The sequence below is a fragment of the Cyprinodon tularosa genome, unplaced genomic scaffold (assembly GCF_016077235.1).
Source record: "Cyprinodon tularosa strain WSP-4 unplaced genomic scaffold, ASM1607723v1 ctg90, whole genome shotgun sequence".
NCBI classification, from domain to species: domain Eukaryota; kingdom Metazoa; phylum Chordata; class Actinopteri; order Cyprinodontiformes; family Cyprinodontidae; genus Cyprinodon; species Cyprinodon tularosa.
In genome coordinates, this window is record NW_024039674.1 from 926,223 (window position 1) to 1,039,267 (window position 113,045).

Genomic DNA, 113,045 nt, shown 5'->3' on the forward strand with positions numbered 1-113,045 from the left:
GTCTTTCTTAAAGAGATATTTTTCCAGACAAAAGAAAAATGGATAAATAACCTTCAGAGAGCAATAGCCTTCCCTATATGACTAAGGTGACTCTACAAAAAATTTTTAAATTAGGGTTAACATTTTTTTAGGCAGAGAACTGTCTGATGGCATCATGTTTTATGACAAATATTTGAAGACAAGGGGCTAAATACAGTATTCCAGTCCACTTAATTCACTTTATCATACTATTCCATTGACATAGTTCTGGTTGGTTCTTCTGAATGAATCCGTGTGACTCATTAAAGACCGAAAAATGTGTTTGTGGTGCAAAGGATTGACTTGTTTGTGCATCGCTCCAACTCAGCTGTGAAGCTACATTCCAGGGAACGGCCTGGTTTTATTTTGTACATTTATAAGCAGCATGATTGAGAACAGAAAGGGAACAAATGAGGGACACTGTGTCCTGTCATGCATGTTGTATTTGTCACAGTGTTATTTCATGCTTCTGGCTGCAACAATCTCCAAGAGGCCTTTGAAGTCCTGATCCTGCTTTGCCATGGACTGTTATGGCTCGGCTGCAGAAGCCAGCCTGTGGGGAAAGTCTTTTAGTAAACACAGTAAATCACAACCACACTTTCAAGAAGAAAATAAATCCCTGAAAATCTGTTTCAAAAATAATTTGGGGACACCTCCTCTTGGTGTGACTAAGGAGGGATGTTTTTTCTTTTTTTTTCTTTTTTATTCATAAAGTCAGGAATTTGTTGCCTTTGGTAAGGCAAGGTTTTGACACATCTGGGTGGGTGTGTGTTATCATGTAGGAATCGTTCTAAATCTCTACCATGTTTAATAGGAGAGTGGCTTTAGTTAAGTTTATCTGATTTTTAAACTTTTATAATAAGTCAGAAGCCATTAGCTTCCTTTTATTGACATTTAATCTTTTCTCACTGAGAATTTCCATCATAATGAGTATTAAAATTGGCAAATTATTAATTTAATAAAAAGTTTATGCATTATGAGTTAAGTTTATACCCGAAGTTAAGTTTAAACCCAAATACAAATTTCCCACCTGGAAACAAAGTCCTGTTTCTTAGTCTTAGAATGTTTCAGATCGTTCTGATTGGTCAACCACAGACATTGCAAAGGTTTTGCAGTGGAAAAAAAAATCCAACTGCAAAACAGATTTTGTTTTTATCCAAGTTGAGTCAGAAGGAAGTGGAATAAAAGGGGAATTTCTTTCATTGGTTCCATAAAGTTGATGTTTGAACAGCAGCTATGACTTACATAAAAACATTTTTTTTTATTCATAATCCTTCTAACATTTTTTCATAGTCTTAATTCAGAACCATCATCACTGATAATCAGGACTTATCTGAAAAAGCTTCTCCACAGCTTTCTTTACTATTTATTTTCTCCATTTATAGGTTTAGAATCCCAAAGCTTTAAATGTATTTAAATTGGATGTTTTGCATTTATCCAGCTTCATGTTGTCAAGCTGGATTTATTTAAGTCTTAAATTTTCATAGAGTATCAGGGGTTTATTTTCGGATGGATGATTCTCCCTTTATGAACAGAACTACCTTTTAATAACTACATCATTTAGTCTGGTTTTCTTACATTCTAAAGGTGATTAATTGCCTTTTTTTGTTAGGGAAACAACTTTTTTTTTGGTAAACCATATATGACCCTGTTTTTCTATTTCCACAGATATAGAATGAGGTGATAGGAAACAGTTACATGAAATAAAATTCAGCAAATGATTTCTTTATGTTATCCCTTAACAGAATAATGACCAATCTGTAGAATCAATTTACCGGTAATGAATGATAAAGGAAGAGACAGTACAGATTTGTAATCATGGAATTAACTTTTTCAATTACTTTCTACATCAGGAGCGCTCATTAGCAGCAGCTGGAGTCTGGATGAAACAACCTCTGCATGACCCGACGTCTGCCTTGCAACAGCTCCATCTCTCGCCCCAAATGTAATTCCACCCAGCTGAATGTTGTCACTGGGAAACTCAGCTAAAAATAACTCCAGAGAGATAAATTGGTGCTGTGATTAAATCAAGACGAGCCTGGATGTTTGTGGATGTCTTCAGCTGTCTACTTTTAATCCATGAAATCACAACAGGCTGCAGTGTGAGGAAAGACTCCGGGGTGAACTTTCCGACCTCCATCTAACGTTATTTTCCATCCCACTGTCTCATTCAATCAGAGTCATTTCAGCCCCTTTTACCATGTTTCCTGTTTAGATATCTGGCCTGCCTCTTTAACCACTACAATTACTCCAAGTGCATTGTTGAGAATGTATTGGAAAAGCTTTGGGAAGGAAAGATGATAGCATGAAGGATAAAAACAAAATAAATGATTCTCTTGTTGCCTGGGACAATACAACAAATGCCTCAAAAAATATTGTTTATCCTCAAGGACCATTTCTTTCCCCTCATTTTCAAAAGGTGTTAAACTTTAGATTTCCTGGTGGGAGAAATGTTGGGAAGCAGACTTGGAGAAGGGAATGTTTTTCCGTTCAGCTATCACACCTGATTTATGTGAGATTTTCCTGGAAGTTTTTGCCACTGCTGCCGTCTGAGTCAGCCCACGCGGTGAGCCTGGACTACAGGGTGGCCTGGCCCCCCTTAATCACAAACTGAGGAACGATCAAAGGTTGAAGGAACGAGTTTTCAGATAATAACACGCTAACACGAATCAATTATAATAGAATAATAATAACACATTTTTAAAATATTACAGCTGGAAAGTTGGTAACAAATATGTGGGTGTTGCCTGGGCTGCGGTTGTGAAGCTGGGGTCAAAGCCTTCTATGTCCATTATCTCACTAATCCGATTTAAGTAATTGCCTATTGTCTACTAGAGATGTGTGTGAGATGATCATAAGAAGAGGAAATTTTCTGACCTGTGCAAAGTCTTTAAGGTCAAATGAAATTGAATGTCAAAGTGTTGATACAGTATAGTTAGAGTATCATGCAGTGAAAGATTTTGTAAAAAACATAAAGGGAACAATTTTATCAGCCGAAATGTTTTGTCAAAGTTGGCTTATTGATGCCATTGGCACCGGCTCTAAAAGAACACTGAATACCAATAAATACCCCATAATTTTCCAATAACATAGCAGTAATAGCAGAAGAAGCTTTTCTTAAATAGAACCCAGGAATCTACATAATCTAGGAATAACTCAAGGCTTTAATTTTGAAATCCCATATCAGACGTTTGTGATATTTGATGAGATGTGCATTAAGGGGTCCTGCTGTAACCCTAAAGTGGAATTACCAAATGGAAACAGGAAGTTTCTTATCAATATGGACAATAACTTTGACAAAAGAGACCAATTTGACAGATTTTGAGAGGCTTTTTTTTAAATTCCACATCAGATCTTGATGAACTCTGGTGATAAGCATCTAGGGGTGCCCTACAGTACTGTCACTCTGAGGAGAAATCAGTACATTACCTTTTATTTGACTTTTATGATCTGCTAAGTATTGGTTCTAAGATGACAAAATGTGAATAACTTTGGGAATTTACATTTTTATACATATATTTGTAAATGTAAATTCAGACTTTGATCCCTTGCTAAAAATTTGACTATCATGTAAAATTGAATCCTGATATCAAAAGAAAAACCTTTCAAATTTTTCTTGATAGCCATCGCTTATCAGTTGGGATGTGCATACTCATAATTAAATAGGCTCTGAGAACACAACTTTATGAGTAACAGAAAAGTCTATTGTTGCAACCAAAAAACACGGTCATCTTTTGGGGGTTTTTTCTTTATGTTTTCCCATCAGAGTTTTCCAAAAAAGGAAGCACTTAACGTGATTGAGAGGGTTAGATCTAACCTTATAACAGTGTAGGAAATAAAGAAAAAAAAACAAGAATCTTGATTCCCGGACATCTGATTGGTGTGTCGCAGCAGTGCATGATGGGAAGCCATGCTTGCCCCATTGTCCCAATAGATGAGTCGATTCCTGAACACCATGACCTTATTTCCTCCCTGGGAGATCTGAGCTCAAACCCACCTAACAGAGAACAATGTGCTGTAGTGGCTGATATGATCATTAATAAAAAGGAAATAAGCACATTCTCTGCACTACTGGGTGCCTTTGCTTCTGCAATTTTATTTCTGGACAGTATGAAGACTGACTGATGAGGCCTCTTCCTGGACAAAACACAGATAATTTCCAAGCTTTTAAAATTCATCAATTGAGAGCCTGCCAGTTAAAACATTCCAGCCAATGAGGAGCTTAACAGCCTGACCTGGAGCTGCTGTGTTGTACAGCTAAATGGAAAGTGAGGTGTGTGATGTTTACTAGCTGCAGAGCATAATTGCTTTTGGCCCCGGGGTTTGGGTCACTGACCTCCTGTGCCATCTCCCAGAGGATGAACCTGTTCAGGGGCTCTGTGATGTCCTGGGACAACCACAACATGTGCCGGCCAGGACACGTGTTTGCAGAATAAGCACCTTCCACACAGACATATGCACATCCCAGTTGATGCTACAGTTCTTGCATGTAAATAAAGGCAAACCTGCTTAAATCAAACTGCAGATCATAAAGATTAATAAAAATAATAGAATTTTATTGATCTCGCATGAGAGAAATTTGCCTCTGCATTTAACCTATCCCCTTAGGAAGCAGTGGGCTGCCACTATGCGGTGCTCAGGGAGCAGTGTGGGTTTAAGGGTCTTGCTCAGGGTCCCAGAGAGGCAGTCTATGGGAGTGGGGCTTGAACTCAGAAACTCTGGATTCCAAGAACAATGTCCCAACCACTAGGCCGCCACTCCCCAAATTATTAGAAATATTTAATTTCGTAAAAGCACATAACATAATAAATGTTTTTTTTTCAAATTTTTTTCAAGTCAAAATGAAATACTGATCTAGCAAACATATAAGAAGAAATGTATCCAGGATGTTTTAAGCCTCTATATTTTCTCATTTTTAATGAGTGTAAAGTGTGGAGTTGGAGTAGGCCCCGGCAGTACTTTTATTATTGTCTTTCTCAGCCATTCTGTTATAGATTAGCTCTTGTTTGGGATCATTGATGACCCAGTTTGGACCAAGCTTCAGCTGTCAGAGAAATGGCCTACAATTTAACTCTGGAATACTTTGGTAAGAGGTTTCTGTTTGACATAATGATTGTGGTTTTTCTCCAAACAAGGTTTTGGGTATTATGGCCGAACATACCTCTAAGGTCTAATCTATGCTCATGTCTTATTAAACCTTCTATCATTTTCCCTCCACTTCACATTTATGCATGACTTTTTCTCCGTCTGTTACATAAAATACTGATGAAATACATGATGATGCTTGTGGCTGTGACATGAAAATGGGTAGGTTTGTTGTTGGTGAAATTCCACTGCATACATAATTTTTTTTGCCTTTATAAACTTTTACAAACTGGTTTATTTGAGGCGTGGGGCTTTGGCAGTTAAACAGTAAGTGTGAGCAGCCTTAGAGCCACAAATAAAGGTTAAAATGTAAACGTGTAAAAAAGAATTTCTGCTTTAAGATCACTGCGACCGGAGCCTGGCTGACACTCTTTGCCCCACCTGCTGAGCTGTTTTCAATAAATGATGGAGATGGAAAATAGTGGAGTCGTCCGAAGCAGCTCTGTTGTATCATAAACACGATTCCTGTTGGTTCAGAGTTGACGGCACGCAGCAGTAGTGGAAAATGCTGCCCTTGTTTTGCCGATCAAAATAGGAAATCAACCTGTGACCTCGAGCAGCGGAGGAAGAAAAAATAAAGATGAGCAGGAGATGAAGAACGCAAATAAACAAAGCCACAACTGTAGTAACAGTGACATGTGACCTTAGATGTTACAACATTACCACACAGAGATGTTCCCAGCCTTTATAGGTGTAGTTAAAGCCTTTTAGAGCTCTTTTACAGCAAGGACTGAAAAAAGTAGATCAACCTTTTCATTTCCATGTTAAGAATAGCATCAGTTCAGAACGCTCTGGGTGGATTTATCTTCATTTGTCATCCCAATTCAGTGTAATGGAGATAATTAGTGGAAAGAAAAGCAAAGTCTGCAGATTTGATGTGGAAACTGTTCCAATACTCTGACTAAGTCCTTAGTTTTGTTTGGAAAGCTCTTTTCTATCTGAGCTGAGGCTCTGGGGATGAAAGATTGTATTCTCTGAGCAGATTGTTTTAACCTAATAGGACAAACCTGTGGTTTGTGATCTTTGGCTGCTTGTAAAAACAGAAACAGAGATTCCACCTGAGGCTAAATAATCAATTTCATACTAAATGCATAAGTTTCATTCACCAAATAAAGTGACCATCCTTGTTATAAATGTTCAAAGTTATTGCAAATGGCAGGTCTACTTTTTGAAAAGGAAATATTTTTAGACTTAAATTGGCTCAAGTTCTCTAATGACTGTCTGGAACAAAAAAAAAGAAAGAAGGTTCAGGGAAATAAACTTTTAGAAATTTCAATAGTAAACACTTGTTAATTGCTAACCAAAACGTTACTTCTTTTGGCCCTGTTGTACAAAAATAAATATTATGCACACAGGGAAAAGTTTTAACATAGTTGCCAAACTTTTCCAGGAGTGAACATCCTAGGAAACTCACCCAAGCGTCAGATCCTCTAAAGCTTCGAGTAATCACAGAAAAAAAAAAGAGATTATAGAATCATTGTTGACTAAAAGCTAAATTTAGCATTTTCAATAAAAATGGTTGACTCATCAGAAAAAGAATGACTAAATTCTACTTTTTCCGGAAGGGTTAAAAGAGAAAGAATTTAGCACATCACTAACAAACTATAGAACTTAGGATTGTGCTCCCATTCTCAGGACTGTAAGAACAGAATGACATCATTCATCTGCTGCTTTTTCTTCCAAAACTTGGGTAACTGGGGTAAAATTTTGTTAGTTTTCCAGTGTATTTTCTGACTTGTGAGAAATTTGTAGAGGGCGCAGTTGCTGTCCTGACAAATGCTTCATTGGGACAGATTTCTGCATTGGAGGGTGTGTGAACTTGCGTCTTTTTCTCCCCCTTGACTTGCTCACTTTGCAATCAGACAAATTTGGACAAGTGCAAAAACAGCTAGTGTCCCTAAGTCTAGCCTTGTCTTAACTTTATTAAGCATGATTGAGCAGAGTTATGCTTGTAGATACGCCATGGATAGATCTCTCACCTCCCTCATCCCTGGATGTTTAGGTAGGCTTTATGGAGTCTAGTGGGCGGTAGGCTAATCGTGCTTCAAGGCACTGACTTAGTTAAACCAGTGGAGAACATAATTAGTCACTAACACAGGGACGTGTAAAAATCAGATGTATTTGTACCCAAATGCGGAACTATGTTGATCAAAGGCTGTATGAGAGAAGAAAACCCCTACAGGCATGTACCTTTTAAACCAATAATAAAATTCAACTGCAATTGCCACTGTTCAGTCAATGCAAAAAAAAAAAAAATCCACAACAATAAGAACTCACAAGAAAATATAAAAAAAAAACCCAAAGGCATGATTTATACAGTTCAAATTCAAATGAAAGAATAATTTGGGAGTGATTTATATAGACTTTAAACTTTTGTCTTTTGTAGAGAGATCTAGATTTGCAGTTATACATCTAGGTGATCTAGAACAGCGGTCCCCAACCTTTTTTGCACCACGGACCGCTATATGTCAGACAATATTTTCAGACAATACGATCAAGTAAAATGATACGACTGGCATAAAATCAAATACAAACAGCATAAAAATAAAACTCACCATTATGTTGAATTTGTGGGAACCCTGAGCCTGTTTCTCCGAAACAAGCCGGTCCCATCTAGGCGTAATCAGAAACAATGACACACTGAAGTGTGCTCCTAATGTCCAGTCTGCTGCGTAGCTTTGCTTTGGTCGCTGTAACCACAGAAAATCGTGCTTCACAAAGATAAGATGTTATAAATAGGATGAGTCTTGAATTAACCTGTGTCAAGAGGCACAGATGCACCGACTGATGTAATTGGGAGAGAATACCGCAATTTTTTATATTTTTCAAAATAAAACATCACTCAGACTCTGATCGATAAATTAAATATCGGTACCAAATGAGCGACGGACCGGGACCAGTCCTCGGCCCGGTGTTTGGGGACCGCTGAACTAGAAGACCACTGGAGCAATGTTATTGGGACAATGGAGACCACAGAAAGTAGAAAGAGTACATCAGAAAAAACCTAATGAGAACTTTTAGCAAGGTGAAGGGGAACTAAATTTGGGCTTTTCTTTATATATAATATGATATGAACGCATAAGTTAGGTTTGCAAAGTCACATTTAAAAAAAATCACAAGACTTTTAAAACAGTAAAAATTCGATGGCTGAGAAAAGTAAAGATGTTTTACCATAATACATACATCAATGCCAATACAAACACCTACACTACCAAGGTCAAATGTTGCTGGACGGTTTTCTGATTTTGGTATAATTTAAGGTCACGGGACCTTTGCACCTCTCTTAACTAATTTCATCATGAGCTCTTCTGTATTAGACATATTCTGGAATACAAAACTAGAGCAAAAAGGAGTAAACAGTGATTGAAAAATGTCAGCGATTCTACAAAAATGTTAGTTCAAGTAAATGAAAGATTAACGTGAGGTCAAAGAGGTTTATTTAATAACTATCGTCATATTTTTGTTTTGTTTTTTCGCAACAAATGCATTTTAGATGAGCTTGCATACAAGTTGTAGAGACCAAACAGATATTTGATCTGATAAATATGGATTAAATATAATAAGCCAAAGTAAGGGATCTACATAGAGCCAAACAGCTAAAGATGTCTCAAGATATGGGAAACTAAAGTGAAATACCCATTATTCAGACTCTTGTTATCAACCTTTTCGTTTTGAGTGTGCAAGTGCAACAAAGCTTTGAAGTTAGCAGGATTTCTGTGCAAGCTTGATATATGGCTTCCTCCATGAGTTAAAACATAGTTTTATGCAGATAAATCACAGTAATCTACTGTTATTCATTAACAGACCACTCTTGTTGCGATCACCTCATCTGTTCTGGAGACATATGAACCGCAGAGTGCCAACAAAGAGAAGCAGAAAGTCTGTTACAAGCAGCCAGAGGTCTTATTAGATGAGTTTAATAAGGAGAACAGACTGTAGGAAGCTGGAAGACTTTAACTGTCGGTAGCTTTACTTCACATGTTGTTTGGACATGTGACTGACAAGTTTCAGCTGATTGGGAAGCTCTGGGTCCTTTTTAAAAACACTGTCCTTTTTTTAGAGTAAGACTGTGAGTCTGCTGTCCCTTTATGAGTGAATATTCAAGTTGGAGTTTTTTTTAATACATTATCTCATGAAATTGAGTTGAATTCTTCTTCATAACAGTGGGAATGGACTTGGACTTTGATTGAGATTTTTTTCTTTTACAGATTTATTAGATGTGACTCAGATTTTCCTTCTTGTGTGAGATCTCCGCTGGAGGGTGGTCTATGGGTTGTGTAATTCTAGCTGATTGGTGAAAACGTTCCATGGCACCCACCCAGGTGTATCCATCCTGCTACTCAAACATTTCATCAGAAGTCTTCTCAGCGAGAAGAAAACAAGATGTTCTGCACTTCTCAGGTGACGTCCTGCCCCCTCCGCTGCTTTGGTCACATGTTTGCAACCGCTTCATCAGCGACGATGGATGAAACAACCAATGACCATTTGAAGACTACAGGCCAAGAGTGACCAGCAGAACCGGGACTGGACTCATAGCTCAGCTGTGAGGGCTGCAAACTTTTCAGTCTGGGGAGCGGTGGAGGTCAGTGCCGGGGGCTGAGCCGCTTCCCTGGCCCCCTGTCTTCATGGGCTGTTATCAAGCCTCAGGGTAGGCAACTGTATCAACACAATCTAAGGCTTCATGTGGTGAAGTTCAGCTGGATCCCTCTGAGTGGCCATCAAAGCCAACAGAGTGCATGGAGGAAATATGGGGAATAACAGCAGAAGTTGAACAACTCTGACACTAAGGAAGCAACATTTCAGAGTGTGGATGGAGTTCAACATGCAGCATAGCGCTGCACATGTGTGCACATGGGGGTAGTAAGCATTGATAAAATATGATGCATATAGTTATATGAACTCAACACATTATTATTGTTGCTTTCTCACTGTAAACACCTGTAAGTTAAACACAGAGTGTAGACACTTCAAAGCTTGGTCAAATCCCATTTCAAGCCAAAACCAAATGACATGAGCATGCAACAGTTTTCAACTTTTCATAAATAAAATTAAAGGATGCCAATGGCCTTATTTTTATAAATAAGGACAGAAAAGTTTTTTTAAATAATGAAGTAACATCAGACGTTTTAGCCTTCCAGTGAACAATTACTCTAAGCATTGTGACAAATTATTAATAAGTGGCATATACGTACAACAGGGTCAAAGTTTTAAAGTGCCCTTTTTAAAGCCCATCTTAGTATCATAGTAGATTTGTTTTCTAAAGGGGTGTGTAACACATGCAATTTTTCCTTTAACGTGTCATTATTTGCATGTGTAACCTTTTTAGATCACTCATAGGCCATTTCTCAATTCACAAGAATGTGACTAAGGACTTGAGTCCTCGCCAAGTATGTTCTTGAGACAAAAAAACAGGAAAGTATGGTCTTTGGGAGAACGGGAGCATGCGGAATAAATACGGGTCAATTGGGACAGAAGCGTACTCGTCACGTCACTACATGCTCAGCTCGTCTGGACCTGCAATTAACCTCCTGTTATTAATAGTCTCTATATAATAATATTTCTTTCTTTTTTCATTTAGTGGGGGAATATTAATGAACACAGTCAAATAAACACAAATCAAATAAACATTCTGCCAAATAAAACAACAAAATCGGCATCAGTGCCAGCGGTACTTCACACATGGCTATGCCAGGTGGGCTGCTGCAGACGGGTTAGAATTAGGCTGCGGTTAGCCTCGGAGGTCCGCTGGTTACCACGGTCCTCTCAACACTTAAAACTATAATGTTCTCACCTTGAATGATCTTAAAACATACTTTTAAAGAACAATGGCAACAGAAAACAGAACTTTTATTTTATTACTTTGAGCTCTGAGAGCGCTCCATTGAAAGCTGTTGCTGCTGCGGTGCATGCTGGGACAGCTGTCAATCTCAAGTCAGCTCTGATGCATACTCTGTAAATAGGGAGGGGCAAAAACAACATCCGGGGACTTTGTCTTTTCTCGGTCTTCTTGTTCTTTTGAGTTGGAACAGTACTAGGGCTGAAGCTGATAACGTTTTTCAAAGTACACAAGCACATGAGAACCTACAAGTACACATATTGAGAAACTGCCATAATTTGCCCGCTTAGTCCACGTGCAGCGTCTTTGTTTAGTACTCGCAATTAAATTCTTATTATTTGAAATCTTTGAAGACCAGGCCCTATGTGCCTTCTGAGCTAGGAGTGTCAATGAAATCTCATTACAGTTTCGTGATAATGATAAAGACTCGATTGATTTTCACTTTGACTTCATTTATTCAAAGGAAACTGTTATGGATCTGATGAAGTTCATTCAGATTCAGTAATGCAAACTTAATTAATGCTGCCGCATGTACTTCCTATAAAATAGCTGAATGTTGAAAAAACTGTATAAACAAAAAAAACATATAAAAAAATTATAATAAAAAAGAAAAAACTGTAAATCATATCATAGTCCCTGCATCAAGCTGACCATATCAATGCGTTTTTTTTCACCATGTTATTTCTCCCAATGTTTACATTTGATCACTCCTGCACTTTAAGAAAATGGAAATGTCATGAGAGCTGTACTAAACGAGATTTCGTTTTGTATACACTCTTTGTATAAAACATTATAATAACGTTTGTCTAAGTCTAAATCTAAGTCTTTTCTCTTTAAAGAGGTTAATCTCATGCTAAGATAAACTTGTTAAGTTTTTTGTCATTACTGTTCCATTTTATTAAGTTAAAAGCCTGTATAACCTAAGAGCCATGCAGAGACAGACCTTCAGATTAATTTATTGGGGTGTCCTCTCTTGGAAAGAATAGCAAATATCCTAATTTTTTGTTGTTGTTTTTTTTTTTGTTTGTTTGTTTTTTTTGCTGGTTCCTCTGTAGTGATAAATTTTAAAAGGCCCTGACTCAGCTTAAACACCCGGTGCAAACGTATTTTTACCTTCCCAGATGAAACACTCATGTATGGTCCTTAAGAGTAGAATGCTAAAACTCCTACTAAATTATCATCATCTGACTGCGTTCTTCCTGATCCATTTTCAATAAAATCAGTGAGGACTTTCTTAATTTTTTACACAAAGCTCTTATTTTTAGCTGCACTCCTTTCATTGACTCGTCCAACTCTCTACAGAGCACTACAGTGCTGTGTTGAATCAGATTTCCAAGGAACTCCAGATATTTCCATCTGGGTTACAATCCTCAGAAAGCTCTTCTGTGCAAACTCCACTAAAGCTTTTAATGTCTGTTTTTGAAACATGGTCGGCAGGTCAGGGTGTTTCTGTTGTAGCTCAGGTGCCATGTTGGCCTTTGTTTAATACAATCACAGTGACGCAACGCACTTGTTGTCTGTTGTGGCAATACACTGATGACCATTCACCTCTGGTCACCTTGAATTTTATATGTATTATCATTTATTTTAAATGATGGTCATATTAGTTTGTGTTATCTATTAGTATGTGTTACGCTGAAGCCTATTTTAGCATAAAACACAGCCAGACTCAGATATTTATTTTCACTTTGTAAAAAGACAGTTTTTGTTGCTGACTATTAAATCAGACCAAACTTTGCACTTAACCCATTTATTTTTATTACCGTAAATGCAAGAAAAGTGTTACACACTGCTTCAGAAAGACTAATCTTCTGAGAGACTAAAGTACTTACAGTATAACTAATTTGTGAAAATGCTTACAGCCATTGTTCACTGGAAGGGTAATATGTCTTATTGTCGGAGCAGGACAGAAGGACTCAGTATTCAGGCAAGATAGACAGTGGGATAATTCAAAGGCATTTATTTAAAATAATCAAGCAGATCTGCGGATCTGCAGTGGCTGTGATTGTGGCGAAGCAAGGTTGGAGAAAAACATAGTTAGGGACCATGATAATCTGATGAAGGATGATTATCCATGTGAGTCACCTGGTTTAACAGTTCAGTCCATCTCCGGATGGATCCAGCCGGTGGATTGCCAATGTGATGGGACGAGATGTCGTGTCTTCTCATACATGTCCGATAGACATGTCTGTCACATACTCATACAGGGTCAGGAAAGGAGCAGCAAACATCTCGCAAAAAACAGAAATAAAACTAAAAAATTCAAACAGCAAATATATATGTAATATCATGTTCTGCTTGTATTTTTTTAAGGTTACATTTTTCCAACTGTAGACAAAAAACTAAAACATCCATTTTGACTGAACACAACCTCTAAGTGCATAATGACATTACATGTTGAAGGTCAGATGCCAGTTTGGCCCTTTTAGCTACATTAGACATTTTATGTTCTTATTCTTGTGTGATGATGGGGTTAGAGGTGCACTTGTGGCATCTCTTTTTGTGATCCATCTTTAAAAAAAAGCTAAAAATATAGGCAGGTGAACTAGCGCACAGCAGGTTAAACCAGAGTGCATGCCCAGAGAGTGCCATCTCAATTACTCAAGAACTGAATAATGAAGTCTATATAGAGGCAACTGTGTGTAATTTCATTTTAAACATTGTGCAAATTGTAAGGGCATGATCGGAAAAAAAAAATATATATATATATATACAGTATATATATATATATATATATATATATATATATATATATATATATATATATATATATATATATATATATATATATATATATATATATATACATATGTCTCAATTGAGGGCAAAGTGCAATCACTTAACCATTGCAGTTTTATTTAGTTTATCATTCAATCTCAATCATCCTCTTGGTGCTAAAATCCTCTTTCTGTTAAATCATGGGTGCATTACTTATGTCAGAACTTTCAAAACTTTCCCTTAATCTTTTTCAATGTGTGAAAAATGTGACCCTGTGTTTTATGATTCATTTGCTACTTTTCCAAACGCTTGAAATAAATTGGTGTTCATTTTGCATTGTGCTGTAAAATAGGTTTTGTCCATCTGTTTTGGAGAAACGGGTGAAAATGATTTCGGATAGTCTCTTTTAAGATTATCTGATCTATGATGGAATCTAAATCCTTTCGTGACCTCAGGATGTAAAACAGGACTTTCAGCTGAGGTTTTGGCTGAGCTTGAGGTTCCCGTGCAACTGTTTGCTAATGACCTGCACAGCTGTGAGTTCTGGAGAAAACGCGTTGAATAACAAAACCTCACAGGCCAATAGACCCAAAAAATATTTCTCCTCTAAGTATTTTATTTCTTATGACCTCAGAGTAAGCCTTGTTTTGCTCTTTCAAAGCTTTTCTACATGCGATGGATCAAATCCTGTGCTTATTTTATGACTTCCCATCGCCTGTCCTGGACATGACAGAAACCTGGCCAGAGCTCAGATCTTTGTTTGGCAGAAGTTCACAGACATAACATTTACACCCACTGTAATATTTCCAGCATTAACATGATTAAGACAACACCCTGAATAAGAAACTCATGCAAACTGCTTATTCTTTTCATACAAATCTGGCAGCGGCTATACCAGCATCAATAACTGAGGCTGATTTTGCACACAAGTTAAAGGTGGTGCAGAAACATATGTCTGTCTGAGTCACATACAACATCCCATCTGTAACCATATTAGTTTTTAGTTTTAGGGGTTTTCATGCTTGAACAATTTTTTTCACACTCTAAAATTAAACGTGCATAACATGTCTGGTTATCAGGCTACTTGGAAAGGTTTTTCAAGTCAATCGCAGGTTGGAAGTGGTTTGTGGATGGAAAACCAACCTGTCAAAAATTCATTCAGGCTGCAGTGCTACTAAGGTTTCAGGTCAAACCTCAGCTTTGTGCAAAATATAGACTTAACAGCTTACCACAAAAAGGTTTTGGGGGTAAACTCTGGAACATTTTATATAAAAGTGGAATCTTGATCAGTTATCTAGGTAACCCACAGAAATACCTTTAATTAAAAAAATTATATTTAACCTTTACTGTCTGATGAAAGCCTGTTTGTGCATTTGCTTGAATTTATTTAATGCTAACAGCATTGAAGAAACATGTGAATCAGATGAAGACCTGTATCATTAATTGCATAGCATGAATTAATCCCCTCAGTGCTGTAAATAAGTACTGTCAAAAACTTTGGGTCATTGAGCAAAACTTAGCTATTCAAAAGTACTCAATGTTGACTATATCAAAACAGTTTAATCTATGTCATACTATTCTAAAAGCATATTTGATATCAAACATACAGGAGACTTTGTTTGTTTACTAAAATAGATCATCAGTGATTCAATTACATATAACCATAGATTTTATTTGCAGATAATAACTCTAAGGCTTACTGTGGAGTTATTTGTTCAAATTAAACAAGAAACACATTAAACATGAAAACTAAAAAAATAGCAAAGGAGAGTTTTTTTTTAACTCAGATTAAATGTTCAAAATCTAACATTAGCTAATGAAGTTTTTACTTTATCAAACTCTCTTTTTATTGTGTAAAAAAAGGAAGGTTGTTTTAGGATTATCTTACATTGTGTTGGGATTAAAAAATGTGAATAAACAGAAGAAACACACAGAGAGATTAAAGGTTTCCATAAAACATTTCTCAACTTCTGATTTATCAGAAGAAAAAGAATGCCTTGCTTTGGTCCAGGACTAATTTTATGGCCTCTCCGTTAACTAGACTAAAAGTACAGGAGATTCCCATCTTGCAGTTCTTATAACCCTATGTCTCTTGATCTTGGCACTGATGACTGGCTAAATTACTCAATTCATTCACCTCACTAATTCTGCCTGGTTTTTCACTACTGTTTATCTGATCTACCTGCTCCTGCCTCGATTTAAGCTGCCTGCTTCCAGTCATCAGATCCAGATTATTCTCAAGCCAGTGCTGGGCGTAATTCAGTGTTACCTGAGTGTTGCTGGTTACCTGAATCTGACCTGTTCTGCCTTTCAACCATTGAGCCTGCCTGTTCCTGTATGATCTGTTTGCCTGACCTGTTTTTGGACTCCTGCAGGATTTTTTGTCTGATAAATGAACTTGAAGCCGTTTCCTGCTACAGACCTAATTTGCCTTTGGATCCTTTCTGGACATCTGGTCTCATGGTTCTTAATTCTGGGCACATTCTCGACACAGGCTTTGGCTTCGCCCTCTGTATTTTTCAGCTCTCCTCCTTCTGCCCAGACCTGGTCTCCTGCTTGTCCTTCATCCTGTGGGGCTGCAGCATCTGGGAGACTCTGGGCAGTGCCTGCAGCATATTGTTGGCCGCCAACTAGCTGGATCCTACCTCGGTCTCTGGGCACAGACTGAACTGTTAAACCAGGTTAGTGACTCACCTGCATAATCATCCTTCATCAGATTATCGTGGTCACTAACCTGTGTTTCTCTCCTGCAGAGATTCCTGCCATTCCTAGCCACTGCTAATGCAGATCGGACAGTTTTTAATAAACGTTTTTTAAGTAATCCCACTGTCTATCTTGCCTTAAAAACTGGGTCCTCTGTTCTGAGCCGTTACACTATGTTATTTAGATAATTGCTTAACTGAATCTGCCACATGGTAGGTGGTGTCTGGACTTAAGATTTTCTTGTTTTAACTTTGAGTGAAATCGTGATGTGGAGATGTTTTAATGAAGGAGTGACTGGTACACTTCAAACAAATGACATCATTTAGAAAGAAAAATATGCGGAAACGTTGAAGTAATATCTCTACATCCATATATGGCTCTTCCAAATAGCAATAATAGTCACTTAAAGACAAAGTCAGTTTTTTGGAAAACTACAATTTAGTGTTTTCCAAACTAAAACCTGAGTCAATTAGACCAGTTCTGTCTGGAGGAATGAGCAAGTATTTCAAAATTGTACCCAAACTTTTTGTTCACAAATTCAAAGAAAAGATCACACTTATTCTCAACGGATACTGGAATTTGATAAATACATTGATTTTGGATTTCCTACCTTAAACAGAAATAACTTTGTTCGATGCAATGCTTATCAATACAGTTCCTTTATATATTTTTTTTAACTGTAATTCACCCCGCCGTCAAAATCTGATTGTTTACTCATTACATTTCTAGGTTAGATCTGCATTTTTTATTTCTATTTTAACTGGCCCTGAGGGCAGCTATAACAGCTGCACAGGTTACATTCTGTACATGTGATGTTACTCACTGTGGAGCCATTTCTGATGTAATGACACCAGCGCCCTTACCCAGACTGACCTAATTACTTAGATATGGCCTTTGCTTTGTAGCTTCTGCTGCTGTGTGGTCTGCTATTTTTCGTGTTTAAAAAGTTAATTCACCAAAGAGATAAATAGACACAAAAAGATTAGAAAACCCTCTCCATGTCTGTAGGTTTTGCTGGCTTCAGACTTATGACATGATACTTTAGGCTGAGTGAACACGGCCCAACGAGCATAAATTGGCTGAAAAGATGATATGATTTATCTCCAAATGACGTCTACATGTGGTTGAAAAGTGAAAGGTGAAAAGCAGTAATTTTCAGATCATTGAAAAGACATTTCAAACTTTTTTCGGTAACTACTTATAGGCTGAATCAAGACTATGATGGCCTGACCAGATTTAGCATACAAAGCCAACATCTAAATGACGTCTGGTGGTTTGGGGGGATAGCTCTCCTACACAGCTCTAACCACATGTATGTTGTTGCTAACATCCGTTTTTTTGGATGCGAACAACTTTATCTTTAACGAGGATAAATGGCCCTCCTTACTTTCTGAAAAACAGGCAGACGAAAGGACAACAGAGGGTCAGGCTAAGATTAAGGGTAAAAACAGGTGTATTACGAAGTTGTTTGCTAAACAGTGAGATCCAATCTGGTGGCCCTTCTCCTCCCGCTGACTGTTTGAGGGTAAATACCACCATGTGGTTCTGCAGAATGCAGCAGCACTACTGCAGGAACAATCTCAAATAAGAGCCCCTGATTGGTCGATGGTGCTCACTAACTCTGTCATCACTGCTCATTGTGAAGAAATCCAAACATTCAAGCACCCAGTGTTTTGGTGGGTTTCTTTTTTTTTTTTTTTTTTACACCAGCAGTCCAGAAATTGCAGATGTGTGAGTTGAGCGCCCGCTTGCATGCAAAATGACATAACATTGACGACACATGCTCTTATGTCCTGCTCCAGTGTTTAGGAGTGCTTTTCACTGAAGTAGATTACCCTCATTTTCCATGCTGCTCATCCTGTGATGTATTACCCTCCTAATTCAACTTGTGTAATGTACTTAATCACCGACTTAAGTCTGATTCCACTTTGCATTTTTTAGGGCAACTTGTGCCGGAAATTCACTTTGAAGTTGTGTTGTGTTTCCTTTTTTTCTGTTTTTTGCTGAATGCACCTTGCAGATCTAGAAAACATGATTACCCCATGGAAGGAAAGTATTTGTCATTTAGGTACAAGGACTACTTTTGCTGATGGGTCTCCATGTGTTTAAAAAAACTGTAGTACTCCAACAATAAGTTGAGACTTTGTGATTGCAAAAAATATATTTGGTCTGCCTCTTAGGGTTTATTTTGTTATTTTGATAAGTTGCACAGTTTTAGGACACTTATGTGAATAAGAAGGCCTGGATCACGGTTTATTAAAATTATTATAAAATTTGTAAATTGATGATTGATTAAAAAATATATAAATCTTACAAATATTTCCCTTATTATTCTGGCATTTAGGAAATAGGAATACAAAGCTAAACAGGAAAATTTTATCACGATTTAATGCCAGAATAAGATAAAAAATAGTTTCTTATGGTTTATAGATTAGTTCCAAGTGAAGATGTATAAAATATAATATAGCATCTATAATATTGTACTATTTAGATTAATTCCCTAATGTGTCAAAGTGACCCATTATTCCTGCTTTCCTTTGAAATCATGGATCCGTTCAGGGCAAGCAGCGGTAAGCAGCAGGAACATAGGCTAAGCACAATTAGGGGGCTTGCATTCCTTTAATTTTTCTATAAATACCCTGCACATTTCCACTCTGTAATTCTCATCAGGCCTATGGAAAATCTGCCTACTTTGTGTGGAACTGAGGGCCCCCTGCTTTTTTTTTTTCTTACCAGGTGGCCTCTGACAGGGAGTTAATGGGTGGCAGCACTGGTGGGACAGTATGCTCCACTGGAAAGGAATATTTTCATTTAAGCAGCCAGACAGTTCATGATATTATTATGAAGCAAAAATGTAGAAATATATATAAATTAATTATATACATACAAATAGATCCCCTATAGACATAGCCCTGATCAAAGGGCTTCTGAAGAATTTAAAGAGAAAGTCAGTCATGTAAAATCAGAGGTGAATAGAGTACCAACAAATTGCACTCAAGTAAGAGTAGCTGCTTCATTATATTTTTTCTTAAGTAAAAGTAAAGAGTATTTTTTTTTAAAGAAATCACCCTTTTAAGAGTAAAAAAAAATATTTATTTTTAAAAAGGCTACTCAAATACTGAGTAAATTACTGGTTTTATAGTTTACAATATAAAGTAAAAATTTAATTTAAATTAAATATCAATTGATATGTAAATTCTTGTGTTTTAAAGAATAAAAAAATTATATGGAATGAACACTATTTAATTATTTTTTTATTTATAATACAAAAATCAGTAGTTAAAGTAGGTACAAATAGGTTAATCTACAGTAAACTATTCACTCTATTTTCACTCAACCTACAAATGAAACAACATACTCAGCAGATTGAAGATAGCAATTATCCAATAAGCCTTAGGCACAAATAAAAAGAAAAGTGGATCTTAATGGTGGATATGTATTAAAAACAAGTTTGTTTTATTTAGTGAAGTTACTGACAATGGATGGAGTAGCCAGAAATTTTACTCAAGTAAGAGTAGTGATACTCAACTCAAGCAAAAGTAAAACTGTAAAACTGTTAAATGTACATGTTTTCAAATAGTTACTCGAATAAATGTAACAAAGTAAATGTAACCAGTTACTAACCACCTCTGCCTAAAATTATTGCTTAAAATGAAACTGTAAATTTGGTTGGCTGCAGTTGAATGGAAAGCTGAAAATAGTGATTTCAGATTTTCAATGTAAGCATTATGACTCATATTCTTAACCATTTTTGAACATCCTGAAATAAAAGAGATTCCTTATTTCTTGTTCTTCTTCTTTATGTAGCATATTTACATAAAAACAGTAGTTCAGGAATTGTCAGAGCAATGGAGAAGAAAATGGACACAACATCGTATACATTGAGCAGAACATGAGAGCAGACTCCATAGATAAAAAATCACTTTGTAACAATGCCATTTGCTTTTGGAATGATGCCAGAGCCCTAAACAGGTCTGCTGCATTATTCCCCAGTACCACAGAGGGCATGTGTGGGGCTCATAATATAGCAGATCTATGGAGACAGCACTATTATGCCATATTTAACTGTGTAAAAAATGAATCCTATTGATTTGGAAACATTGCTAAGAGTGATGCTGCTATAATAACCCCTAGTGAAGTCCACCAGGCTATAGCATACTGGGATGAGAATAAGGCAATAGGTTCTGATAGTATTACAGCAGAACATCTGACATATTGTGCCAAAAAGTGGCTGTGTTGCTTGCAATGTGTTTCTCTGGGTTTATGACCCATGGGCAGTTGCCTGATTCTTTATTATCTGTTACCCTTGTGCCAGTGTTTTAAAGAGAAAACTAGAAAATTTGGTAGCGTTAATAACTACAGACCTTTAGCTAGTGTGATATCTAAATTATTAGGAAAAATATTTCTTGGCTCAATTTGTTTATTAGTACAACAGATAATCAATTTAGCTTCAAAGTCAAGTCAGGAACTGATTTCTGCATTTGTGGCTTAAAAGAGTAAGAGCATATCTAAAATCATCTGTGTTAACTGGTTGCATTGATGCCTCTAACGCCTTTGACCGTGTCTATCACTACTAGTTATTTGATAAATTAAAACAGAGAGGTGCCCCAGATATCATTATACGAATGTTAGTTTACTGGTACTCTGACCAGAAAATGCATGTAAAATGGGGCAATAATATCTTTTCCTTTGGTGTGAGTAGTGGTGTGTGTGAGAGTGGGCTGCTTTCACCTGTCTTTTTTAATTTGTACATGGATGACCTGTGAAAAAAAATGAACCTCTGTAAAACTGGATGCATGATATTGGTGATATTTTGGTCAATCTCTTTATGTATGCTGATGACCTGGCTTTCCTCTCACCCAGCAGTGCTGATTTTCAGCAGTAATTGAATATCTGCTCTGGTTATGGGTTAAGATTTGATACGCAGTATAATACTTAGAAAATTGCTGTACTAATATGTACGACTAAAGCCAACAAACAAACTTTGTTTCACTGATTTTTTTTTTTGTCAAGGCAAAAGTTAAATGTTTGTTCCAAAACTGAATATCTGGCTCACTATATCAAAGACCAGCTCTGTGATAATGATGACATTTATCAGCAGTGTTGCATGTTATACACCCAGGCAAACATTCTGGAGAGGAAATTTCACATGTGCAATGATGAGGTGAAACTAAGCCTGCTTAAAGCTTACTGTTCACCCTTGTATGCTGCTCCTTTGTGGTGTAAATTTTAAAAAGACAGCATGCAGAGGTTGCTTATAATGACTCTTTGAGGGTTCTGCTCAAAAAACCTAGCTTCAGCAGTGCAAGTGAGACTTTTTGTATCACACATGTCAGAAGATTCTAGGCACTTGTGAGACTTCTGATATGCAAGTTTTTGTTGCTTGAGGAGCTCATTGAGCAGTCCAATTATAAGGTTTTTTCATCACACTCTCAATGCGCTAAGATACAAGTCAGCTCTGTGGAAATATAAGCATGTGAGTCTTTTACAAGATTTTTGGTTTTATTTTTATTTTCTTATGAGTCGTGTTGTTGTGTATCATCTCTTTGTGGACAATAAGTCAGTGGAACTAAGCAATCAATTCAATTCAATACTGCTTTCTGTGTTGGAAAATGTCACCTTATTGATTAGTAGCTAATCTTTTTTACATTTATCTCTGAAAAATAAACTAATTTAACTGCATTAAACATCAAATAACAATATCAAATTGATTGATTGACTTTATTGATTTCACAGTGGAGAAATGTACTCGTTACATCTGCTCAAATAGTCAAAGGAGAAGAAGAAGGAGCCAAAGAAAGAAAAAGGTGCATGGATTATATATATATACAGTATATACAGTGCAACCACACATGACAGCTTTTGTTTTTTCATAGTAGGATTATTATACAGAGTTATTGCACAGGGTGTTTACACGGGTATTTATATAGATGGATATTTCTATTTCTATGTACAGTTATTGCAATGGGTATTAAATATAGAGAAACAAGTTATTGCATAAGGTATCGAATAGTAATTGCACATTACACAAGTTGTAGTGTTGCATTGTAGAGTCTGGTTGCAGCATGGATGAATGATCAAAGTATGTTCATGGAGCCACACACCTACTGTATATGTCGCATTCAGGCAAAAAAAACTAAATTTTGGTCTCATTTGACAAGATCATCTCCCACACATTTGTATGTGCCTCCAACTTTTTTTTTTTATGGTTATACCACGGTCTTAGCATATACTCTATCCTGATTGGCTGCTGGGTGTCCATTGAAAAATATATATGACACATATGAAATAATTTCCAGTCATATAGAGTTTTATGTTTTTTCTTGTGCTGGCTTTTCTTGTGCTGGCTTCCTATGAAACGATACATTGCTGTAGGTTCTATGGCCAGAGCTGCTTTTCTTGGCAACATATCTCGATAAAAAAAAGTAATAGTTAACTCAGCCACTTTTTGTAAAATTACGATAAAAAAAAAAATACATTAGGCTGATAATAATATAATTTCCTCCACAGGTGACCATGGTATAAGGAGGATAATTCCACTATCTACTTAAGATCAGATACATTTGGCATTATTCTTACTGATGGTCTACTTGTCATGATACCAACATCCTACCCTAACTGTTGCAGCTTTTGCAACTGAATACTGACATGAAATTCAGAAGGTGTTTTATCAAAGTATAGCAATGCAATACAATGTTACTGTTAAACAAATTTATGCTTTCAATTGTTTTCAGTCTAACAGATTTTTTTGTGGAAAATTAAAAGGTTTATATATAACAATAAAGTTATAAGATGTACGGAGGGGACTAACCATAGTATTGAAACTTGCCTCTTTACCAAGAGTATGTAAGCGCTTAGGAGCCATTGGCTGTTATTTCACCTAGATTAGAAGGATCTAGAAGGAGAATGTATGAAATCTGCCCTGTCTTTTTTTTTATCACAGGAAGTGATTCTTCTGGTTTCTTTAGAGGCGTCTGCAATTCTGGATTGCAGAGTTTGAAATGTTCAACCAATGCCAACCTTAGACCAGTAGAAAACACTGCACAGTAAAAAAAAATTAAGTGCTTTCAGCATGAATAAATATGTATAGACTTTCACTCATTATAAAGATCATATTTAATTCAAACAATAAAATTGTTCTCACTGGCTAACACACAATAGATCCCTTTGTTGTATTCCTGTCTGTATTAAGTTAAAAATCTGTCATAAAGTTGAGGGAGGAAGTTCAGATAAACGTAGTGTGTGAGATTTCTGGTAAAACATTATGGTTTGTGTCATTTTTCAACTTAAAGGTATTCACAGGATGGAAGTATTTTCATGGTCCAGCCAGCAGAGAAGCTTGACTTGGGTCAGTTTGCTTCCTGGATCCGGAGACATATGGACACAATAACAGAAGCACACAATAAACAGCTGATAGCACATCATCAAGCCATCAAGCTAGAGAGCATAATGAAGCTGTGGACATGAGACGGTAATAATGCAAAGAGGAGACGGATGGAACCGCCCCGGTGATGTGAAGTTCAGTGCATGTTTTTCTGACGTCAACGCAGAATGGCGCTGCTTCTCTGCAGGTCTTGTGGTTTCTGAATTTGAGGAGAGACGGTACAGAGTCTACACGAAATCCTGTCTGAAAAATTTTCTTTCTCTCCCGCTTCCTCATTTCTGGCTGTCTTCGGTGTGGCTGTGCTGAACTTTCCTTAAACTTCAACCCGTGAGAGAGGTTTTGTAACGGCTCTATTCTCTCAACATTGATGTAAAATGGTTGTTTAAGTAGATGAAAAAAATGCTAAATATAGATTTTTTTTTACTAGCATTGGACTGACAACGCTGTGGTTCCAGTGACATTTTACCTTTTATACTTTATCCTGCAGAATGGTTCATAACCCTGTAAAAGCTGAGCAAATCTTTTGTTTCACCAATTTTTTTCTATCACCATGACCCATGTTGCTCTAACAGAAATTTAGCAAATCAAATTACTTAAACAGTAAAATACCTATTGCTGGTACTGAGCTACCGTAAATTGCTCTAAAAAAATCCTGCCTACAGCTATCAACATCTACAACATCTGTTCAAAAATAACTTATGAGTAACTGCAACATTTAATTTCCCTTTGGGATTGATAAAATATTTTTGAATTAAACATTGAAATTGAAACAAAGATTGCATCTGAGGTACCTCAAGAAAACATTATCAGGTTTTATTTAAGGTTTGACATCATTTATTTACTGTAGATGCAATGGTGATAAAACTTAAAGCACAAGAAAACCCACGTGCTATTATAGAACAAAATTAAACTATTTAAATGAAGTCAAACAGTTAATCAACCTATTACCAAAGAAATAAAATCAAAAATATTCGGCACAATAAAGGGTTTCCCATAATACCGACACACTGGTCTGGCCACTGACCATTGGGCCAGATGTCTTGATGTCTTTCACTAAGTTAAACTTGCACAGTTTCTTAATGAATCTAATTTTACAGGCATGCGTTTTCTGATTGACGTCAGCAAGAACATTCTATAGACTACTAAAATCTTGCAGTCTGCTTCAGAAACAACTAACTAAGAAAACCAGAAAACCGATATGGCAGATATGTGACCAGACTTTTTGAGGCCAAAGGCCGGTGGGGCAGGAACTCACAGAGGACCTTGTTACTGGCCAGGGAAGAAGCTGTAGACCAGGAAGTGGCTTTGAAAATGTCTGGAGATCATGAAGAAGATCAGTAGCAGCTTAGAGCAGGAGCAGAGAAGACCGCTGGAGCAGGAGGTGGTGCTGGTTGAGCATGTACCATAGCAAACGTCAAGCAACGAGGAGCTGATGCCATTGTAGCAGATGCTAGACCTGTCAGGGAGGATCTGGTGGGCTTTAAGATCTGGAGGCAAGATGGAGCAGGCTGGGCACATGTCAATGCAGGGCTAGGCTGATTCCTGTGCAGTTGATCAAGTCGCTGTGCAGTGTTGCTGACAATATAGCAGGATCCCTCTCTGAAGCCATTCTGCAGCCTAGAACTAGGCTGTGGATGTGTAGTTGCTGGGCTGGGTCAGCCTTCGCAGGAGTAGGGCGGGGCCCACAAACATGGCAGTGCAGCATCTGGTCCACACTAGCATGTTCTCCGCTGTGGCAGCATTCTGCTCTGGGGTTGGGGAAAAGAACCACTGCGCCACCAAAGCTCGCCCAAAGAACCACCAAAATGATGGGGATTAGTTTTGAGACAAGGGTTAGCCAGCTTTGAGACTTAAAATAGTAATTACTGCAAAGCCTCCTCAGCTCGGCCTGAACTCTTTTTGTCGCCAAAAGAGGTAGTCAAACAAAGGGATTAGAATCAAGACTGTTGCCGGGTCCTTCTTAAGCTGGGCATATGCTGTACGAGTTTTGGCCATTTTTGGTCCGATTCTCCAGTCATGTGAGAACTTTTTGCATCGGGTCGAGTTTCAGCTTCATGGTGCATTCTGCATCATATAATATACAGCAGGTAAAGAGGGGCGATAGCTTCTCACAACCACCTTCTGATCAGGAATCATAAGGTCGGGGGAAGATCAAACATGTTGGAAATTCAGTCGGTTCTCTTCAGTAGTGAGCAAATCCTGCTTTTGAAGCAGAGCTACAAGCCGATTTCCTAGAACCTCAAGCACTGCACATGTTAAAACAAGGGAATTCTTCTTCTTCCTCTTCCAGATTGACAAGTCCGACCAGCTCCATCTCTCGGCACTGAGTCTGACGTGTGGTTTCTTAAAGTGCTGCGTGAGCAGGCAGATTTCATCAGCGCGTCAGGCCACACAGTGTAAGAACATGCATCGTGAGTGGTGAACTTTTAAATCCTGCAATTTCATTGTACAGTTTGAGCTGTAGCCAGGTACAACAATTGAAAATATCGTACAGTATATGCCCGACCTTAGTGTTTGGTTCTATTGTCATGATTTTTGTTTGCGAAGGACTGAAACTGCGAGATCATCAAGTGCAGGTTAAGGGATTTATACTTTTAAAGCAAAAGGATAAACTTAAAAACCTGGAGGAAACCAGGTTGACAAATACACAGAGATGGGAAGTAACGAAGTACAAATACTTCATTACTGTACTCAAGTAGATTTTTCTGATATTTTTACTTTACTTTACTACTTATTTTTATGGCGACTTTTTACTTCTACTCCTTACATTTTTACACAAATATCTGTACTTTCTACTCCTTACATTTTAAAAAATTGGCTTGTTACTTTAGTTTTGAATCATTTTAATAGAGTTACCGTTATTATTTTTCACGTCATCAATACCAAATTCAATCTAATTGGATGGGAATCTACGTTGCATTTGACGCACCACTACAAGATGAATCGACAGATTCGGCGGTATTCATTGGCGGCAAATCATTGCAGCTTGGTGGCGGTGGCGTTAGCATAGTAGCATGGACGACGAGATGATTGAAAATGAGCACAACGGAGATCTAGTCCTATTGGCAGACATCCATTTAAAATGTAGGCAACGGCATGAAAAAAGTGGTTTCTACTTTTACTTTTATACTTTAAGTAAATTTACAAGCCTGTACTTTGTTACTTTTACTTGAGTAAAGAAGTTTAATCAGTACTTCCACTTTTACCAGAGTATTTTTTAAAACAAGTATCTGTACTTTTACCCAAGTACGGAAAGTGAGTACTTTTGCCATCTCTGCAAATACATAATGTCAACAGGATGGAAACAAAGGGATCAAACTATGAAAAAAACACAAAAAAATGTAAAAAATTAAAATAAAAAAAATTAAAAAAAGTGAATGCAATTATCTGCAACACTTACAGGTACAGATAATGGCAATCATCTAATTCCTTCCTCAGACCTCTTATAATCTCCTGTGTTAATTTTCAACATGGTCTTCACTCTGACTTCATCAATCAGACTCAGAAGCACCAAATAAAAATAACTGACTTCAAATTGCAGAGAATTATCCATTGTGTTCAAACATTTTAAATAAAAAATATATGTGAGGATGTTCTTATTTAAACAGTTTTATACAATAACATTTAAAATGCTCTTTTATTCAACATTTATTTTGCTAATATTTTGTATTATTAAGATGTATTTTATCCACATATTAGCTACACACCGGTTGTCCTAATTTATCCACACGACTGTATGTTATCGGGGTTAAACTTTATCATGGTCTCCTAAATTTTAACCAGTTAAAGCTCAGGAGACCATGCAGGCGTATGGAAGTCAATTGAGCATTTGTTCTAGAAATCCCACCTAGTTACCCTTTTGGTGGTTAGGTTTAGATCATCTAGTGTTCTGTTGGAAAATTTTTACAAAAGGAATACATTTTTAAAAAGATTTTTATTGTTTATTCACACAAAATCCTAACAAAACATCTTGAAGTTCAGGGTTGCAACAGATCATAAAACATGAAGCTTTATTTATTAATCCTTTTGCAAGGTACAGTGTACATTATATGTATTGTTGGTTATTCACCATTTTTAAATCAGAGTTTTCTGTCAAAGTTGCACCTTCCTCAATTCTTTGTCTCTATGCACTTTTGTATGTGCTGTAAAGGTGATGTAGAGTGTGGCAGTTGTGTTTTTAGTCCAGCTACAGAGCGCTGACACCAGACTGCCCGGCCAGACAAAGTCGGCTGGCGGCTCAAACAGCTACTGCTTGTTTTTATGAGCCTCCGCTACTGTTCAGCTCCAGTCTGCTAGAATCATTTTGGTGTATTGTTACCAAGTGTGCATGAGTTGTGCATGTCTCTGCTGTAATATTCAAGTAAAAAAAGAAAAAAAGGGTCTCTAAGGCCTTATAGATTACCGTTTTTAATGGGATGACATCTGGCTGACTGAGAGCTTTGGGACTCGGAAGTCAAGTCATTTAAATCATATCTGAATGAATTTCTTCATTTAATGGCAATGTGATTGATTTCTTTATTTTCCAGAGAAGTTGTTTGTGATCAGTTGAGTTGATGTGATCTGTGTTTGGAATCCCAGAGACATTTAAAATGAGAGGAAAATGTGACATCATGTGGCCCACCATAACTCAGTTTGTGGTGGACTTGTTTTTCAGTAGTCACAGAATTCAGAGTCGCATGTGCCGGGCCTCTTTTGTGAATCATCAGTGTTTGTTTTTGTTTTACAGTTTCTGTTTGGGTAGATTATTTTTTTGGTTTTGTTTTTGTTTGTTCTTTTTAAGGTTTTATTACGACTTGTGCCAGAATCTGTGGTTTTCTCATGACGAAAGTCCACATTGTGCCGCCTTTTCCGGAATGGGGGCGAACGCACTTGGCCACCGTGTCCTTGAGTTTCCACCGCATAACAACAATGTTTCAATTTGTCTAATCGCGGGTATTTAGGCTAAGTAAACTATCACTCTTCAAGATTTCATCTGCAGCCACAGCCCAGTCATCCAGTGCTCTTATTCAAACCATTTGTGTGCGGTCGGGAGTGGGAGTAGGGAGATGACAAGGGGATTGGATAGCTCATGGAGAAAGTCTGGGATGCAGAGAGTGAGAGGTCGTGGCAAGAACCTGGAAACCACACACAGCTTGCGTGATTGTGGTTCACTTGCAGCTTTTTTCCCCTTTTCTTTCTCTACTAACTTCCTCTCTCAGATCATTGAAGCACCTGCATGTTTTGACTTTTTGACCTCAGTGCTCTGCCGTAGACACTCTCGCCTCCTGATTTGATTTTATCTGAACAGACAAGTTTGACCTGCGAGCAGCTGGAAGGAGATAGCCTTGTCTTTTTTGGCCAAGCTTCAGAACCTTACTGTTACAGTTAAGGACTGTGAACTTTAACGGGGGCTTCAAGTTTCCTACTCATATTTCATGTCTAATTTTCATACTTTTAACGAAATATTGTATTTTTTTCTTTTAGCCTTCAATTATTTTTTTAAGTGTCAATGAAAAGTTATCGGTGAGGTGTAAAGATATTTTTATGGTGGGATTAAGGATGGAGGAACAGAAAAATAAGAGAAACATGGATGGATGGATGGATGGATGGATGGATGGATGGATGGATGGATGGATGGATGGATGGATGGATGGATGGATGGATGGATGGATGGATGGATGGATGGATGGATGGATGGATGGATGGATGGATGGATGGATGGATGGAGAAAGGCAGAATATTCTGGTGAAAATGAAACAAAGCTTCAAAGTTCCATTTATTTAATTGTAAATGTCCCGTTGGTTAATCCAGATAATAGTAAGGCTTCTGTATTTTGGTTCATAGGAAAACTCAAATTTATAGTAAATAATCTTGTTTGTCAGTTTTTCATTGTTTCCTGGATGTTTACAATTTTATGCTTCAATTTCTCTTTATTGTCGTCCTTTATCATTTTGGTTTTAACCGATTTTGTCTGTTATTAAACCATTAAAACCTTATTTGGGTGCGATCTTATGCTCATTGTAAGAAAATCAGTTCCATCACTGGCAGTACCTTTTATTCCTGAGGTCATGGCACCGCTCACCGAGCCCAAATCCTCCATCTCGGTTTCCTGCATCGATTTAGGATCATAACCGGCCTCATAAAAGTTTGAGGGGGAAAGCAAGAGCCAAAACTCAGTCCCAGCCAGCAGGTTTTAATGGTACAAGTTCATAATGAAACACTCCTCTCCCAAAGCGCTGACGTTATCCAGTGGACACACACTCATTTTGAAAGCTATTTTAAAGTGTGGGACCATCAGTGAGACAAGCCTGTGTGTATGTGTGTGTGGGGGGTGTATGTGCGTGTGTGTGAGAGGAAAGAGATCACAGGAGTTTTATCAGCATTTTTTACACTCTGGAGTTTTTAGCCACTCAGGCCCCAGATGTTTTGAGGTCACCACGTCCCGACCTGCCTCCTTGAAAGTGTCGATACTTGTGGTTTGGAGTCATGCTTGATGAGGGAGTCATGAAGTGTGAGCTGTGGCCTGTAGGAAACCCACATCAAACACTGTCACTATTCACATCCTCATGCTTTTGTGATTAGTTCTAACAGCTCCCTGCAAGTAAACTTTTTTTCAGATGGCGATGACATTTCCGCTTCCTTGGTGATGCTGCAGGTAATGGTGCATTCGGTATGTCCATGATGTTAATTTCTGGTCAGAGCCCATTGCCTTCACCTGCTTTATGCATGCTAATGATTTCTTCAGATTAAAGTACTCCCACATGTGGTCACTTCCAGTCTGCAGTGTCTGCTCCACAGTCTCACCCAGCAGGCAGCTTTCAGCATTCCTGAACTACAGAGCCAATCAGCACGCACCCATGATGTAATTTCCTTCTCTTAGGGCTCCTTCTGCTGGTAGTCACAGGAGGTAACATGACTCAGGTTAAGTCTTACTCCCCTGCAGGGATCTACATGCTGCTGCTGCAACAAGAGCAAAAACAAAACCCCAGAAAGCCTTTTGGTGGTTCTGAAAACCCACAAATGCATGCAATTTTGCAAATGCATACTGGTCCAGAGTTGCCTACGATATAATTTCATAAAATTTTTATAGGCTTGAATAAGTAGGCTGCAGACCTGAGACATTGACCAACACATTGTAATAATGCACCGGAGACAGCTGCTACTGATGCTACTTATGTAGTGCAGTTTAAAGATGCTGAGAGTAAACTTGGAGCTTTATCCTCTTAGATGACATGCAGGCAAACTTAAGGCAAGAGCAAACTCTCCTAGTCTGAGCTGCTGCTTCCACCTGCTGGCCATCGGCTGATAAGCAGGATGCTCTATCTATCTATCTATCTATCGTTTTCTACGATAGATAGATAGATAGATAGATAGATAGATAGATAGATAGATAGATAGATAGATAGATAGATAGATAGATAGATAGATAGATAGATAGATAGATAGATAGATAGATAGATAGATAGATAGATAGATAGATAGATAGATAGATAGATAGATAGATAGATAGATAGATAGATAGATAGATAGATAGATAGATAGATAGATAGATAGATAGATAGATAGATAGATAGATAGATAGATAGATAGATAGATAGATAGATAGATAGATAGATAGATAGATAGATAGATAGATAGATAGATAGATAGATAGATAGATAGATAGATAGATAGATAGATAGATAGATAGATAGATAGATAGATAGATAGATAGATAGATAGATAGATAGATAGATAGATAGATAGATAGATAGATAGATAGATAGATAGATAGATAGATAGATAGATAGATAGATAGATAGATAGATAGATAGATAGATAGATAGATAGATAGATAGATAGATACAAACACATTCGTCTTCGAAATGATGGCTACATATTAAGGGTTTTTTCTCTGGCCAGAAGTTCGATTGCAAATCCTGCCTCTTCAAATTACTAATAAAACGCCGAACCCGTCCTTGGAGGATCATGAAGTAAGTAGTTTTTGTTAGTTTTTTTTCCACTTTTACCCAACGTATTACAAACTCCAAATGTCATGATCGTGGGTAGTTTAACTATATGTCTCGCAAATTTCAATAGTAAAGTCCTTTCAAAATCTTAATTGTTGCTGATTGTGTGCGGGGAGAATGACGCTAGGCTTACCTTACCGTGATGTCACAGCCAGAAGATGTCAGGAGTGAGGTGTTACTATATTTGGGCAAAAATGGCCGGTCTCAGACTCAGTGATCGCAACAAAAATTATTATTTTAATTTTTTTACTGATTAACTCTAAATTTATTAAATCACAGTGAAGGTATTAGTTTTAGATATAGATAATGATTTATTGATTATTCCTTGCTGAGTAGAGCTTTCCTTTAAATAAAAAAATAGCAAAGAAAGTAAAAAGCTAGAAAATGAACTAACAAAATACTTTAGAATGGGAGAACAGGGATAGAATGAAGCAGAATGATGAAAAGTAAGCCTATAGCAACATGACTGAGTATAACCTGAGTCACTAACTATGAGCTTTATCCAAAAGGAAAGTTTTAAGCCTACCCTTAAAAGTAGACTGGGTGTCTGCCTCTGTCATGATCGAGGGGATCTTTCTGACCCACATGCAGGAAACCACAAGCAGGATTCAAAGGATCAATCTCTTTATTGTACTGAAAACAGAATCCAAGATGGGTTCAGGCTGATCAGCTGCTTTCAGCTGCTTTGTTTCAGAAGATGAGCCGATCCCGGAGGGGGCTTGTGGATTGCAAAGGTGGGCTGGAGATCAAACGGTGGAGAGCGGGCAGGCAGACGGAGTGACAGCGGAGCCAACTTAGTCGGACAATCAGGCGGTGAAGGGTAGTCCAGCTGCTCCTTATAAGAGCTGCACCAGATGAGAAACAGGTGGATCACCTGTCGGGTTGGCACGCCCTCCAATTGGAGATCTGATTGGAAACCTGTAGTCTCAGCCACACACAGACACCATGACACTGCCCCCCCCTCAAGGGCCGCCACCTGGCGGCCTCCCAGATCCAGAGGACCTAGAGGCAAGAAAATCTCTGATAAGGGACTTATCTAAGATGAATGAACGGGGAACCCAGGAACGGTTCTCTGGACCCCAACCCTCCCAGTCTACGAGGTACTGGAAACCCCTGCCCCGTCGACGAGCGTCCAAGATACTCCTGACCAAGTAGGCAGGGTGACCATCGACATCCAGAGGGGGTGGAGGGGACCTGGGAGGAGGACACAGGCTTGAGTAAAGAAACATGGAACACTGGGTGGATCTTCAGGCTTGGAGGCAGATCAAGGCGCACAGAGACAGGACTAAGAACTGAACTTATCCTGTACGGACCAATGAATCGAGGAGACAGCTTCTTATTTAAGGCTTTCAGCCTGATGTCTCTGGTAGAGAGCCAAACCTCCTGACCAGGTGAGTACAGGGGTGCAGGGGAACGTCTCTTGTCAGCAATGCGGCGGTTACGCTCGGCAGTACGATTCAAAGCCTTTGTGACAGCCTTCCAGGTTTCTTTGCACCGACGGACATATTGTTGAACTGAGTTCACAGACAGATCCCTCTCCTCCAGGGGGAATAGAGAGGGCTGATAACCCAGAGATGCCTCAAATGGAGAGTAACCAGAGGCAGCCGAGACGTGGCAGTTATGAGCATATTCCACCCACACCAGTCTTGAGCTCCACGTCGAGGGACGGGAAGAACAAAGACATCGCAAAGTGGCCTCAAGCTCTTGGTTCATGCGCTCAGTCTGGCCATTGGTTTGAGGGTGGAAACCTGAACTAAGTGCCGCTTTGGCACCAAGTGCCGAACAAAACTCCTTCCAAACCCTAGAGGTAAACTGAGGCCCACGGTCTGAAAGGATCTCAAGGGGAATCCCATGAAGACGAAACACATGTTTCACTAGAAGATTAGCAGTCTCTAAAGAGGAGGGGAGTTTCTTTAGCGGAACCAAATGACAGGCCTTCGAGAATCGATCCACTATTGTAAGAATGGTGTTAAAGCCCTTGGAACAGGGTAAACCAGTCACAAAGTCTAAAGCTATACTAGACCATGGACGCTTGGGAACCAACAAGGGTTGCAGATAACCACTGGGAGGCTGGTTATGAGACTTGTTCCTGGCACAAACAACACAGGCAAGGACATATTCCCTGACGTCTTTGTACAAGGAGGGCCACCAAAAGTGACGTCTGATCAGGGCTACGGTCCTGCCTACCCCTGGGTGGCAGGAGAAGCGAGCTGTATGAGCCCAATGTATAAGACGAGAGCGAACAGCACTGGGCACAAAGAGGCGATTGGGGGGGCCATTCCCAGGACCAGGGTCAGCTTTTTGAGCCTCAAGTACCTTGTCTCGTATGTCCCAGGTTAGGGAACCTATGATGCAGGAAGGAGGAACAATAGTGTCAACAGGGGTCTCGTCATTTGAGGAGAACTGTCTAGAAAGTGCATCTGGTTTGGTATTTTTAGAACCAGGTCGATAAGTTATTAGGAAGTTGAATCTAGTGAAGAACAAGGACCATCGAGACTGTCTAGGGTTTAACCGTTTAGCTTCCTGAAGGTATAAAAGGTTTTTGTGGTCCGTCCATACCACAATAGGGTGAGAAGCCCCTTCTAGCCAGTGGCGCCACTCCTCAAAAGCCAACTTAATGGCCAATAGCTCTCTGTCACCCACATCATAGTTTCTCTCAGCTGAGGTGAGGGCACGAGAGAAAAAGGCACAAGGATGGAGTTTGTTGTCCTCAGAATTTTGAGAGAGGACTGCCCCAACTCCCACATCTGAAGCATCAACCTCCAGGACAAACTGTCTAGTAGGATCTGGTTGAGTCAGAACAGGAGCGGACGAAAATTTCTGTTTCAACTCAGAAAAGGCCTGCTCAGCCTCAGACGTCCACGAAAATTGTCTCTTAGTGGAGGTGAGTTTGGTCAGAGGTGCAATGGTCTGGCTGTAGTTTCTAATGAAACGTCTGTAAAAGTTGGCAAAGCCTAGAAAGCGCTGCAGCTGTTTTCTTGTTGTGGGAGTTGGCCACTCCAAAACCGCCCTGACCTTTTCGGGGTCTGACTTCACCTGCCCGCTCTCAAGGATGAATCCGAGAAATGTTATTGAGGAAACATGGAATTCACATTTCTCAGCTTTCACAAAGAGTCGATTCTCCATAAGTCGTTGGAGGACTCGTCTTACATGTACTCTGTGTTCCTCTAGTGTGCGAGAAAAAATCAGGATATCATCCAGGTAGACAAAAACAAAGTCATTCAGGAAATCACGCAGGACGTCATTGATTAGTGATTGAAAGACCGCAGGAGCATTGGTGAGCCCGAAAGGCATGACTAGGTACTCAAAGTGTCCTAGGGGGGTTTTAAAAGCAGTTTTCCACTCATCCCCCTCCCTAATTCTGACCAAGTGGTAGGCAGTTCTTAGATCCAGTTTACTGAAAATTGTGGAATCTCTAACAGGTTCAAAGGCAGAAGTTAAGAGCGGGAGAGGGTACTTGTTCTTTATAGTAATCTGATTCAGACCCCTGTAATCAATACAGGGTCTGAGTGAACCGTCCTTCTTTGCTACAAAAAAGAAACCCGCACCTAATGGGGACGAGGAGGGGCGGATTATGCCTGAGGCCAATGACTCATTCACATAGTTCTCCATACTCTCTCTCTCACGGTTTGATAGATTATAGAGCCGGCTGGATGGCAGTGTAGCCCCAGGAAACAGATCTATAGCACAGTCATATGGTCTGTGTGGTGGTAAGGACGAGGCTCTGGACTTACTGAAAACCTCCTTTAAGTCATGATATTCGGGGGGTACATTGGATATGTCAGGTGCTTTTACCTCTTTCATGGCACTGGATGAGGTTGGTGGAACAGCTGACTGCAAGCAAGTGGATAAACAATATGGACTCCATGACTCCACTCGACCATTGCTCCAATCCAGGTGGGGGTTGTGGAGAGAAAGCCACGGGTAACCCAGAACTAGGGGAGACTGAGGAGAAGAAAAAACATAGAAACTAAGTTTCTCTCTATGGTTGCCAGACACAACGACTTCAATAGGTTCGGTCTGGTGTGAAATCACAGGTAGGGCCTTACCATTAAGGGCAGATACACAGAGGGGAGCAACCAGGGGAATGGTAGGAATCTTTAGCTGTTGTACCAACTCACTGTCAATCAGATTCTGCTCACACCCAGAATCAATCAGAGCATGGAGCTGAACTGACTCCTGCTCAATGATAAGGGAAGCTGGTAAGGCTAAACGGGAAACAGAGTTACTGAGACTACCCACCAGTATTCCCGTAGCTACTGGTGGGCTCTCTCTTTTGGCCGAAGGGGACAAACTGAAATGTAATGTCCAGCCCGGCCACAGTACAGGCATGCCCGGGCTTCAAAGCGACGCTGGCGCTCCTCTGGTGAGAGCCTGGCACGCCCCACCTGCATGGGTTCCTCCATGGGTAGATCTGGCTGGGGGCTAGCCCTTTGGGGGCCCCTAGGTGGAGTTGCAACAGGGGAAGCCGGCCTACGCCTTCGTTCTCTTGTCCTTTCACGTAACCGGTTGTCAATCCTTATAGCTAATGTAATTAGCTCTTCGAGGTCTGGGGGATCGTCCCGATAGGCTAACTCATCCTTAACATGCTCGTTTAGTGAGTTAATGAATGCCCCCTTGAGAGCCTGGGGATTCCAACCTGAAGTGGCTGCAATAGTTCGGAAATCAATAGCAAAATCGGCAACGGATCTCTGGCCCTGTTTCTGGGTCCAGAGTCTCCTAGTTACCTCTGTTTGGGTTTCAGCATGTCCAAAAGTCTGTTTGAATTCAGAAACAAAATCATCAAAGGATTGGTTAAACAGAGAATTAGAGTTATTCTTAGCTTCCGCCCACTGAAGTGCTCTCCCCTGGAGGAGTCCCACTAAATAAGAAATCTTAGATGCATCATTGGAGAAAGACTGGGGTGACCTACAAAAAACAAGGGAACATTGCAACAAAAAGCCTCCACACTTTCCAACCTCCCCAGAATAATGTTCAGGAACTGGCGAGGTGACATCCCGGAATTGACCACCTGGGGGCGGTAACGGGAGAGATGCGGCCGCTGCGCCAGCCGGAGAAGGGGGCGTAATGGAGAGTTTGTTTGTCAGTTCCTGGATCGACGCGGTCAGCTGATCCATGCGTTGAGCAGCAAACCCTTGCTGTTCAAACAACGAGCGCAACATCTCCTGGTGTTGTGTTAGCACGCTCTTATGCTCGGGGGAGGAGCCCGCTCGTGGTTCTGCTGGGTCAAACTGGCCTGATTGTTCTGTCATGATCGAGGGGATCTTTCTGACCCACATGCAGGAAACCACAAGCAGGATTCAAAGGATCAATCTCTTTATTGTACTGAAAACAGAATCCAAGATGGGTTCAGGCTGATCAGCTGCTTTCAGCTGCTTTGTTTCAGAAGATGAGCTGATCCCGGAGGGGGCTTGTGGATTGCAAAGGTGGGCTGGAGATCAAACGGTGGAGAGCGGGCAGGCAGACGGAGTGACAGCGGAGCCAACTTAGTCGGACAATCAGGCGGTGAAGGGTAGTCCAGCTGCTCCTTATAAGAGCTGCACCAGATGAGAAACAGGTGGATCACCTGTCGGGTTGGCACGCCCTCCAATTGGAGATCTGATTGGAAACCTGTAGTCTCAGCCACACACAGACACCATGACAGCCTCATAGCTTAAAACTGGTGGTTGGTTCCTTAGGAGAGGAGCCTGATAACTAAAAGATCTGCCTCCCATTCTACTTTAAGAAACTGTAGGAACCACAAGTAAATCTGCACATTGAGAGCGAAGTGCTCTTTTGGGAACATAAAGAACAATCATATCGCTGATATAAGAGTTCTAATATTCATCAGAACTCTGGCTGCAGCATTTTGGATCAGCTGAGGGCTTTTAACTACAGTTGGTGGACTTCCTTATAGTAAACAATTACAATAGTCCAGCCTTGTAGCAACAAATGCATGAACTAATTTCTCAGCATTACCTCTGGACAGGATATTACTAATTGCAAATGAAAGAAAGGAAATTCTAGAAACCTTTTGATAGGGGATTTAAATGACAGATCCAAAGACAATAATCGTTTTGTCTGCATTCAGAAGCAGTCAGAATGAGTCATCCAGATTTAAACCAGCCTGTTCCCTTATTTCCTTTCTAAAAAGAATGAAATGATCAACTGTACCAAATGTCGCCCTAACATCTAACAATAAAAGTATGGATACAAGTCCACTATCTGAAGGCATGAGAACATCATTAGAGACTTTCACCAGAGCTGTTTCAGTGCTATTATGAGCGCTAAAGCCACACTGAAACTCTTCAAAAACTTCATTATGGTGCAAGTGGTCGCAATAAATGATAAGTTTTTTAAATCAAGGGTAATTTCATTTGAATCTGCTTTACCGGAGACATCCATGTTTATCAAAGAACACTACTGCCACCTACCGGTTTGTGATGTCACGGTGCAGTATCAGCTGTTCAGCAAGTCCCAATGCTCTATATGGTGTTTGTGACAACGCGCTATTATCCAAGCCATCTGGAAAACATTCGTCTTCGAAATGATGGCTACATATTAAGGGTTTTTTCTCTGGCCAGAAGTTCGATTGCAAATCCTGCCTCTTCAAATTACTAATAAAACGCCGAACCCGTCCTTGGAGGATCATGAATCGGAAAGGTGAAGTAAGTAGTTTTTGTTAGTTTTTTTTCCACTTTTACCCGACGTATTACAACATCCAAATGTCATGATCGTGGGTAGTTTAACTATATGTCTCGCAAATTTCAATAGTAAAGTCCTTTCAAAATCTTAATTGTTGCTGATTGTGTGCGGGGAGAATGACGCTAGGCTTACCTTACCGTGATGTCACTGCCAGAAGATGTCAGGAGTGAGGTGTTACTATATTTGGGCAAAAATGGCCGGTCTCAGACTCAGTGATCGCAACAAAAATTATTATTTTAATTTTTTTACTGATTAACTCTAAATTTATTAAATCACAGTGAAGGTATTAGTTTTAGATATAGATAATGATTTATTGATTATTCCTTGCTGAGTAGAGCTTTCCTTTAAATAAAGGTTTAATTGCAGCTTCCTTAAAAGTCTGAGGTACATATCCTTGTAACAGGGACACACTAATCACATCTAAAATGGAGGAGAAAATCAGAGAGAATACCTTATTAAATAACCTTGTTGGAACTGGCTCTAACATACAAGTTGAAGGCTTAGATGAAGACAATAGTTTTGCTAACTCTGAAACTTCAACTGGATCAAAGCAGTCTAAACCCGGTTCAGATTCTATTGCTATCTCAGATGCTGCCTCACCTTTCAGAGATAAACCAATCATATTTAGAGGGTAGCCACTGATCTTATTTTTAATAGAGTAAGCATATTTACAAAAAAGTCCACAAAATCATTAGAGCTGAGAGTAGGTGGGATGGATGGTTCAACAGAGCTATGGTTATGAGGGAGTTTGGCAACTGTATTAAAAAGAATTCTAGTGTTATTCTCATTTTCCTCTATCAACAAAGAAAAATATGCTGCTCAAGTTTAAAGAAGGGACATTTTATACAGCAGTGTACTGTTTTTTCCAGACTTGGTAGGATTCCTGTAGACATGAAGAGCGCTATTTTCTCTCCAGTTTTCAAGCATGTTGCTTCAAAGCAGGCGTGCTGGAAGCTGTTTCAAGCGAGGGGGGCTGGCTGGGTTGGAAAACACATGACGTCATTATGTTGAGGGCTGTGGCTGACTTTTTTAACATAATATTGTAGGCCTACATTTGTCGCCAAAAACTGCCATTTAAAATGCATCGGAACAAAGCATGAACATTTTAAACTTTATATCTTCTCTTTTAATCATTCAAAATTGATCGTCTGCCTGGCTGTGTGTTTCCTGGATGGGGCCGCCTTTTACAGCTGCTTTTTATGTCTCTGCTTCCGTCTCCTTGAATCCCAGTGGGCCTCAGCAGATGGCCGCTCACACTGAGCCTGGTTCTGCTGGAGGTTTCTTCCTGTTAAAAGGGAGTTTTTCCTCTCCACTGTCGCTACAAGCATGCTTAGTGTGAGGGATTGTATTTGAGTCAATGAGTCGGTGCAATTAACTGGTTTACTTAGATAGAAAACTTTGTATCAATTTGACTGGATGATCTGGTTGAACTGTAAAGTGCTTTGAGATGACATGTGTCAAACAACAGCTTGCAATCAACAGGAACAGGAATACTTGAATGAAACATGGCCTAAATATAGCCTAAACTGAGCATTGAACATCTTGAAAGTCCATTCGACTATGGATATGGGGAATGATTTCATATCTGAAACAAAAAACACACACAAAAAAAAATAATAATTTCATATTTTATCACTTAATACAGACATAATATTTAGTGATATGCAGCCTTATTCTAGCGTATAGGTGAATTAAAACCATTTCTCACCTCAAAATAGTCAGAAATACGTTTCTGCTGCCTATTGCTACCCATGCCTAAACGAATGTAAGGTGGCGGATGCACTTCAGGGGGAGTAGCCTAGTTTTTTATGAAATATTAAAATAATGAATCATTAGTTTATATCTTATACACAGCCCATCATTTTAATCCCATATCAAACACAGTCTTTTAAAAAATAAATACATAAATAATTTCATGTTTTTAAGTACAATATTATGTTACCCCACAGCCCCCCACCATGGGGGGCTGATGCTATGACGAGGGAGGCTGCAGCCCCCACAGCACCCCCCTTCCCATGCCACTGCTTCAAAGTGCTCAGCTCTACATTAAACCAGGGAGCCAGCTTTCTATTTTTAAAGTTTTTCTTTTTCTAAGTGGCTACATTGTCTAGTATACATGGAACTAGCAGACCCCTCAACAAAATTATCAGTTTGTGAGTGGACATACTGTAAATTAAACAGTTGCCCTCTGAATTATTGATCAGTGATACAGACAACATAAAAACAAACAGAACAGATTCCTTAAAATGTATAGCTCCATTATCTAATAATCTGCTAAAGTGAACCCTTCTTTTTGGGGAGGAGAACTGTGTTAAAGTAACTTTGGAGGGTTCTAAACTGTGGTGAGAAAGGACATGGTTGTGAAGAAATATTTCTTCACATTCAATACCATATATCAGCACAAGATCAAAGTATGAAGATAAGAATGTGTGGGACTTTTCACATTTTGAACTAAGCCAATCATTGGCTTAGTTTAATCAGTCTTTTAAACTATTACCTTCACTGTCAGCGTGAATAAGATCCACCCCTATAATGACCATGTCAGTATTTGACACTTGTATTTCAAATAGAACCTGGTGGACGATACAAAGTTACAAACTTTTTTTTTTTTATCTATTATTGAGTATAATCAGATTAGAGCACAATTTTATTTTCAGTGATGTCTTGATTCTGTTAGCTATTATACCTACTTTGTTTGATGAAAGTGAATTCTGCTTTCCTGCAAATGGATTTAAAAACTTCTCTTTTAAACGAGGTCTATCAATGTATTTTTTTATAACATAGGTGGATTACCTATACCAAGTCATATATTATATTGTGGTTTAACAGAAACTTTCTGAATTTATTTTAATTAATTTTGTTACATGTTTTGATGATCTGAAGCATTTTTTGTACTAAAAAAGGCACTTTTCAAAGCTATTTCCATATGATCCCAGCTGTAACTATACAGTCTCCCTATATAGACATGACTAGAAATCCTCAGGCATCTTATAACCCCCTTGTGAATAATAACGATTTAACTTTCTTATTTAATGTGGAGGGAGTACAGTATGTAGCCTATGTATACCTCATGAAGTTTGAAGTATACAAAATTTTAGGGTTAAATACGTCACAAAATGGTTTTCTATTGCCTTTGTAATGATGCAGTATGTCCACAGGGTGACAGACTTATGCTGTTTTAGTTTTTAAGCCAATTAATCCTCATTTTTGCTGCTTCAAAACCACTCTTTGTTGGCAATTTATTCGACAAACATAATTAACCAACATTAGTAATAGTTTGTATATTGCTTTGTCTTTCTGGGTGTTATTTTGGACATGTTTGCATTTTGAAGCCAAACACATAACTTCTAACGCGCAAAACCCATCAGAACAGTTTGGGAATTGTTTGAATATACCTCAGTTTATGTTACAAATGTTTAGGCAGCTTGAGTCTGGGATCATCAGATGCTGGGATTCTCTCTCTCTGTGGCATATGGTGTTATTCAGCTAAATCCATCTGGACCTGTGGTCTGGGTGCAGTGCGTAATGAGCGATGAGAGCTGCGCATTAATGCCCGTGCGCGCACATCAAACCAACTGACCCAAAGCCAAAGAGAAATATGAATCTGTCCTGCACAAACTCTTCTGAGTGGAAAGCGGAGTCCGTATTGATTTCCGTGAGTTTTTCCCTCATCTTTCTACTCGGCATCACGGGGAACTCTCTGGTCCTCGCAGTTCTGTGTCGCAATGGCCAGATGAGCACCAAGACCACCAACATGTTCATCTTCAGCCTTGGGGTGGCTGATCTCTGCTTCATTGTATTCTGCGTGCCGTTTCAAGCCACCATTTACACCCTGGATCAGTGGATGTTCGGTCCGGTGCTCTGCAGAGCCGTGCACTTCTTCATCTTTCTCACCATGTACGCCAGCATCTTCACACTGACTGCCGTTTCCCTGGACAGGTGCGCAACTCTGCAAACCTTATGAGCATTTTATAGATTATCTTGTAAATGTGAACTTAAATGAGTAAGTTTTAGAAGCAGGGATTTTCAACAAAACTTAGACAATTCCACAGTAAATAATAATAAAAAAAAACTAAATGTGCGTGTGTCATTAATGGTGTGAAGTTGAATAAATCTGTTAAGTTGGAGGAAATATCAATAAAAATGTTTTTTTATTGCCACATTTAAACCTTCAGGATCAATATGTACCGATTTTCAGCCCAGCATAAAGTATCAAATACCCTCAGTCACTGCCTGAAAGCTGCAATCAAGGAGGAAAATGTTCAAACTCCAGGAGAGTCAGCTGAGTTTGAGAAGTGATAAATCAGAGGAACCCCCTCTTTAAGAATAAAATATGTTTTCTCATCGCTAATGATAAACTTATTAACATTAGAGTTAATTAATACAAAATACTAAAGAATTATAGGTGTGTCTTGTCCAGCTATCCAATGGCATAAATATCCGTAAACAGAGACTGCAGTTGCTTAGGGCCTCCATCTCTTAGAGGCCCCCTACGCAATTGTACTCTAGGTCCTAGAGTCTAGGACATCCCTTTGCAGATGATGATGTTTGGTAATATCACATGGTATGTCAAAATAGCATTTTAATTCAGTTTAATTTACAAATTTGCGATCAGTATCATCTGCCCTTCTAACATAATTTACATCATTATTAACTCACAAAAACCTCTAAAAAGTGATTTAACCGTTGTATTTATTCTAGGCATTATGCATTTAAATTTAAAGAAAGATTATTCTAATTTTCTAGTAATATATAATGGGGTGAGTGGCGGCCTAGTGGTTAGAAGGGGGGGGCCATGGCCACCCTTAGCCAATCATTGGCCACCCCTATGGCCACCCCTACCATTTATTTCCCTCTAATACAGACAGTGGCAACAGTAATCCTCTTAAGTGGAATATTCAAAACATTTTAATTTTTCATATATTAACATTTACTTGAGAACAAAAAAACTGTGGGTAATTATGCACATCAATATAGTAACATTAAAATAAGTGTAGAAATAAAGCAGAAATAGATTTTGTGTTTTATGGGGTAAAGGAAAAAGGATGCCTCTGCAAGTCATCTAGGAGTCTTCAGTGATTTCATAGATACTATTATCTATTTTAATAAAAACATATATAACTATCAATTTATGTAGATATTAGTACTTATAAATATCAATTGTATGCAGAATGATTACTGATAAAAGTGGGTAAATAATGAGAATGGAAAAGATCGCCCAAGATTCGCCCCAAACTCAAACCTGAAAGAGTTTTATCCACTATACCTTTTATCTAGAAAGCACGGATGTTTGAATATATTCACCTATTTTTTACCAAAGGCTGTAGGAAAGTATCGCTTGTCTTTATTTAGAAAATATGGATGTTTTGCTCAATAATGTTCCTGTTGGAGCAGTGTAGACCGACCATGAAGTTTTGCTGCCTATCTACCTTTGGTTGCCCCTTAGTGTACATTAGTTATTGCCTGGCCACCCTTATAAAAATGTTCTGGCTACGCCTCTGGTGGTTAGGGCATGGAGCTTGGAATCCTGAGGGTCTGAGTTCAAGCCCCACTCCCACAGACTGCCACTCAGGGTGTCTGAGCAAAGACCGTGGGGTGCTTCTCGGGCAATATAATAATAGTAACAACAGTAATAATAGATCACATGCTCACTAATGTCTGCATTTTTATTTTGAATCAATGTAGTAGGATAATTTCAAATTTAATCCTTTTGATCTGGATTGATGTTCTGTGATACCCTTAGAAGCCTTGTTCTTTTCAAACATGTGGAGTTTTAAAACATCTCTGCTTTTGCCCCTGGAAAAACAAAACACAGATAATCTGTGTCCCTTATTTTGAAGGCAGAACATTATTTCCTTATTCCTTCTTTTTAAGTGTTTGAGAATAATGGGGAATGTGTCTTACTTACAACATCTTCACTTAAGGGTTTTATTTTTTATGAGAGTTTAAAAGTTTATTTTTAAAAGCTATATCCCTTTTTAATTACTTCTTTATATAGGCAATATTAAGATAAAACCTCCCTCTCTAAATAATACTGTGATTGTAAGGCTTTATTTTTAAGAATATATTTAAGATTTGTTTTTATAGATCATCATCATTTCTTTTATAATTCCACTATTAATGAGGAACCTATAGCAACAGACTCCCCTTTAAAAATAAAGGTTTTATCAGGAATACTATCACTGAACTTTATTTTGAAATCTCAACATTGTCCATTTTTATCACATTTTCTTCTATCTTTGCAGTTTGATCAAATTAAGCAATTATTTACTCCATTAGATATTGACACTTTCTTTATTTTGAAGAAAATCAATACAAAAATATATTTGTATGTTTGTATTAAATTGATTACTTAATCTGATAAATTTATTGTGAATTAACTGATAGAATTTGAAATAAAATCTATTTTGGAAGTAACAAGAAAAAAAAAAGTTTATTGGTAAAATTGGCTATTTAGCAGTTTAAAACAATCTCTTGTAGTGATTTATCATTTATAACCTGGTATTTGAAGAGCATTTGTTTGACCCCAAAATGTCACTAATTTGTTTTAGCCTGTCAAGTTAAATCCTTCTTTAATTGGATTCCAAAATCAGAATTTGTTGTTTTTATACTGGGGAGTTTTTGCTGTGAAAGTCTTTTACTCTTTGTTCAGCCTGTACATTTTGGGACCTACAGTAATAGCGTGGTAATTTCAGCCTTTTCTAAAAATTTAAGCTCATATTTTCTCTCATAAGCAAAATTATCAACCAGCCTGAATTGAATAATGTTCGAAAACCACTGGTAGTATAAAAAATGTTTGAGCAATTTATGACACCAGAGTGTGTTGATAAAAAAAAAATACTGATTCTTATTTTTATTGGAAAGTTTGACCATGTAAATCAACTTTCCAAATCCAAGTTTTCGAAGAACATTGTCATCTCTAAAACAGCATTGGAATCCCAACCAACAGTAATCTCTCATTCCTTCATGCTCCCTTCTAACAATGTGGCTCACTCTAGGTCACAATTCACTTTGAAAAAAATTATTGTGCCATTTTAATACTGAGGTCATTGGTCATTGGGGAAAAAGCATTGTCTCTATATCTGGTCTGGTTACAACAGCTAAAACAAGGTCTGTTTTTAATGACATTTGGTTTTCTTTTTGACCACCAGGCTCAATATTTTCTCAGAGCACCACAAACAAAATAACCTCTAATCGTTCCTTTATTCAACAGTTTTCAATCTGTTTCTACAGGTATTTAGCCATATGTTACCCGCTTCGTTCCAGGCAGATGAGAACTCCAAAGAATGCCCTCATTTCTATCTGCCTGCTTTGGTCTTTGGCTTTGGTTTTTTCTACACCGTACCTCAGCTACTTCTCTCAGATGGACCTTGATGGCACCATGCTTTGTATTCCTACCTGGGAGCCCAGACCTCGCTTTATAATGGATCTGTGCACCTTCATCTTTGGATACCTCCTTCCTGTCCTTGTGCTCTGCCTCACATATGCACGCACTATCCGCTACCTATGGACCAGTGTGGATCCCGTCAAGGACAAGTCAGAAACAAGACGATCCAAGCGGAAAGTCACCAAAATGATCTTGATCGTGGCTGCGCTCTTCTGTCTCTGCTGGCTTCCTCATCACCTCATAATCCTCTGTATGTGGTTTGGACATTTCAAGCTCAACCACACAACCTACGCCTTACGCATCTTATCCCACTTGGTAGCATACGCCAACTCCTGCCTCAATCCCATTGTCTACGCACTCGTCTCCAAGCATTTCCGCAAAGGTTTTCAGAAGGTTTTCAGCTGCTCAAGGAAGAACAGGGAGGAGAACAGGGTGCATGTGATTCAGGCTGTGAACACGGTCAGCAACATTGAGACAAGACCCTCAGAGGAAGAAGCAGCTTCCACAGCAACCTGAGTTAAAGACTAAGAAAGGTTCTCAGAACATCTTTTCAAAGTCATGTTTACTATGTTTCGTAAATATTAATCATGTTGCAGCTGAAAATAATTGGTAACAAGCAGTCAAGAATACAATGTGATATAGCCAGAGATTTAAGACATTTAATGTATCGCCTCAAAGAGGAAATTCATGATGAAAAAGAATTATTGTGTTTGAAAAGTTTAGGTTTTATAGATTAGAAGACAAGTGTTTATTTAATACTTTGTATTATTGGTAATCTTTTGATTTTTTTAAATCTTTTTTTACATCAAAACCAAATTTATGACTGCTTTACCAGAGCTAGAGTAGAACATGGTTGGATTGATTTCTCAATTTCTTAAGAAGTTCCTCTTTGATTTTTCAGAACTAAATAGGTCCTTTGAATAAGATGTAAAACGCCTTTAACAAGAAATAGAGTTAAGTTGCCTTATGCTCAAGCCCTTATGAGTGGTTCACAATGTAGATCTGAAAATATTTGGGGGATTTTCAAAACTTTTGAGACCATCACACATTAAGCACAAAACACCACACATGAAATGGTTTCTTTCAGGAAAATTCAGATGTTAGATGGTAAAACCGAAAAAAAAAATCCTATGATCAGACATAAGATCAGACAGAACAAATATGCTCAACAATGGACAAGTAGTGAAGATGCTTTGTAGACTAGTTTTTGGAGAAAAAAAGATTAAGAAAAGGCGATTTCCTCAGGTGGTGCTTTCTGATTGGCTGCATGTCACATTAAAAGTTTTACATCCCTGCCTGTTGGCGAAACACTACACTCAGAGAAATAATCCAACCTGTTGGATTTGAGGTTTGAGCTGTCCCAACTTCATTATGAGCAGACTAGATCACAAACATGCCACACACAGCAGAATTTCCTCATATTATCCAAAAGCCATCACAAAAATCAACACTAATATTTTACCATTTGAACGAGGTATCCAAACTATTGTGTCTGGCTGGTTTGATTTTAATGGATTTTAGCAATTTGTTTAGACACAAAATTGTATTTTCTTGTGTTTGATTTATTTACATTTTTACTTATTCTCTCTGGGATGAATTGGTAAAAGATTAAAAATGTAGTATTACATTTATAAATATATAAATATATATAAATATGTTTATAAAAGTAAGTTGGCTGTTAATGAATAAAAGTTCTGTGCTGTTGTAACTTAAGGTTCTACATTCGGTGTTTTGCTTTTTGAAAGTTTTTTTTTTTTCTTTTTAACATGTCAGATGATCTGCTAATGATACTGTTGCTCACCGGTAAACAAAAAGCAAGCAGCTGGTTGATATAAGATTATTAACTTAAATAGCCAAGATCTTTAACTGCTACCGTATGTTTAACTCAGACGTTTTTAAGACTTTACATGGTGTTTCACAACATATATAGACATGTGGTGCTTTTAAGTTACTAAAGTGTGTAAGGTGTAAACCCCATGCTTAGAATTTATTTACATAATAGAATTTGAGTAAATTTGGTAAATGAAAGCCATACAAAAATATATTTGTGAAGGGCTCCCCTCTTAGTTTTGTTCTTCATTTAATAAACGTTTTGAACTTGCCTACTGACTGTCTCTCCTTTATTTAACACCGTGCATTTCATGTTGTTCATGAATGCCAGTATTCCCTTCTTCACTAAGGTACTTACTTTCCTTCAACTTACTGTAGGTACAAACTGGAATGAGATCATATTGGCAAGTATTTGAAAATGAATAAAAACTCAAACTCAGATCATTATGTAGATGTTTTTACTGATCTACCTCTATCTATTAACCTTGTTTAAGATATTTTTTTATTATTTCAACAACAAAATCAACAAACAGGTATTTAAAGTGTTACCAGCAGAGATTCTAAAATGATAGAAAAATGACATAAACACACAAATAAGAAAAATCAAACCTGACAAACAGTCCTCACAAATTTATAAATGACTTATTTTCTTAAAAGCAATTTGTATTAATATAGCTATTGTTTTATTTTTATTTACAGCCTTTTATTTATTCTATAGGTTGTTGGTTTTTTAATTTAATGAAATAATTAACTGTGTTTTACTGTTTGTAATTTATATATCAATGCCAGCTGTATATAGCACACAATTTTATTTTTTGTTTTAAATCAAATTAAGTTGGACTTATAAAATGAACACTATGTTCTACCAACAGGACATTGATCCCCACTCTTCAATTGTTCACTTTGTGTAAAAAAAAAAAAAAAAAAAAAAAAAAAAAAAAAGGTTAAGAGTTTCTTGGGACTGATTTCTCATTTCTGTGTGACACAAGCAAATTTATAGATCTTCATATGTTTTGGTTTTTATAAAGGAGACTTTTTGCTGGTTGCAACATTTGTATAAATGTCTTTTTATTTTGTACTTACTTTCTGGATGGTTATTGTTCCAATTTGACCAGCATCAATGTGTCGAACACAGAGATGAGTTTGCTGATTTAATGAAAAATGTAACAGAAACAAAATCCAAGAACCAAAAACCAGGAGACATCAGGGAAAAACACACATGGGGAGCCAAGTAACAACAATGAATAACTGCAAAGGAGGTGGGACCAAACAAAGAATTGACTAATGAGCTGATATGGAGCAGGTGTGGATAGAAGTAACTAGAAGGGAGCTACTGTAGGGGAAAGGATACAGGCACAAGGGGGCAACAGAGAGTAACTTGAAAAATTCTAAACAAAAATAACACAAAATGGAAAAGAAACCAAATATCAACAAAACAGAATGACATTCATGTGTCATTTGTAAAATTCACCAGTCTCATCTGTAGAAAAAAAAAAAGATCTCACAATATAATGATACAACTTGTGTATTTGACATTGATTTAGTGGGATAGATGATGTATAGAATCCATAGAAGGATATAGTTATATTTATAGTTATATTTCTCCGTGTATCTAAATGTAAAATGTAAAAATAACAGTTTAAAAAAGCAGAGCGCATTTTTAGACATCTCTGGAGTACAGAGTAGACGTAAAGGATACTTAAACAGTTAGGGGTAACTGAAGTCAAAAACCAATACAATCACCTTTGGCCCATTGTTCCATGTTTTACAGGAGTTCTAGAGGTACGTTTTTCTTCTCTGAGCCAGTTTACATCAATCTGACCTATAAATCATGCATTGCATTTCAACCATCTACTCAATGTCTATGCCTGGATTACCATGCAGGGTTACTGGTAAATCTCCAGTGGTCATTGGGAGAGAGGCGTTTATGTCCAATATGGGGCTATTTTGACTCCTTAATTGAAGCTTAATGTTGCTGTAATAATTATTTTGTAATATGAAGCTGTATGTATCCATGATCACAATGAAGATTTAGTTTCTTGAAAACTCTGCTTCCACACTTCTGATGTGCAGTTAAAGCAGCATGACTTTAATGACTTTATGTTTTTGACTGCTTGAAAACCAAGACATGGATTTGAAGAATTTCCCTTTAAACTAAACACAGCAACCCCAATTAAATGTATTCATATGTCTGGCAGACTGGGAATTGATCTCCTAATTTTACCAAGATTTTCTTTGACTGAAAGTAATGTTAACGTGTGGAATTGTCCCAGAGAAAGACTCAACTAGTAGCTGATAATCTACGAAAGGAGCTAATAATCAGGGTGATGGAAAGAAGCCTTCCAACATTGGAGCTCATTGTCAAAGGTCGATCATCCAATTATCAATAGAAGCTTGGGGATGCACAAGGTTGGTCAACGGTCATAATAAAAAATGATTACTGTAATATCAATAAACATATTTCCCCAGTTGTAAATAAAATAAATAATTTCAACATCTTTGATTTAGAATATATATGTTTTTTAATTATGTTTTTACATGCATTTATTAGCTTTTGAGAGAAGCCTGCCTCAGCCCTATCAATAGCAAGTTTCTTAACTGAATGAACATTTGCTTAAATTAAAATACTCCACCAATATGAATCATTTCAGGCTTAATTTAACTGAATGAGAAATTCCAAAGTAAGACAGGTTTAGATAAAAAGTGTGAATTTCTGGGAGCTCAGACACCTGATCATGTGTCTGCTGGCATAAAAAAAAAATAAATAAATTCAGCTACTATCATCCACCAATATTATCTCATCAATGCATGTTTTGTATAAAGTGTTTAATTTAGGTTTAATCTGCTTTTCTTCATGTATCTCAAAAGAGGTAAGATGAGTTTGACATCAGGAGGGTCGATGGTGGACGTGGGCAGCGTGGGACCTAAACCAGAGCATTATGTAATCAGACAGATTTCTCCAGATCTTCATATCTGCTGTGATTACCCTGACAACAGGCCTCTGAAGCTGTTTTTATTGTAAAATGTCAGTATGAGAGTTTATTGTTGTTCAATGCTCTCTTAGAAATACCTAAGGAACGTAAAAATGATCTGGAACGGTATACCTGAAATGTGTCTGTTCAGAAAAGAGGAAACAGGAAATCAATAAAGTAATGTCACAGGCAGAAATGCTTCATTCTCCAGGTGATTTTTGACTTTATATTTTCAGGTTTTCAGCAAACAGCTCTTTTGGAATTATCCTATTGAAGCTAAAATTTCATTTATGTTGTTTGTCCATCTGTGTTGCTCCAATCTGATGAATCAGATGTTTGCGTAAGCTGCTGGTATAGTGCCTAAAAATCAATGATTTTGTTTTGTCCATGTGTTTTTTAACCATGAACCAACCATGAATGTTTACCCATAAATGTTAAAAAAAAAAAACTACATCAACAAAGACGTCTCTTTTTTCTGCAGTAACTGTAGGTTTAAATAGTGAAGGAACTGTATTTCTCAACAACAGGCTTTGTTATGCTTGGAAGGACAGAAGAGTAACCTGGTATGGTGTTATTGTTAGAAGGGATAATTAATGGATAAAATAAGAAACAAATCAAGTTATGTGATTTTTTTTTCAGACTTGAGCCCATTAATGAGTTCCTGTCTGGAGGAGACACAATGAATGAGATTTTATCGCTGCTTTGATGTTTCTTCATGAGCGGATGGATAAAGTTGAAACCGTCTTGTTGAACTACAAATAAGCTGCAGCTTTGGTGAATACAGAATGTGGGGGTTACATTCCTGCTATTGAACCGACACCTTGACTTGGGGAAGGGGGCTTTAGTGCTCAGATGATCCCAGAGGCTGTGGTTGGGAAACTTAAATACCCCTGGTAGTGTCCCCCAAGGCAAACAGTCTCTGGGTGACAGGCCAGACAAATAGCAGTTCAGAAGCCCTTATAAGACAACAAAATCAAAGCAAGTGACATCACTGCAGAGACCTTTCCCTGGAGCAATGCCTAGGGTTGTGGTACATCTGCGAGCACCTGCACTGCAAAAACGATCTAGAAATAAGAAGAAAAAAAATGCACAGATTAAGAGTATTTATTCTTAATTTGAGTAGATAAAAAATATGGTTTGCCAATTAAATTAGCATTTTTACTCTTAAAATAAGATAATTAGATAATATGCACTTGAAATAAGACAAAGCAATTATTTCTTTTCTTATTTTAAATGCAAATTGTCTTGCTCCATTGGCAAAGAAAAATGTACTTATTTAGCTTTACATTTTTTGTAGTGTGGTTGGCAGGTTCCTCCCTGTGGGACCCAGCCAGAAAATGCTTGATTGGTTGATTAATTGATTGATTCGTGATTGATTTACTTTATTGATCTCACAGTAAAAATTTACTCAGCTCAAATAGTCAAAGGAGAAGAAGAATGTGATATATAAAGTATATACAGTGCGTCAGGATATGACAGCCTTTTCATATTTTTTATAGTAGGATTATTAAACAGGGTTATTACACAGGGCGTTGACATGAATATTTATAAAGATGAATATTTACATATATATATATATATATATATATATATATATATATATATATATATATATATATATATATATATATATATATATATATATATATATATATATAGTTATTGCACTGGGTGTCAAATATAGAGAGTGACACGATTTAACAATTTAGTTTAACTTTAAATTAAAAACAAAATTTAAAGTTAAACAATTAGTCCCTAAGACTGGGTAAATAAATGTAGATATTTCCAAAAGCTCAACCTAAAAAATAAACTAGCTATACCCACACATTTGACCCGATTATATACCTTAATATTACCACTATTATTACTTTTTATTGTTATGATCAAAGATACTTTAATGCAAAGTAAATGGGTTACCAATTTACTACAATAACCATATAAAATTAATTAAATGTCAGAGTTGGATAATCCAGGTCCAGGAAGTAGAAAGCCTGCCTAGTTTTGCTTCATCCTGTTCACTTATCCAGTCGATGAGCCCCAGCCTGTGTTTTGAAGCCAAACATACAAATGGTTGGAAATAATCTTTGCACAGGCTTTTCTCCATCTGGATCTGGATTATCCATCCAAATTATTTCATGAAAGTCCGACAGCTTGGATAGAAAAAATGAGGGAACTTTAGGCTAAATCAGGACAGACATGTTTACAAGCTACAGCATTCATCTGTCATCCTGTTCTGTGGACATGCTCAGCTGCTTCAAGTGCTTTTATTGGAAAAGATGGACCTACAGTGCTTTCAAAGTCTTGAGGATCCTCATTCATTGTGAGGAATATAGGACAGACCTTTTTGTAATTCTTGCTCATCTCCAGTTTTTATCAATGTCAAGTACATAAGTGGTATTCCATGAATGCTATTTTCCTCTGGTATCTCATTGTGGAAACACAAACTTTGATCCTACCACTTTAAATGTTCTAGAATATTTTGTGTCCTCATCCTTCCTTTACTTTTTTTTTTTTTAAGTTTTTGGTGTGCCAGTCACTCTTGAAATGGATAATTAGGGTCCCGTGTTTTCGTCATTTGTGGATATTGCCTCTTGATGTTGCTGTTGTTGTTCCTCTGAGTCTAAAACCTTATAAAGCTCAGTTCTGCTCTCCAGCTAAAGGTAATAAGGTACCGTTCAGACTAAAAGATGTCATTTAGAGACTCCGTCTTCACCTTCTAAAAAAACCCTGAAAGAGAAGAACCAAACATTCAGGATCGATCAGTATCACCATGGAAACCTGCAGATTTAGAGGTGGACTGGTTGTCTTGGTAATAAGAGGCAACAGCTTTACCTCTTCACTGTGACCCACGAGATGATTTCAGCACTACAGGGGGACAGAAACACAGAAGAGCTCAGAGAGTTTGAATGCTCCAGGCTGGCTTCCATCATTATCATCATCATCATCATCATCATCATCATCATCATCATCATCTGGAGGAAACATTTAGCTCTTTGTTGAACAACTCTCATTAGGACCTTAATTTGTTATGCTTCATTTATAGCCTCATTTTATTTTAAACTTGGGATTTATTTAAACCATCTGCCTTCTCCTTCTTGAGCTTTAAATCCTATTAAGAAAATAATTTTCAGAATAGGTATTAAAAAAAATTAAGCTCAACTAAAAGCTGCAGGATTTTAAGAACAATTTCAAAACTGTTGTTTACCTTAAATATCAAGCTGTAAGACAGTCTGGTTTTTTTATTTGCAGAAAATCTGTACAAAGCACATAAATGCATTGTATTATCATCATTCCTTAATCAAACAAAAACCTTCAACAATGTCTTCAATTCATTAATTAATTCAACAACAAGAAACAAATGAATGATGCATTTAGGACTAAAACTGAAATTCTGATTCTGATTAATAAAAATTATTTAAAAAATGTGATTATATAATAAACTCAGGTGAGTGCTTTGTTAATTTGTTACAACTAAACCCTTAAAACCTAAAATTAAAAGGTAAAACTTAAATGACTAACTTTGACATTGTATGTTGAGACGTTTTGAGCCACTTCCAAGCTTTTTCTGGTTTGCAGTGATGGACAGGTTGACAGATACACTCAGACAGGAGTGCCCATTATTACATTAAGCCTCTGCAAGGTGGAACAGTAAAAGCTTTATGGAAGTTTGGATCAATTTAAGAACCTGGATTTGACCAGTTAAAGCAATGTAGAGAAGAGAAACAAAGACGTGTGTGTGGTTTGTTCAGAGAGGTCCGAGATTAGATGCAAGAGCAGAAAGGAATGTTTATAAGATGGTAGGGAGACCTGCAGTGTTTTTTGTTTGAGAGATGGCGGCATTGACAAAAAGAACATTTGTGTTCAGATTATGATTGGGAATGACCCGAATGGATGAAATAAGAAAAAAACAATATAGTGTTTTTCTTAAGCATTAACATGTTAAATCAGAAGGTTTGGAGCCCTGATGAACAGCCATGTTGGTTTCATTAAAAGACTGTTGACCTGAACATACTTAGACCACTTTATTAAACCCACCGGGAGCAATTCATTTGAGCCGTACACAAGAAAAACAAACAAAAAAGAACATATAATATAAAAAGAATAAATAAAAATTTAAAAATTATTAAAAAAATTGTAAAAAAAAATGTGACCAACCCCTTAAGCCCAGTAGGTCTTATGAGCAAATTCTACTGTACCTTTAATGACATATGTGAATTAAAGCACAAACTATAAATTGGAAACACAATTGTTTGTGTAGAAATAGAACTTTATTGAACTCACAATGCAGAAATTAACTCTGCATTTAACCAATACCCTTTAGGGGGGGCAGTGGGATGCCACTGTGCAGCACCCGGGAAACTTTGTGTGGGGTTAAGGGTCATGCTCAGAGAGCCAGTCTGTGGGAGGGGGGCTCAAACTCAGAATCCAAAGCTCTATGCCCTAACCATTAGGCCACCACTCCCCTAAAGGGCCAGATTCAAACCCGGGTCAGACACATCAAGGACTAAAGCCTCGGTACACTGAAGCACACCCAAAGACAGAAATGACAGAAAGGCATTGAGTGGTGGAACCACTGTTTTCAATGTCACTATGTCTGATTTATAGGTGATTAAACAAATAAAAAAGAAAAAATATTTAGCCTCACCAAAATTTCTTCCAAAATAAACACTACAAAACAACATGAAAACCCAAATGAAACTATGGATGAAGCCTCAGACTTTAAAGATCCACATCTTGACTATAATCAAGCAAATTTGGACTAAATAAGTTGAAGCATGTTTGTTCCATAAAGTTTAAAGGGGCAGTGTGCTAGGCGGAAATGTGATTTTGGCACAGTGGTGCCAAAAGTGGCCAAATTGTGCCAAATGCATTTTGCCACTCATAAAAGGGAATCTGGAAAGTTAAATATGGTTATTTACATTACTGGAGACCTCCTGCATAAGACAAAGTCTTTGCTTTTAAGATTTAGCCATTGTTTCATTGAAATGTACATTTGAACACACAATAATGCCACCAAACTGAATAGAAAATAAAAATAGAGGAAGCTTATGTAACGCATGCCAGATACATCACCTGAAATGGTCGCACAATTACCTCCGACCCCTCCTTGGAAAGGTCTGAGCCTCTAGTTTCCAATGACGAATGCCATTAGGGGGTGGGGCTAAAAATAAATATGTGCTGTTGAATTACTCCCGCAGAGTCAGACATGTCAGGTGGATTTTTAAATCTCCCTTTTTTTTTTTTTTACACAGGTATAAAACAAAAAAGTATTTGTGAAAAAAATATTTTGAAGCACGTTTTAGAAGTTTTAAAGCCCCATTTGAAAGACGTGTGGATGAAACACCAAGTGACTGTGTTTTGGCCATTTCTATAAATAGATCAACATAAGCAGGTGTCAGATGGGCCCGGTACCGGCCTGATATTTCTCACACCCATTTTCCTTACTTTAACTTCATTAACTTTTACTTATATATATATTTTTTTTTTTTTGTTTGTTTTTTTTTGTTTATAACCCTAAGTCTTTTTTACCATTAGAAAGTACATTTTGTATGTTTCATGCATGCAAAACTTCAATAAATATATTGTTAAAATATATATATATATATTTTAAGAAACATGGAATCTGTTAAAATATTTTAGTTTAAAACAGAACCAAACCAGAAAAATGCCAGAAGCAGCTCAATAAATGACTGGTAACTGCTTTATAATCAATAAAATAGTTCAGAAAACATCTCTTTTCTTTTGGAGTAATTTGAATACTTATTAAGTTTTATTCTTATAAAACATGTTTTTTATTCCCTTCTTAAATGCATATCTACACTGAGTTTTTACAAGCATGATGAATTATAGCGACAGGCGTCCTATTTGAGTTTAAAACACAGAGACGTGTCTGTTAGCGCCACACTGCTGGTTAGCTGTGGAACTGAACAGTCTAAATGCCTTCCTGTCTGCAGCCTCTTCACCTTATTAGAAGGCGATCTCTCTGTGGGGTTTCTCTAATTGTTGAATGTTCATTAGGGGCACAACATCTGGATGTTTTCCATTGTCTGTCTCCATATTTGTTTGTTTTAATTATCTGTAATGAACATATCAGCCAAACTAATAAACCAGGATGATTTAGTGTTTATTAATCAGAGACATGACATTAGAGAAGCAAAGTTAGATAAATAGATGATAGAAAACATTCAGATTCAAAGAGGGAGGAGATTGGTGTGCCAGGGGGCTGAAGGAGGGAGGATTTCTGAGCGGGGGGAGGAAGACAGGTGGAGCTGTGCATCAGGCAGACGTGTCGAAAAGCTTCTCGATCATCTCTTCCACCTCCTCTGGCCGATACTTGTGATACTTCTCAGGGTTCTTGGTGAAGGAGATATTGGTGCATCTGCAGGAGAAATGGAGGGAGTAAAACGGGTTCTGCCACGAGGAGCCGATTGAAGGAGTATCACAGGCTTCAAATCAGACTTTGTAGACCATTTAATACAGCAATGTGTAAGGAGAAAAAAAAAGATGAAATTCATTGGTAAAAACTCAAACCAGTGGTTTGAATGTTCTGTAAAGGACCAAGGTTTAAACCTCAACTGGACTGAAATGCTACAGTGGAACCTGACAGGAAGAAGTCTGCATAAACAAACACCTTAGAGCTCAATAAACCGAAGCAATGATGTAAAGAAAAACTGTCTCTAAAAGCAGACTGATAACAGGGTGCATTGTTTTACCTTTAATTAGAAGAGAGAGAACTTTTTTGTCATGATACATACATATATATATTTTCTGTGTGCTAACGGATCCTGCTAAGCTAAAAGACAGAGAAGATAAATTAGGCGAATTTTACCTCTGCAAGAAAGCTCTGTAAGCATCAGAGACTATTTTCTTCTGGGACTGTCGGATGGTGTCTCGCTGCTCCTTATCTGGGATGGCCCAGCCTTTCTGGATTTTACACAACTCCTCCAATCCGTCATTAAAGCCCTGGACAGATGCAGGGAACAACTGCACTTAAAAATCTGCTTTCATTTCTTCAGATTTCAAATGTGCACTTTTTCAGTGGCTCACCTTGAATTTGTCTTTAATCACCTGTCGCTCCCTGTCTCTCAGCTGAAAGATAACATTGATATCAAACATTATCGAGTTACATATAAACCTTTAATGAATCGCTCTCAAAGTTTTCATCCTAATAGGTTTTTTCTGATATTCTTCACTTTCCATCATATCAAATCTGTATCATGAAATTTCTTTGATCTGTAAAATAATGATTGATTGCGGATTATAGTGTCTTTAAAAGCACAGATGTTATGTTTTTCATTTAAACCCCATTTCTAAAAGTTCAGAGCTTCCTTTAGTTTCCCAGCAACCAAAACGACTGGTGCAATATGGGGGTGTTGGCGCTCCTTCCTTAACTAAGAGCACAGCTTATTCTGATTTCCATTCATTAGCTTCTGAATGTGTCATTGCTGAAGATAGGACACCATGGCATGAGACGGTGATGGAATTCTACCTTAAAATGCTCAAAACAATGCAGGGAGCATGCGGGGGCAACAATTTTGTTTTTATTTCTGCTTTAACACAACGTATAAACAGAGTTGTGTTTTTGTTTCATTCTGCTAAGCAGAATATTGATTTTTTTCATTATATTTAAAATGATAAAAATCTAAAGGACAAATAATTTTTCAGAGAAAAAGAGCAAACAGTGCCTCCTCCTCCAGTCTACCTATAAATAGTTAAATGTCCAGGAATGATGAATAAAGGCCAAAACACACCAGCTAAGTTAGACTTTTTAATCTCCGATCCTATTTTTTTTCCATGTCACAATGATTGCGTAGAAAGGCTCCGTCTAGGCAGGATGGGCAGATCTGTGCAGATTTTTTTCACTTCTGTCTCTGTACTATAGGTTACACAAATTAAAATAATTTCCCAAATTAGATTTGGGACAGCTTACAAAAAGTTCTAAAAAAAAATAAAATAAAAAAAACACAACCTATGAAGCAAAGTCCCACTTAATGAGTCTGAGAAGCCTCCCAAACCAGAACAGAATGTTACTATGCCTATATTAAAAACATCATGAGATCTATGTCTAAAGAAAAGAAAAACACAGCAATACACGCAGTGGGGGGTTTATATGCTGACCGAGACAGTGAGAGGTGATTCTCAGAAAGATTTAAGAAGTTTGTCGTTTTTCTTTCCTTTTTTATAAAGAGGTGAGAGAGATGCGCCACGATTACCTGATCTACCTGCTCCAAGTTATTTTGTTTTTTGTGAGGCTCAACCGGGAACACTATTTTACTAAATCTGTTTCTTCTCCTCCTGAAGTTATTTTTATCGTGAGAAGATTGATAAACTCCACTTTCTGTCCCTCGTTTTTGCGATGCGAACTCCTATCATGGTAAAGTATGCTTTTTTTAATGTTTCATTTAAGGCTTTTGGATCACTCTGTCCTGCATGCTATATTTGTTCTATGTGACCCCAAAAACGGACTCTTTCCCCATGCAATTAACTGATTTTATTTTGTATTTCCCCCAAACAGATGCGTTTTACTTTGTAACCACGTCTCTTGTTCTGTCAGATCCATGAAATTACCACTGAATTGATAGTTAGTCAGACTAAAATAGACCTGAGGTCTATCTCAGTCGTAGCTACGCAGCCCCCTTGGGTAAAATCGTGTCAGGTGTGGTCACCCCCATTAAGCGCTAAACGTCACGACCTCGTCCAACATGATTTTCTGTCGGATTCTGTGTTTTCTGCCCTTAAATCTCTTGCTTATTTATACTTTTATAGTGCATTTGTGGAACCTAGTGCTTGAATTTTAATCTAGTGCCTTTTATCAGAAACTTGCTTGTACAAAAAAAAGAAATTATGCTGTTTATATAACCTAATATAGTGATTAGAAGAGATTATTTCACTTAAATTATAAAACTAATATCACCTGTAAGGTGTTTCTATCAAGTTATGACGCTGATGCAAAATTTTAGGTGGAAATTGTGCTAAAGATTCAAAGTAACAGATCACACATGTCTGCATATTCAAGTCCAGACCTTGGCACCGGGTTGGAAAACAGGCATGTTTCTGTCCGTCAGGTTGTCCAGGACCTTCTGCCAGCTGCAGCACAAAGAACAGCTTTCAGTAGGATGTCAAAAGGTGTGAAAAAATGTCAACAGTTTGGAACCTTCACCCAGGATTTACCTGCGCTGATACGCATCGATCTGCTGTTTCATCAGCTCTCTGTAGGAATTCTCTGCTTTCCTCTGAGTAACATTGACCAACTGGATCAGCTCCGACCTGCAGCCGTGAAAGGAGCAAACGTTTACATGTTGATGATGAAATGAAAAATATCTAGCAAATCAGGCTGAGACAGAGAGGTGGGACAGATGCTAACTTCTCCAGCGATTTGAGAATGTAGTTGTAGTTGTTGTGCAGGAAAATCGCGCTCAGAGCAGAGTCCTCGTAAACTTTGGATTTACTGAGGAGGTTCAACTGCAGGTTTCCCAAAACTTTACCTGTGAGAAAAAGAACAGTTAGCAGTTAGCAGAAGAACAGACGCACAATAGACAGTTGGGCGTTTGGCCTTACAGATATAGGAGCTCAGGAGCCGTTTGTTGAAGTCTGAGGTGGAGCTGCTAGCTGAACTTGTCTCTGGGAAAAAAAAAAACAAACAAAAAAAAAAAACAGAAGATTAATTTAACTAACAGTTTCAGAGCCAATAATCGCTTAGAAAGCACAGAAGAAGAATCAGAGTGAAGACAGAAAACACTCACACACAAACAAACACAGTCTCCAGCTTACCTCGGGGGTCTAGAGGGATATTGTAAGTGTCCCCCAGAACTAAAAGGACCGAGGCAAGGCAAAAGAAGAGACAGAAAAAGAGGCAAGACCAACAAGGTTAGAAGAGATCTGTTAGAGCAGGGAAAGCAAGCAGCCATCAGCGAGGTAGAGGGGGTTTTGAGAGAAACATTTCCACCATCTCCTGAGAGAATTATGAGGCAGCAGCAGTCAGTAAAAACAAGCAGAAACCAGGAAAGCAGACTGTCAAACTGTTCAGAACAAAGACAGGCGTTTGGGGAGAAAAGCTAAACCTCTGCTGTCGGTTTTTATTTCTACAAAATGTGCATTCACTGTGAATATGGCTAAGATAAGAATTCAAAATATGGAATTGAGTTGCTTTGTTGAATCTCTGTGATGGGTTAAAGCATCCATCTCTCTCCGACTACCAACCTGAGACTCTTATTTAGTTAGATGGGTTATTTTCTTTTTTTATTAATCAGATTAAACATTTTTTAAGCTTTGCTAGTAACAAATTATTGAAATGCTTTGAAATGTCAGTATAAGAAATGTTTGATAAGCAAAGAAAAAAAAGTTTGAAAGAAAAAACAATTAATAAACTCCATTTGTTCTTTTTATTCGGAAATGAAACTGGGGGTTTAAAAGGTTATTAAAAAGAAATTTACTGAAAGATACCTTTATGGGGATCATGTGGCGAAAAACATAAACTAAGATGGACTTAAAGAGGTTAAAGATTGTAATAAAAACACTGATATAAAAAAAATATTAATAGGTTTTTAAATCTTTATAACTGGACTTAAATGCTTTACTTTGCTTTATAAAAACAGACTCTGCAGAGAAAAACATCATCACCTAAAAACCTTCCAGCACAGTGTTCCCTGGTTTTAGCAAAGCAGGAAAATGAAAGACATTGAGCCGTTTCTTGTCGCCACGGTGACGGTACCTTGGGATGCCAACATGGCTCCGGCTGTCTCGTGAAAGTCGAGCAGCTGCTGCAGAAACAGGATGGCCTGCAGAGAGAAAAAGAAAAGTACAGGTGCAGCTTCATGGAGCAGTGATCAGTCAGGAAAGTAACATTATTACAGAAGATTACGATGGTTTCAATAATGGAGCGTGTTTAGAGTCCTATTTTGGCCTCACTGTTGGAGCAGAATTGGGACTAATCATTGGTTAGATGATAGTATTTACATATAAATCTGCTAAGAGCTTCTAAATGAGTCTGAATGAGCAGGAGACATGCAGCAGCCTAGAAAACAAACATGACTCACGTTGCTGGTCAGCTCATGGACTGTTCCATCTTTGGGCATGTTGTACTCTTTATCAGGATCATTCTGGGGTTGGGAAACCAAAGGGCAGCAAGTAAAGATTAACTGATCACTAAATCAGGAAATATGGATTATATAGATATAATCCCATAGTCATGCCTTGATGCTGTCTGCAAACTCCTCCAGCGCTTTGGCTCCAATTGTCTCCATGGATGTAATGAGAGTAGGCAACTTGTTTTTCGTGCTAGCAGCCGTTCCCTGAAAAACAGAGCAACGGATGAATATTCAAACAGGAGCAACACAACGACTTTTCCTGCCGTGTGAGAAGAAGGAGGCCACAGAGGTCCTACCTGCAGCGTCGAGTCAAACTCGGACTTGTTCATCTTCAGGTGTCTGAGGATGGGGAAAATGGTGAGCACTGCCGAGTAGTCATGACGCATGATGGCCCGGCGGGCCGCAGACACAATGTTGTCTCCCTCCATCATGAGGTTGTCCAGTGCTTCCTGTGGACAGATGACAGAGAAAGATGTACTATTGAAGTAACTATTAATATATCAATAGTTTATCAAATAAAAAATAACAAACAGTCTTTTAAAGACGAGGCTTTTAATAAAATGCTACAACTCAGGACAACTAATAATATGCTTTAAAAAAATCTAGAGAATTTTTTTTTTCTATTTAATCACCTTTAATGACCAGTAAAACTTGTTTTGACGTTTAATTATGCCATGTTTGGTCCCTAATTAGTCTGTAATGTATCAGAAACAAGTGGATTTCATACTTCTGGCTTTTTCATCTGGAAAAACTGCTCTTAGGGTGAACAGATTTACTTTAAAAACAGAGAAGCTCATAAAACCGGGTGTTTTTAAATCTCTTCTTGTTTTCCAATCCTGCAAATGTGCTGCCATATAAACCTTTCGGCAAAGTCTAGGACAGAATTTGGCCTACCTGATTGAATTTTATCACTTAAAGTATTATTTATTTGAATATACTTTTTTATATTTTGGATGCTTTTATATTTTCTAAGGTTTTTATCTCTGTGATGCATTTTGTGTCTGCTTCTCTAAAAAGGGCAATAAATACTTACTTACTTATTTAATTTCAGGAACATTTTATTTCCTCCTAAAAGTTACCAAACCTCCACTGAGAAGATGAGATCTCAGTGTGTCTGACCTGAATCAGGGAGTCGAAGGTCTTCTTTTGGTGATGCTCAGGGATAATTTCTGTCAGAAGGGCGTACTCGCTCTGAGCCAGCTTAACAAAGGCACTGATGCAGTGGATGTACGAGTCGATCTCAATGTCCAGGACATCATCTTTCCCTGAGAGGGGAAAATAAAAAAAAACAGTGCTGTAAAACCTGTGCTTTACAGGACAAAGCAAACATCTTAGCCTCCTGTTTTTTTCACTTCATATTTTTCTTCCAAAAAAGGATCAGGTTTCTGAAAGTCTTTGTAGTTTTTATTTTTTTTTTGTTTGATTTAAAATCCATGACAGAACTTTTTCTTTCCACGAAAGGTATTTTTGTTACCTTGGAAACAGACTCTGACCAAAGTTACCAAAGTTCATAAGGAAGTAAAACTTGGCCTAAAAATCTATTTTAAATAGCATCTTCTCTATTTTCACTAGCTGCCTTTTACGAGAAAAAAAAACCCCAATTGGTTCCCATCTAATCTAGAAAACACCAGGGTTAAGAGTCTAACAGACAGAACTCTGAATTATTCTATTCAGATCATTTCTAGCTCCTAAAAAGTTTAAATTGCCATCAGAAAAATAAATATTTGATGAATCGGTTAGGATGATAATGGTAATATTGATGAGCAGAAGAAGAAAGAAAACCGCATATAGTGTTATCATTCTGAACACTCATATCGGTATTTTTCATTGTAAGAAAAAAATTGAACCATCCTAAAATACATAAAATTACTAACATTAACTGCTTGATTAATATTTTCTATATTATCAATATTGCTACTTTTTGGCTTTATATAATTTTTTTTTTTTTATATTAATAGTATGTCATTATCTTTATTATTTATTGACAATTTTATAGTGGAGGTATATAAGGTGAACTAGAACAGGTGGAGTGATTTTAAAAGATTTTGGATTTCATTGGATTTTATACAACTGGTTTTATAGTTATTGTTGTTGTACGCTTTAAGGACAGAATATGAGTCCTTTGATCAATCATTTTTGGGATATTTCTAAATGTTTATTATTTTCCTTATCATAATGTTATACTCGGTTACCTGTTTAAATAAAGAAAAAAGTCCTTCAAAGACCTTCAGAAAACCAGGAGAATCATTGCTCTAAATTGGAGCAGGTCTGCCTTTTTTTGGAAGAAAAAAATAAAGAAATAAGTTGTGGATCAGAAGTGATGGAGCTCTGTGTTAAGGGATTGTGTTTGGTGCAGTAAGACTATGTATTGCATCTGCAGGCTGAATTTACACCTCATATTTCAAACAAAACCTGAGCTATTTAATCCAAGTAGAGCCTGCTGTGTTTCTTTCCCCCCAGTTTTCCCAGCACTCACCTGTGGCGGCGTGCTTCTCGTTCAGAGCATCAGAGTGGAGTTTGACCCGGAGGTCATTATCGTAACCTGGTGGGTGGGGGTAGCAGTAAGACTAGTCAAAACCCTCTGGGCTATGACCAGGCTGTGGGGGGGAGGGGGTAAACCTGACCCTGGATCAGCTGTGCCGACCGCCACCAAGCACCAGAATACAGAACCAGAAAAGAAGCAGGGGACACCCATTGAAGGCTAATGTGGGGGGCGAGTTCATGTAGTCTAAATCAGTGAGTGTGTTTAACTATAAAACAGAAAAGCCTTCAAGTTTCACAACAACTTTAGTTTGATCTCACAGTTTTAAAAATCACAACCTGATACACGTTTCCACTGCTGCTTTATTATGCGAAAACCTCACTGTGTTACGTCAACAAAAAACTGTGACCTTTAATCATCTGTAGATACAGCATCTGTTTGGGTTTATTTTAATATATAGAAGGATATACAAGAATACAAAGTATGTAAATACTAATAAATATGGTGTTTTAATTATTATAGTTTAAAAAAAAAATCAATAATAGATTTTTAATTGACCTCTAACATGTGCTTATGGTTACATTGATGATTAAAAGGGACTTGAAATGGGAATGGGAATTGCAGTTTCTAGTTTCAGATAAAACAAAAAAAAGAAGCAAAGAAACTTATATGTAATATTAGCAGCGGTTATGGGTGCGATTGTTTCTTTAGATCACTGGACCTTTTTTAAAATCTAAAAATGAATTAGAGGAAGAGTAACAATTAAATAAAATGGGCCAAATGAGGTAAAGATTAATTTCAAGCAATACAATCAGTATCCAAAGCAGAACAGGGTGAATTTCTGTAAATATCAGAAAAGTAAAATAATTATTTTTGAATTAACTTGGTTATTATAGTTTTTGCACTGTATTAGTGCATTGATGACATATAGATTCTTTTGGGCAGCAAATCAGAAGCAGTACCAAGTTAAAACCTCATACCATTATCATTAGGTCAATTTCAATATAAATATAAATTCAATATAAATAATTTATCAATTAATTCCAATCTGAACAGGGCTCTTAAAGGAGGGATAATCACTAACAATTACTACACATATTATTATGGATTGGGGACATTGTGCAAAAAGAAGCACACACGCCTCCAAATTGCACCCAACGTTTTTTTTGTTCTTGGGAGACTGAGGGTAGCTTTTGGTTATAATTTGTATTATACCCTTAAAAATCGCAAACAATGTGCCTTTGCACTGCATTTAGAAAAGATTCACTAATTAGTTTTATTGAGAAAGCTTTGAGATGCAGATATCAATTATAGTTGTCAATTTTCTAAAAGATAAAAATATTGTTGAACATTAGACTTGCTATTGCTTACAGGTGGTGCAGACAAGGTATTAAGGGATTGCTTTACAGTAAATGAGGATGTGATAATTTGCAGAAAACTACTGACATTTTACCAGATTGTGGAGATCAGAAAGCACTCCTGTATGAAGAAGACCTCGAGGTATCATGCTAAGTGAACTCGGATAATCCGATCTAAATATTCTTGCATTCAAATTTCAGATGTTTACAGAGTTGACGGGCTTCCCAACAATGGAAACGTGTCTCCAGGTGTAATCTTAAATCAAACAAGGCAGTTTTTGAAAAACACAAACCATAAGACCGTTTGATTTTTAGGCTCCTCTGGCTTTCAGAGATTTTTTGATTGGCTTTTTTTTTTTCCTGTGTGATTGAAATAGCTGCAGACGGAAAACAAAGACAGGAGAGAAGACCGAGATGCTTTACCTTCCAAAGGAGTCAGGTTAGAGCCCCCCTTTTTCCCATCGAGCCCATGCTGTGAGTACTGTTTCAGAAGGTTCTGAGCCTTGCGAATGGTCCCTGGTCCCATAAACAGAGACAGAGTCCAGAGGAGAGGAGGGGGTGCAGCACGGTCCAGACAGCCAAGAAACCAGTAAGGGAGGAGAAGAAAAGATAGGAGAACTAGGAGGTGAATGTTGAAAAGCAGACAGCACATCCCTCCACCATGAGGCAGCCAGCAGAGGGTGGGAGCAGCCCACCACCCCAGCTACACAACAAAACAACCAGACAAACTAAAGCACCGACAGGACAGCTGTGCTGAGACACACAGCGCCAGGGTCATGGAAGAAAACACACAGGTTAGGTACATTATTCATACACAGCATCATTCTTATCACTTATACAGCCTGAAGAGTAACAAATGGAAAATTTTTAACAGGTTAAGAACTAAATGTGATGTTTGTGAGCTGGTTAGTGAGCGTGTGGCACATTTGGCAGCGAGCCGCACAGAGCTGGTTAGAACATCAGCAACATCACTCATGCGTCCGACGCAAACACAGAGACGTGGCTTTGGAATCATGTCCAACAGCATGCCGACTTCAACAAGCACTGATGGCAGTAGACGCTGGAGTGGGTCCCCTCACACACAGACACATCTAGTCTGTAGCAAAGAGCTGTGGACAGATGTTTAGGTGTTTAGGTCAAGTCGCCACGCCAGTAAATTCCGCCAAGGCTCTGGTAACAGCGGCAGATAAACGATGAGAACATCACAGCGTTGTTTCCTTTAATGTTTGACGGTTTCAGTCAAACAACGTTCACATTCAGAACCACAGAGCAGGACTTCTGGTCAGACAGAAACAAATATAAATAAGGCCAAAGACAAGTACTCCTACTCTACATTAAAATCGAGGTCGTCTAGGCGAGATTACAAAAAGGAGGTAAAACCTTTGATGCCTCCAACATTAAGGCCCTGATCAAGTGACCAGAAAACACATTTTAACTGCAAGGCTTAACAGAAAAACCCAATGGGATTTCAAAGAATCTACCTCCAGAGCTTAAAAGGGAACGTTTTTTGCGATAAAGACACCATTTAACTACATCGAAGTTATTTTTTATTTTATTTTTTCATTTTGCCCCCAACAACAGCCATACAGCATTTCTAAATGCTTATTAAAATGGCAGTCTGCACAGACTGCCTCATAATTTTCCTTTTAATAATAATAATAATACATTTTATTTAACAGCGCCTTTCTTGACACTCAAGGTCACTTTACAAATAATACAAAAAAATAAATAAAAAGAAATGAAAATACAAAATACAGATACAGGAACACTTTTTTTTTCCATCTTTGAATGCAGAAAATACACCTGATCAAGTATATTACTTATTCGCAAATCATTCTGAGAACAGCTAATAGCTGCTGTATAATTTAGAGCTTCCAATTAATTTCTATTATAATCTCAGGAACACCTTTGTGTCAATGTGACCTGAAACAAGTAGCATTGAGGTTTACGCCTGACATAGCACCATCTAGTGGTAGCTCAATTAGTAGCGCATTCGATACATGAGCTTTAGGTGTAAAGAAAAAGTCAAAATTAACACCCCCGATCTATAACAAGCAAGGTGCCGCCGTTTTTATCAAACATAACAGAGGTGCACATTACATTTTTAAACAATTTTAGTTAAATCCTTTTAACTCCAAATGTCCAAATTTCTAATTTATACTATAATTTTAAGCTTTTTTCACACAAATGACCCCAATTAGTGTTTGAGGATATAATTAAGAAATATTCTTTGTTAACTTGCCTAAGATTTTCCCAATTAAGTTCTGTCAAACACAAAAAAATCACATATATGCCTTCAGTTTATAGCCTCCTGGGGGATAATCCTAATCCTGACATTGGTGGATGACAAACGTAAACCAACAGTAAGTATGTTTATCATAACTTAAGGTATGTATAGTGGAGGATTTTCATGAATTTTTAAAAAGACCGGCCCTCTCCTCTTAAAAAATAAAATGCACATGCACAACCCTGTACCCGCTCCTGCGAGGGAACGCCAATGAAATGAGTGTGAGAGCGTGCAAGAACCCATTTCTCCTCGTGCACGCTCTGTTTAAATGTTGCTGTTTGCATTGCTCGTACAAGCTCACTTTCTAAAAGAAGATTTGCAATTTTTCCACTATGTCAGACTCACAACCGGTAAGTGAAAATCGGAAAGAGCACGTAGGACGGCCGGACGTACACATATCACCAGAATGATTGACAATTAGGAGGTCCACTTATTTAGATGATCCACCCCAAAAAAGAACATCCTCCACTATACCTTTAATTAATTTAATTTCCTGTATCGATTGGGAACATTATGGAGTCCTGCCCCTGCAGTACGGTACTTGTGTCTTTGTTTTAAAATGCACTCAAAACAGAGCCGTTAATATCAATATTAATCCTATTAATGTTGTTCTTCCAAAGGAGTACCTGAATACTTTAAATTCAAGTACCAAGATATACCTTATAAAACCTAACTTTACACCAGCTTTAGTCAATAAAGGCGAGCAGTAGTTGCAAATGGAGAAGAAATAGAAAACATGTTTCATTATATTGTGAAAAACTAAATGCATTTAAAGAGAGAAGATCGGGTGCGACGGATTAGACTTCTACCAAGTTTACTTCCTTTTAACCTTTCCTAAGCAAAATTACTTCAAACCTTCGGTGGGAAGCTGATTAAGTGCTGAGGGCCTATAGTTTCCTTTAACATTTATAACTGAAGCTCATCTGTGCCTTATAAAAAAACAAGAGAAAACTTCATATAATAATAGTTTAACAGTCCCAAAACAACTATTTATTAGTCATATTTTCTGTATGACTTCATTTACCTTTGCTTAAATATAACTGATGGAAGGCTGAAATATTCATACATCCTGTCTCATTGTTTCCCTGTTTATAAACAGAACAGTCCATCAGTCACCTTCCATAGTCTTTTTTCTTCCTGTTATCTGCTGACAGACAGCTTGTGTGCGGACTCAGTTAACAAGCTCTAATTACACAAAGCACCACAACCCAATGAAATCTACACAGCCTTCAGTTTCAGAGCGTCAGCAGAGATCAATACAGAACGGTTCTGTTTTCTTGTGTCTGAAAATGGAGCCTTTTAAGGGTCTGATGAAGGTGTAGTAGATGGAGTTTATGAGGTCATCTGGGTGAAGCAGTAACAATCCGCAGCATGGAGCTTATTATTTTTAATCAGCTCCACCTCTACAGCCACTGATTGACGTTGTACCCCGCCATGAAGCTGAAGGTCAACATACTGAAACCTAACCAACTAAATCTGAACAAACGGATTAATTGGTCTGCTCCGCTATGCGGCATGAACCAGACAGAAGCGAGCACAACGCACACGGAAAGCTTTGTCTTTACCTGGGATGTAGACTGTCATCACAGCACAGGGATTATGGAGGAGGAAAGGATGAAGGGTGGTTAGAGCATTTCAAATGACACCATTTGGAAAGATGGAGGATAATGTGGTTTAATGGAAACCAACAAACACACTGAATGCAAGCATCCTCATTCACCCATTCAGACATGTTTGATACATTTCTCTGTAGAATAGAAGCTGTAAAGGTTGAGTGGGGTGGAAGGTTAACAGAATCGTGTTTGGAAGGAGGTCTGTCTGCTGCTGACCTGGCCTTTTCGGAGCCTTTTTGGTGGGCGTGTCCTTGCGTTTGGTTTGGACGGCCGGTGAGTACAGGATACCAGATGAGGCGCTGTTCTTGCGGAAATGTTCCTTTAGGCCTTTAATGGAGCGATCCAACTGGCTGGATCGGATCTGGAAGTAGACGGTCATGAAATCTACGCAAGACACAAGAAGACAATGATGAAGATTGCATCACTGCTACTATAATACAGACTGTAAATTCCTTATTGAGTGAAAATCATCAGATGAAGCTTCTTAGGCATAATCAACACAGCTCATGCCCTCTTTTCTATGCAGCTGCTCTCTCACACAAGTAGAGGGATACCATTTTAGCCCGTGAGGCAGACACTCTGCCAACTTTTAAGGCTAGTATTAAAATTTTCCTTTTTGGTAAAGCTTATAGTTATGCTGCTATAGGCTTAGAGTGCTGGAGAACATAGGGACCACTTTTGTCATTCTGCTTCATTCTGTCTTTATTCTGCAGAAACTGTATCTTTAGGCTCTCTCTGCCTTTTGTCATCATAGTAACGTCATCTGCTCTGTGCCTGTTTGGATGGAACACCATCCCGGAGTGAGACACCAGCTTCCATCAACACCTTTGTTTCTAAATGTTGAAGTTTGGCCTGTTTGTCAGTATAATCTGTTTCTCTGACTGTGACTAAATGCTCTTTTATCCCCCTATATTGAAACTGGCTCTAAGCTCATCTGCCAAGCTACGCCTTTCCTGGACAGGGGCCACAGTTACTTTTGTATCTTTGCTCATTTCTTTATGTCTGCTTCTGTCTCCTTGAACCCCAGTCGGCCTCGGCAAATGGCCACTCACACCTAGCCCGGTTCTGCTGAAGATTTTTTCCTGTTGAAAAGGAGTTTTTTCTCTCCACTGTCGCTACAACAATGCTTTGTGCGAGGGATTGCTGTTGAGTCAATAAGTTAATCCAATCAGCCGGTTTTCCTTAAGATAGAAAACTTTGAACCCATCTGACTGTATTATTAATGAATTGTCTCTGTAATGTGCCTTAAGATGACATGTGTTATGAATTGGCTCTAAATAAATAAACTGAACTGAAATTGAATTGAATGATAACTTTGGCTCATATCAGGAAATAATTCATGAAAAACAAAAGTAAGAGAGAGAGAAAACATTTAAAGATACCAAGTGGACATGACAGATTTTTCGTTTTTTAAAAGCAGTTTTAATCTAAACAACCTGCTTGATATGAGTCACGTCTCTCAACCAAGAAGCATCACCTCTCCACCTGCCAAGGTTGGTTCTAAACTAAAACATGAGGTACAAATCCGTAGCATGCAGAAAATTACCTGCTGCAACAATATATAATCTGGGATGTTGGTCTTAACACAGAGAAAGTAGGAATGATCAGAGTGGGAACCATTGCTGCTGTGTTCCAACCTAGCTGAAAAAAGCTGTTTTCAACAAATTCCTTAACAATCACTTCATTAATATACAACTTAGCTGAGGGAGAACCACGACTCTCACCTGATCCCTGTTAGATTTGCAGTCATAAAGGTTGGTGTTTCTCTTAAATACAGCTGCTGCTTAAGGGGACGCAACTATGATTGTTGACATTAATATGCATCTTTAAAATATCAATTAAAAATAACTATGAAGCTTCTAATCCTATGGGAATAATGATAACGTCTCTGCTACATACCTAGAAAACACTAATTTTATTTCAAATAGCTGCTAAAATCACAAGACATGACAGAGTACATCAATTGCTAAGAAAAAGCTGCATATTGGGAACCTCGGTCAGCTCAGTCTTCCCGGTTTGGTGGCTCATAAAACTCCTCATTCTACCTGAAAACAGCAATTAGCATCCTTTTAATCGCTGTGGAGCTGTTGTTGACACTCTTAAGGTATTCTAACTGCAGTTCTTCTTTTTTGAAGTTTAATGGCGATTGGCAAATAATTTGAAAGTGAATTACCGCCACCTGCCAGTATGGAATGTGGAAAAAAATTACCTATATATTGATCTACTTTACTTTATATCCATATTTTAATAACCCAATTTCCTATATCTTTATCTATTAAAATTAGTATTTATTACTGGGTAACACTGCTGCTTTGCAGCAAGAAGGTTCCGGGTTCTATTCCCGGCCTGGAGTCTTTCTGCATGTTCTCCCTGAGCATGCATGGGTTCTCTCTGGGTACTCCGGCTTCCTCCCTCAGTCCAGAAACATGTCTGTTAGGTTAATTGGCTTCTCTAATATTCTCCTTAGTGTGCGTGTGAATGGTTGTTTGTCCTGTTTGTCTCTATTTTGCCCTGCGATGGACTGGCGACCTGTCCAGGGTGAACCACTCCTCTTGCCCGTAGACAGCTGGAGATAGGAACCAGCACCCCTCGCCACCCCACTTGGGATTAAGCGTGTCAGAAAAAATGGATGGATGGATGGAAATTAGTATTTATCATTAATAATATCTTAAACTGTTTATGTTCCAGATGCTCCTGTTCTTCCCTCCACCACCAAACGTGTAACAATGTTTTTCCAACTAACTTCTTTGCACCCCAAAACCTTTTCAGCTCTTCTGGCAATGATCCTGATTGTCTCCATCTCATGCTTGGCTTGGTCTGTGCAGTTGATGACATATGCTATTAGTGAAATGAGTTTCTCTACTGTTGGAGTGAAACTATTTTTTCTCCTGTCCTTTAACTCCCTTCACTGCTTCTGTGTATCTTATGTTTCTTGTTTTTTTAACTGGAGTTATTTTCTCTATTTCACACAGGAAACCCTCATGCTGGGCACTCTCCACTCTCTCTGAGCACTCTCCATGGCTCTATGGTGCCCCCCGATGGAAACCCTCGGGTACTTCCAGCTTCACAGTCAGAGATTTGTATGTTATTCAGCGCACTAGCTGTTTAACTGGTGTCAAACTCTTATTTTTAGGTGTAAAATCTAGAAACCTTTTTTAAGATGTGATGAGATTCGATAAGTGATGTGATAAAGCAGCCAGTGCTGAGAAAATATACCACACTAAGGCTTGCTGAAAAAAGCCATTGAACGAAATGGAATTAAACCATTAACGTTTAATAACTTTTCTTCCCAATCATCTGGGGGGATTGTAATAAATGTGTTACAGTGTATGACCAGGAACATGTTTTTGTAATGAAACATATTTTGATGGATGTTATAATGAAATGCGGAAGCTAAATATATCTCGATGAGTCTCTCTGCTGTTCATCAGTCAAGAAAATGAAACTTCTCAGTATCTCTTGAGCAAGAGGGACGTTACAGAGAACAGGACTGGATCTAATTCACGTCCATTAGAACTCCACAGGCAATGAGGGATGTTTAATCACAGTTGCTCAAAAAATACATTCATATTAAGGCAAGAAAACATTATATAACCTCTGTTATCTCCTGAGAGAAAGAAAGAGCAACTGAATCAATCCTCTAAATGAGTAAATCTAATAAAATTAAAAAAAAGAGAGGAGACCTGATGGGGAGGTGATATGAGAAAGCAGGCATCCGTACCCTGATTGCGTCCGTATTCCACCAGCCAGCTGGAAATACAGATGATGTCCTGCAGCACAGCTTCAGGCAGGTGCTCCAGAACCACTTCTTCCTGCAAATCAATTTCTTCATCCACAGTAATGGCGTCCAAGATCAGGACGGGGGGAACGGGTTTACTATAGCGGGACAAGAGGCTCCGAAACTCCGCCTCCAGAAGCTCTTTACCTTTTTCAAAGCGAGCTTTCTGCAGAGAAAAAAACAACACAGCTCAATCAGGGCAGAAAGATTTGTCTTGGTTTAAATAAAAATGTGTCATTTAGGTTTAAACAGAGATGGACAAAGGAGGTCAGGGGTTTTTTATTTCTACTTTTCCTTTGGAAAAGAAAATCTAATTTTTTCCTATATTTATTATACATTTTGCAATGTTCACTATTAAATCTTTGTCTTTTTTAATAGAAATAGTAAATTTTCCCCCTGCTACTCAAACATTTTTAGTGTCGCCAGACTTTATGTACTTATGTATGAATATGTAAGAATTTAACCTATTTTCAAAGACTCTATTCTATGAAGAAAGGGAGAAAAAATAGAAAATCTAAAGCAAAGAGTCTTCAATCAGAGGCTTGTCCAGATTTGCTGTGAGACAGACAACTACAGGAGATCCTTCTTGCCTACAGCCATCAACATCTACATATTGTTAAAGAACCCCTTTAAGTGTTATAATTAGTTAATTTCCCTTTAAATTAATTACATATATGTGAATTGACTTTAATAGAAATCTGAAAAAAAAAAAGAAATTAAAATTAGGGCTGAAACTATTAATCAGATTAATGGATTATTGAAATAATAATCATCAACAATGATCAGTAAAGAACTAATCATTAAATGGAGTAAAGAAACTCTAAAATATGCAATTAGCTGACAGAGTGACCCATCTAGAGCAGTAATTATACCAAAATTGTAAAAAAAAAAAAATAATATATCAGCATTTTGTATTCATGATTTAAAAATATATATTTTGTCTGTCAATATGCTCTATCTAGAACTCCTCAAGGGGAAAAGTTTAAGTTTCATCTGGTTTAATTTCATAAAAAGTCTTCTTTAAAGAATCTTTGGCTATAGAATTATTAATCGATTATTTCAAAAAATTATTGACTGATTAATCGAGTTGGGAAATATTAGTTAGTTGCAGACCTAATCAAAATGCTTTAGATTCAGGATTTTTCGTAAAAGCCCATTCCTGTAAAAAACTTCAACCGGATTCCAAATCGTTTCATCTTTTAAAAAGTATTTTTAAACCATGTGTGGATGCAATGCAGATGCTCCAAAAAAATTCCTCTGTGCTGGAAAAAATAAACAAGGAAAGCATTTCAGAGACTTATATAAAGACATAAATCCAGATACTTTACCACTGTGTTGAGTTCAGGGCTGTCAGGATTGTTGTCCTGAAAGTATTCCACAGCTTTCTGGATCTTTGCAATGCAGACGAGGTACTCATCAAGCCTGCCTGAAGGTCTGTGTATAAAACAAATAAATCATGTCTCACTAACTGTAAACAGCATAATTTAAAGGTGAAGCTAATAATCCTCACCCCTCTCTGATGATCCTGTCGGTGTCTTTGGCCACATGGTAGTAACTGATGACGTGGTCCAAGCAGTAAAGAGTTTTGTCCACGTTCTCCTGCAGTCTCTGCAGGTTCTCCGTCTGCTTGTGGACTGGGATGATGGAGTTCTCCAGCTGCATCAGGCGGCTCTCGAACGAGGACAGGATGGAAACCTGAGAGGACAAGAACAGAACAGGTCGAAAACAGCGACTAAATGAGGCTTATGTGTGTACGCGTATGGGGTTTGTTTACATGCAGCACACACATACATAAAAACGTATTTTTATTACCATTTTGATAAACTTAAAAATATACAATATCAACTTGAGTTTTAGTCCCTCTGGTGTGAGGAGAGCCTTTATTCTTCTAGGATTTTTATCTGTACATCATCTTGAGTTCTGGGTCCTCTAATGCCCCCCTCTATAAAATAAAAAGGTAGACTTGGGTCCTGATGTAACCTTGGTTTGTCACAAGAGGCTGTTTTGCCGGAAAACATTTTCTAACTAGGATTATAAGAGATATCCACTGATGGGATGCTTTCTCATCTTTTCCATTATAAACAGTAGTAAAGAGTCAGGGGCTTCTATGTTAGCCTTTATTTAATGTTTAGGAAGACTTGGGTTGAATTCTACCCAAGTCTTTTTTTGTAACCTAAATATAAAGCCTATATATTTCTTTACAAGCCGTTTTTTGTTTGTTTTTTGCCTATTTGGAAAAATAAAAACTTTTTGACTATATGTTGATAGTTGGAGGGGCTGGTTAGTAACCAAGATGCCCCCCTATCAGTGGCTAGCATCTTTTATGTGTTTGCAGAGGGTTTTATATGTGCATTTTGTTAGCACTGAGCTGCTCTTTATTTTGTTTTGTGTTAGTCTTGTTTCAATCTTTACTTACGGTACTTTAATTTCTTATTTTTGCAGGATTTTTAAATATTTTTTCTGCACATTTATGTACTTTCAGGACATTTTTACCCATGCATTGCTCTTAGAGCATTGCCTTTAAAACAAGCCTGTTCCTGAATATAGCAGTTACTACAGTGTTAAATTTTATATTCTATAGAATGACTATTCAGAACGGCTGTGACATCATTCATGCATGCGAGAGCCCTTGCCTAGGGATACCAAATGCACAATAGTTGGGGTGTAAAAAATGCAACATACAGGCAATTACATAATCATATTTATAACGGGTGTAATATCATCAGTGCAGGTGAAGTTTATTAATGATCATTTGTTCCCAAAAGCTGTCATGTCATTAATGCAAGTGAGTTATTAACTAGGGGGCATCACGTTTTAAATAGCATCATTACATATGCATGTCGCAGGCATTTTCAAGGGGCGGGGAATCTAATAAAGTTCATGTCATACATCCCTTTACTGTTAGACATGTTGCATGCATTTATGACCTTGCAGATAATTGTTCTGATAAAGTCAAACATCTTCTGATCCGCCCATTGACAGCTGGCACCAGAACCCCTCGTGACCCCACTTGGGAGTAAGCATGTTAGAAAACGGATGGATGGATCTTCTGATCCTTAATCCAGCTCTACTGTTGATTGTTTGGGTATCCCATTGCCCTGATGCAATTCCTCTTAACAAAAAGCTGAAAAACAAAGGACTGCACTAGAAACTACAGGCTGATAAAAGATCACCATCATGCTGCAATTATTCAAAGATCAAAAATTATTTGTCAAAAATAGTCAGTTCAAATCCAGTCTGTTATCATTCACAGCACTCAGATATTTGTAGTAGCTTTAGAAAGCATTCCCAGATATTTCAGAGGCAACTGAACTGATGTAACAGAGAGGCATCACATTTGCCTACAACTTAATAATATAGATCTACAAAAACTACATATTTGATTTGCAGATTAAAGAAATTTCACCTGCTAGCAGTTTTGCTCTAAATCCAGGCAAACTTCTGCTTTCATGAAAAGCTGATATTAGTGGATTTCTCTGTGTTATTTAAAAATAAATATGTTTACAAATATGTTGTGTGTAGCCCCCCATATAGTAGTACAGACTGTGAGAAATTCAATTAAAAAGGAAGCTTGTATTAAATCAACTCTAACAATAGTACATATGAATAAAATCATTCTAGAGTTTATGTGATTGTTATTGTCACTGTGGATCTCACCATGCCTTTGGTCAGCTGATCGCTCTTCTCCAGGTTCTCCCGGATGAATGACAGAGTTTCCTGTTCCTATAAAACCCCACAATGAACAATTACCTCCGATCACACCTTTTCTGAATCAATCTTTATAGGTAACATCCTGCGGGTGTTTTAAACTATTTGTTTGCTGAGTTAAAGCATGAATATTGTGACATTGGAAACCTCTTCCTGTCCAGCCAAACTGACCTGCTTCAGTTTCTCCTCGATCTCTCGCTTCCTGGCGGACGCATCCTCGGTAGGAATCATCCTGGAGCTAATTCCCATCAAAGGAAGCTCTCCAACGGAAGACAGGCAACGATCCAGGTGGTTTATAGCATAAAAATCGACAAACAGAAGATGCTGTTTCAAGCAGCTAAAGGAGTTGCCGTAAGCTAGCTTGGACAGCAGTTATAGTAGGTTAGCTTCCGGCTCACCTTCAAAATAAAATAAGCACTGCAAGGGAGGCTCGATTTTATTCAATGGTTATGTTTGTGTTACATAGAGTTAATTTGGACAGATAATGTAACCTGAATTCACACCTCATCATGAAGTAATGCTGCCAAGTTTGGTTCGGTTCTCTGCCTGTCGCTAAAAAGTTGCTGGTGCTTATCCAAATTAAAAATTGTTTTATTTTAAATTATAGTAATATATCTCTGAATGTGTTGCTCGATGTTTTTGTGTTTGCATCTTGGTAGTCTTCGCATGTTTTATGAATTTATTGGTTTCCAGCGCAGATGAGGCTTTTATTTTGAAAGGATGTTCACTAGTAGTTAATGTTTGCTCGTCCTTTCCGCATCCATAATTTCCGCATAAAAATGTTTGTTTGTTTTTTTACAAATGCTAATAACATTTGTATTGCTGAATAGAATTTTTAAAGTTTGTACAAAATAATTTGCTCTCTGCGCGAGTCGCTGGACACAGAGATGGGGGGGAAAAAAGACACGCAACATGTTAATATAAACGCCAGGGGGCGCCATCGTACTAATAATTAAAGCAACAATTGCTCACACCTTGAATTTGTATTCCACAACATAGGGCATAAGTCATACATACAGGTGCTGGTCATAAAATTAGAATATCATGAAAAAGTAGATTGATTTCAGTAATTCCATTTAAAAAGTGAAACTTGTATATTATATTCATACATTACATACAAACTCATATATTTCAGATGTTTATTTTGTTTAATTTTGATGATTACAAATGACAACAAATGAAAATCTCAAATTCATCATATCAGAAAATTAGAATATTACTGAAGATCAATAAAAACAAAGGATTTATAGAAATGTTGGCCAACTGAAAAGTATGAACATGAAAAGTATGAGCATGTACAGCACTCAGTATTTAGTTGGGCCTCCTTTGGCCTGTATTACTGCAGCAATGCGGCGTGGCATGGAGTCGATCAGTCTGTGGCACTGCTCAGGTGTTATGATAGCCCAGGTTGCTCTAATAGTGGCTTTTAGCTCTTCTGAATTGTTGGGTCTGGTGTATTGCATCTTCTTCTTCACAATACCCCATAGATTTTCTATGGGGTTAAGGTCAGGAGAGTTTGCTGGCCAATTAAGAACAGGGATACCATGGTCCTTCAACCAGGTACTGGTAGCTTTGGCACTGTGTGCAGGTGCCAAGTCCTGTTGGAAAATGAAATCTGCATCTCCAAAAAGTTGGTCAGCTGCAGGAAGCATGAAGTGCTCTAAAACTTCCTGGTATGTGGCTGCGTTGACCCTGGACCTCAGAAAACACAATGGACCAACACCAGCAGATGACATGGCACCCCAAACCATCACTGACTGTGGAAACTTTACACTGGACTTCAAGCAACGTGGATGAAGTGCCTCTCTTCTTTTCCTCCAGACTCTGGGACCTTGATTTCCAAAGGAAATGCAAAATTTACTTTCATCAGAGAACATGACTTTGGACCACTCACCAGCAGTCCAGTCCTGTTTCTCTTTAGCCCAGGCAAGATGCTTCTGACGCTGTCTGTGGTTCAAGAGTGGCTTGACACAAGGAATGCGACAGCAGAAACCCATGTCTTTCATACGTCTGTGTGTGGTGGTTCTTGAAGCACTCACTCCAGCTGCAGTCCACTCTTTGTGAATCTCCCCCACATTTTTGAATGGGTTTTGTTTCACAATCCTCTCCAGGGTGCGGTTATCTCTCTTGCTTGTACACTTTTTTCGACCACATCTTTTCCTTCCCTTCGCCTCTCTATTAATGTGCTTGGACACTGAGCTCTGTGAACAGCCAGCCTCTTTAGCGATGACCTTTTGTGTCTTGCCCTCCTTGTGCAAGGTGTCGATGGTCGTCTTTTGGACAACTGTCAAGTCAGCAGTCTTCCCCATGATTGTGTAGCCTATAGAACTAGACTGAAAGACCATTTAAAGGCTTTTGCAGGTGGTTTGAGTTAATTAGCTGATTAGAGTGTGGCACCAGGGGCCATCAATTTTGAACCTTTTCACAATATTCTAATTTTCTGATATGATGAATTTGAGATTTTCATTTGTTGTCATTTGTAATCATCAAAATTAAACAAAATAAACATCTGAAATATATGAGTTTGTATGTAATGTATGAATATAATATACAAGTTTCACTTTTTAAATGGAATTACTGAAATCAATCTACTTTTTCATGATATTCTAATTTTATGACCAGCACCTGTATTAGTTTGACAAAAAATGTAATTTTTGACAAATAAAACAAAGGTTTTAGAAAGTTAAATGTGTGCAAAAACAGTTTCTACTTTCTGAAGTCAAAAAGAAAGAATTGCCATCTTTAAAGCTCTACGCTGCTGTACAACAACTATCAACATTAATAGTAAACTATAACATATTTTTTGGAGTTTTTACTCTAAAGGGAGCATTAAATAAATAAGCTCATCACTCTACAAATAACTACATTTCAAACATCTGAAGTACTTGCATCTGTTATACCACAAGTGGGGCTGTTGGTGGTTTAAACTAAAACAGATGTGTTAATTTTAACTTTCTTTACATTAAGATGATGAGAGCAGCTAACAGTCATTAAATCAGTCACAAACTCCTCTTTATAATTATAATTAAGGACACTAATCCAGCAAACATATAAGCAAATCCTACACAGAACTGAAAAAGAAAACTATAAAGGCAACTAAATAGAAAATATGTAACCAGTCTTTAAAAGACTTTAGCAGAAAGAAATCTATGCAAACCTAAAAAGGAGGAATATCTTGAGTGTATTTATACATTAAATAATAGATTTAATTTCTAAACCTTAAATATCCAGATAATTTTCCCTCTCCTGACATGTAGCACTCTCGAACTGAAAGCAAGTCTTTATTTTGTCAATAAATAAGCATAAATGAAAACAGCAAACTGTTCAGAAAAAAGTCCAGAATGTATTTGCGCACAAGATATTCCACATAATTTAACTTACATATTTACAAGAAATATTTTACAGTCTGTTGTGCGAGAAAAAAAAAAAAGACAAACCAATTGAAAAGTTGCTAAGTTACAATAAAATATTAAAAGGAAATGAGAAGACAAACTAAAGACGTAATGCTCGATGAGACTAAAACACAAACTAGAGTCCGGTTAACTTATGTTTTTATCACTCATGGCTGAGATGTTAGTGAAGACTTTTTATTGCTTAAGGTCAGCTACTGAAAAACAGCAACCAAACCTGTGGCCTTTGCATAAAATGTCTCTCTGATGAATCAATTAACCTAAAAATAAAAGGTACAATATTCACTTGGTGTGGAAAGTCTTTCCTGCACTCCACTTTTACAATAACTGGGAAGAATGCAGATTGTAAAACTATGATTCCTCTTCTTTAGACAGCGCCTGTGGATTGCAAACATACAGACACTTCTTTAGAAAAATGACAGAACAACAGGATCATCTGTATTTTGCACTGAAATCACATTACCTGCTTCAGGAACTGCTGTCCAAAATAATTAGTGGCCATGTTCTTTAAGCTGGTCTTTCCTCCCACTTTACACCGTATGTAACCATAGAGATTGGCTCCTTGCAACACCAATCCCATGATCACCACAGGCTGAAAAGAAACAGGAAGCTCTTACTCAGGGTTTCACAGTGAAAATAAAAATCTACCACAAAGACTTATATTAAGAGAGAAAAAGTGCGCATCATTAAAGTATAGGTCAGAAGTATATCATAATCCTTTTTTTTAAAGTTTGGATGTGAATTTGTTTTATTACAATGCCTAAGGCTGAAAAAAATACAGCTCAGAAAAGGCACTGGGGCTGTTTTAGCTTGAAAAGCAGCAGTTTTACTATTTTTTATAGATTGTTGTGTAATTATAGGTGTAAAAATTCTGCATTTTGTTATATACAGTGATTCTGAAAAACAAAAAAGTGGAAAATACTTGCTTCATAAATGTTTTGTGGCCATCAAAATGCTTAAGTGTTATTCTATGTTTGAAATAGTAAAGCAAAGCATTTGGCACAATTTGGAGAGGTTTGGAGATGCTGGTGACACCAAAAGTTTAAAACCTCACAGCTCTGGAACTGTTGTAGCTAGAAGTCTGAAATTATGTAGAACAAATGTAATACAATGAGACGTGACTTTTCCCAAGCATGTCTTTATTACTGCTGTTCAAAAAAGACCTATCATTTCCAAGAATAAAAAAAAACATTAATGAGTCATGTTTAAACTGATAAGCTTGGTCTGTGTTCTACTCACCCAATTTTCATTTATTTATTCAAAAACTAGAGTGTTATAGCTTTTAAATTATTTATTGCACATGTAATTTGGGCTTACAGTTCCTATTTTCCTTATTTGCTTTTCCATTTGGGTATGCAAAATCTGTGAGAAATTCCCGAAATGAGGTGGATGTTAAAAGGTTTAATCTGGTTTAATATTAAAGCTCAGAACCATTCCAGAAGTTTAAAGCTATTTGAGGATATTTCTGGTCTGAATCTGTTTTCCTGTTGCGTCAATCATCCAGCTGTAGATCTGAAGTAATGCTCAGCAATCTGCAGAAATTCTGTCTTCATAATTTCCCTGCAAAAAGTAATGATGCATCGTTCCTTTTAGCAGGGAAACAACCCCAAAGCATGATTCTGCGACTGCCATAACAACTGGTCACTATTTTAGGATTAGGAGCCTAATTCTGCCTCTAAGTGTTCTTGTCATTTTGTCTCCTCTGAGCAAAATTTTCTCCAAAAAAACTATTTCCTGATTAGGGGCAGAGTCTATGTAATTGGTCGGCTCTTTCTTAAAGAGGCATAGTTACGTTACAAATTTTTTTATTTAGGTGCAATATTTTTATACCCCATTTAATTTGTTTTTAAACAGGAGTTACAAGACTGCAAATGTACCCAGGGAGTAAACAAGGAAGTAATGCACCAAAATGTGAAAACAACGAGGAAAAGTCAGATTTAGTTTGATAAAATGCAAAAGAATATTTGAATCCAAGAGGGATTAGAGTCAAATAGCATTTGAAAAAAAAAAAGGATAAATTATAAAAGGACAAATATTACAATGATGATAGTACATAGTGAGTGGATATGAACTTTTAAAAGATTTGCATCTGCAATATTAAGTTTCTTACCATCCATTTAATCCGAAATGAGACGAGTGTGCTAAAGGCGAAGATGCCCCAGATGATCGGGCAAATGATCAGTCCGAGCCAGAAGATTCGGGACTCTGAATCCGATGCTTGTTGCTTCCCAGTACCCTACAGGAAACAGGATATTCTCACAGTTACAACATCTGCGAATACCATAAGGGTCACTGACAGTAAACGGACGCATTTATCTAACTTATACAGCTCCAGCGAGGTCAAAGGCCAGCATGCGAACTACATGAATTAAAACAAACAGAAAAGGCAGAGGAAGCTCCTACCTTCCGCGACTCAAACACCCAACGGCTTTGTCCATCGTCGTCCACCTGGTTCCACCACCGCAGACCCACCATCAACCTGCCTGTGATGTTCTGGAAACAAAACATTTCAAACATCCATTTTAACACAGAGAAAGAGAGAAAAACTATGCCCTTCTCCATTGCTGTGTTCCTTTTAAAGCTGAAATTCTTGACATAACTCTAGAAATAGATATAACACCTATGACAAAGAATCTAAGCATTGCTTCATAATCCGACTAATATATCTTTCATCTAACTTCAAGTTTAGATTACAAACACTGAAGGTTTTCATCCTTATCCGTGTTTTTAGTTCTACCACTGGGAGTATGGGAAATCAATTATCACAGCCGACATTTTGGGTTGAAATTCGACCAACTCAAGAGAAATGAGGAGAACTGAATTTTTCTTTGAAGAATTTCTGCTTTTAATTATGTTCTATGGTTAACAAGCATGCATGGCTACAACAGTAAAAGCAGATAAAACAGCGGTGTTAATCCTACTGTTTGATTTAAAATATCTACTCATCATGAGGAAAAAAACTTAAATGATTAAAGTCTGAACTGGGAATTGAAGGCAAGATTCAACAAAGCCTTAAAGGAAAAGAAAGAACTTTCCTAAAATGTCTTAAATGCTAGTCTTCTGTGGTTTCGACCATTTAAAAATAAGGTTTACCACAGTCTTGTTTAATCATAGCCTCTAAGCAAAGCATGGCTGAAACTAATGTTTATTTTGCTAACTGATTAATCGGTCTATTGTTTGTTTGATTATCCATTTTCCGTCATGCTTATCCTAAGCAGGATATCTCCAGCTACCTGTGGGCGAGAGGCGGGGTCCAGCCTGGAGAGGTCGCCAGTCCATCGCAGGGCAACACAGAGACAAACAGGACAAACAACCATTCACTCTCACACAAACACACACACACACACCTAAGGAGAATTTAGAGAAGCCAATAAACCTAACAGTCATGTTTTTGGACTGTGGGAGGAAGCCGGAGTCCCCAGAGAGATCCCACACATGCACAGAGAGAAAATGCAAACTCCATGCAGAAAGACCCCAGGCCGGGAATCGACCCCAGAACCTTCTTGATGGAATGCAGCAGTGCTATACTCTGTGACACTGAGCAGCCATATTTGTTTAAATAAGCGGTTAATCATGATTAATCCAAATAATTGTTTCAGCTCTAAAGCAAAGTAAACAACAACAAAAAAGAAATATCGAAGCGCAGTGGCACTCCAGCTTCTGACATTCATTCCAAAACATAGATCTGTTTTATCCTTGTTGATCATAGCAACAGAAGCTTCGAACAGCTCCAGGAGAAAGTACAATCCCACATGTGTGTAAATAAATACCCACCTTTACAGTCCAGAAGTCACACGAGAGTAGCAAGATGATGGTAACCATGGAGGCGATGAAACTGCCGCTGACGAACTCACAGAGTAGGTAGACGAGCGTAGCGCCGACTCTGAAGAAGAGGTGGAAGAAGGACGCCACTGGATGCCTGCCATAGATTTACGTTATAGTTAATGGATCATATGACCAGTGTTTTAGTCTGTATGGTCAGAGATGGAACATAAAGATTACTTGGTGAATTGCACTTTTCAAACATTTGCTTATTTTAGAGCATGCACTAGAAGGAGATTTTATTTTTACACATTTTCTATTGACCAACAAATACCTAGAAGAAAAATGCAGCTCTTGAGCTCTCTATATCCAACTCGATCTTGTGAAATCTGCACAAAATCTTAAATTATGGCAATCGTCATTATAATGTCAGTGTGTGCAATATCACAACCACAAGGAATGCTAAAAATGCTAAATCTGTTCACACCCTGGGCACTAAATCATTTACTGGTGCCAGCAGAAAAAACTTTCACAACTGATATTGACTTTCATTACCTAGATGTAAAAAAGATAGAGGTGAAAATACCACAGCGCTGACTAAAAAAATGCAGGAAAATATTCAGAAACTGTTTTCTAAGATTATCTTTGCAATTCTAAATAGAAATACTCAAATGTTTCTTTTGTTGTTTTTTTTAATACCCTGCAGCTCTAATCCTAATAATGGAAATGGTTATTTTAAAGGTTCACTGCAGACAGCCTCAGGTCTGCTGCACACCTAACATTATTGCATTTAAAAGCCCATTTAAAGATTGTTGCTCCCTCATTAGACACGCATAAATGCTGGACATGGTATAATCTAAAAAAACAAAATCAACGAAAGGAAGCACCAGAAGAGAAAACTCAAAGCAATATGCATTTAATAAAATGGCAATATACTTCAAAGATGAAAAAGAAATAGAAACACAATTAAAAGCTAATGAGAAGAAAACACAATGAAGCTTTAAAGATGATTCTGCAAAGCTTAAAGGAGAAGTTCAGTTTTTAACACTTTTAGCCCATTTTCTGTAGTGTCCAGGATGAAATCGAATGATCGACACCAAAATTTTGACAATTGGTCCTGTCTCTGCTTTTTGGCTCATTTAGAATCCACCCCTGGCTGCTTTAGAATGGCTAGCATAGAGCATGTCCGATGATGTCCTTAAAACAACCTACAACGTTCTTTTTTTAAAATATGCTACTCACCGGGTCGTCAGCGCTGTTCAATGACGTTCCAAAAAAAGTTTCGTAAAGAAAAAACGTTCCTGTAGTGTTTTATTTAGCATTTTGTAAATCCCATTGAGTTCTGTTGGAATAGTCAATATTCCCCTGCCACCGGAAACGGAAATGGGGCCTGTTTACACAGTTGTAGTCTTTTCGCTTCACTCTGTGTACTCCGACGTCGAGAATCAAGAATCCACCTTTCGTATTCCATTTTCAGAGTTTTTTAAAGTGTTTAACAGAGACGTTAGCACCTCGACGTCGGAGTACACAGAGTGAAACGAAAAGACTACAACTGTGTAAACAGGCCCCATTTCCGTTTCCGGTGGCAGGGGAATATTGACTATTCCAACAGAACTCAATGGGATTTACAAAATGCTAAATAAAACACTACAGGAACGTTTTTTCTTCACGAAACTTTTTTTGGAACGTCATTGAACAGCGCTGACGACCCGGTGAGTAGCATATTTTAAAAAAAGAACGTTTAAGGTTGTTTTAAGGACATTATCGGACATGCTCTATGGAAGCCATTCTAAAGCAGCCAGGGGGGGATTCTAAATGAGCCAAAAAGCAGAGACAGGACCAATTGTCAAAATTTTGGTGTCGATCATTCGATTTCATCCTGGACACTACAGAAAATGGGCTAAAAGTGTTAAAAACCGAACTTCTCCTTTAAAGTTCATCTCAGTAATGAAGTATTTTAAGGACTGCTCATGACTCCAAAGACAAGATTTTTAATAATGACAGGATCTTTTTCCTAATCATGATTAGTTTATTTTTCCTTCTTAAAAAGATACATATCCATCTAATACACAACAGTATTGTTGTTATGCTTCTTTTGCCATTTGTAAAATGAACTAGAATAATCAGCTGTTTTGGGAATTAGCATAGCTAGGGTTACATGTACTTAATGTCATTTGTCTCATTAAAGAAATAAAAAGTTAATAGAAATTAATAGAAAAAATAGAAATTAATAGAAAAAAATATAAATGCAGAGACCTCTTACACATTTGTCTGAATACATCCGAATAAAAATGATGATATTTGCCCAGAAAATACAAGCAAGCAAAGACAGTTAATCTCATCCAGACTCTAAACTTACTTGATGTTCTTCTTTGACCTTTTCCCTGCATCTTCCTCGGCATCAAACAAAGACACGTCTTCATCATTAGTATCCTGGGAAAAATTTCAATTTTAAAAAAAATTTCAGTGGCCCTAATCCTCTTCCGTATATTTATCATTGAATTCAGTCCAACCAACTGCACAGGTATGACATATTTTATAATATTCTAACTTTTCTGCAACACGCATGAATTTATGGGGTCTACATAAACTCCAGCAGACATACATACATATAATAGTGTTTTAAAATTAATTTAGCTGAAGTTAGAACAGCATCTCTGAAATTCACTTAAGATTGGTGACAGAAAGTAGAATAGTTTTGAACAAATAAGCTGGAGGTAATTGGATATTAATGCAAAGAGCTGCCTCAACAAAAAAAAAGGCACCTAAAATACACAAATCTGTCTTATCGACGTGTCAGTTTCTTAACCAGACTAATTGTTTGTCCCACCCGGTGGTTGAACTGCATTATTCCTACCCCCACTGAACCATATAAAACTGAAAACAAACAGACCTTTGTGGTTTGTGTAGTATAAAAGATGTTTACGGAGCTAACATTAGCAATCCTTACAACCCAGATCCTATAGTATCAGGACACCATTACTAAATACAGACTACAAGTATATTATAAGGCACAGAAACAGAATATAAAAAAGCCCCGGACTTCATGGAAAACACGAAAATAACTTTGAATTTAAGACATCTTTCGTAAATTAACGTTAATCTGCTACGTTTAGCATGCTAACAACATTAGCACGACAGCTGGTGGCCTTCATTGTTAGTAGGAAAACAGGCTTTCGTTGATATTTTTTCCATCACAACGTCACAGAACCAGGATTTGCTGTGTGCCATCTAGTTTTTCTTTATAATACAAGCGAATATTTGTCACTTACTCCTGTTAGCATGGTGAGAATTTAGCAGGCTCTTCCTGGTTACATGCTCTGTGACACGTCAAAATAAGTTACACGTTGGTCACGTGACCAACGCATCTGACGTCAGTGTGGTGGCTTTATAATAATTTTTATATTTTTTATTATTTACAGAATGTGTTTTGAACCACTATGTGTAGAAAAAAATCTTTCAAAACAAGGAATGGTCGGTGAAAAAACTTTTTTTTCTACCAAAATGACTCATTATGATTAGTCCTATATAATAGTTTATAACAAGCCATTGTGTTAACCATATTTACTATAGTTGCAGGAGGATCACACCACTAAAAAATGAAAAAAAAAGTTAACTGATTTTTAAATATTATTTAAGTTGAAAAAGAATTTTGACTTTTTTCTCTGAATTCTAACTTTTTCTCAGAATTCTGACTTTAATCTCAGAATTCTGACTTTTTTCTGAGAATTCTCCTCGAGCATGTAAAAAGTTGCATAATTTCGTCATTTTTCACCAATGTGTTACTGGCCCTCCCAAACAACTCACATCTTTGTCAGTGAAGCTGAGTGCTCCCACATCTCTTCCTTCATGGTGCCCATCTACATTAAGATCCAAAATTCTGAGATTAAAGTCAGAATTCTGAGATTTAAATTTAAAATTCTAAGATTTAAAGTTAGAATTCTGAGATTTAAATTTAAAATTCTAAGATTTAAAGTTAGAATTCTGAGAAAAAAGTCAGAATACTGAGATTAAACTCAGAATTATGACTTTTTTCTTATACTATACTGAAATAAAATTAAAAAATCAGTTAACTTTTTTTGTTTTTTCAGTGGCCCTAATCCTCTTCCGTAGGATCTTAAAAAGCCGCATAAGAAAAAACCTAAGAGTGACTGAATAATTAAGTGGACAAAGAATTTGGATTTTGTGTACTCTGTGATTTTTTTTGTCTTTTGGGTTGAAAGATGTGAAGTTTTTTATACAGACTTCTTTCAGCTGTCTCCTCTCGTAAGCTGATTAATTGCTGCTTCTATTTATTCAGCGAGCTAGAATTGAATGCCATAACTTCAAAACATACAAACATGTAAATAATTAGGAAACCTCTTCGAATAGAATTTGAAAAGAAGAAAAGTTGTTTTCTATTGCCATCACTGGTATTTCTTGGTAATGAATAATGACCTCACATTACCCCCTTGTTCTCTGGCAGACCACAAGGCTCAGTTTTTGGACCAGTATTGTTCTCCATCTTTTTTTCCAATAGGACCTAATATCTGTTTAAAAAATGTCTCCCGTCATTTTTATGTTGATGATATACATATTTAAATATAGATCAAAATGAATGGCAGCAAAACTTTTCAATATTGGGCAAATCTTGAAAGATCAATTAATGCTTTTGTTCTCTCAAGGCTAGACTAATGTCCTGTAAACCGGAAACAGCCAGACTATCTTCAACAACTTTCTACTGGTACAAAATGCAGGTGGCTAATTTCTTCCCATTGTTCCTTAAAGTGCCCCCCATTTTGTCATCCTCCTCCTGGCTTTCTGTAGGCTGTATTTTAAAATAGAATTCAAGGTCCTGCTAATTTTTTTCTTTATGTTTTTAAGACCATCCATGGTCTTGACTGAACTTTTAGTTGTTCCCCATCATGTCAGAGCTTTGCACTTAGCTAAACATATCATTATTCATTTCCCAGAAGAAGATTAAAAACAATAGGGGGATTATTTATTTGCGATTTTTGCACCTAAGCTCTGAGACTCCCTGTGAGCAGAACAGCAATCCATTACAGAGGAGCTTTTAGATCACAAAAACATGCTTGCACATACAGGTCTTTGATACAGTTATCACCTATCTTTGTTTCTTATAATATTTCTTAAATATTTTTATTCTTTAATACATTTTTTAAAACAAGCTCCAAAGTTCACCTAAAAATTGGTAGTTCTGGAAGTCTGTTGTAGTAGGAATATTTCTCAGAGAACACAGCAGAATTTCCTCTTAAACAAAGTCCTCAAACTTTCAGTGATTCGCACTAAGAAGGTGCTTAAATAACATTAATAGATTGTTTGACATGAGATTGTTGATGCGGAAGGTTAGGGAAGGACAGAATGTGTCCTTCCCTAGAAATTTTAGAACAGGTGGTACAGGAAATAGAAACGGAAAATAAGCGCATGTACTTCCTGCGGAGGATGAGGAGAGCTCACCTGCCCCCTCCCATACTAACAACCCTCTACAGAAGCACCATAGAGAGCGTTCTGACCAGCTGTAGCGCCTCAGACTGAAAGAACATGAGAAGAGTGGTGAGAAGAGCAGAAAGGATCATCGTGGCTCCTCTTTCCTCCATAAAAGACATTTCATCCCAGCGCTGCGTGTCCCGACCCAGTAACATCATCAATGACCCCTCACACCCCCATCATAGACTGTTCTTCCTGCTGCCCTCTGGGAAGAGGCTTTGCAGCATTCAGTGCTGCAGCTGTTGAAACTCTAATCTGGACTCTGCATCACACTTGAAAACACATTTGGACTAGCAACTTAGCTTTTTTCCTAATCCCTTTAAATAAAACATCACTCAATATTAGACTGCATTTTGCACTGTATTTGTTTTCCACTCCACTGAACCTTTCCACATCAATGCTTTTTGCACCATGTCTTTAAACTGGTTTACCTTTTCTCCTACTCTGTTACACACTCCTACACATTCGGACCACTGCTGCACTTTATAAATGGTAATGTTCATTTCACTGTTGAAAGCTGTACGCATTGAAATTTCATTTTATATACAGTCTGTACACAAAATGACAATAAACTTTGTCTAGGTCTAAGTAAATACACAATTATATTGAGACAGTAGTGAGGTTTCGCGTAGGTGTTAAATATGTGGTACTTTTTCCCAGTTTAAATCAGGGCTCTGTTCTGAGCACTTCTTATTTGATTGGCAGGTAAACAGTTAAGGTAAGATAGACATCCAAAGTGAATATCAACAACATTTGATATGTATTGTAAATAGAGCATTTCTAAAGAATGAATGAGGAACAATTGAGAAAATAATGACCAGAGACAGAACACAGGTAGGAAAGAGAATTAATGCATGAAAAAGAGGAAATTGTTGGTTGTCTGTTAGAGTAAAGGGGGAAGGTTACAAGATAACAGTGAGACAGGTTGTAATGTATGGCATCAGACGCAAGACTGACATACTTTTATATAGGTTCTTGTAATTTTTAATAAAACCTGTTACATTTTTAATTTTAAAACAGATGTGACAAATGGTGCATTTTTGTAATAAATAGGTTACACTGAGACAATAGACGATGTCTATAAAGAAAATATGTAATTTATTCAAAATGGATAAGCATAATATTTATATCAACAGTAACAGAAAACATCCTGTAACAGTAAGCCCAAAAACCACAAATATAATTCATAAACATGCGTGAAACAAAATCATTTTCCTGCAAAACACATAATCAGGTTTAAAATTTCAAAAGTTTTCACATATTTTTCCTTTCAGATATCATTAGCTCAGTTTATTAAGCCCATTTTATTTATGTTTGTGGAGAAGTGCCTCCATCTGCTGGGGAAGTGGGAGGAGAGGGGCTTTTCAGAGGTAACGGTTCCCCAGGGGCCACTAGAAGTACAATATTCTCCTTCTTTGGCAGAAAGAAAGCTGGATAGAGAGGCTCTAGAAACTGGGTCTTGTACTGGTGAAGTAGCGGCATGGTCTCGTCTACGCCATAGAAAGAAATAAGGCCTTGCGAGTAGTCAACGTAAACACCGATTCGAGTGAACTTCCCCACGTTCAGAGGTGTCTCATCGTTGTTGTGCCACGCTGAGAAGCTCCTCCCATTCCACTGGAGACACCAGGAGAAGTTGTTTCCTGTGATGCAGCTGTTGTTCTCCTCGCCCTTGCGATCGATGCTCTTGTACGTGAGGCCGACATGCGTCCCCTCGCCTGTGAGGTCGGCCTCAAAGTAGTGACGACCCACGTAGAAGCTTTCAGCAGCCAGGACCTGGCGGCAGTTCTCAAAGCGCTCGGGAACATCAGGATAAGGATGCTGCCAGGGTGTGGTGTTGGTCACCTTTTTATTCTCCTCAGTTAAGCGGAGGAACTTGTGAGCTGTGTTACCATCGAAACTGACTTGGGCGGCATCTAGAAGGAATTATTCCACATGTTAGTTGTGCAAAATAATTGAAAACAAATTTGTTAAAGTAAATCTGTCCCCCAAATTCATTAAACCATTTATTTGCTCTGAATGTGTGTAAAACAGTTTATGAGTCTTTTCAGATATCAAACTGCTATGAAAGGGAGACCTACTCGTAAAATAACTCTTCCACACAAATGGATTCTCTCTGCATAAATAGATTATCAAGTCATACTGAACACTCAAAGTGCTTTAAAACTAGAGCCAGACACACACAAACATACACACAACCTGCAGATTGATAGGCTGCTTGAGTTAAGTGCCCAAGGCTACATCCCCACAGGACGGATGAAACAAGAACTGAGCCAAAATCTTCCGACTGCAAGATAAATTCTCCTCCTACTGGTTTACGCAGTGTTACAAGTTTTTCCCCCATTGTCAGCATATTCCTCAATGCTATGACAAAAGCAGATGGATTTAAATACCCTGGAACTACCACAATCTATCGGGGAGCAACCTCGGGGAGGCCTCCTTAGGGGACATGCTTGAAAATAATTAGCCTTGTATAAAATAGAAATAACTACCTCGAAGTATTTGAAAAAAAACTTCTGGAGGAGGGGCGATCCCTCTCCAGTCCATAAGAGCTAATGTCCTGTATGTTTCAGATGTCTTTCTGCTCTGAAACGGGTACATCAAGGATTAATCACATCCTTAACATGTCGTCAAGTTTTATTCATATGATTTTTGTGTGTTGAACTAGAGGAAAAAAAATATCTACAAAAAAACGCAGGAAATTGGCCTTTGGAAACATAAATTAGATCCCACTACTTTACAGTAACAAACTAGCCAATCAAATGCTTCCAGGTTGGTGCTTTGACCAATGAGCGCTAAAGGTTGTAGAAAAACAAAAGCAATCCACCCTCTTGCGCATCAATATCATGCTATCCACTCTTTGCCAGATCTGGTAGTTCTTATTATGTTTTTTTTAATCATTATTATTTATTTGTAATTATTCATTTATTTTTTGTATTTTCCACATTACAGTACCTCAATGGCCCGACTGTCTGATAATGAAACTTGACTGTATAAAATACATAAAATCTGTCTAAGACTGACAGAATAAATGATAGCTTGCTGTTTTTGGTTTATATTGAAGAAAAAACAACTTCCCTCATCCTGCCTATATATGCAGCTGCCTGCCATTTCCATAATACTTGCAAGATGGATGGGGTTGTTGCCTTTTTCAAGAAGTCAGAAACACTGTGCTAACTCTATATAGATTCCAAAATCCTCTTTGGGATACACAGGAAAGACAACTATAAATGCACACAAATACACTGAAGGGAATTTCATGTTGCCAGTAATTCTAAACAGTATTGGAAAATAAAAAGAAATTGGATTCAAAGTCATTGAGGAGTTTAAATTATAGCCATGTACTTACATTGGAGAAAGTCAGCGCGTGTCTTCGGGTTAGGTGCAGAAGAGTCATGTTTGGCAGCTGTATTTGTTTGAACCGTTATCTTTATACCTATTTCATCTGAAGCAGAAAAAAAAATCCAGTTAGACAAGTATTCAAGTCTTCCCTCCCCTGAAGATCAACCTGTTTATGTAACATGCTAAAGCAGTGACTCAGTGGGCACAAATGTAGCTGAACACATGCAACGAAGCATTAGAAATTCCCTGCATGCGGCAACATGCCCAAACAGTCAAAGAATGATCTGAACATCTGTACCTTTCTGCAGATTGCTCTACTTTTTCCTGTGCTCAACTTCAGGTTTACTCACCGTTGTTACACTTCTCCTTGACCTTCTGAATGTATGTAGACACCAGCATGTCACAAAGATTCTTAGTGGACTCCTCGATCACGTTGCTGAAGGAGTCCAAACGGTCCTCCAGGCCGATGTAGATGCCAGATGGAGAGTTATCAGAGGTTTCTTTCTTCCACTCTGCATATTCCTGAGAAACAAGCACAGAGCAGCTCAGTAATAGGAGCATGGTGACCTTCAGGTGTTAGTGAAGATAAATGATTTTCCATCAATCCATCCATCCTAAACAGATTGTAAGGGAAAACTGCGCTCCTTATTTCACCCATTAGATAGAATCCTTCCTCAGAAGAAGACAATTTCTAATGGTTTTAGCCAGGATTTATTTTTATTATGACCCATGTCTTCAAAACCAGTCACCTTCCTACAAATGCTCTAAGAATTAATCCATTAAATGCACAAACATGTTTGACATAAGGAATCCTGGAAGACTCCATCTGACAGCTGGAACCGGACTCTGTGCTGAGAATGTCGGCACAGTTCAGAGAGAGCGGATAGCTCGCAGGAGTGACAACTGTGTCATATTTTGGGTAACAAGGTCAATTCTTTGCGTTTCATGTTTTCATCAATATTTTTTTAAGCTCATGTCAGAACATTTTCCAAACATAGAGGATGATTTCTTAATTGTGTTGGTGTACGTGGGTTGGTGTATGTAAAATTTGCTACAAAAGTTCAAAACACTAAACCCATACCAACAATGGAATTGCATTATTAAGGCTTTTACCAATTTTCCAACATCAGGACACATATTATATCTTGTCATTAAACACTGCTGCCTTTCTTACGTCTTTCAGCAGCTAGATGTCTTTTATGCTATCAGAAACAGTAAATTATTTATTTTTAGCCTCATTCATTTTGATCCACAATCTTTTCTACCGTGTGGGCAAAGATGAACATATATATTTTTTTAAATCTTTGGTATAAAACTAATGATCTTTGTTAAAGTGCCTGAAAGTAATAAGTGTGTGTCCCCCTGCAGCCATGTTTTGAGTGGATGGTGTAAATTACTTCTCAGTTAATTTAGGAGGAGATTGCTTATGAATAAACTTTTTTCCGATAACTATAAAAAGCTGACTCAACTATCAGCTGTCTCTACATGCTCATTCAGGAGGATTGATTAGTGCATTCTTTACTTGTTGCAGTTTGCATGTTTTCCCTCGGGGGAATTTAAAAAGAAATGGATATACTAAATTTGACTTATTATCACTGGAAATGAATTAGATTGTTGATAACTGAATTTGAACAGGTTTTTAAGATTGTATTGAACTGAATATTGTTAGGGTTGGGTGGAAGTTGGTTGAAGACCCAAATGCAGAGAAGTGGAGGCAGAGATGTTCTGACTTATTATTAGCAGATTTGATGTGGTAGGAACAGAATTAATCCAATAAATAACTGGCGGGGAAATCAGGAACCAAAACAGGGAAACACTTACTGTAGTAGGAACATACAGTGGGGACGAGAAATGAACAGAATTCAGCGCCGATGAACTGTAGAGGATTATTTATGGAACACAAAACCAAGAGTGGAGTAATCGGTTAAGTGGGAGCAGATGTAGACAGAAGCAGCTAGAAAGGAGCCAAGGGGAAAGGAAAGAGGCACTATGGGGTAACAAAGGGTAACCAGGGAAAATAAGGTTTAACTGTAACTAGAAAATAACTTAAACTGAAGTGGAATAAAACTAATGACTACAAAATAAAGAATAACCAAGGGGAAAAACTAGGGGATTAGAGAAGGAACTGGAAATAACCGAAGCCATGGAAAACATAACCTAAGGATATAAGAAAGAATAACTAAAACTAGAGCAAGGAATAAATGACAGCAAAAAGGCTGAAAAGAGATAAGAACGAGTCACAGTAAGAATTGAAAAATAATATAAATACAGAATAATAAAGCATAACTGAGAACCAAAAAGTCCAGAATGGCAGATCTTGGCAAACATATTTTAATTTGAGATCTTTGATCGTAGTTTGCACTTCTGGAATTGTAGTATTAATGACATTACAAGGTTAACAAAACTATACTATTTGAAAATCTAAGTTAGAAAAAATGATATTTATTTTTATTTGACCACATCAATATTTTTTTAGGATTCTGCTTAAACATAACAAAATTGCATAATTCTCCTAAAGTTAACATTGCTAATAAATGAAGATCCATTCAAAGTTTCTTTTTGCTTGCTGTAAAATGTGATAATGCATTCATGTTTTGTGCTACATCCTCACCTGCAGGAAGTCAACATCATTTTTATTTTTGGATAGCTTCTCCATCTGGGCCTGTGTCTTCTTCAGCTCTGTGGACCGCTGCTCCAGGTGAACCTGGATGCCATCAGCCTGCTTCAGCGCCTGACTCTCCTCGCTCTCCAGAATCTCAGTCAGCTCCTTCTTGGCCCTCTCCACGATGGCCTGAAGCTCCTGGAACTGGCTCTCGATCACCGTCCGTACCTTTGTCACCGATTGCTGTGAAATATAACAGGCAGAGAATGCAGTGAAGCAACACGGTGATGTTACGTACCTACACGCCCTCACAGGGTAAATATTTGTTACCTCATCGCATGGCTACTACAGCTTTATTCTGACCTCACAGGGAAACCTGTTTGTCCAGGTTAGCTTTAAAACTTTTCACTAAAAATAGCTGATTCGGTGATTGGGATACGTTTTTGTCTCACAACCTTTAAGTCATCTTACAGATGAGTCAACTCTTCTGTTTACCTCAATAGAAACTCTGTTGTCTTGGAGTTTGTTGATGGCGTTGTCTCCTGCTGTCACCATCTTCACCATCTCAGTCTGTTTCTCCCGCAGCTCCTTCTGCGATCATAAGGAAGGGCAGCACAAAGGTCTGAGCAAGCCTTCTAGTAGAAACTACACCACATTTAGTCATGCAGAAAATATGTTCTTAACATTTAGGAAGATGTAAACATTTACACGTTTTTGTCTGGTTTTCTTTACTCTGTCACGGTATTGTAACATTAACATCCTTTTTTTAATACAATTTCTTTCAGAGGTTTTTCTTCTTGTCAGGTTAGCTAGATGGGTCAGAATTCTTAAGGCAGGCCTTGACGGCATCTAGAATAAGATTCAAACCCTGGGGCAAAAATTTTGCTCAGTTTCTTGAGTCGGCTTGCCCATGTAGGTTAAAAACACGTTAAATGAGAGCAGGAATTCACTGCCTGTGGTGTGCGTTATCACAGAGGGGTCTGACACAGGAACCTGAAATATTGGAAGGAAATCGGTTTACACATCTGTATTCCATAGGTCTGCTTTTATAGTTTCTATTCTAGATAGCTATTTATTGTCACTGTATAATTTACACCCTGTCTTATCAATCGTTAGGTTGATAAGACAGGGTTCAGATGAGTTGCCAGCCTCTTTTTAAAAGAGCTTCTAATGGAGGATCCAATGATGTTCCTAAAACATGTGGAGTGAACTGACCTTTCTAAGAGTTTAGGACTGAGAAATTTAACTCTGCATTTAACCCATCACATTGGGGAGCAGTGGGCTGCCATCGTATGGCACCCGTGGAGCAGTGCACTCAGGGACCCAGAGTGCAGGCTGTGGGGATCGAACCGGGTACTTGCAACCTTCTCAGAGCACAAGCGCACTGCTCTGACCACTAGGTCAACACTGCCTACCTAGGTAGGAGAAAATGGGACCCTAAAAGGGACCGTCAGGGGTCTGGGATTTTCCATTGTATAGAGGAATGCTCCAAGTTAACTGCAGAACAAGATTTGATACAGAAAAACTTTGGAACCCTCTTAGTCCTACCGGTACATTTTTTTTTTTTTTTTGGTCCCATTACATTTTTTTAACACCAATTTCACAATTTCAGACCCAGCAAGAGCCTACAAAGGGTTCTTAGCTGGTTTTAACCGATTTGGTCTGAGCCATTGTGAGCCTGGATTTACTTAGTACCCATCTATATTTAAAACCATAGGTCTAGAGTGAAATACATTTTGTTATTCAAACTGAATTATTTATATCTATTATTTTTTCATTTAATTGTACTGATAATCTTTTATCTAGAATAGATCTGGTTGACCCAAATGTTTCCTCTTAACTAATCCAGGTTATCACTGTCAACCTTAAAATTACCAGTTGGTCACTTTAACTCCATTTTGTCTCATTCCAGTCCACCAGGTCAATCTCATAACCTGACCATTTTGTGGTAAATCAACCTGGGCCTGAATTGGTGCAGATTAGACCCAGGATTTACTGGTAGTCTAAAAAAAACAAAACAAAAAAACAGGGAAATGATACTGTTCTGTTGGTTGTTTGAGTTTGATATTTTCCAACAGCAGCCTGTGACAATAATAGGTGTCTCTGCAGGAATTTGACTCAAGCTGAGGGTCGGATGCAGATATTTGTGGCCTTAAAATGGACACAGAGATAGGATTACTGTTGTGATTAAATCAAGTGTACCCTGCTGATGAATGAGGAAGTTTGCAAACAGCTGGGGGATTGGATACTACTTCTGCTCAACATTGAGGTCATTGGGGAAACATTATGGAGCCTAGAGATTTAAGGATCTCCAATTTTAATTTCCTCAAAAATGTGTTTGGCATATTTACAAAAACTAACAACACCTAAGAAATAAAACACAATAAAGCCATGCAAGTGGCTGTGAAAATGGCAACAGGGTTTTCAAATTTAGATAAGGTCAAGTCCATTTTAAACTGTCAGTCCCTTTAATCCATTTTCTTAACAAGTGATGTTCAAAGTAACCATGAATAACTTTATTTTGACAAAGCAACACTTGCCTCTATCCGTCTCCTTGCCTCCCCCACTGGAGTTGTCTTGTGGCCTTTATGCTCCTCTTTCACACAGTCCTGACAAATGCAGCAGACGTCAGCGCAGCAGAAAAGCTCCAAGGGCCACTTGTGGCTCTCGCAGGTACGCCTCTCTATGTCCCTGAGCGGCTCCACCAGTCGGTGGTTCTGAAACTTTGGGTTCTCCAAGTGAGGCCTGAGGTGGGGCTCGCAGTAGGACACCATGCAGGTGAGGCAAGACTTTAGGGCCCGGCAAGGGGTTTCAATGCAGGAGTCACAAACCACATCATCGGGGCCCAATGGATCCTCCTTTACTTCCTCTGGTTTTGGCTCCTGGTTTGTCTGTGTTTCTGGCTCTATCTTGTTTTCTGCTGGGATTTTGGGGTCTTCAGACTTCTTCAGATTGTCTTGTTCTCCTATGACCTCCGCAGTCTTTGGGTTCTGACTTTGATCTTTAGTCTTGTCCTGAGGAGCAGGAGATGCTCCATTTTGCTTGAGACCATTCTCAGGAGCAGGTTTGACAGAAGTACTCTGAAGACACTTTTGGACATCCTTTACAGATTGACCACAAGCTGCAGGCTCACCTACTTTCAGATTACCTGGACAGACTTCACACAGGTTCTGCTGTTTGGGCACAGTGGAAGTCTCCACTGGTGCTGGATCTGCCATGTCTCTGCTGTTCTCTTAGTTCGCTCCAAACTCTCTTAAACGCTCTGAAAAAAAAAAACTGGCTGAGCCGCTTTTATCAGCCCACAGTTCCTGGTTCAAACTGAAGAGCCTGAAAACCCCACCTTTATTCAGAGCTCATCATTTCAGTCTAAAAGAAACCTCCCACTAAACACTCACATGCAAACCAAACTCCCACAGACACAATCAAAACCCTCCCCTACTTACAGGTTGGAGTCACAAACCAGTAACATCAGCTGAAGAACAGCTGACAGAAGAAAAAACTATTACTCTGGCTCATATGTAACACAAAAACCCAGACTTTTAATCAGACAAAGGATGGCTACAACCAAATTAATTGGTTAAGGAGCTTAAACATTCTTCATATCAAGAGTTTGACAACCAGCTGTGGTGTTTTACTTTGACTGCTGAGGAATTTGCTAAGTTCAACAGGCTGAAATGTCTGCTGCTCAAAAATCAGGAGCAGATGCAAATGCTCATTGTGTTAGGCATTAGAGTTGCTCTCTGCTACCACCCAGTGTCCAGTGGTTCAGATTTTCCCAGATCTACCAAGGATTTAAGTTCTTAGTTTCTAAAAGAATAAAAACTCATTCGATTTATCAACTTTGATTTTGAAGAACATTTTTAAACTACATTGTGTTCACTTCTGCAAGTGTTCCATCTCATGTATTGGCCTTGACCCCTCCATCTTCTACCACTTGTCAGTTAAGGTCATTTTTGGTCAAGCGTACATTTCCAGGCCATCACAGAGACATGGAACCCTTCGCACACACCTAAGGGCAGTTTAGAGTCCCCAGAGTCACTTAAAAGTCATGTTTTGGACTGTTGCAGAAAGTCAGAGTACCTATACATTCACCATGCAGAAAGACTCAAAGCCTACAAGGATAGAGTGCAACAAACTGCGCCACCTTGCAGCAATTAACACTGATTAAAATGGAAAAGGGTTTTTTTTATTGAACAATTTTTATGAATGTTGCCAAAGTTATTGATTTCAAAGAGTTAAAAACAAAAAACATTTATAGAAGTAATTTGTTTTTATTTTCATTTATTGTCAAAAGAATAAGAAACCACATCTAATCCACTGTAATGTTGAGTTTATTCCACTGGGTGGCAATAAAATCACCCATCCATAAATATCAGGTTATCTTTGCAGGGTTCCAGAGGGCAAGAGCCTAACCTCAGGTTATTCCTGTACAGCTGGGACATACAGGACAAACAACTATGCTTAAACCAGTTATCCTAACCATTTTGTTTTGGGACTGTGGGAGAAAGTCCAAATGCCTCCAAACTCCATAGAATAAGACCTTAGGCCAGGATTCAAACCAAGCACCTTTTTGCTGAAAGGACACAGTTGTACCAGCGGTTTATCTAAAATAAATTAGAATGGAGAAGACATAGAAACCTACAGGAAGCAAGGCTGGAATTCATTTGCAGCAGTGTCAAATAATGCCACACTAAGCAAAGAGTAAAAAAAAAAAAAAAAAAAAGAATTGCCTTTAACATGACTAAAAGTTCTTATGTCCCGTTTTCATATCCTTTGCCTTAAAGCACCAATCTGGACTCACTCTTTTGCTGGATCCTCTCCTCATTTTCAGCTGTGTGAGGACTTTCTTCCATGTACGACCAATTTCCGTCACCTCACAGATTCTGAATGATTTCAGGATCTGGACTCTGAATAGGCCCAGGATTTTGCATTTCCTAATTCTCAGGTTATCCTCTGTGGATTTACTTGCATATTTTATTATTTTCACAGGATCTGTGTTTGTTCAGTTTTTGTATCAACTAAGTTTAACTCAGGAGGGGAGAACTGAAAACAGATGGAAGGGGTAAAAGACAGAAAAAAATCTTTCAGTTTATTCATTCTAAAATCAGAGACTCATTCACAGATGACAGGAAATAACAAGAACGTAGAGAGAATGGGTAAACAGACTCCACAAATCATAAAAGCAGCCCGGTTGCATTAAACACTGTCTGACATCTGAGCTCTAACTGGGTTAAAACTTTAAAAGTTTCAGCATATGACCGTAAAATCCTGACTCTGATCTTCTAATCCTTGGAAATAGCATTTCAGGACCTCCCACTATAGGATTATTTCACACAGTTAAAGTTTAGAAGGATAGAAAAAGATCCGATTAACCATTTTCAACAGAATTTGTGGAAACCTTTTACTTCCCATAAAAAAATAACATGAAAGTAGAAACCATTCCACTTCTGAAGGCTGTTAAATAATAAAGAAAATAAAGAAAATACCTTACCAATTATATAATAACATTTTAGCACCAGTATAATAACATTTAGCCAATAATGTAAGATTTTATTCCATTGTCGCTGGCAAAAAATGGTTTAAAACTCTAATAATCTTTGCCAGTTATGTCAAAAGATATACATATAATTGCAGTTCTTCGAAATTAATGCTTTTAAGCTGCAGATAAGTTAAAAATGAAAGGAATCTTTGATTATTTACAATAAAGTGTATGTCATACTAACCTTTTATACTGAAGGGCAATGATATTAATAAGTTATTGGCTCAAAAACATTAGATAGTTGACAAGTTTTTAACTTATTGGCTTTATTCCATTCAAAAAGGCAAAAAAAGCATATAGTATAAGGCATTTTTGTCTTGCCGACAATTTTTGTGTGTCTTTAACGCAATAAAATATATATCTGCAGTCTGGAAAAGTTTTGTGCTTTTAGCTTACAGAAAATTTAGTTCCATGCTCACTCTTCATCACACACTTTTCCAATTTCGCCTGATAAATGTACAGGAAAATCATCGCCTTTAGTAAATTTGTTGCAGATGCATGATTTTCCAACTTGAGCTGAGGTAGTGTATGCTGTATTTTGGAGGTAAAAGGGGAAGATGATGATGGTGATGATGATGAAGAAAAGAGCCTTCATGAGACAGAAAACAAATCAGTAGAAAAATCTTTGTGGTTCCTGATTGGAGAACATGTTTTTGGTTAAATCTATGTGTTAGTGCTTCAATCATCTGCTAACATGTAAGCCTAAAGAAGATTAACATTTTAAAAACCATCTCTCATCATTTAAACTCTACAGTGCAAATGTATCTAATGCCTTGTGTTTTAAAGGCTGTTTTTTATAGGCATGATGTAAGCTGAAAAGTCTCAGTCCAACTAGCTCCAGCCCCTTCGCTCCATCATTGGACTCCCACCAGCTCTGTGATGGGCGGAGCAAATACCATTAACTCCTGGTATTTGTTAAAGAACAGGTGCAGACGGGACAGGTAGGAGCCCTCCTGATATGGAAGTTTCCTCTCAGTCAGGTACTTGGATACAACTGGCTTCACCTGCAAAGTGAAGCGAGACAGTTTTAATACCCAATTATTGGCCTAAAAGGTCTGTATTGTAAACAATTTAATTGAACCACTGGTTGCATATTAAAGCCCATATCTATTATTAATAATAAAGCCCCTTTGGATTTCAGCTTGTCCCAGGATCCATATCATACAGGTTATGATATGTTTGAGGCAGTAATATTTACTTCACCTTTAGACACATGTTGTCAGACAGAAAAGGGAAGAGGTGGTGCTCTACATGGCAGCTGATCAGAGAGTGTCCAAACATCCAGTCCAGCAGAGGGTTACGGGGAAGGTTCAGCACTCCATGGGTCATCTGGTAAATCCTCTTCGGCCGGCTTGTTGGGGAGAACATGGGCAGACCAATGTGCTGCAATAAGACACATGTTCTGATTTATATCTAACGCGATTCAGCCACCATGTAACTGCAGTAGAGCACATCACCCCAGTTCTAAAGTCCTTACACTGGCTCCCCGTATCTCAGAGAATAGACTTTAAAATACTTATTTTAGTCTATAAATCCCTGAATGGCTATGCACCTAAATACATCACAGACTTGCTATTAGTGTATCAACCCTCCAGACCAATCAGGTCTTCTGGCTCCAGCCTGCTCTGCATACCTAGAACCACAGCTAAACGTGAAGAAGCAGCATTTAGTTCCTATGCTCCACTTATCTGGAACAAACTTCCAGAAAACTGTAAAAGTGCGGAAAGCCTGAGTTCCTTTAAATCAAGACTAAAAACACATTTGTTTAGGATTGCCTTTGACTGTTCTAGTTAAACAGTTTAACTGAAACATCATTAGTTCAACCTTTTTATTTTCTTTAGTGCAGCTGTTTTAAATATTTTTTTTTGTTTTTGCATTTTTTATTTTATTTTATTTTCTACTTGCTTTGATTCTGTTTCCTTCTCCTATGTTGTAATCATGTAAAGCACGTTGCATTGTCTTTGTACTGAATTGTGCTATACAAATAAATTTGCCTTGCCTTGCCTCTGATCAATAGAGCAAGTTTCCTGCAGATTTGAAACCTATCCTCCTGTTATCAAGAATGATAAATTTCTTAGTCATTACGATCCAGTCACTACATGGAAATGTTCTTCGAAAAGTTAAAACCAATTCAATTTTAAATTTAAACAAAACTATTTTGCAATGTTTCTTCCAAGTGACCCATCAATCTGTTTTGTTTTCATGCATAAAAAAAGTTCCCTTTGCTTTGATCAAGTAACCACTTTTTAACCCGAGGAGGGCACTAAACCGGCATTTTTAGACACATAAGAAGGATTTCAACAACTGTCCAGTAAAATGTCAAAATGATGCCTGCGACATGTGGTCTATTAGATATGTATACAGATTTTTAGAAAAGAGTTGATTTAGGGGTAAATAGTCCTTTGACTAGTATTTTGGCAGTTTTAATACATATCTCTGTCTCTCACCAGTTTTGCCAGATTTGTTCAGGACTGTGCGTCTCTCTTTAAAACTCTTGATCACTGCTCTTATTAGAACGTTAAAAAGCTGTGATAACTTCTCATCATTCTCCTGCTTGGTGATCATCAACAACTCTTTTTATCAAATCAAAACTGAATTAATTTGTTTTTGGCAACACGCTTCCTGCTTGGCTGGTTTGATGGCTCTAACTCCATTGCTGTAAAAAAATAAAAAAAAAATAAAAAAGTTTAAAGATACTATTAACTTTGTCCTCAGGTGAAGCTTTTTAGACTGAAAACATTTCTGTTTTCTAAATTAGGATAGTTTTTTTTTTGTTTTCTTAGCTTTCTTATGCTGTTCTACCTAATTAAAAACAGGAATTAGGTTATAAGAGTGAAATGCTTTGGAATTAGCTTCAGATCGCACCAGAGTGTACTGGTGTACCAGAGTGACATTAATCCTAATTTAACAAGAGATTTATTTATTTGTGCTGCTCTACAGGGAATGCAAAGCATCTCAAAGGGGCTTTCCTCTGATTTTACAACAATACTTTATTGCATGGGGCCAAACAAAAGTTTAAATGCAGTCATCATGGGTAAAAACTATCTTAATTTGAGACATTTAGTCATCTATATGAAAGGTTTATATTATATGGTGGAATCATGTTTTGACAAAGACCTTTAAGAGGTTATAAAAATGAAGAACTCTTTGAGTTTGTTGTAAAATTGCTGCAAAACACAGGTCAAACAAATCACAAAAAATAACTGCAAGTTGTTTAAATTCCATCTGAAAGTTTGCTTTATCCTTTCAGGTGTGTCACTGTTTAAATTTACTTAAAAGAGATGCGAGGAGATTGCAACTGCAGCTGTGGGGATTGTGCAAATCAATTCCAAGAATTTCTAAATCCTTTTTGTTAACAATGCCCCGTGAAAACCCAATATTTGCAGGATGTTTTCAGTGTCATCAAACAAATCAAATCAGAGGTGGAGCTCTACCTAAGAGCTCTGACTCTAGGGGGTGGAAAGGAAGGTGAAACCGGCCAAAAACAGCACCCAGTGACCCAGGAGACGCTGGAGAAAAGGTCTCCAGTCCAACCTCCCAGTTTGAACAAACATCAGAAATCTGTATTTTCCAATCCACCTTCACACACTTTTATCTGAACAATGTACAATGGCCTGCAGGATCCTGCCTGGGAAAATCAAGCCTGGATTGTTTTAGTTCTCTGATGGTAACACAATGCTGCCTGCTGCTGGAGTTTCCCACAGCGCCTGTTATAAAACGCTCTCTCGTGATCAGTTGGCAGCAAATGAAAAAGAAGCAAAGCTGTGGGGGATTTGGTTTCCAAAGACTTTTAAGAATAATCTGGATGATGAGTTGAGGACGGATCTCAAATGAAATTGCATACTTCATACATACAATAAAAAAGGCTACATGATAAATAACCTAAATAGTTTAAATAATTTGGGTTAAAATATCTCATAATTCTGTTCATTCAAATATAATGTTCTCCCAAAAATATCTCAACCCCTGTGGATTTCTGATATAGTTTCAATGTAACTGCTGTCCTCCAGCAGGACCAGGCTCAGTGTGAGCAGCCATCTGCAGAGGCTGAGTGGGGTTCTAGGAGACAGAAACAGATGAAGATGTAAATAAATAAGTTATTTGGTGCTCGGGCCCCGGCAGAAGACTTCGGTGCTGTGAAACTACATACGCTTGGATGAGTACCCTAGAAAAGGATTAGAGAAGTCCTCCCCCAGGGTTGAAAGTTGGTGAAAGTTTGCTTGCAAGCGGGAGAGAGAATGTAGGCCAGGAGCTAAATGGAGGGGATCTTGAAAGGTGATTGGCTGGAGCTGAACGAGGGACATCGCAGGTGGTTTAGGTGAAGCTGATAAGAGTCTTTCAGCTTCAATTTCAGCCTAATCTTAATTACTTTAAAGTAAAGGGCAGTTGGTTAGTAGTTAGACCAGGTTAATCTATGGTCTTCTCTTCATCTGAATTTATCAAAACTTGTCCCTCAAGGGTCTTTATTAAGATAATTTTGTTCAGTTTATATAAATATTGTAAGCTCGAATCTCTGGCTTTATTTTGATAAAACGGTTGTTTGTCTTCATGCAAACACAGCTGCCTGACAAAATCTTGGTTACTGCAGCTCCATCAAGCTCTTTACATGTAAATCAAGGAAAACGACTGTGCTCTCCAATCCAATCTCATTGAGTTTACTTATGATAATATATATAGAACTTGGGAAAAATAAGTTTTTTCTACAGGTAATGTTTTACTAAAATAACCACAAGGCACTGAATGATTTTAAACCATTTTTAAGCAAACTACATTTGGATGTCTATCCTGTTTAACTCAGTCATTTCCTGCTTTTATCTTAACAATCTCAATTTTTTGAGTATATTATAGGGTTTACTATCTGTTTTAACAATGCTATCTTGTATACTTTTAAACAGGTCTTTTTTTTAAAGACGCTTTGTTTGAGATTTGCATTTTTGATAAAAGTAGAACAAAATAGAAACTTTGTTCTCACCTGAAAAATGTTGACGTGGATGTACGGCACAGAGAACATGGCTCTGCTCACCAACATGCAGAACAAGGCTCCCTGCGTCGACCTGAAGCCGGATACATTGATGAGCAGCCAGTACTGCGAATACAGACCTAGTGCTATCATCAGGAGCGTCCGAGCCACCGCAAATGAAGAATGTCCTTTAAGATGTGCTGCAAACAAACAAGACATTTCAGGAGCATCCAAAAGTAAAAAAAAAAAAATCAAGTTCAAGCTGGTAATTATTTTTGGAAATTCTAGAAATATTAAGATGAACCTGTAATCCTTTGATCCGTCTTACCGAGGGCAACAAGAGGAGTGATGAGGGGCACAGATAGGGGGGCTATGAACAGGTAGACCATACGAGGTAGGAAGGGGACTTTCCAGACACTGGAGTCCCCCAGTCCAATGACGTTAGTGTGTGCATGATGCATCTTAATATGGCCATGTATGCCGGCTTGGGCTGAGAATGAGCCACAGATCTAAGTAGAATAATAAAGGACTACAGTTAAAAAACAGACATTAGAACTAAACATGTACTTCAGCCAGTTAACAGATGATTTAACAGACTAAATAAAAGGTAGGAGTCTGTTTTTCTAACTTAACCTTTGGACATTGCTGGCCAAAGGTTTAATTAGCAATAAGGGAATAATACCAACCTTTGTACTTTATGCAAATTTAGAAGTTTAGTAAACTGAATTACTGGTTGCTTGGGTTGCAGGAAGTTACTAAATAGTTTTTTAACAACATATTCTGCTTTGCAGCTGAAGATATCTCAAAGATTTAGATACCTGCTGAAAAATACTGGAAGTTAGAGGTTCATTAGAGAATCAAAACTACCCTGAGTTGTGAACAGAGCAATGCCACTGTTATCTCTCATTTCTCTAAGTCACCCTGTAAATCAATGTATGGGTGCATCTCTTGCTTAGGGTGCAGGCTATGACAGGAAAGTGTGATACAGGTTCAGTACACATTTTATTTACACTGACTAACAGAAACAAATATTTGTTTTTACTTTCTGGCATTAAATCAGACTTTTAAATTAGTTAAGATAACCAAGACTGCATCATCCCCCGGAGAAAAACAGCCTTTGGTCAGGCTGTCTTCTCCGTAAGAGCATCTCAGCAATGGAACACAGTGCCAGAAACCATCAGAGACTCTTTGTCATTCTCTTCATTTGGTTTCAATTATTTAATATGGTAAAAAATTTAATATTTTTTCTGCTCACCTCAATGAAGAAGATGGACCAGAACTTTCCCCAGGTCTGCGACTCACTGAGGGCCCCGTGGCTGGCCAGATGTGTCCCTTTGACTGTGATGACAGCATGAGCTACGCCCATCAACAGCATTCCCAATAAAAACCACAACAAATGATGTGAGCCCAGCAGCAGGAAAGCTGGAAGACACATCACAGGTGATAAAGTGTAGCTCGCAATTCCTTTTTGATGTGCTTTTAAATTAACTGGAAACTCCTAACTTGCTGCATGTTAATCTGCATTTAAAATGGATTGCAACCCTTTTTTATATTCCTACTCTCCCTACTTTACATTTTTGAACCCAAAAGGCTGCAAGAGCATCATGATATATATCTTGAACAACTGAAAAAGGAAGAAAATGATGGATAAACATTAAAAAAAAAAAAAAAAAAAACGCTGTTAGTCATAGTCTTGGAAAACTAAGTTGCCATCTCATCTTAATTAGAAAAAATAATGAACAGCTTCTTAAGAAAAAAGTATAGCCAAAAGACATATTTCTTTTTATATGAGAAGCGATGGCAGCAAGGTTTAGGTTGGTAAATAAGATTCTGAAATTTGAACCAAACTGGGTCAGCAGCAGGACAATGCTCCAAAACAGGAAGAATCATCAACAGAAAGGCTTTAAAGGAAAAGCAGTAGGTGTCCCAAGGGTCTAGTCAAAGTAAACATATTTTTTTTTATGCTTTGGTGGGAGACCTGTAAAGCGATGAAACTATTGGTTTAAAATAGTCATGGTCAGAAACTTGGTCAGGTAAGATGTGGCCTAAAATAAGCCATTAGCATATCTTCATCAAATCATGATTTCATGTTGTTTATGATTAAGTCTAACCCTATCTTCAAAATCATGCACCATATATTTTTTTCTAATATTGTCCAATTTTAGGAAACCAGTTTTAATCAGAACCTTGGATTTCTGGTAACAGCCAACAGGAATGGTGTCCCATTAGAGTTTTCTGCTGGTTAGAATATTATGATCATGAGGAGAGTATGTTTGAACTCCAAGAATCAATAAATTTCCATTTAAACATCTCCTAGCCAGCGGATACCTCTTTTTCTTGCCATTCTCTAAAAACGTTTTGCATGGAGACCCACATAGATTCTGAAATTGATGCAAACAACCATGTAATTCCTAAATCCCATTTCTTCTCCAATCTGATGCTTGGTTTTAAACATCTACTCCTTAGCTACTTTACAGTAGGTGCCTAAATGCATTGAGTTGCTGCCATATATTTGGATAATAACATTAGGAAGAAATGTATCTGGTTTATCTGATAAGATGGCCAGTGAGTTTGTGTGTATAGATGTTATGAAACTTGAGAAATTGTAATAGGAAAGTTTTGGAAGGAAAGCAAGATTTGAATGTCCTGTTTGACTAACATGCATTATTATTTTTCGATTTTTTCTATTTAACTTTTCTATTTTTTGTTTAACTCTGATACACTCAAGCAGGAGAATACATGACATAGAACCTGCATGTTTTCACAGTGGTCCGCTACAAAGACACAATCTGTTGCAGTTTTTTTCTGAATTAATGCAAAACACCATAGATAACATTGTCTGATAGACAGAAAAACAGGTTCACGAAGATGATCCCTAAAAAGCTCTTTTTTGAGAGCCTAAGACTGTTAAGTCTTTGCTGTTAGATTATGTCTGCTGCAGATAAATTAATTTTTCCCTTTTTAGCTATTTTATATTTTTTTGGTATAGGACATTTATTTTAAAGGTAGACTGACAGGAAATGGGGTGGAGTGCGGAGAAGACATCCAGCAAAGGTCTTTTCAGTTTGGAAGGACCTCCATAAGTACATAGTTAGCAGGCTCATTCTTTATGATTTTACCCTTAGTTTATCAACCAAAAACTATAACTAGAAATTTAATAGAAAATAATAAAAGCTGCTAAAATCCAAAATGAACACTTAACATAGCGAGCCTGGAGGAGAAGTGATCAATGAACATTTTTTCATCTGCTTGAGCAGATAGAAAGCTATCCAAACTTTCAGAATACGTTTCTAACCTGAAATGATTTAGCAGGAAGATCAGGTGGTAAAATGAAACCTTATCTGTAACCAGAGAAAGCTGCTCTGCCTGTGTCTGACACTTTTTCATCAGAAACCAGACTCCTCACATCTCCAAGTCTTCCTTTTACCTACATATTATTAGAAAACCTCTAAATTAAGCAGGAATGTTCAGGAGTTCCTTATCTGCATAATATAAAGAAGCCATCATTGTTGGCATTGTCAAAATGCATATAACAATTATCTGTATACTACTTTTTTCAGTATTATTTTTGAAAAAAATCATTGCTTATATAAAAATGTTGTAGCTATGACCTTTAACATAGAAGTAAAATCGGACCTTTTTCGGCATTTTACAGCACTGCTGTGAGGATTTCTCAATATGGAACCACAGCTATCTGACTCTAACCAGCTTTTCTATCCTTGCTAAACGGGCATCCTTACAGCATGATGCTAAAACCACAATTTTCCATTGAGGTTGGTGTGCCAAAGGTAGTGGCAGTGTTAATTTCCTGATGCACTTATATTTTTGCACATTTGAAACAAACATTTAATCAGACTGGAGCAACTTTTAAACCTGTTTGACCTTTAGTTGACCTTTAGCAAACACTCTTCTGTAAATTCAAAAGGTTTCTCTGCGTGGGTGCAACAATATTTTATTTCCCTTTGGGATTAATAAGGTTTTTTTTTCATTGAACTGATAGAAAGGACTTAGGTGATGAAGACAGCAGAGAGGATTGTGGAGATCATCTAGACATTGTTTTCTGGACAAATCTAGAAAAGTTTCTAGATGTATTGAAGGTCAATTAACTATTTGTACAACCTCCATTGGGAAAACTTTGCAGCATTAAATCAAACACAAAAGCACTTAAAAGAGTTCCTTCCTCAGATCCAACATCCCAAAATCCACCTCCTCTTAATATCATAAACACACTAAACAATAAATATAAACAAAGATCTATGCCAATCATTCCATTTCAAAGCCTGGACTGGTAATAGCTGCACTTTTAGTACTTGGTACAAACTATATTTCTAGGTACACTCCTACAAATGTTTTGATTTATTTTATTTATTGATGTTTTATTGCATTCATTTAACACTCATAATGGGGTCCTCTGAAGCAGAGATTGTCTGAAAAATGTTATGTTTTTATAACAAATCTGAAACAGTCATTGTCAACAGACCTTCCACTTGAGGATCTCTGGCTTCTTCATTGTTATCGTTGGTCTCTGGGCCGATTCTTTCTTCTCTGTCTGTTAAAACTGGCAGCTATGTTTAAACCTCTCCAGCAATGTATCCCAGATCCCTCTGCTGTGAAGCTCTACTGTTCTTTAACGAAACCTCAGAGGTCCACATAGATGGACTTTATTTAAAAAAATAAAACAAGCTGGTTCCACTGTATATTAGTAAAAATGATCAAAAAACGATTTCCCTTTCCAAATGCTTCAGTGTTTAATACTAATGAAAGTAATTGATGTATATGCAGTTATATTTAATTTAAAGCTCAACATAAATGTGAGAATATTTAGTTAAACAGTTTCAGAGCCACAGGGAGTTTTATCTGGATGTTTACAGCCGTGAGTTTTATCCTTACCAGGCGGAAGGCAGAGGAACGCTGCAGTCAGGATGCTGCAGTCCACTCCCCTCCTCTCCCACCAGCTACTCTCTTTCATCACCTTCTGCACCAGCCTGGTCAGCTCCATCATCAGTGACTCCTTCTGTATATTTTCCTCTACTCCATTTGTCATCTCTGAAAGCACTCCACTCCTCACTTTTAAGCCACCATCACCTCCTCCAAGGACATCCTCATGTTCACTGCACTCTTCCTGTATGTTCGGCATGCTGAAGGACCGGCTGAGGATAGAGTTAGTGCACAGTTAAGTGTCCCCCCCGAGAGCTGCAGTAGATAAACGCTGCAGCACTGAACAAAAAGTCCACAGAGAAAAGTCAACTCCCTTTGGTCAGGATCAGTCAGAAGCCCAGCCCCCTTCTTGTTGCCTTCCTGGATCCTCCTCTCTCACCTAATTTCTTCTCACCTTTACTTTGAATATAATGGACCAGTGGATGAAGACTTTAGAAGATGGATTAAAAAAAATAAAACAAAAAAACCTGCAGAAAAAAATGCATCTGCTCACTTCCTCCTCTCTGGTGTCTCATGCATTTTGCATGACGCTCTCCCCGTCAATGGCTCTACGCTTTGTGTGCTCTCCTCTTCCCCCTCCCTTCTGTTGTGGTAAACTTGGCAAATGTCCAGGGAAAGACGAGGGAGACATAGAGCAGAGTAACAGTGTCCATTTCTACCTTTTCACAGTGGGAGAGTGCTCCGACATGGACTGACAATAGCCTGCTGTGCAATAAGGCACTGAGCAGTTAGGGTGTGTTCATGTGTTTACTCAGGCAAAGATGTAAAGAAGGATATTAAGCCATTTGTTTGGATAGAGGCCAAGCTTCTTGTTAATAGCCAACTGACCTCAGCATGCGCTTTGAAATGTGCTGAGTATTCTCTTAATTGACAAAACCAACAAGAACGAGCAGCAAGGTTACAGCTCCACGTCCGTCCGATTGCAGCTACCTGTTAAAGAATAATGTCTAAGATCAACATCTGGACATTTAATGGTGCAGCATCAGGGGTGGAGCTAGATGGGGGGCCAGGGGTGGCCTTAGCCAATCATTGGCCACCCCTACCATTTTTTCCCACTCTAATACAGATGGTGGCAGCAGTAATACTCTGAAGGGGAATTTTCAAACTTAAACATTTAAATTTTTCATATATTAACAACTGCTTAACAGAAACACTGATTAATTATGCACATCAATATACAAACATTAAAGATACTGCTGATGAAGATTCTCAGTCATCCAGGTCATAGTCATTCCGTAAAAGTTTAAAAAACAATCCACTGGACTTGGTTTCCATGGTTTAAAGACGTTTAACTTCCCCTGCAGGAAGCTTTCTCAATTCAAATGTTTGGACTGACCGACCCTTAACAATCGTAGACAGGGTTCAGGTATTACAGGAGTCAATCCCCCCCTTTAACGACAATCCCCCCCTTTAACGACCGACCTTCAGAATCATAAACAGGTTTCAGATATTACAGGCCAACAATGGGACCAAACAACCCACTTGTCGGTTTCAATTTGCATGTTTCCAAGCAATACAAGGCCTTGTCTCTACAAAGCCTCAAACTCACTGTGGATCCAGACATTGGAATTGATAAAAGCTTCCTGGAGGGAAAGCTAAACGTCTTCAAACCTTGGAAACCAAGTCCAGTGGATTGTTTTTTAAACTTTTACAGAATTAAAGATACTCTTTTCAGAACAAAATTTTTTGGGGTAAAGATAAAATGATGTGCCTCTGCAAGTCATCACAGAGTCTTCAGTGAAATCATAGACAAATTACTTTAATATAAAAATTCATTAAATGAGGATATTAGATTTAAATATATTTTTTTTGCAGAATGATTATTGATAAAAGTAGGTAATGACAATTGAAATATGTTTGCCCCAAAACTCAAACCTGAAAGAATTTTGTCCACTCTACCTTTTATTTACACAGCATAGATGTTTAAATATCTGCATCTATTTGTTAGCAAAGGCTGCAGGAAAGTATAGTTTGTCTTTATTTAGAAAATATGGATGTTGTGCTTGTTCCTGTTGGAACAGTGTAGATTG

The 113,045-nt window shown here is 37.8% G+C and overlaps 5 protein-coding genes across 14 annotated transcripts; 1 reads left to right on the forward strand and 4 right to left on the reverse strand.

Annotated features, from left to right (window-relative positions):
- Window positions 1-42,001: 42,001 nt before the first annotated feature.
- LOC119776002 (galanin receptor 2a) lies at window positions 42,002-47,434 on the forward strand. Its single transcript, XM_038274194.1, has 2 exons — window positions 42,002-42,415; window positions 45,710-47,434. The coding sequence occupies exons 1-2, from the start codon at window positions 42,075-42,077 to the stop codon at window positions 46,377-46,379; spliced, it is 1,011 nt and encodes a 336-aa protein (XP_038130122.1). The 5' UTR covers window positions 42,002-42,074; the 3' UTR covers window positions 46,380-47,434.
- A 9,336-nt stretch (window positions 47,435-56,770) lies between these two features.
- Window positions 56,771-77,364, reverse strand: exoc7 (exocyst complex component 7). 9 transcript variants are annotated; one of them, XM_038274142.1, is made up of 22 exons: window positions 77,150-77,364; window positions 76,928-76,993; window positions 74,781-74,965; window positions 74,599-74,704; window positions 73,214-73,436; window positions 69,709-69,876; window positions 69,445-69,456; window positions 66,016-66,108; window positions 64,229-64,294; window positions 62,872-63,017; window positions 62,049-62,201; window positions 61,858-61,956; window positions 61,702-61,764; window positions 61,377-61,443; window positions 60,437-60,475; window positions 60,224-60,286; window positions 60,030-60,150; window positions 59,837-59,932; window positions 59,689-59,752; window positions 57,713-57,754; window positions 57,495-57,628; window positions 56,771-57,044 (listed from the first exon to the last, which is right to left on the reverse strand). In XM_038274142.1, the coding sequence occupies exons 1-22, from the start codon at window positions 77,225-77,227 to the stop codon at window positions 56,942-56,944; spliced, it is 2,187 nt and encodes a 728-aa protein (XP_038130070.1). In that variant the 5' UTR covers window positions 77,228-77,364; the 3' UTR covers window positions 56,771-56,941. The 9 variants fall into 9 exon arrangements, with proteins under 9 accessions (XP_038130070.1, XP_038130071.1, XP_038130076.1 ...); XM_038274143.1 differs by lacking the exon at window positions 69,445-69,456; XM_038274148.1 differs by lacking the exon at window positions 66,016-66,108 and having other exon boundaries at window positions 77,150-77,363.
- A 2,884-nt stretch (window positions 77,365-80,248) lies between these two features.
- Window positions 80,249-87,527, reverse strand: tvp23b (trans-golgi network vesicle protein 23 homolog B (S. cerevisiae)). Its single transcript, XM_038274061.1, has 7 exons — window positions 87,423-87,527; window positions 86,510-86,583; window positions 84,163-84,307; window positions 82,792-82,881; window positions 82,499-82,624; window positions 80,852-80,980; window positions 80,249-80,766 (listed from the first exon to the last, which is right to left on the reverse strand). The coding sequence occupies exons 1-7, from the start codon at window positions 87,432-87,434 to the stop codon at window positions 80,740-80,742; spliced, it is 603 nt and encodes a 200-aa protein (XP_038129989.1). The 5' UTR covers window positions 87,435-87,527; the 3' UTR covers window positions 80,249-80,739.
- Window positions 87,528-90,714: 3,187 nt separating this feature from the next.
- On the reverse strand, window positions 90,715-98,897 carry trim16 (tripartite motif containing 16). Its single transcript, XM_038274184.1, has 6 exons — window positions 98,119-98,897; window positions 96,074-96,169; window positions 95,588-95,821; window positions 93,327-93,498; window positions 92,984-93,079; window positions 90,715-91,550 (listed from the first exon to the last, which is right to left on the reverse strand). The coding sequence occupies exons 1-6, from the start codon at window positions 98,794-98,796 to the stop codon at window positions 90,946-90,948; spliced, it is 1,881 nt and encodes a 626-aa protein (XP_038130112.1). The 5' UTR covers window positions 98,797-98,897; the 3' UTR covers window positions 90,715-90,945.
- Window positions 98,898-100,641: 1,744 nt separating this feature from the next.
- Window positions 100,642-111,675, reverse strand: fads6 (fatty acid desaturase 6). 2 transcript variants are annotated; one of them, XM_038274089.1, is made up of 6 exons: window positions 110,968-111,669; window positions 107,333-107,499; window positions 106,406-106,586; window positions 106,090-106,277; window positions 102,321-102,500; window positions 100,642-102,121 (listed from the first exon to the last, which is right to left on the reverse strand). In XM_038274089.1, exons 1-6 carry the CDS (start codon window positions 111,212-111,214, stop codon window positions 101,972-101,974), a joined length of 1,113 nt encoding a protein of 370 aa, XP_038130017.1. In that variant the 5' UTR covers window positions 111,215-111,669; the 3' UTR covers window positions 100,642-101,971. The 2 variants fall into 2 exon arrangements, with proteins under 2 accessions (XP_038130017.1, XP_038130018.1); XM_038274090.1 differs by lacking the exon at window positions 102,321-102,500 and having other exon boundaries at window positions 110,968-111,675.
- Between the last annotated feature and the right edge of the window lie 1,370 nt (window positions 111,676-113,045).

What these genes read in the sequence shown, in the direction of transcription:
- LOC119776002 (XM_038274194.1), top strand. Translation starts at nt 42,075, where the DNA reads ATGAATCTGTCCTGCACAAACTCTTCTGAGTGGAAAGCGGAGTCCGTA. An exon ending in ACTGCCGTTTCCCTGGACAG is followed by an intron (nt 42,416 to 45,709) that starts GTGCGCAACTCT and finishes CTGTTTCTACAG; the next exon opens with GTATTTAGCCATATGTTACC.
- exoc7 (XM_038274142.1), bottom strand. Translation starts at nt 77,227, where the DNA reads ATGGGAATTAGCTCCAGGATGATTCCTACCGAGGATGCGTCCGCCAGG. An exon ending in TATCCCTCTAGACCCCCGAG is followed by an intron (nt 60,287 to 60,436) that starts GTAAGCTGGAGA and finishes TTTTTTTCCCAG; the next exon opens with AGACAAGTTCAGCTAGCAGC. An exon ending in TTTTCCAACCCGGTGCCAAG is followed by an intron (nt 57,755 to 59,688) that starts GTCTGGACTTGA and finishes GTTATCTTTCAG; the next exon opens with CTGAGAGACAGGGAGCGACA.
- tvp23b (XM_038274061.1), bottom strand. An exon ending in AGGTCAAAGAAGAACATCAA is followed by an intron (nt 84,308 to 86,509) that starts GTAAGTTTAGAG and finishes AATCTATGGCAG; the next exon opens with GCATCCAGTGGCGTCCTTCT. An exon ending in GACAGCAGTTCCTGAAGCAG is followed by an intron (nt 80,767 to 80,851) that starts GTAATGTGATTT and finishes TGCAATCCACAG; the next exon opens with GCGCTGTCTAAAGAAGAGGA.
- trim16 (XM_038274184.1), bottom strand. Translation starts at nt 98,796, where the DNA reads ATGGCAGATCCAGCACCAGTGGAGACTTCCACTGTGCCCAAACAGCAG. An exon ending in CAAGGAGAAGTGTAACAACG is followed by an intron (nt 93,080 to 93,326) that starts GTGAGTAAACCT and finishes TTTCTGCTTCAG; the next exon opens with ATGAAATAGGTATAAAGATA. An exon ending in ACGCGCTGACTTTCTCCAAT is followed by an intron (nt 91,551 to 92,983) that starts GTAAGTACATGG and finishes AATTCCTTCTAG; the next exon opens with ATGCCGCCCAAGTCAGTTTC.
- fads6 (XM_038274089.1), bottom strand. Translation starts at nt 111,214, where the DNA reads ATGCCGAACATACAGGAAGAGTGCAGTGAACATGAGGATGTCCTTGGA. An exon ending in GGTCCATCTTCTTCATTGAG is followed by an intron (nt 106,587 to 107,332) that starts GTGAGCAGAAAA and finishes TATTCTACTTAG; the next exon opens with ATCTGTGGCTCATTCTCAGC. An exon ending in TCCACGTCAACATTTTTCAG is followed by an intron (nt 102,501 to 106,089) that starts GTGAGAACAAAG and finishes GTCTTATTGCAG; the next exon opens with CACATTGGTCTGCCCATGTT.